Source organism: Anolis sagrei, chromosome 3 (assembly GCF_037176765.1).
Source record: "Anolis sagrei isolate rAnoSag1 chromosome 3, rAnoSag1.mat, whole genome shotgun sequence".
Lineage (NCBI taxonomy): Eukaryota > Metazoa > Chordata > Lepidosauria > Squamata > Dactyloidae > Anolis > Anolis sagrei.
The window spans coordinates 126,144,285-126,288,463 of record NC_090023.1 but is presented as its reverse complement, the minus strand read 5'-3'; the positions used below and the strand labels follow the sequence as shown (position 1 = coordinate 126,288,463).

Genomic DNA, 144,179 nt, shown 5'->3' with positions numbered 1-144,179 from the left:
GATTGTCCTTTGTTCAGATTTGGATCTGAATGGAGGGATATCAAGTCTGAATCAGCTCAAATGAAGTCAGGGAGAACTTACACAACCATAGATAGGCATTTAAATGAAATTAAATTCAAATAGTTAGAGCAAAACTGGATTTGGTGTGTGAGAAAGCTACCTTAAACTGTTTTGGGTTTGAAGGGAAACTGTTTTTCAGCAGAAGGTTTGGTCTTGGATGTTTGTGAATGGGAGTATCAGAAGCTGAAGCTATGCATATTGTGGCAGACAAAGAAAGAGGCAGACACACACTTGCAATTTTAGTAATTTTTTTTACTACATTTGGTGTATTTAGAAGATAATACAACACATGTTTACTCAAAATTAAGTGTCTTAGCTGTGTATTTGTGTGTATCAATGCACCTTTAAATCAGTGGGACTGAGCAGTCACACATTATGCTTTAAGTGCTGCAGATGAGACATGCAATCTGGTTGACTCTTTACAGTGGACTAGAAAAACTTGTGCCAAGTCCATAACTGAATGAGTGGGAAGGCAGTACAAATATGCAGGAGAAGTTACACACAGTTTTCATAAATTTGGAGAGGCCTCTGGAATTTCTATAAGGACATGGGAAATGGCCACAATAGTGGGCATATTTAAGATGAATAGAGAGAAGCTCAGTTTGTGCAGCAACTATCTGACCGAAAAGTGCAGATAAAATGTTAATCAGTTATAAGATAAAAACAGCTTTATTTTGAGATATACTTGCTCTGTAATTGGTTTTAAACTGGACTGAGGCCACTGTGGAAGATATGATTTCATCCTGCTGTAATTTTGCCTGAAACATTGCAGCATGCTAAGAGGAACAGTATCTTCCATCTGGTAGTTGTGGCTGTGGAAATCCTCATTGTTCTGCACGAGATTCAAAATTTCTGCCAGCCAACATGAACAATGGTTGGAAGCCTATTCTTAAACCACATTGATCCATCTATGCATTGAAATTTCCCCTCCTCTGAGTTCTCCTGCCATTTGATATGAAATTATCAGTAACTGGAGGTTGGTACAGGACCCTGGCTTGTGGACTTTCCTGTCTGGGAAATTTAATCTCACAGGAAGCTTGCTTAGTGTTCATATTATGGACATTTATGCACCAGTTAAAGGCCATTTCATTACATTGGTTACTTAAATCCATATTTTAATTCATCCTGGTTTACTTTTCACTGTTGTTTTAAATGTGGATTTCTAAGGGAATTTTCCTTCAAAAGCTGGAAACATATGTATAATTTCCTATACTTTGTGGAGGGGAGGGATACCACCAACACATGGTCTTTGTTTTTCTGAATCATTTCATTAAATGATCTTTTGATGGGTTTCTAATTCAAATGTAAAATATGGGAAACTAGTCATTTGACCATTGGTGATAGGGATTGCAGAAGGGAAGATGAAAGTTGTTGACATGCTGATTCCTGAATCCAGATATTATTTTCGAGTCATAAGGTTTGTAGAATCTCTTACTTGGCTTGCCTTGACTATCACACTTGAATAGTCCTTACCACACCTGAAGAAATGGCTCATGATTCTGTTGTTTGGTTCAGTCGGCTGTTGCTCATTTTATCTGCTGCCTACTTTGCCATGACTGTGCAAAAAGCTCATATGTGTAACTACAGAATGAAGATGGAAGTCAGTGGAAGAAGTAGAAGAGACAAATTTTAAATTGGAACAACTATTTTGGCTTTGTAATCAGCAGAGACAAAAGTTAGGAAAACTATTTTGTGAATGTATTGAATTTAAACAAGACCATGTGCTCCATTGGTAGCCTTCTTAAGACTGAAGAAGAGGTTGCCAGCTTTTTTAGGCCTTGTCAGAAATTTAGAAAGTTGGCAGATTAAATCATTACTAGCACGGAGATGAAGTTAGAGGTTTTTTTGGTTAACTAAGTTTGAACTGCTGTTCAAGGCACAGGACAAGGGCTACCAAAACAATTATATGTAAATCGATGACTCAGCATTGAGCGATTTAGGTAACTTACATTCATAAGGAGTAATAAATGACACTGATTAATATTGCTGATTATCTTTATGATAGTTTATTAATAAAATATCAGGGAATGCAACTTATGAGTTGTAATTAAACAATGTTAGGCGTGGTGTTTAGAATCTAGAATGCACAGATGGATCAACTAGTTCAACTGCCTTTTCATAAACAGGTAATCCCTATGCTGAAAGCTTCCATAAGAGTTGTTTGGAAAACATCTTATTGAAATTTTATGTCAGTCTTCTAAGGTGGATGATTCTATTGCTCAACTGCCCTTTCATTTAGGATTTTAAAATTCATCGTAATGACAATTATCCGCCTAATTCTCCTTTTAATCCCCTTCAAACTGCCAACGACTGAAAACACTATCCAGAGATGCATAAAGTATTGAGGTCTCTAATAAGTGCTAAATGGGAGAGGTACTATCATCTTTTAACTATGGAAGTTTCCTTTTAAAAAGCCCCAATGGAGCAGTTTTATGGGGAAGGAAGTTCTGCTAAAATCTCAAAAGTGAGTCTTACTACCAAACAACAACAACACCACATCGATATACAAGCAAGCAGTATTTATGTTTACTCAAGAATTCCCACTCTGTCTAGTCTTGCTTATCCTCAGGTAATATGTCCAAGGTGCCAATCCAAGTCTTTGAAAAGTTTAATGCAATCTAAAATGGCATTGAACTTTTATGTGATAGCATTGTGAATAGTTTGTCTGAACTCCCATTTCATGCAAGTATTATTTCTTAGATACCATCAAATATTGTACTGTGAATATGCAGTATGACCCCTGTTGCTGTGAAACTGATATATGTGATTTCACCTATCTGCACTCATTTACTTAGAACCTCCTATACAAGCCACATTCTTTTCTTGGTACCTCTGTTGTTCACCCTGTTGAAAATAATAAGGTTTGCTATTATCCACAGTTTCACATATCCACACAAATTCTGGGAAGGTATCTTCTTGCAGATATGGGGTGACACTGCACTGATTTTCATTCCCCTTCCTTTTATTTTGCTACTCTTCTGAGGAAATTGAAATATCTAGGCCTACCCTCTGAAATGGAGCAAGACATTATATATGGGGAGCCAGATCAGAGACTCTAACCAATTTCACAGCTATTGCTAAATCACCAGTGGAGTCTCACCCAGTGAGACTGTAGAAGTGGGTCCAAGGTGGACAATCAGCTTGCTTTTCTGCCTTTATATAACAACTCAATTAGAAAGGTAAGTTGGTATTATTACTCCAGTAATAAAGGGTATAGAAAAATGTCTTGTTTTTGGCTAATACTAGAAGTTGGGGAAAATTTGGAATTTCCCTGTTGGCCCTCACCTACTGCATAGACAAGTTAGGTTTGGATTAAATTGAGAAGATGCTCTTTTCAGGATATAGGCCCCCTTTTTTTGCTGAAAGTACATTGTCAGATGGAAAAGGAAAGGGGCAATTGCCTTCCTGCCTCCATATATGGATAGGATGTGTCCAGGGGTGGCTCATCCATTACGCAAAGTAAGCGGTCGCAGAATACTTTTTTTTGGCCAGGGGTGCAGAGGCACCTCTGTAAATGCCCCTCGACGGCCACTTGAGGAGCGCCCCCTCAGCTCACAACAGCCCTAGCAGTCCGGCGGGAACCTCGGCTTTCTTGCCTCGCTGCCGGGCGATCCTCTTCCCAAAGGGGCCAGGCCCTTGAGCCTCGCCTAGTCCCTCTCATTCCTGCTCCACCCGGGCACTGGGTGCGTGAGCAGAGCTGGCGCTCAATCGTTCTCTGCGTTCGATCCCTTCCCCATGACCGGCTCCCTTTCCCGATCTCCCGGTGCTCCACCCGCCTCCTCTCCTCTCCCCAATCTGCGGGTGGGCCAAGGGGCGGAGCCGCCGCGCCTGGCCTGCTTCGTGTCCGGAGGCATGTCTGAAGACCCCAGCGTGCGCACCAAAAGTAGCCTCTTCTCCTGACTTTCTCTTCAGCCATTGGGACCAAGAGAGAGAGAGAGAGGGAGGAAGCCCCTCCGGCTGGAGGTATCTCCCACCTCTGCTCCCTCCTTTGTTTTTGCGCCTACCTTCAGGAAAGGTGGGCATCTCCACCTCTCTCTCTCGGTCCCAATGCGGGCCAGGCAAAGGAGCAAATGCAGCAAGTATAGTTACTGGGATGTATAGTTCACTTACAATCAAAGAGCATTCTGAACTCCACCAATGATGGAATTGAACCAAATATGGCACACAGAACTCCCACGACAAACAGAAAAATATATATCAATGATTGGTTGGGGGGGGGGGGCGGCAAAATACTGTTTGCTTACCGTTGAAAATTACCTAGGGCCGCCTCTGGATGTGTCTACAGTTCACTGTACTGAACAAATCTGCAGTGGGCAGCCCTAGGATGAATTGTATCTGATCATGTCTCACCCATCAGTTCTTACTAGGCATGGGAAAACTTTGGCCCTCCAGGTGTTTGAGCTTCAACTCCGACAATTCCTAACAGCCAAGAAAATGGCTGGCATTTCTGGGAGTTGACATCCAAAACACCTGGAGGGCTGAAGTTTGCTATGCCTGTTTATCCTTTTATTTTCTGAAAAGACTTATTCTGCATTCAGTATCTCTACAAAATCTGATACTGTTTAGGAAATTCCTTAACCTTATGGCAGAGGTGGGCAAATGTATAAAGTTAGGAGACTGTATTAACCTTCCAGGAGACCTTGGAGAATCAAACCCCCCCTGGGAGAGAAAAAAACCCCACATTTGTTTGCCCAGCAGGCTTAAAATGCAATAAGAGGGCAAAAACCCATCACTCCAATTACTAGGCAACTGAGGAGAAATGTTTATCCCAGAGCCCCCCCCCACCCACCCACCCCATGGCCACAAAAATTGCCTCAGGGGCTCTCATGCAACAGACAGGATACATTTTGCCCACCACCGCCTTAAAGCAAGGCCATGCTTCAATAAGGTTTATCTAGCATGGATGACATTAAAGTGGAAATGGATGCAGAAACGTTATGATGATGCTAATTGGTTGAAGTTCATTTTTGCAGTTATTGCCCCCAAACCCCGAAGAAGATTGCACTCCTCTCTCAACATAGTTCAATGCAGACTGAATACTGAACAAACAAAAAGGGCCCTTTCACACTACACAATTATAGCACTTTGAGTCCACTTTTTATGCTTAATTACCTTCTAATTGACTTAAACTTATGATGAACAAGTGGATGAGGCACCTCCAAGTCGCCTTATCATCAATAGCTCTGCTTGGGTCTTGCAGACTCAAGGCTCTTACTTCTCTGGTTGAATCTATCCATCTGAAATGTAGTATTCCTCCCCCCCCCCCTTTTTTTTCTTTCATGTCAGGAGTTCTCTCACACTCCTGGTGTGAGAGAACTGGCTGTCTGCAAGGATGTTGCCCAATGAGAGAAATTGGAACTGACAGATGGGAGCTCACCCTGTTCCCCGGATTCGAATTGCAGACCTGACCTTTTGGTTAGCAATCCTGCCAGCACAAGGGTTTAACCCATTGAGCCAAAGGGGCTCCTCCTTTTCCCCTACTGCAGTGGTTCCCAACCTGTGGGTCCCCAGATGATTTGGGCCTTCAGCTCCCAGAAATCCTAACAGCTGGTAAACTGGCTGGAATTTCTGGGAGTTGTAGGCCAAAACATCTGGGGACCCACAGGTTGAGAACCACTGCACCTACTGCCTATGATTTCATCCTGTGCAATTCTGGAATTTATGGCTCCAAGGAAAATTTAGAATTATCAGGCAGTTGGGACTTTAGTGCTCCAGCTACAAACTCCAGGATGCCATTGGATGTCACCATAGTTGTTAAAGTAGAATCAAAACGCTTTAACTGTGTATGTGAAAGGGATCCAAATCATAAATCTCGGCTTGAGACTTCTTTCCCTTTGATGCCTATGATGAATGCTGATCCCTGAGGCAAACCTTGCATGGATATACATTAATTAAAACATTACAATACTGTTAAGTAAAATGGAAATGAATATGAGTGACCATATTATGATTTATGCTAATCTAACTGACAGATTTGAAATGTCATAGCTTTTGTAAAAATTATTCATAATGCAACTGCATTCACTGCCCATGTTTTTCCCAGGAGTAAATTACATGAAGTTGGAAAGAGTTCACTCCCCAGTAAGCACATGTTGAGTTGCAACCAGAAATAGACATAAATTGTTGCTCCTTTGTTTCTCTCTAAGGGCCCTTCTACACAGCCATACAATCCAGAATATCAAGGCAGAAAGTTCCACAATATCTGTTTTGAACTGGGTTATCTAAGTCCGCACTGTTGTATATTCCAGTTCAAAGCAGATAATGTGGGATTTTGTTCAGCCGTGTGGAAGGGGTCTAAGAAACTAAGTACAAGTAGCACAGTACCCAATTCTTAAATCCCAAGAATAATACTTTTAGTCTTAGTTACAGGCAATGACGTGAATGGTCCTTGAACATTTACACATTACACACTTCTTGGGAAAATCTCAATTAAGATGATCTGGAAAAAGCAAAATCATACAGCATGTGTGTGTGTGTGAATTCATTCTTCCCTCCTCAGATCTAGATGACATTGAAATACCACAATTATGAGTTCTTTGATTAAAATGGAGTGCTACTTATATTAGATTACTATCGTATAGGTCACCTTGATGAATGCATAATTACAATTTTGTGGAAGACTTTTGCACAAAAGCCAGAAAATAAACAGGGACTATGTTGATGATAATACCTTTTGTAGATAACTAAAAACAATGCATGAAAAAGTGTTTGGATGATGTAGATTTCTTTTTCATAGGTATATATCACATTTTGAAGAATATCCGAAGAATATCTGAATACTACAGATAACAGAGTTTGGGATAATTTAGGAGTATGGGAGCCTACCAATTTCCAATGCTAATCTCAATTTGAGGAGCATTCCCCACTTGAACAACCCAATTAGAGAAAAACAATTAAATTATTTTGAATTATAAATTTTTGTAGAAGCTAGCTTTACCCCTTTTGTTAAGCATTAAGCACCATATGCTGTCTCTGTGAATTTTCTTTTAGGACACTGTTACTACTTCATTCTGTGCCTAATACCATATATTTTCCCATGTTTTTATCTCTTCTGGGCCTGACACTATTTCACTGGAACTGTGCATCTTTAGCACAGAATTCAAACTGGCAGTAAGGAGAATTATAAGATTATCAGCCATCAGATGATAGACAACTTGGATTTATGTTTAAACATTACAGTATCGCTGGCTGAAGAAAAATATCAAAAGGTACATTTCAATATATAGTTTGAAATACGATTTCAAAAGATGACCCTAATCTTATGAGAGTCTATCTGGACACATGTGTATTTCACTAGATTGTACCTTTTCTCTCCCTCTCCTCTCCCCCCACTAAGGAATTTAAAGAGATATGCTAAAATCCTACCTAATACCGCCTTGCTGTAAAGGAAGTGTTAAACTACTGCCACAGATAAGGGGAATTGATAAAGCTCAAGCAATATATGCCACTGCTTGCTTTGCTGTAGAGCTGCATTTTTTCTTCTTACTTGTCTGAAGCTGAAGTAAAGAGCAGGTTGCCTGGAACCAAAACTTCTGTTGATATTGTAAAGGGAAGGGAGATTTGGGATGTAATGAATATCCTTATCCTCCCGAGTATCTTTTACAATTGCTTTAGATGGCTTCCTAATGAACGTTTTAATACATTTTAATTAGGATGACACTTCTTCATTTTGAAAGATGATGTATTAATATTATAGATCATTAACATTACTAAATGGCTGTAATAATGCAGAAGTCTTTAATTGTTCCAGTTAGAGGCTTACTTTTTTCATTTGGCTTTAAAATAAATTCTTTTACAGCTTTTATTAATAGAGAGAACTGCCATGAATCCAGAGTCTTTTGAACACAATCGCAGCACCTCCTTTTATTACATTATTGATAGAAGAAAACCCCCCTGTGGAATGCTATTTCTGCTTGAGATGGCACGTCAGCCAATATTGTCTTTTTAATATCCACTTCATCAATATCTGAAGTTAGGAAACTTTGGCTCTTGAGCAGATCTTTTTTTTAAAAAATAATTAGAGCAGACTGTATTTAACATCTGCAAAATACTCATGCTTATAAGGAATGAGCTGTTCCATTCTGTTTGCAATGGTTTTAATCTTTTAACTTCAATATATGTCCTCTAGCAGGCTACACTTCTTGGATTTCATTTTTAGATCCTTAAGGCTGCATATATCTGTCAAACAGACATAATGAATTTAAAGTGCTAATGCTTAGGAGGCAAGGGAAAAAATAACATTGAAATATATCCTTGGTTGATTAAATTACCACCTCCAGCTACTTTACCTCCTTATGTCCAAACTGATTTCTTTTTCTGCTTTCCAAGTACTGAATCTAGAAGATGTGGAAGATGTAATTTAATGGTAAAACATGCACAAGTCTTTAGACAAGAACATTTTCTTTAAGCGTCTTTCTGACTCTGTGCCTGTAAGATAGGGCTTCTAACTGACTAGGGGGACTTTCAATTATGCTCAACCTCCAGGCTGACCTTAGGCTGAAGGAAGACTTTTGTATAGTGGCACTGAAAAATAATTAGGGTTAAAAATCTCTGGCATCAAACTTCAGATTTTCAATACAGTTTCTCATTCCCTCTCTCTAAGAGCAACTGGGTGTCTGAGGATGTGTAGTCACCTGCTGATTTTTGCATGATTCAAACCATTATTATGTAGTGTTTGCAGCCTGTATTCTCATATCCAGTATTGCTCCCATAATGTTCTATTTCTGCATAATTTTTATCATCAAAATTGGTGGTATCCCACTAGATAGTTGTTGTGTGCCTTCAAGGTATTTCTGATTTATGGTGACTCGAACATGGGGTTTTCTTGGAAGAATTTGTTCAGAGAAGATTCATCCTTGTCTTCCTTTCAGGTTGGGAAAATATGATCTGCCCAAGGTGCCTTTCTATGGTTAAGTTAAGATCTGATTCCTGGCCTGGTTCAATGCTGAAACCTTTGCACCACCTTGGCTCTTTCACTAGATCGGTGGTTCCCAACCTGTGATCTGTGAACCACCAGTGGCCCACAAGAACTAAAGTATGGTCGGTGGCCTCACTGTTACTACACCATTGCAATGAGAGTGGCTGGTCTTGTGAAACTCTCTTATAATGCCAAGGCTTATTAAATATAGTTTTCTGTGAATGTACAGATGGTGACTACTGGATGGCACATGTTCTGTATCAGAAAATAGAGCTGATGTGGACTATCCAATGCAGTTTTCTGAATCAGCACCCCAAATAACCAAACTGAATCTAAAGTTGACCAAAAACTGGTTTGGTACTAATGTTGGAGAGTGGTCCCTGCTCAAGTGATCCCTGGTCAAAGTGGTCCATGGTCAAAGTGGTCCATGGTCAAGTGGTCTCTGGTCAAAAACAAAGTTGCACTAGATGGACTGCAGGTTTAATATGAATTTCTATTCCATAATTAGTTTTGAGAGAAAGCCACAGTAATTCAAATAGACATCATGCATTCAAATACACATCGTGCATATGAGTAAATGAATGTTGCATCCAGTAATGCTCTTGAAAGAGTTGCAATTGCCTTTTCATATTTCAGGCAATACATATAATGAAGTGAACTCACTCTGAAAGGAGTGTATGCTCATAAAATAATATCTTGTGTAAATACTATATTATTCATATTCTTCTGAAGAGAGAGCCATGCCTGCATAATTACTGGAGGTCCTTAACTTTCAATGATTATAATATTATAATGCAATGCAATATAATACTACTACTAATAATATGATATTATAATGATATTATAATTATATATTTATATTACATGTAATATTATGAATAATATTACAGTATAATGGTATAGTACAATATAGTAATATTTAATACTTATATTATACTATCCTAATAATATAATATATTGTATGTGTGTGTGTGTGTATATCTTGTAAGCCGCTCTGAGTCCCCTTCGGGATAAAAGGGGCAGCATATAAATGTAGTAAATAAATAAATAAATAAATAAATAATATAGATCTTCTGACTTGCTCCAAAATTCACCTATCATATATTGCATAGGTATATATTTGTAATGTAACCACATATACTACAAACAGTCTGTTCTAGAGACACAGCACTCCCTAATCCAACTATGAGCATATTGAAGCCACACCTAGTCTTTCATGCTTTCTCAGAATTACAGCCATACAATCACCCACCACACAAAAGGAAAATTATTACCCATTCCCATTTATCCCCACTCATGCAAATGCTTCCTTAGTGCCTTCAAGACACCAGGATTTATCAATTTATTCTACACTCAACATGGAACCCATCTCATGCTTAATATATATCTGTACAATTGCTCCATGTTTCATGTGGATGTACTCTCTATAGGTTGAAATGCATTCATACACATCTACATCTGTGCAAAAATGCTCACTTTTATTTCTTCAAGGGATGTCATTGCCCATCTATCCCACTTTAAGTTGCAGCTCATTTATATCTAATAGGCAACCATGCTGTTTTCACTGGAATACCATAAACTTCATCGAATTATAGGGTTGGAAGAGATCACAAGAGTCATCCAGTCCAACCACCTGCCATGCATGAATGTACAATTAAAGCATCAAATACTTCAATTCTGCATTTCCCTACACCCCTGTCCAATATAACTCATCCTTATTCCCTCCATACCTACAGCATGCCCAATGTTGGTCCAAATAGGCATCTACACAAAATACACACACAACCAAAAAGGGGGAGGGGATGGAGGAGGAAAAGCAAGAAGAAGTAGGAGAAAGATGGGAAGAGAGGAAGAGTTGCAAATAGAGAAGGAGAATAGGAGAAGGAGGTGGTGGAGGAGGAAGGGAAAGGAAGAGGGGAAGGATATGGAAAAGTAAGGAGAAGGATGATAGAGGAGGAGGAGAAGGAGATGGTGGAGGAGGAAGGAGAAGGAGAAGGAGGAAGAAGGAGAAGAGGGGAAGAAGATGGAGGAGACAGAAGAAGTAGGATGGGGGGGGAAGAAGAGGGAGAGAAGGAGATGAAAGGGGGAGAATAGGAGAAGGAGGTGGTGATGGTGGAAGAGGAAGGAAAAGGAAGAGGAGGAGACAGAAGAAGGGAAGGAGATGGAGAAGAAGTAGGAGAAGGATGGGAGAAGTGAAAGAGGAGGAGAATGAGATGAAAGGGGGAATAGGAGAAGGAGGTAGTGATGGTGGAGGAGGAAGGAAAAGGAAGAGGAGGAGAAATAAGAGTTCAAAGAGAAAGAAGAAGTAGGAGAAGAGTGGGAGAAGAGGAAGAGGAGGAGAAAGAAATGAAAGAAGGAGAATAGGAGAAGGAGGCGGTAATGGTAGAGGAGGAAGGGAAAGGAAGAGGAGAATGAGGAGAAAGAAGAAGAGATGGAGGAGTTGAAAGAAGTAGAAAGATGGGAGAAGAGGAGGAGAAGGAGATGGTGATGATGGGGGAGGAAGGGAAAGGAGAAGGAGGAGGAAGAAGAGAGGAAGGAAATGGAGGAGAAAGAAGAAGTAGGAGAAGGGTAGGAGAAGAGGAAGAGGAGGAGAAGGAGATGAAAGGGGGTGAATAGCAGAAGGAGGTGGTGGAAAGGAAGAGGAGGAGGAGGAAGAAGAAGAAGAGGGGAAGGAGATGGAGGAGAAAGAAGAAGTAGAAGGATGGGAGAAGAGGAAGAGGTGGAGAAGGAGGTGGTGATGATGGAGGAGGAAGGGAAAGGAGGAGGAGGAGGAAGAAGAGGGGAAGGAGATGGAGGAGGAGAAAGAAGTAGGAGAAGGGTAGAGGAAGAGGAGAAGAAGATGAAAGGGGGTGAATAGCAAAAGGAGGTGGTGATGGTGGAAGAGGAACCGATAGGAAGAGGAGGGGAAAGAAGAGGGGAAGAAGAAGAGGAAGCAGAAGCAGAAGCAGAAGCAGAAGAAGAAGAAGAAGAAGAAGAAGCTGTCATGAAGGGGGTTCTGTCGCTGGAGTTTTTGGCCCCTGCGACTGGAGCGCCATCCGAGCTGACTAGCATGAGTGCCCATCATCCTCTCCTCAAGGAATTTTCTGCCTGGGGAGGCTCTTTCCTTTGGCCTCTCTCCCTCATTTCTCGCTCCTCAATGCTCCCAGACCAGGTCCAAGCTAACCCCGAAAGGTGTGTCTGTGTGAGAGTGTGTGTGTATGTGCTGCACTGTTGGTGACTCAAGTTCCAAACTAAGAGGAAGAGGTACAAATTGGGTAAAGTGTCCAGCTTCCCTTCTCCTTCCCTATTGCTCAAGGGACGGCTTTGGCTCCTGGAGGGCAGCAGAACCCAAGGCAGATGCGTCCTCGGATAAACCTTTCCTCCTGAGGCTCCTCTCGCCGCCCTTTGAAAAGGGAGAACGGGGTGCCCCCAGTTGGTGAGCCCAGTCCCCAAAAGCCTTGGGGGGGGGGACACATAGAGGGAGGCAATGGGTAGAGGAGGGAGGGAGGAGTGAACAAGGGAGGGGGGAATGGGGGGGGGGAGAGAAGCAAATGGAAATGAGTGAGACAAAAAAAAACAGCAAAGAGAAAAAGAAAAGAGAACAAGAGGGGGAAAAGAAGTAATATTTTCCTTGATAAAAATGCACAAAAGGGAAGATGAACTTTGTTCTTTTTCTCTTTCTCCTCTCCTCTCTTTTTCTGCTTTTCGCCTCGCAGCACGCCAGCCTAAGCTGAGAGCTGTAATGTCATTAAATTGCAAATGCTTTTTCATTTCCGACACACACTGTTTACTTATCTGGCAAAAACATATGTTGGAAGGAATCCGTTAAATTCTGCCCATTGCCTTGGGTAAAAGTGCAATGGAAACGGACCCAGTGAGCGTCTTCTTTCTTCTTCTCCTCCTCGCACTCGCCTTATCTACAAGACGGCTTCGCAGCAAACTGGCGAGTTCAATGAAAAATGAAGATACAGCAGGAGATTAGAGAAGAACAGTGAGCAAAAAATTCCTGGAGAGAGGGTCACTTCATTGCAAATGATTTCACTTCTCGAGATCTGCATAAATTACGATTTTTAAGGCATCTCCAAAGTCTGTATATTTTTCTCACTCTGTCAAACATTTAATTTCACGCCCCGTGTTCTGAATATGCTAAAATGCATATCTCTGATGCACCTTTAAGCCAGAAAAACGAATGCAAAATTGAAGATAAAATGATGTGATTTGCACTACAAGCCTATTACTTGAGGTATTTACATATAGTTTACCTCTGCAGTTCTGAGAATGATTTATTAAAAAATATAATATAATAATATAAGGAGAGAAAACACACACACACACACACCGGGATTAAGCTCATATAAATATGTATAAATCTTTGTTTAGAAAATAGATTTTGAAGCTCTTGTGTCGGAAAAAGAAAGTTCTTTAAGATTCTGTGAAGAATTTTTCTCCTTTTTCGCCTGCCTTTGAGGGAGAGAGAGAGAGAAAAAGAAAAGGGAAGAAGAAAAGAAGCTGACATCCTTTTTTGGCAAGGAAACACGCGTGTTTCCCCCACCCCTTCATACCTGGGGCTTTCCCCTTGAAGACACACGCAGATCTTTCCAATAATAATAAAACATTTGGGTCAGTTGAGTGACATCATCCAATCTATTGTCGAAGGGTTCATGGCCGGAATCACTGCGTTGTTGTGAGTTTTCTGGGCTATATGGCCATGTTCCAGAAGCATTCTCTCCTGACATTTCTCCCACATCTATGCCTGCTATCACATTAGAGAGAAAAAAATCCACTTAAAATCCGGTTTCTGCCTTCTGCAGAATTCTGGGGTTTGTAGTTTAGTGAGGCTGTTCAAGGCTCCTCCCTAAACTACAAATCCCAAAATTCTGCATGAGACAGAAATCGGGTTTTAAGTGGATTTTTAAAAATATAATAGATGCAGGCGAAACGTCAGGAGAGAATGCTTCTGGAACATGGCCCCACAGCCTGGCAAACTCACAATCATCCAAATCTGTTTGGATCTTTCACTGAAGGATGGAATTCCAAAGGGATGGGGTGGATTCCCTCCAATGCAAATGCTTTTGATTGGTAGGGACAGATCAAAATGCAGTGTTTTGTTTTGAATTCCAGCCCTCCAGATCCGTCTCGAAACGCTCCTTGAAACGGAATTGGCTCACTTCAATAGGATCCAAACGGTTTGCCCACGCCTTCCCCTTTCCTTTTGAAACTGATGCGCCTTCTAATGACTTCTGCGCAAAGTCGAGGTCTGGCACCTTTTCCTCCAACCCCTTTAATATATATTTATGTAAAAAAAAAAAAGGGGGGGGGAATGACTTCGTCATGCATTCACCCTCCACACTATGAATGCCGCCCTCCCCTCCCTGCCCGGGACTCTCTCCCCCAACCCTCCAAACGTATTATCAAAGCCTTGGTGGGAAAGGCAAAAGGAGACTGAGCCAAACGCCAACCCTCGACAGGTTGGGTGACCGGCACTCCAGGGAAAAGGCTGCCCCTTCAAAGCTTAGGTGAATGCAATTAAAAAAAAGGGAGGGAGGGAGGGAAAGGGTTTTGGTCAGAGCCAGATTGCATTTTGGAGGAGGAGGAGGAGGGCCAGGGAGGAAAAGTGTGTGTGCCTGCGTGTGTGTGTTTGCTTACAAAAGCTGCCTTCGAGGGCTCTTAGGATGCGCTTGCTTGGAGTTGGCGAAGAAGAAAACTTCAACAGACACTTCCAGAAATTCAATTCAGGCTCCCCCCCCCCCCCCCCCCGCGCGCCTTTCTCCTCTCTGCCAAAGCTAGATGGATTCACAATCCCCCTAGTGGTCTTTCCAGCGATGTTGTAAGCACCCAAATGTGTATCTATTTCCACATTTGCAGACTGAAGTGGTGTTTGTGTGTGTGTGTTGAAGAAAGAAAGAGAGACAGCAAAGGAAAGACACAGAACTTTATATTACAAGACTGAAAGGCCATTCAATGCTAATAGAGGTGCAACATTCACATTTGCCCCATGCAGACAAGGGTTCTTTCTCCCATCCTGCACATTCCACAGATATACTTGCCTGGTTTCCAACAGACCCCACAACCTCTGGGGATGCCTGCCATAGATGTGCTTTTTCTGGTCAGGAGAGACTTGAGAAACTGCAACTCGCTTCTGGTGTGAGAGAACAGGCTGTCTGCAGGGACATTGCCCAGGGGACTCCCGATGTTTTACCATCCTTGTGGGAGGCTTCTCTCATGTCCCCGTATGGGGAGGTGGAGCTGACAAAGGGAGCACAACCTGCTCTCCCTGCATTCGAATTGCTGACCTGCCAGTCAACCTGCTAGTTCTACCAGCACCAGGGTTTAACCCATTGTGTCACCGGGGGCTCCTAAATAGATGTGGGTGAAATATCAGGAGAGAATGCTTCTGGAACATGGCCATACAGCCCGGAAATCTCACAGCAACCCAGTGATTCTGGCCATGAAAGCCTTGACAACACAATCTCCCTAGTGGTCTTTCCAATGATGTTGTAAGCACCCAAGTGTGTATCTATCAGGCCTGTAAAAGGGGGGGGGGGGTTAGAGGTTCAAACCCCCCCCCCCCTCAAATTTTTCAGATTGAAAAAAACCCTGGTATACTCATGAATTTTAACTGGTTAACCAAATCCCCATGCTAAGTCTATGAGACGCAAACAATTAAGAGTCCCTCCAGAACTGTAAGCACTATCTCAAGCAAATATCCTATATTACACGACTGCAAGGCCATTCAATACTAATCAAGGTGGCCAATTGCAACATTCATACTTGCTTCATGCAGGCAAGAGTTCTTTCTCCCACCCACATTATTCCACAGATAGATAAACCTCACTTGCCTAGTTTCCAGCAGATCTCACAACTTCTGAGCATGCCTGCTATAGATATGAAACGTCAGGAGAGAATGCTTCTGGAGCATGCTCTTACAGCCCAGAAAACTCACAGCAACCCAATATTTGATATTACATGTAAAATGTCTGAGCTAGTATCTGTATGCACACTGAGAGAAATATAAAATAGCATGTTTTAACTAGCTTACGCCCATACAAAATATATTGCGATAAGCCCACTCGCCCAACATGTATTAAAACAGGTAGAAAATGAGTGCCAGAGTCTTTGGTTCCAATTTTTCTACTATTAACCACCCCTGAGAGTATAATGCAGGACTGATCGCCAAAAGAAAAGAAAAAAAAGCAAAGACTTTGTGGGTGTCCATAAAGTCTCTTTACCATTTAAATTTAAAGTCTCTTTTCAATGTTTCTGGTTCTCTGGAGTCAGCTATTCATTCTATTAAGGGGGAAAAAGTCTGACGTTAGTCTAAGAAATGTAGTGGATCAATGATTGAACTGAGATTTGAATGTAGGAATGTCTGATCTTAGGCATTTTCACAAGTGACATGAAGTATTATTTTATTTTATTGTGGGTAAATTAACTACAACAGCTCAATAGATATGAAATACTTTCATTTCTTTAAAACAGCTTTTTTGTATTATTTACACTTTTTTGCATTATTTAATTGTACTGTTTTATTGGTTGCTGTTTTGTTTTTACTGATGTGTTGTTGGGCTTGGCCTCATGTAAGCCGCCCCGAGTCGCCTTGGGGAGATGGTGGTGAGGTATAAATAAAGTTTTATTATATTTATTATTATTATTATTATTATTATTATTATTATTGGAGTATATTTCTGACTAAAAAGGATGAAAAATGTACTGTCACTACTTGTGAAAACATTGCATATGACTAAAAATACAGAATTACACAGAAACCATGTTACTCAGAAATACCCTACTGAAGAACTAGGTTTCATGTTACTCAGAATGAAGTGGTAGACTATTGAAAAGTGCAACCTTTCAAGCCAGATGGGGCTAATATGGTTGAACCCCACTTAAAAAAAATCCTTGCAAGAGGTAAAACTGGGGTGGGAACTGCTCAAAAGTTCATTCTCTGATGAACTTGGGGACTTACTCTCCTTCATTGCCTATGAGATTTTACAGTATAAGTGACATACGGATAAGCCATGCAGCCTGTCACATCTATATGCACTAAAATACTACTTGCATTCTGACTTACTTTGTTTTAATCTGTCATCCTGTTCTTCTTCCAAATGACTTAAAGCAGTAGTTCCCAAACTGTCATCCTAGTGATCTGCAAGAACTAAAATATGGTCCACGGCCTCACTGTTACTACAACGTTGCAGTGAGAGTGACTGGTCTTGCAAAAGCTTCTTATAGTGCTGAGGCTCATTAAATATGTTTTTCTGTGGGTGAGCAGATGCAACTAAAATGGTAATGGTTTTCCCTTGACATTAAATCTAGTTGTGTCCAACTCTGGATGGTGCTGCTCATGTCCATTTCTAAGCCGAAGAGCCGGTATTGTCCATAGACACCTCTTAGATCAGGTGGCCAGCATTACTGCATGGAGCGCCATTACCTTCCTGCCAGAGTGGTACCTATTGATCTACTCACATTTGCATGTTTTCGTACTGTTAGCAGAAGCTGGGCCTAACAGCAGGAGCTCACCCCGCTCCCTGGATTTGAACTTTCGGTTAGCAAGTTCAGCAGCTCAGCTAACCCACAACACCACAGTAGATTGTGACTACTGGATGGCATATGTCCTGTATCAGAAACTAGAGCTGATGTGGTCTATCCAATGCAATTTTTAAAATCAGCAATCCAAGTAACCAAATCAAATCTAAAGTTGACCAAAAATTGATTTGTAAACCTTTTGGTACTCATGTTGGAGAATGGTCCTTAGTCAAAGTGACCCTTGGTCAAGTGGTCACTGGGCAAGTGGTTCCTGGTCTAAAAAAGTTGGGAACTACTGGCTTAAAGTATCATGTGAGTTATATCTATCATTGCCAAGGAGTAGGGAACACTTCTGGACTAGTGTATCTGGACTAGTGTATCTGCAGCTGGCAGGATATTCAACATTCTGGCAAGCAGACTTCAAGATGGTTAACTCCATTACATATGCAGCCACATACACATTTGCTCTTTGATCTATCTCTGTTTTACGTACATGAACCAATATACTAAAGTGCCATACATCTGCCTCTTACCTTTGGGGGAGGTAAGGGGGAGAATTGCACCGAGTGTCTCCTTGAGATGCCAACATAATTTGGAGCCAGCTTCACCCTGCCATAGTAAGCAACTATTCATACCATAACACAATATGAAAAGATTATATGCCATCTGCACCAACTTGGTGGAGAACCAGCTTTCTATATTTGGCAACCTAGAAAATTATATATTCCTGCTACAACAAAAGAAAGCCAGATGGATAAAAATATTACAGGATTCTCTTTGGCCTTAAGAACCAAATCATTACATGCATGTATTAAGGAGAACAGAATACTCCAGGTAGATGAATACAACTGCAGACATTACACTGATCCAATTTTTGCCCTTGTAAAACAAATTCCAGCAAGCGATGTGTATTATAAGGGCCCCCTGGTGGTGCAGTGGGTTAAACCGCTGAGCTGCTGAACTTGCTGACCAAAAGGTTGGTGGTTCGAATCCAAGGAGTGGGGGGAGCTCCCACTGTTAGCCCCAGCTTCTGCCAACTTAGAAGTTTGAAAACATGCAAATGTGAGTAAATCAACAGGTACAGCTTCTACGGGTAGGTAACAGCACTTCAGGCAGTCATGCTGGCCACATGACCTTGGAGGTGTCTATGGACAACATCAGGTATTCTGCTTAGAAATGGAGATGAGCACCAACCCACAGAGTTGAACACGACGAGACTTAATGTCAGGGAGAAATTTTTACCTTACTATAAATCCCATAAAGGCACCAGAGCCTGTCTGATCTTGAAAGCTTTCGGTAATTGTAAATTGTTTAGGCCTTTTGTCCAATACAGGAAGTATGTCTATGATGAATATATCTATAATAAATGGGTGTAATAAAGCATGAATGCTCGTCTAAAAAGGAAGCATGCACTTCATATATGATGCACTGACTGTCATAATGTGTCATTTTGTAGAAGCCGATATGCAATATATTTCTTTAACCAGCTTGCAATTACCAGAATGTCCTAGTAATTTAAGTGTGTTCTCAAAATAGTTGCCAGTCAGTCAATCATTCTATCTGATTGAGAGCTAATGCACTGCCTCATTAGACTATTTAACTCCAAACAATAAAATACAAGGGTTATGGGAATGTATCTGTCTATTATATTTGAACACATAATTAACCCTACCTACTTATACTTCAGAAACGGGTAGCATTATTTGCTACCAATAAGCATTGACAACATAACTGAAACAAGAACTTTCAAACTGCTCATTTCTGGAACCCATAAAAATAAACGTTTGAACATTTTTTTGGTTACTATCAAGATTCCCACTGGAAAACATTTTATGAATGATGTCGAAAGGTTTTCCAGGGAATCTAGGAATAAGGTGATGCTGTTATTAGAATTGTGTAGTGATTATCCAGCTCCACTTAATTCTATCCACTCCAATGTTCACTTTTGACAATTTAGAGTGGAGTTCATTGGGGTCACCCAGAAATTCAGCCAAGAACTGACCTAGGAGCTTGGATCAGCAGAGGAGCTGTCCAGCAGAATTCAGAACTGTATTAGATAATGCTGAGAGGTTTCCTCACAGATCTGCTCCAACAAGGAATAGGCAGAAACTAAGTAATTTCACAGATCTTATAGTCTATTCTTTTGAATGCTGCCATGGCAGCTTAAGTGAACTCATGGTCCTATACCAATGGAGTGTGAATGGGATTTGAGAAACAAATATTGCATCTTCTATGCTTGTATTCTGTACAAGCCCAAAACTACTTCTGTTCCCATGGGCTATGGTACAGGGGATGGAACTGGGGTTGTGGCTATTCGGTTAAGACATCATCCTCAACTTCCAGTTTCTTGACTTTGAGAAGCCATTAATTTTTGTCCTAAAACTGATTTTAAAAATAGTTGGGAATACAATTTAAAAGAAACTAGTATTGTATGCTGTATCTCATTTCATCAAACAATGTTTCAAGCTGTTCTCAGTTTGGAAGCAAATCAGAGCTATTAAAACAGGTATTTTCTACAGACATTGATAATTCCCTTGGTACAGAACTTACCTTCTTATTTCCTGTTGCCTTCCTGTTTTTCACATAGGTGCTCTTCTAACATAGTGACAATCATGTAAGAAGGTTTTCATATTCTGATCAAACATGAGAGTTGTATCCTATAATGGTGGAAAGTTCATTTTTAATTTCTCTATTACTGAAATACATTATTGTGTGTAAATCTATAATTGTATATAGCTGAGCTGTGTGTAAATAAGCAATACAACACCTATGATAAGTGTTGTTGAAGGCTTTCATGGCCAGAATCACTGAGTTGCTGTAAGTTTTTCAGGCCATATAGCCATGTTCCTAAATCATTCTCTCCTTACATTTCACCTGCATCTATGGCACGCATCCTCAGAGGTTGTGATGTCTGTTAGAAACTAGGAAAATTGGGTTTATATATCTGTGGAATGTCCAGGTTGTGAGAAAGATCTCTTGTCTGTTGGAGGTAGGTGTGAATGTTTCAATTGGCCACCTTGATTAGCATTTAATGCCCTAGCAGTTTTCAAGGTGTGACTTCTTACTGCCTGGGGGAATCCTTTGTTGAGAGGTGATTAGTTGTCCCTGATTGTTTCTTTTCTGGAGCTTCCCTGCCTTTATTTACTGTTATGATTTTAGAGGGTTTTTTTTAATACTGGCAGCCAGATTTTGTTCATTTTCATGGTTTCTTCCTTTTTGTTGAAATTGTCCACATGCTTGTGGATTTCAATGGCTTCTCTGTGTACTCTGACATGATAGCTTAGCGTGATCAGGTGCATATTTGATTAGCTTTCACAGCTTTCATCCCACATTATATGGCTGGTGTAGATGTGTCCCATATGAACAGTGGACCAGTTCTGAATTAGAGGCAGTCCAGCTGCCCATAGTACCTCTGCTCATGTTAGTGTGCCCACATGCTCCAGGACATACCTATGTGTCTTTGTGCGTATTCTCACAGGCACACCAAAACAGATATAGAAGAGAGTACAGAAGTTCCTGGCATTCCTGAAAAAATGATCTAACTTAAAAGTTACCATTTGCTGTTCATGGGGGAGAAATAACCTACACAAGACTTTCCATAGCAGCTCTCAGTTGCCTATCATTGCAGATTAAATCCACTCTCTCTCATACCCTTATCTTACTGCCATTTTATCTGAATATGTTTATTTAAAAGTCACCCACTGACCTCCACTACCCTTGTGCAGCTCTTACAGCCTATCACTCAAATGCATATTTGAGCTTTGAGCAGCACCTTCAGTGTACACTTGGTAGAAAACCTCCTGTGTTTCAGAAAAGTGGTTGCCGTATGTGTGCAGCAGGCGCCATTCAAAGTAAAAGATATCTTTCCATTTCTGTTAGTTTCAAATACCCAAAGCAGTAAAATCATGTAGCTGACTAATCACTTGCCAATTTTCTTTTTTCAATCTAATCTATTTTAATTTATTGCTGTGCCAAAATGCAAATGAAACTGGTCGGCTTCCAAGTAGCTTTCCCCCCTTCTTTTACAACACAATTTAAGGTATTCATAATTTAAGGAAAACATTTTTTTTGTCAAATAAAAACATTCCCTCTTGTGCGCTTGAACATTGTTTTGCAAGTTTCAGCCTGAAGGAGAGGTTCATGCTGAAGGAACTGAACAGAAGTCTTCTGTAAATATTGATCCACCTTTGACTCCGATGTATGTTTTCATCTTATGGATTGAAATTCATAACTCAATTGTCTTAAAGCGTATCACATGCTCAAGTGGTGTTTGTCAAATGACTTACTACCCTGGCTGCCCCTTTCAGCTCTACCTACCACATCAAACAAGCCAATGAAGGCTCTCCTGAGACTGCCTGTTTGCATAGTTTTACCCTAGGGAGCTTTCTTAGTGTACCGTGAAATACTCATTAGCCAGCCTAAACACACTCTTCCGTGCTTTATCCTGAAGTGAGAAAATATGATTGAAGGAGGCTGTTACGGTGAACTTTTCCACCATTTTATTTGTATTAGGTAGTGCACTGTGTACACTTCTGAGCAGCCAGCTTAATACCACAAATCTAGTTTATAGATTTAAATATGAATATCCTGTCAATAATGATAGCGGTGTGTATGTGTGGCCAACATAACTCCCAAACTGCAAAGCCTAGGGTCTTTAAATCTGATGTATGCCATATAGAGATACTATGGGTGCGATTTTGGAGCTATTTTGTTATAAAATATATCGAACAACTGTCCATATCTCACTGATTCACTAGGTGCCATTAGGAACCCTTGGTGGCACAGTGGGTTTATTTGTTTGTTTATTTACAATATTTCTATCCCGTCTTTCTCAAGCCCGAAGGTGACTCAAGGCAGCTTACAAATTGGCAGCCATTTGAAGCCATAACAATCCACAATATACAATTGAAACATTTAAAACAACATTATAAAATCAATACAAAAACCATTAAAAACATAGAATAACCAATGCCTTCCTGTTAATCTCATTTTCCAGTAGCATCATCTAAGCCATTCCATGTTTCAAACTTGCATAATTCCATAATAATAATAATAATAATAATAATAATAATAATAATAAGGGACTCAGGGTGGTTTCCACAAAACATAAAACATACAGAGGAGTCATTAAAATATAAACAACTTATACACACAGTGTCATGCATTGTTATCTATTGCACTGCATTTCCAAAGGCTTGTTCAAAGAGCCAGGTTTTTACTTTTTTTCAGAAGGTCAGGAGGGAGGGGGCTGATCTAATATTCCTAAGTAGGGAGTTCCACAGCCAAGGGGCCACCACTGAGAAGGCCCTGTTCCTCATCTCCGTCAACGCACCTGTGAAGAAGCCAGGACTGAGAGCAGGGCCTCCCCAGATGATCTTAAATTCCTTGATGGTTCATAGTTCATATGTTCGGACAGGTAAACAGGGCTGACTGAAAGGTTGGAAGTTTGAATCTGGGGGGGGGGGGGGGAGGTGAGTTCCCATCTGTCAGCTCCAGCTTCTCATTGCAGGGAGCAAGAAAAGTCTCTGACAGGATGGTAACACATCCAGGGGTCTCCTGGGTGTCGCCTTGCAGACGGTCAATTTTTTCACATCAGAAATGACTTGCAATTTCTCAAGCTGCTCCTGACATGGAAAAAAAACTAGGTGCCACTGAGTTACTGGACCACAAGGTGGCAGACACCAAACTCCTGAAGAGAATCTCTTGGAAGTAAGAGATCTTTTCAAGAGCAGGCAATCCTGTGGGTTGGTTCAAATATTTGTTTTCTATGGGCCTTTGGAAAACAGAGCTAGAAAAAATTTCTGATCTGGTAGAACACAGATTCTACTGATGTGTAACTTAGCTTACTTATTGCTGACTCCAAGTATATGGACATAACACATAAACACACACACACACGTGAGAATGAAATTATTGCTGCCTTGTTTTCATTCCCGTCTTTTCTGCTTTGGCTGAACGATATACCGTATTTTCCTATTTGAATGTGCATTAAGAAGTTGGCTATGAGTAGGAGAGGGTGGAGCATGGTCTTAGAAGGGCTGTGGTGGAGTTAAAGGTCCTCTTCCATGGTCACTTTGACTTTTTGCTCAGTCACTCATCCTCATAACCACTTACTCAGGTTCAATCATGTTTCTGAGAATGCTTCTGTATCAAGTCAGCATGAGTGTCTCCATTTCGTAGCTCCAGATAGAAAAGCTCTAGAGGCTTGCCTATGTTTAGGAAAAAGTTACATTTGGCAATGCAATTTTCTTATCCGTATTGACTCTTCTGTGGCATTGTTAATCACACACATTCTTCATATTATTTTCAGCCACATTTTCCTGCATGTGACCATGGTATATGTGACAATTATATTTGTCAGAGTTGCCCCCTCCCCCAATCTAAACTTGCTTTGAACAAGAGCTTTTGAGTAGGAAATCAGTAATATGTGTGATTTGGTCAGTCCTTTCATGACCTACTACATGGTTTGAAACCATCTGCTCATTATGCAAATCCAACAGCCTGGATGTGGAAAGCAATGCAAGAATAAGAAAAAGTATTATTATTGTGCCTAAACGTAATGTGAAAATGAAAGGTGAATAAATATCTCTGTATTTATTCCACCAATTTCTGGGGTGTTTCGAGAATGGCCACTTAAATTTCACAGGTAGATTCTGATTTTTTCTAGTCTGGAGCTGACTTCTTTATTCACTATTCTGAGAAGAAATGAGGAGTAGCAGCAACAGTGGGCCTGCCATTGGGAAGTTCTGGTACTTGTGAATCAATGGCACCATCAACCCAAGCAGTAGTTGGAACATTTAATCTGGGCAGTGAACTTGAAAATTCATCAAGAGTGCCCTCAGAAGAGATACAACCATATCTGATTTATTCCAGGTTTTATCAATCATTTCTCCCAAGGCTTAGATACTTCAAATTTTGTGATTTGGTTTATGTATCTATGGACATGACCTATTCCATTTTCAGAAAATTATATCATAGGTTTAATTATCCCATGAAATCATATTGGTCTGATTAGCGTCTTGAACACTGGCATTCATTTGCATGCTGTGTAGCAGTGAGACTTGCGAATATATTAGACCATTCAAGAGTCCATTTTAAGCTTCTAGCTTTTCTTTTGTGGTGTCAAAATTCTGCCGCACAAGAGAATCTCAAGCTCTTTGTTTGGCCAACAATGCAGGCATTGCACAACAGATTCAAACCTGCTGTCCCCTTGTGGCACCTTCTGAGATGGATTTGTTTGTATTAATTTGTCATAGCTAATATGAAGATTGGGGTGACAGGGGCATCTGCTCCATAAGCAATGGGAGCATAGACGAAAAATGGATCTTGAGGCGTCATGTAATATATTTCCAAAGGCTTCATTGTGCCTGAAGGCTGAATCTAAAATCTATTTGTGTACAGACTCTACTTTTAAAAAGTAACATTTTCTAAAAATATGTAATCAAATAAAACTATAAAAGGATATTTGCATACTTCTATTTGCTCTAAATACTTCAATTTTCTCCTTGTCGTCACTGGAAGAGTTAAGACATTCTGTGGAATTCTTAAGCTGGGGGTAATTAATTATTATTTTTATTTATTTCACGTATTTGTATCTCGCCCTTCTCACCCTAAAAATGGGACTCAGGGTGACCTCACAGCAGGCAGTGATTCAATGCCATTACATATAAATATAAAAATAAACAAATACAATTAAAAACATACAATTAAACATTAATTATTAAAACATCAATTAAAATTATGTAATCCAGATCATAGTCCAAGGTCTGCTCAATTGTCAATTCCATTAGTCCTTTATCCGTATTGCACTATTTACTGGTTGAATGCTTGGTCCCACAGTCACGTCTTAACCTTCTTCCTGAAAGACAGGAGGGAGGGAGCTGACCTGATGTCATTGGGGAGGGAGTTCTATAAATGTGGAGCCACCACTGAGAAGGCCCTGACTCTCCTCCTCATCAATCATACTTCCAAAGGTGGAGGATCAAAAGCAGGGCCTCCCCAGATAATCTTAACTTCTGAGGTGGGTCATAGAGGGAGATATATTCAGACAGATAAGCTGGGCTGGAACTGTTTAGGGCTTTATAGGCTAAAGCCAGCACTTTGAATTGTGCTTGGTAGCAGACTGGCAGCCAGTGGAGCTGGCCTAACAGAAGGGTTGTGAGCTCCTTGTACACTGCTCCAGTGAGCAATCTGGCTGCTGCCTCTTTGACCATTTGAAACTTTCAAACAGTGTTCAAAGGCAACCACACATAGTGTGTGTTGCAATAATCTATTTGGGATGTAACAAGAGCGTGGACCACCATGGCCAAGTCTGACTTCCCAAACAACAATTTGTGGGACAGTCTGAGGATTCATGTTCTTTCTCTGTGGAACAGTTAGTGCTTTTGTTTCTAGTTCACAAGTACTTTGCTTTTATTCTGAAATACAACACTCTTTACCTCTATGAAGGAGGAGGAGATCTCACTTTGTGCTATTCCTCTAAAGAACCCAGAAGTTTCTAAAAACATAGTGTCCAATACATTGACACTCATAGAAATGAGCTATCACTAGAAAAGGGGATAATACCATTATATTTCCAGTTGAGTACATGAGGGCAACAATTAATTGTACAAGACAGCCTGGTTTGATTGTGAGGCAGATCCACATCAGACACCCTTCTTTTTCCTGCTGTGTTTACTAGCATTAATCAGCAGGACCATGTGCTCTGAAGCAAGGGACACTTTGACAGGGCCAGTGCAGCAGTGGTGGTTGATTGTTGTTTTTATTATAGTCAGCCCTCTATCTCCAGATTCCATAAATTCCATAATTCATGGTGTGAAAATATTCCAAGAAACAAATCATTTTACTACATCATTGTATATAATGGGACTTGAGCATCCAGAATGTTTGTATTCATAGGATGGTGGTGGTCCTAGAACCAAACTCCAACAGATACCAAGGGCCGACTGTATTGTATAGTGTGAGACGACTCCTTTTCTGTCATCTTACACCATATAATACGAATTTCAATACTTGATTTTTTTAATCCTCAGGCTACATAAACTGATCCTATGATTTATAGCTTAGTGTGGAATTGGATAGTTCAACAGGAACTACAAAGTGAAACACCCAAGCCATTCCTGGCACTAGTCTCAATGCAGTGACTAAGAACTGTGCCACAAAGAATTGATTTTATTCTATTAACAGGTCAGAGCATGACCAGTATAAAACAATATTTGGAAACGACAACACTCAGGATATTTATCCGTGGAACATGGTTGCTTCACTTGAATAGAACAACTCAAACTGTCATTGGAAACATTTGGAAAGGTCACGCACAGAGGAGAAACAGATAACCGAGGGCCTTTTCACACTACACACATATACACGATTCCATATTAACTCCACAAAAAAAGAAGCACTACAGAAATAGTTTTTTTTTTTTTTTAAAACTGTCTTCATGGAAACTCAGAATTATTCCACTTCCCAACTCTTGGTACACACTATGCATCTAAATTTTGTCAAAAATCTTTTTTTTTGTTCTGAATATAAGCACAAAAATAAACAAAACTTTTTGATTAGAGAAATGCAGAACTTAATTTTGCAATCATTTTGCTGATGGGGTGAAATTATACTCTTTCTGTCTTTTCCAGCCTCAACCTGCCGTTCTTGTCCTGAATTACAAAGAGCAACTGGTGAGCTTATTTAAGGAACACCTCTGTCATGTTGCCATTTGCCTTAATCAGAGGAAAATATCTGCATTAGATATAAACTGACATGAAATGTTGGGACTCTTAAGAGTGTTCCATAACTGGAAGCCTTGCTAGCTTCAGCATTGGTTGTACTGAAGCAATGCTTTTGAAAATGAGACTGTCTGAGATTGTCAAGGCTAAATTCCTCAAATTATGTTCAAGCTTGTACAGTAGCAGGACTACAGCCTCGGGCTCCCGTACTGATTTCTTTCCCAGAGCAAGTTCTTTGAGGATAATTCTGCAAGAGTTGTATTCCCACTGTGGTTAGTCCACATTCTCCTTTCTTCTGGCAACTGGATCAACACAGTGAGTGACTATTGCCTCTGAGCAAGTAGGAAGAGCAAATAAGCATGAATCAATCAGCTTTCATGTCTGCTTCTGATGACAGTAAAACACACTATACGTAAAATCTTGCATTGGTAACAAAGAGCAAACTAAAATACATTAAAGATTTTTCCTGACCCACTTCTATTTATCACAGGACACTGAAACCGCGCATGTGTAATGATGTAAGGCTCTATAGGTTACGTGCCAATTTACAACCCAGAACTGATAATGGTCTTGATTTTACAGGTACTAAAGTGGTGTGAGGTTTGATAATGAACTCAGTGGAATACAGAGCAGTCATCAAGTTCCTTTACTTAAAAGGACGAACACCAAAGGAGACGTTCGATGAGAGGAAGGACGTTTATGGTGATGATTCCCCATCATACAATGTAGTCAAGAACTGGCATCAATTCAAATGTGGTCAGACTTCAGTGCAAACAGCTCCAATTCCAGGTTGACCCCACTCTGCTATTGATGAACACACCATCCAGAATGTGGAGCTCGCCATTTTGGAAAATCGCTGTGTAACCATCCACCACGTAGCCCGAAATGTCAAGATCAGTGTGGGGTCTGTGGAAAAAATAATCCAAGACCATCTTCATATGCATAAGGTATCTGCTCGCTGAGTCTCCCGGCTGCTAACAACTTACCAGAAGCAAGAACGAGTTCAATGCTCTCAGGCTCTATTGACGATGTGCCATGGAAACCAGGAAGCCTTTTTCAACAGTCTGATCACACAGGATGAAAGCTGGGTCCATCACTATGATCCCGAGACTAAAGTCCAGTTGATGCAATGCAAGCATTATGACTCACCGTCTCCCCCACTCTTGGCAGGCAAGGTCACACTCACAGTATTTTGGGACCAGAACGGAGTAGCATTAATGGATTTCCTAGCAGAGTACCATGATCACTGGGGCATACTATGCTTCACTGCTGCAGAAATTGCGGGAGGCCATCAAAACCACAAGATGTGGCAGGGTCACCAAAGGTATCTGCTTTCTGCAAGACAATGCACCAGTTCACAACTCACATGTTGCCTAAATGGAAGCATGCTCCTGTGGCTTTGAAATTCTACAGCATCCCCGCTATTCACCCAATCTTGTACCACTAGACTTCTACCTCTTTCCAACAATGTAGTTATTTTTGAAGGGCAAACATATTTCAGATGATGAGATGCTGATTTCTGAAGTCACAACGTGGCTTTTGGAGCAACGTGTCAACTTCTACAAGCAACATGTTTATAATTGCTAAAAAGATGGGAGAAGTGTGTGTCCCTAGGTGGCACCTAAGTAGAGAAGGACTAATAATTGTTCCAAGTTTGATTACTCTCAGTACATGGAAGTGGGTCAGGGGAAGTCTTTAATGGTCTCCCCTTGTATAATTTTAAAATAAAACTAGCTTCTTGTTCCCTCCAAGGCCTACAAATTTGCAAATGTGCTGAAATGAGTCTGTTACTAAATAGGAAGATTTATTCATACTGCAAAACTGATCCCTAAGATTTCAATCTTGAGCAATAAATAGGCACTTCAAGAGAAGTATGCATTTACAATGGCAGTCTGAAAGCTAGGCATCATTTAGAAGTGTGGTTTTACTACAATGGGTGGGAGATGGCAAATACTTAGATCCCAGTGCCAACATGGATTATAACATGGATTATGAGTATTTTGTTTCTCAATTATTCAGAGAAAATTTAATCCTGATTAAGTATCCTTGGACAGGAATTCATGGGTAGTTGATGACTGAAACTAACATTTATTTGAAATGCTTCTGTTAATTTAATCTGCGAATATGGCTTAATTATGATCGAATCCCCAATGTAAGAGTAATGAATTATATCAGGATTAAAATTCTAGCCCTGCATCACTCATTCCACTCAGTTCGTCAGTTTTGGAGACTTCTATTATAATTATACTGTCGCATTTGTTACAAAAACAACGTAACTCTGTGCTTAGTCCATCACCCATATGCTCTTGTAACATTTATTTAAAATATAAAATGCAAAAAGCAACCAGTGATGAAACTAAAATTTGAACTATATCCAAATCTCAAGGCAAGAAAGTGCTTTATATATTAAAAATACATACAGGAGAACTAAGGTACACTGTAAACATTTTACACTGGTTTCCTGGTCGAATTACAATTTTTCAAGTCCCTTTAAACTTATGCACAAATACTTTGTTTCAAACCAACTTTCAACCAATCTATTATCCCAATTCTGAGTGCTTTATACATTCTGATAAAGCTCTGATGTAGTTTTGGAGTGGAGATATTGTAACTAAAAATGTTCTTTGTCTTCATTGAAAAAGGCAGGAACCACCACACATTTCCTTGTCACATTGTTGTTGATAAAGACTTCACTGCTGTTTGTGTCATGATCTAGTAAAAATGTACGGGCTGAATTTAACTATTTTTAGTGGATTCCAGCTGAAAATCAACACAGTTTTCCAGTCTTTATTGCATCTGCCAATGAATCTCCCAAATGCATCTCAGAAGTGATGCCGACTTTTATGTCCAGATGCTACAGTTAAGGGCAATGTCACCGAGGAGAGGGAGGATACTTCCCAGTAGAGACTGTGGGAAACAAAGAGTTGGTACAGAAGCACCATGGAGAACAACTGGCAGAGGATGACACCTATGGTAATAATCTAAAAGAAACAATAAGAAAATATGATTGGAAAAGGAATGGGGAGATAGGGGAAAGACATAGGACAAAACATTAACTGCACAATTCTGGAAACAGAATTAAATTGCTGGAAGAGACCACGAGGGCTATTCAGTCCAAACTCTGGCCTTGTAGCATGCACTGAAAAGAAGAATGCAAGATCTCTTAATAGAGAGCTTGAGTACTCTGTGTTGTCTGCAGGTAGGCAAGTTGTGGCTCATGTTGGTTATACCAGCTAAAACTGATAGGAGTTGATACCTGGAGAACCACAAATTTCTCATGCCTGATGTAGTCTAGAACATTGGTTCTCAATCTCCAGGTATTTTGGAGAAACTTTCTGACCACTGGACATGCTGTTTGGAGTGTACAGACATTCAAAATGTATAAAGGATCCAAGGCTGAGAACCACCAGCCTGAAATATGTCTCTGATGTAACTATTCAGTGTACCCAAAGACACATTTAATGGCAGCATGACGAAGCGCCTTCCTAATGACTGCTTCCAGGTGATAGAATTCCCTTCTAATGGAGGCTTGTCTCTGTGACTTCCAGGATGTCGGGTCTCTGTCTGCCTTGTTTAAGTAGGACCAAATATCCCATTCCACATAGCCTTTTCCAAATGCTGTTGATGGTCACTTTTAAAAAGGTGCCTAGAATGTCTATGGACAGTTGGGCCCAATGGTCCCAGAACAATTCCACTTTTTCTGAGGGGAATTTGAATTGTTAGTAACTGCTTGCCACAGGAGCAGAGAAGTGCCTCAGGAAAGGATGCCCAATTTCATTTGTTGGCTTTACACCCTGCCTTTCTCCCAGAACAGAATTCACCCAATGCTCCTATCCCACCAAATGTCTTCCAGATAGGAACAGTCACGACGGACTGTATATGGCAGTGGTTCTCAACCTGTGGGTCCCCAGATGTTTTGGCCTTCAACTCCCAGAAACCCTAACAGCTGGTAAACTGGGTGGGATTTCTGAGAATTGTAGGCCAAAATGCCTGGGGACCCACAGATTGAGAACCACTGGTATGTGGCTTCTTCATTACTGCAGCATAAGCACAGGGGTTTTGTTCTTTCTCTCTAAATGTCCTTGGAAGAAAATACACTGGACGAATTTGAGTCCAAATTTTTCCTCATTTTGTGGAAAGCCATAACCTATAACTGTACTCGCACATCCACTAGATAAAGTGAAATCACTGAGAATTATTGTGGGTTTTATTTAAATGTGACAGGATTTGCATGCTAAGTAACTGGTTCCCACTAAGGTAGTAACATTTAAGTTACATATATGTGACATTAATTACTGAAAATTTGAATGTGCAATTAAATAGGTTATTTCTTTGCTTTCCTTTGCAATTCAGATCTGTATAAATATTTATTTATTTATTTATTTATTTAGTACACTTGTATACCGCTAATATCTCAGCCTGTGCGGCGACTCATTGCGGTTTACAACATATTTAAAAATACAATATTCACTTTAAAAATATAAAATAAAATATAAAAATACATACATATACATACATAGTATTGGGCCACCAATACAGACCGGAACATCTCATAGTTAAAGTCGTAATCCAATTCGTTATCCTTGATTGCTAGTCCATGATCAAAACATCATCACATCGGAATTAGTTGAAAACTTGCTCGAACATCCAAGTTTTCAGTTTTTTCCGAAATGCCATTAGCGAGGTGGCTGATCTTATTTCAGTAGGGAGGGCATTCCAAAGCCGGGGGGCCACCACAGAAAAGGCCCTATCTCTCGTTCCCGCAAGCCGCACTTGTGAAGCAGGCGGGATGGAGAGAAGGGCTTCTCCTGAAGATCTTAGGGTCCTGGTGGGCTGATAGGCTGAGATACGTTCGGATAGGTATGTAGGGCCAGAACCGTTTAGGGCTTTAAAGGTCAAAGCCAGCACTTTGAATTGGGCTCGGTAGCTAATCGGTAGCCAGTGGAGCTGGTACAGCAGAGGAGTTGTATGCTCCCTGCGCCCTGCTCCTGTTAATACCATGGCTGCCGCCCGTTGGACTAATTGGAGCTTCCGGGCCGTCTTCAAAGGCAACCCCACGTAGAGAGCGTTGCAGTAGTCAAGGCGGGATGTAACCAGAGCGTGGACTACCGTGGCCAAGTCAGACTTCCCAAGGTACGGTCGCAGTTGGCGCACGAGTCTTAACTGTGCGAATGCTCCCCTGGTCACCGCCGAAACCTGGGGATCCAGGCTCAGCGATGAGTCCAGGATCACACCCAAACTGCGAACCTGTGTCTTCAGGGGGAGTGCGACCCCGTCTAACACAGGCTGTAACCCTATACCCTGTTCGGCCCTGCGACTGACCAGGAGTACCTCTGTCTTGTCTGGATTCAATTTCAATTTGTTCGCCCCCATCCAGACCGTCACAGCGGCCAAGCACCGGTTCAGGACCTCGACAGCCTCCTTAGTAGCGGGTGGGAAGGAGTGACAGAGCTGGACATCATCTGCGTACAGATGACACCGCACCCCGAAACTCCGGATGATCTCGCCCAGCGGCTTCATGTAGATGTTAAACAACATGGGGGACAGTATTGAACCCTGAGGAACCCCACAAAACAAAGGTTGTGGGGTAGAACAGGAGTCCCCCAGTGACACCTTCTGAGACCGACCCTCGAGGAATGACCGGAGCCATTGCAGAGCAGTACCTCCGAGACCCATTCCCGCGAGGCGTCCCAGAAGGATACCGTGGTCGACGGTATCGAAGGCCGCTGAGAGGTCGAGTAGCACCAACAGGGACACACTCCCCCTGTCGAGCTCCCGACGGAGATCATCCACTAAGGCGACCAAGGCTGTCTCGGTACCATGTCCCGGCCTAAAGCCAGACTGTGCCGGGTCTAGATAATCCGTGTCTACCAAGAATGCCTGGAGTTGTGAGGCCACCACACGTTCCATGACTTTGCCCAAAAAGGGAAGATTGGAAACAGGCCGATAGTTTACCAATTGAGTGGGGTCCAGTGATGGTTTCTTCAACAGCGGTTTTATCACAGCTTGCTTTAAGCTGGCTGGAAAAATGCCTTCCCGAAGGGAGGCATTAACCACCACCTTAACCCACTCGGCCAATCCCCCTCTGGCCTCCTTTAGAAGCCAGGATGGGCAGGGGTCTAGGATGCATGTGGTAGCTCTCATTCCTCCAAGCACCTTGTCCACATCCTCGGTTTGAACCAATTGAAATGAATCCATCAAAATCGGACAAGCAGATGCTCGTGTTACATCCTCAGAGACTGCCGTTAATATGGTGTCCAGTCCAGAGCGGATCAAAGCGACTTTGTCTGTAAAGAACCGAGCAAAAGCTTCACAGCGAGCTGCCGCGTCATCAGGGCACCCATCCTGAATGGTGGGTTTTAAAAGGCCTCTGACAACTCGGAACAGTTCAGCCGGACGGTTCTTTGCAGACGCAATAGTGGCCGCAAAGAAAGTTTTCTTTGCGGCTCTTATTGCCGCGGCATATGACCTTAAAAAGGACACAAACCGTGTTCGGTTTGGCTCGCTCGGATCCGAACGCCACACGCTCTCTAGTTCCCTCTTCTTTCGCTTCAACACCGCCAGCTCCTCAGTAAACCAAGGAGCTGGTTTAGTTCGGCTACTTGAGAGGGGACGTTCTGGAGCGATCGTGTCTATTGCCCTGGTCATCTCCCCATTCCAGAGAGCGACCAGGGCATCAACAGGATCACCAACCGAGGTGGCGGGGAAATCCCCAAGAGCCATCAGGAATCCTTCCGGATCCATAAGCCTCCTGGGGCGGACCAATTTAATAGGTCCTCCACCTCTGCGGAGGTTAGGGGGCGCAGTAAGTCTAAAGCTGACCAGCGCAGTAAAGCGCAGTAAGTCTAAAGCTACATTCTGATTTTAACTTTGCAAACATTATTTGCCTCCATCTACTTCAAATTACGCAGAAATGCTGTGTATTAACTTAAATTAGATTGTAAACCTGGGAGTGGGAACTGATCTTTGTAAGCTGCTCCGGAGCCTCTTTTTGGCTGAAAAAGGGGTATGAGAGTATAATTATATTGATATTGTACGTGTGTAGGCATTGCTCTGGGATTGATTCACTATACTGGGAAGTGGTGTTGTTTATACTTACCTTCTCTCGTTGATAATCTCTAAACATTAGAGATATAGCTACAAGACCTGGATGACACAAGAACCACAAAATACAGCCCTGAAAGAAGAAAAGAACACATAGTTGATGGTCCATTTCCATATGCCAATATGGTAGGTTAATCTGACAATAACTGGGACTATTTATGCCATTCCCATTCTTACATTACATCTCAAAATGTGGTCTTCTAAAACATACCGGCTTCTTTGTAGATATGAGATATAATAAATGTAATTTTAATATCATATGTAACAGAACTGAATGTTAACTGGGTGGTGCCTTTGAAACTAAACTAAAAACTAAATTGAGAAAGTACACTTAATCAATCCTCTATAGAACAGCCCTAGGGATGTTGATTCAGTAGTAATCCTCACTGTATTCAGTGTGGTTAACTCCCACAAATGTGTGTATCAGATTGCTTTAGGTTGCAATCCTATTCATGCTAACATGGAAGTAAGTGCCATGGAAGTCATGAGCAAACATGCCTACAAGCATAATGAAGCATATTTTCCCCTCAGACTAGTTTTTGTGTGTTAAGTAGTTTTTTAGAACAACCAATCTAAGGCACTATATCAACTTCCCACACAACACACGTACCTTTGTGAAGGTAATATAGAATTCTCTCTTCAATGTACTTCTCTCAATCCGAATGATCTGGTAGAGTCCACAGCCCAGAGAAAGAGCTAGGCAAATTCTTAAGCCAATGAGAAGTCCCCCTGCTAAATTTTGGTGTGAGTGGTAACTGTGGTGACTGGTATCTTCAAATTGCTCCCAAATTAATAGAATACTCTGCAAAGGTACAAAAGATGCATTTAGAATAGAGATGATGCCCTGACAATTTTTCCTAACACATTTGAAAATACATGTCACTATATTATTAGGGGCCATGGTCAACCAGCAGGTTAAACGGCTAAGTTGCAGAACTTGCTGATTGGAAGGTCAGCGATTCAAATCCATGGATGGGGTGAACGCCCGCTGTTAGCCCCAGCTTCTGCCAATCTTGCAGTTCAAAAGCATGCCAATGTGAGTAGATCAATAAGTACCGCTTCTATGGGAAGATAACAGTGCTCCATGCAGTCATGCTGGCCACATGACCTAGGAGGTGCCTGCGGACAATGCCGGCACTTCAGCTTAGAAATGGAGATGAGCACCACCCCCCAGAGTTGGACACCTCTCAATATGGATCACTATCAATATGGACCGGGCTGTGGAGCAGTTGGCTAGGAGTCAGCTGCATTAAATCACCACTGACCAAAACGTCATGAGTTCGAAGCCAGACCAGGTCAGAATAAGCTCCCAACCATTTGTCTAGCTTGCTGTCGACCTTTGCAGTCCGAAAGACAGTTGAATCTGTCAAGTAGGAAATTTAGGTACCACTTATACAGGGAGGCTAATTTAACTAGTTTACGATGCCATAAAAATCTTCAGCAGCAGGTGAAAGAATGAGGAAGTACTTCATCAAGGACTCAGTGTCACAAGTGATAGCTCCCCGATGGCTGGAATTCAAGCATACCCTCATGAAGTTTAAATTGCCTCTGTGTTTGCCTATATATGTTGTGTGTAATCTGCCCTGAGTCAGCTGCGCAGCCATGCTGCGCAGCCATTATTTATTTATTTATTTATTTATTTTCTACATTTCTACCACATCCTTCTCAACCCCTGGAGGGGGACTCAGGGCAGCTTACAACGGCAGCAATTCAATGCCGACAACATACAATACATTACATACAACATTATACAAAAGATAAAACAGATTAAAATATATTTTAAACATTCGTATTATCATGTAGCCGAATCAAAGTCTGATTTAGCAACCGACAACCCAGTCCAAAGCCTGTCATAGTCAAAATTCCAACATTATGATTACTGCCAAATCTATTGTCTAAAGGCCTTGTCCCAAAACCATGTTGTGATCTTCTTTCTAAAACAGAGGAGAGATGGAGCCAATCTAATCTCGCTAGGGAGAGCATTCCACAGGCAGGGGGGCCACCACCGAGAAGGACCTGTTCCCTGTCCCTGCCAAACGCACTTGCGAAGAGGGCGGGACCAAGAGCAGGGCCTCCCCAAATGATCTTAAATTCTGAGGCGGGACGTAGAGGGAGATACGTTCGGATAGGTAAGCTGGGCCGGAACCATACAGGGCTTTATAGGCCAGGGCTAGCCTATAATGGACTGGCAGCCAGTGGACCTGACATAAAAGAGGGGTGGTATGTTCCCTGTATGTCGCTCCAGTTAGTAATCTAGCTGCTCCCGCTGGACTAGTTGGAGTTGCCTTTGAAAACCCCACATAGAATCTAAGAAGTTTTTTGGCTCCATTCCCTTTTTGTACCTTTTCCACGTTGCTAAGAGGCTGGCTCTTATTAAATGTCTATTAAATTCTTTATTCACTCTGTCCTTATCATCCCATAGATAGGCATGCCATCCGTATCTTAAATTATGGCCCTTTAACTTAAGCAACTCCTTACTGTCAATTTAATCCATTCCTTTAGGCAGCTAAAAATTTGTGGCTTCATAGCAGTGTCTGAGATCTGTTAAAACTCATCCTTGCCTGCTGGTGAAAGGAAAGCAGGGAGAGGGCCAGCCTAACTTCTTGTGGAAGGGCACTCCAGAGGGAAAGAGCCGACACTGAGAAGGCGCTGTCTTGTGTCCTCACTAAGAGAGCCTGTAATAGTGACAAGACAGGGAAAAAACCTTCCCCGTGAGAATCTTAAAAGCTCTGGCAGGTTTGTATCAGGAGATAAGGTCTTTCAGATAATCTGGACCCAAGTCTCATAGGACTCTGAAGATCACGGGCAGCACTTTGAAATGTGCCAGAAACAAATCAGCAGCCAGTGACACTGTTTTAACAAGGGACTTATATGCTTTTTATAACTGGTCCCAGTCAGCATTCTGGCTGCAGCATTCTGAACTCACTGATATTTCTGAACACATTACAAAGGCAGCCCCATGTTAAGTGTGTATTAGTACTCCAAATAGGATATAATCATGTTATAAAGAGCTGTAAACTCAATTATGAAATTCTATTTTCCATACGAGTCAAGCTGCAGATACCACACATGTATTAAAATTTGGGAGGTTTGCAGGGGAACAGATAAAACTGCAATAGTTATCAACGAGCACAACCCCCCCCCCCATTGATTTCTTTATATCTGAACACACAATGCCATCGAGCAACAGACCTGAGTCACGACAACAACTACGGCAATGGCAGTGGATGTTGGAGTTGAATCCCACTGGAGAGGTTTACTCTGAGATTTCTTCATTCTTCCAATTGCCCATCCCATACACAAACTCAGCAGTAGGTATAGCATTTGCATCTGAGAGATTATGTCACACACTGATGGAAAGGAAAAGAAAATTAACATAGGTATACATAACAATAATGATAACTGCTGCAAATAATGATCTTGCACAGATCTTTTGATTCAGTAAACATACTTAAGATGAGTCTATGTCATTGCAACAAATCCTCCAATATAACCAGCTGGAGGATCTAGCCAAGGTAAATAGGAATGTAATTCAATACTCTGGGTATATTTAAAGTATTTGCCTGGTACTTGGATACTAATCTTCCTGCACATACAGCATCTTCCTCATAGAGCTATACACCAGAGGTTGCTCCACAGAACATCCTTTCTAGAGTATCATTTTCAAAGGTGCAAACAGCATGGAAGTGCTGTACACCTTTTAGGCCCAGAGGACAATATGTGATGCCAACTTTGGAACTACAGATTTCAGTGGTCCTCTTTGCTCCTTAAGAGAGAACGAGGGCTTCCACTTTTAGTTTGGAAGGAACAGTGTTTATGAAATCAACAGGAAACTGCTATAGAAAAATTTGGTAGTGCAGGTGGAGTGTGCGCATGACAAAATACTGTCAGACGAGGAGGTCCTACTTAGTGGATTAAACGCAGCCCCTGAACACATGAGTCTAGATGCGTCCTGGAGAGGTTACTATATCTATCAAAGAGAAGTGAGCACAATTGGTCTGGCTGCTGATATCATAGACTGTTTGGAAATATAGTCATTGTTTCTTTTGAATATTTTTTAAAATATAGTGCAGTGGGTCAAACCGCTGAGCTGCTGAACTTGCTGACTGAAAGATTGGTGGTTCAAATCTGGAGTTGGGGTGAGCCCCAGCTTCTACCAACCTAGCAGTTCGAATACATGCAAATTTGATCTTGGGAGACATCTGCGGAGTTTTGAAATGAGGAAGAAAACAGTGGAGATAAATAAGTACTATCATTATCTCCTGTCCCCATCTTTGTATTCTGTCTCTTGAGAGATAAACATTTCTGGACTACTCTTTTGTTGCTGTTGTATGACTTCAAGTAGTTTCTGACTTATGGTGACCTACATTGGGGTTTCCTGAAGCTGAAAGTGTGTTACTTGTCCAGTGCATTTCCATTTCTGAGTGAGAATTTGAACCCTATTCTCCACAACCAGTTATTCTGCCTCTAGGGTGACACTATGGTCAACATCCTGCAGCCATGAGGAAAGACCTGGAGATTTCTAGAGAGAACACATCTCTAGGAATCTTTAGTCTTCCAATACGATTCTATGGTCAGCCTCCAGCCAAAGTTGATCATAGACTCATACTGGAAGACTTAGAAATTCCTAAAGATGTATTCTTTCAGCTAAAAAAAAAATCATTGTCCTTATCTGCGTTTTTCACTTTCATGGGGGTCTTGTGCCCCTACCTCTAATAAAACTCTCAAGCCTTGACATTTTCCCACCTTAATGGGAAGATTAATTTTATCAAGTGATATGTAATTTAAAAAATGTTATGATGCAATCCTTTGCCTTCCTGTCTGTATAAAAGCCCTACCATGGGGCTTAGATTCAAGCAGACATGCCTGTTAGCTTCATTTGGATGAAGAATTTTCAATAATGAGGAGGAAAAGAGCTCATAGAGCTGTGTCAGCCAAGCCTGCAATGTAATGAAATCCCCCCTGTGGTTTCAACAAATTCAGTATGTCACAGAGTGCCCCGTGTAGAAATTTACTTTATCTGAGTTTTCATACATGTATCAGTCTAAAAGTAAGATACACTTACGTTCTGCAAGACTTCCCATAAGAGGTGCTCCGACACCATTTTTTGAATAACTGATAAAAACAAAACAAAAAACCCACTGGTGAATAAACCTATATTTTAAATTGCTCATGAAAAAATGTTCTTCATAAAATATTGGCCCTGCCCATGCAAGATAAATATAATCTAAGTGATGTGTGGATATGAGAAAGAGATAAACATTCCTGTAAGAACCTTTAAGAATATATTATTTTAAAAAACATGCTGTGGGTCCCATATCATATGCTAAAATGAAACACTAACAAATCTTTCTATTCTTGTATAAAACTAAACCTCATCAGGTAAAAGTTTAATTTTTTTAAAGAAATATATACAATTATCTATCTATCCATTTATCTATCTAAGCTTACAAGGACTGTAGCAAAATAAGCAAATGCACCGAGGAGATTCCCTATTTGATTTCCTTCAATAATAATGATAAAAAGTACTGTAAATGATAAAAGGTACTGCCAAACCATTTCCTGGATCTCACTCCTACAACTTTGGGATATGATTTCCCAGGGAGAGTCCAGCTGCTCTTCTTCATCCTGTGAGTTTGAGAGAAAGCAGAACAGCCACAATCTTCCAGACAAACAGCACCCTGAACTCAGAGCAGCCAAGTTCTTGATATTTGTTAGGAAGACAGCTGCTCTTCTGCCTTTCCCAAAGTCACTGGGAAAGGCAGAGCAATCACTGCCTCCCTTGCAAACGGTTTCTCAAACTTTGCTGCTCCAAGTTTGCCAGAGAGCTGGGGGGTGATCTGTGTCACCCAAAGTCACTGAGAGAGGAAGAGTGGCTGTTGTCTCCCTTCAAACTTGGAAGATCAGTCAAAATCTATATCAAAATAGTTTCCTAATGTGTTTTATCTTGCACCATGATTATCACTGGATCTTATTTCCTACTGAAAATCTATCTTTTTTTGCTATCACATCCCACCTGAATCTTGCTCCATGTGATAGTATATATTTCATGAGGCATAAAATACATGCTATCGAAGTCCTGCATCAGACTAGCGTGCCTAAGCAAACTTGGAGAGTGCATGCACATAAGATCTCTGGCTTCTTTGCTGCTGTAGAAAATACCAGGGAAACATCATAGAACATGTAGAAAATGTATTTACTTGGTTCAATATAGATTCCTCTTATATCACAGGCAGTTTGCTTCTGTATAATTAACTGTTGTGATGTATTATGGGATCAGTGGTTCAAAGCCTGCTCTCATAGGCACATGAGCAAAACATGGAAGAGTACGAGATTTGCAATGAAAAGACTCAGGTTCAATACCTAACATCTACGTTACTTAGCTGTTAGATGCCATAAAGACTTCTGTAACCAAAACAGCCAGTTAAAACAAATAGATGACACTTGATGGTATCACAGTCACTGAGAGAAAGTTGAATTATTATTATTATCATTTCCTTTTACTACAATTTTATATTTACCTTGAAAAATGCAGGTAGTTTGCAAAAGCAGAAGCAGCTTGCAACAGCAGAACAGTGGATAGTACTTTTAACACAGTGTGCATGGGTCCTCCTTTTTTAATCGTCTGCCACAAGGACTGTGCATATATGCAAGCACCAACGAAATACGCCAGGACAAGCAGAAAGAAGAACTCATGGAGGCCTAGGAAGAGAAGCAGGATGTCCCTTCACATTCCTTCACTGACACATTTAATAGCTCATTTTTCAAGCAAAATGGAAACAGCTGCCAAAGTAAGTTAAAGCAACAAAATAAAACTGACAAATGAAACAAAATTACTGTTTTAAAGGATACCAAAAACAGCTACAATGTGAATAAGTGGAATCCAAGCACAGAGATCTAAAACATCTGAGAAATTAAATAAGATTTCAATTATCAGTACTGACAGGGCGACCAATTTAGTGTCAGATAAAGTTCTCTAAAGAGAGACTTTTAAAGACCCATAAGCTGAGGACCTTAACATTGGAGATCGGCACATTTTAAGGCATTTTGGAAACTGCTTTGTACATGGAGACTCACTTCTCCTCCTGCCCACTTGTCCAGTCCATTCCTGGCTGCTTATATATGGATGAACCAACATATATCTCCAAGGATCTCTATCCACATCTTTGAATTGCTTATATGAAAAAGGACCCATTATCATTGAACAAGGAGCCCCCGGTGGCGCAATGGGTTAAACCCTTGTGCCAGCAGGATTGCTGATTGACAGGTCAGTGGTTCAAATCCAGGGAGAGCAGATTGAGCTCCCTCTGTCAGCTCCAGCTCCCCATGCGGAGACATGAGAGAAGCCTCCCACAAGGATGGGAAAACATCAAATATCTGGGCGCCCCCTGGGCAATGTCCTTGCAGACAGCCAATTCTCTCACACCAGAAGCGACTCGCAGTTTCTCAAGTCAGTCATAACACAAAAAAACAACAGTGAAATCCTGGCATAGCTCTGCTGATGTCCCACTCTGTAAGAACTGTGGTTCCCAGCACTGGGTCCTCCTGTTTGGCACTTCAACTCCCAGAAGCCCCAGCTTGGTCAAATGTCAATAATTCTGGAAACTGAAGTCCAAAACACCTAGAGGATCGAAGATTGGGAATCACCACCCTAAGCCTTTTTGCATTGCTGTTTGAATTGGACTGCGATGTGACCAGAACAAACTATTCTATCAAAAGAGTTTCCCCTCTTCATAATGTATAGGGATGCCCTGTTGTAAAGGTCTTTCCTCTATACATTTTGCACCCATTTTTCTGGAAGTTTTAGCACTGATTATAGTGTTTGAAGTAGTTCTAGCTGTGTGTTTTTGGCAAAGCCTTCGGTTCATAGGTAAGCTTTATAGTTGATATGTTACAATAAGCTGTTTTCCATGTTATGCATGAACATTTGATTTTTAAAATGTTTACTATGAAAAAATTAGCAACATACACCTGTGGTGTGTCTCTCCTGCCGCTAGATGTCACTGCTGCAATACTTAAAAAGCACAGTGAGTTCATATAGATTTCAGCTTTGGAGAAGTTACATTCATGGGAATGCACTTTAACCAGCATTGTGTCACATCAAGGTGAATGAAAGGACCTTGGATCCTGCTTTTCTCAATACAAGCATGCTACCTCCATCTTTTATATATTGCCTAGCATTTGTTACTTTAAGAAGCTTTGTTCAGAAGTTGTTACTTTATTTATTTCTATATCTACTTCAAATTCCTAATTCATTTCTTGTAATGACCAGACCTTTCTTTTCAAGTTGTGTTAGCAATAGACTAGAGTGGAACGTTATGGAACAATGTTTACTATCCTGTTATAAAAGGAAGCAATAATATTACCAACTAGTAGGCAAAATGGTGCCCTCCAGAGGTTCTGAGTCAGAAGTTCCCTAACTTTCTCCATGGACTATGCTAACTTGATAGTCAGAGGCATCTGAAACATGCCTGATTGCCTTTCCTTGGCATAAATCGCTATAAATAATCCATTGCTGAGCATAGCATTAACGATACATGAATATGTAACTGTATCTACTATTGTAAAATAAATGGAGGGGTGGTGGTTAAATGTAAATAAATGGAGGGCTCTCAGCTTCAGTTATTAACCCACGTACAGTATTTACATGTCTAATGCGCCATCGAATCTGTTGCGCACCTCAATTTTCAAAACCCTGAAAGCAGAAAAAGTATTTGCTGACGAATGTAATGTGTAGCAGCAAACAGTGCACTCTGTCATTTGGCTGAAAAAGGTGTGCATTACAGTTGCTGCCTGCTTAGAAATTCTTCTTTAAAAAAGAAAAGTGTTAGAATACTTGGAATGGAAAAGAAACCTTGGGTTGCATCTGTGCTGTAGAATGAATCTACTTTAACTGCCCTGGATCAATGTTATGGAGTCATGGGGCCTGTGGTTCTCTGCCAAAGAATGCTGATGCCTCACCAAACTACAAACCCCAGGATTGCATAGCACTGAGCCATGGCAATTAAATTAGAGATAATGTCCCTCAAACAGGAGCTCTTGAAGCAGCGTCCACTTTTGCTTTGGCCCAGAATTAAGGTTATTGTATGATTTCGGGACTATGTGCTACGTTTGAGGATGCTTGCCACAGATGCAGGCAAAACGTCAGGAGAGACTGCTTCTAGAACATGGCCATACAGCCCGAAAAACCTACAACAACCAAGTATTTTTGTATGTTTTTATGTCTTAATACAGCATTGAATTATTGCCAGTTTGGAAGCCACCCTGAGTCCCTTTTGGGGTTGAGGTATACCAGGGCAAAATACAATATTATGTGAATCCAATGCACACCCTAATTTTGACAAGGCCATTTAGCCAACAAAAATGATAATTAGATTTGAGTAAATATGGTAAATGAATCAAGGGGGCAATATGGTGTAGTGGTCTGAGTGGTCCTCAACGCTAGGGACTTGGCCATGGAAACCCACTGGGTGATCTTGGACACCACACCCTCTAAGCTTCAGAGGAAGGGAAAGGCAACCCCCTTCTGAACAAATTCTGCCAAGAAAACCCCATTACAGGTTCACCTTTGGGCACCATGAGTCAGAAACACCTGGAAGGCACAAAACAACCAACAGATCAAACAGACATTCAAAAGGCAATAATACAATAATGATCTTTTTCAAAATCAGTAGGAATCCATCCTCAGCCTACACAAAACTAGTTATCAAAATCAGTGCATACAATGTTGAGTTTTACAAAGATGTAAAAATACATCTTTAAAGATGAAACCTTATATAGCTTTGTTAGACATGTCCCTCCTTCAATGTAAAAAAAAATAAATCTTACCCGATTCCCCTGCACTGAAGTGATCCAATGGATTCCCTTCTGTGTCAGGATTTAGTAGCACCATTTCAAACTGAACGTCCTTGGATTCAGAATTCTCATAATTCTCCGCACAGGTAAACTTGTCAACATAAAACACATACCATGTGTCTGGATATGGAACCTGAGACACTGTCAAATTCTGTTCAGTGTAGTTCATGTTCACTTCAAAAGGAAAGAGCAAAACCAATACAGTTAGACAGCTATTCATGACAGATAAGCAGAAGATACTCGCAAATCAGGACCTATTTGGCTCATTTTTTCAAACTGTTGTAGCTATAATGCAAAAATGGGAACCCTCCATCCCTAAGGCTGAATCTAATCTATCTTGACTCCTAATCTGTCCTCTGGCCTTCTTGAGGTGGCTTTCCCTTTCCCTACTACACTGTTGATTAGTGGCTTCACAGAAAGTTTACAACACTCTCTTAAGGCTCAGTCATGGTAGTAACAGCCTTAAGCCAAAATATATTTGTATTTTTGGTCTTATCTCTTTGCTCTTGATCAGTGGTTCTCAACTTGTGGGATCCTAGATGCTTTGGCCTTCAACTTCCAGAAATCCTAACAGCTGGTAAACCAGAGTTGTAGGCCAAAACACCTGGGGACCCACAGGTTGAGAAACACTGCTCTTGATCTGCTCCACCCTGCAATGTGGTCCCTCCAAACTTCTCTGACACTTAATTCAGCTCTCAGATTGGGTTCCCCTTAGCTCAATGTTGGGGGTCACAAAAATTTGGCAATGTTAAAAGGTTTCTGAATGTCATCCATTTATATATATGCTGAACGCCACATTTACCTCTCTTAGCAACAACATGTGCTGTATGCAGTGAACTCTACAACAAATGCTTCAGCTGTAATCCTCAAAAACAAAACAAAAAATAGCCTGTTTAGCAAACCTTGTAAATGCAGATTTATTTTCAGTAAATGTTTGATTTTATACCCATTTTCTATACCTATATATACATGGAATCATGTAAAAATTTCTCCAGCAGAAAGGAGTAGCAAGCGGGAACACTTTAAGAAGGCCTTGTTTAGAAAATCTGGCTCATCACTGAAGGAGGACACTTAAGTGCAATCATTCATATAATCACCAATACATGATCCAAAAGGAAAACTGCTACTATTGACTAATTCAGTGATACCCTTATGCATATTAATGCTATTCTGTCCTTCTGAAACATAATTTGCATACTGTTACTTAGATCAAAACACAAATTACAAGTGATTGTTATTTGTACTTCTTTGAAAACAATGCTAAGAGGATCTTCAGTGTCTTTGCACATCAAACATTTGTGCTCCACAGAAGTGGTATTAAACTTTAGAGCTTGAATGCCTGGCTTCATTTTCAAGAAGCTGCTAATTGGAAAGGGGAAAGTGGGGTGGGGGAGCAGGAGAGACACAGGGAACACTAGAGCTTCTTGCTATAAGAGACTTTCTCACTACCCAACAACACTGCATGCTGCTTCTCCAGTAGCATAACTATGAAGCCAAAGATATTAAAAAATGATCAGCTAATTGCGCAATTAGGCAATGAAAAGAGATTGCTTTTTTCAATCAGCTCCAGGGAAACCAGTTCAGGCCTCTATTAGTTTGAAGAGAGAAAACTGACAGTAATAGAGAAGGACTTAGTCTCCCATATCAATGGATTCTACATCCACTAATTCAACCATCCGCTATTTGCTTAAAATATTCTAATATTGCCATTTTAAATAAGGACACCATTTTACTACACCACTGTATATAATGGGATCTGAGCATCCATGGATTTTGATATGTGGGGTGGGATCCTAATCTATACCTTGCACACCAAGTCTATGCTGGATAAGCATATTTAAGACAGCATATTTATTAATTATTTGCTTATCTACTTCTTTTTTTTCCTGAAAAGGGGTTCAAATAAGCCCAAAATACCATGAAGCTAACTAAAATACTAATGAAAGATAAAAGCAGATTAAAGCCAACATTAAAAGGGAAGGCAAAAACTCTCTCTCATTTATGGCTTTTTCTAATTTTGAATAATTTGATAATATGTAATAAAAAGTCTATATAAAACCTGGAAGATGCTTCAATCAGAAGTTGTGAGGGTTTCAAACCTGGGCTGTGGAGCTGGGGAAGTGGCAATGGAGGAAGAGGTTTCAAACTTAGACATTGCTTCTTTGGCCTCTTCCACACAGCTGCATAAATCCCACATTATCTGCTTTGAACTGGAATATATGGCAGTGTGGACTCAAATAACCCCAGATCAAAGCAGGTATTGTGGGATTATCTGCTTTGATATTCTGGGTTATATGGCTGTGTGGAAGGGTCCTTTGATGAGAAGATGAAGGGAAAGCAAGGGAGAAAAGCTGGATGGGAAGGTGGGGGAAAGTAATGAGAGACTGGCATTGTTGGGATTACAATGGCGGATAGGTGGGGAAGCAGAAAGCTTGGGGGCGGGGAGTTGGAGCTAACTAAGCAGTAGCTACCAATTCACAAGCAATCAATTCTGCAAAACTGTAGGGTCAACTGTCATGGATGAATTTAAAAACCAAGACAGGCCTGGCTTCTAAGATAAATTAACTTACAACACGATTTCTGTGTCTGTATACCCAAAATAAACCCCAGAAGGTTCTAATATAATATAACCTTGAGAACCGCATCTCGGCCTACGAGCCCACGAGGACCTTGAGATCATCTGGGGAGGCCCTTCTCTCGGTCCCGCCTGCCTCACAGGCACGCCTGGCGGGGACAAGAGAGCGGGCCTTCTCGGTGGTGGCCCCCCGGCTATGGAACTCCCTCCCTGCTGAAATCAGACAGGCGCCTTCCCTCATGGCCTTCCGCAAGGGCCTGAAAACCTGGCTCTTCGAAAAGGCCTTCAACTAAGTGCTATGTTTTTGGAATGACCACCGGAATGGACTATGACTATGAGATTGATTATGACCCCAAACAAGACGAAGCGGATTTTTAGTTTAATTAGTTGTGTGTTAGTAAGATGTTGTGTTATGGTCTTGATCTATTGTAAACTGTTGTCTTTTCTATGTTCTATGTTCTGTACACCGCCACGAGTCGCCCTCGGGCTGAGAGTGGCGGTTAACAAGTGCAAATAATAAATAAATAATAAATAAATGTTGGACTGAAGCCTCTAAGAAGTTCATGTTGGGAAGGTTTCCCTACATTCCTAACTTACACTTCACATCTCAGAAGTAATACTCAAGACTCTCCAGTGATTTTCAAAGGTTGGAAATGGCTGCAGATGGAAATAAGGGGAGAGAAGCCCATCTATCACGAATTTCCCTAAGTTAATTCATCTCAGGCTCCAAGATACTGTGTTTTTAAGTTTTAAATCTTCAAGTTGTCTCCGTAAATTAAGGACATATCCCCATCTTGCCATACTTACGTATCAGCTGGGCTTTAGAGAGCCGTTCTTGACAGCTGTAATCCTGGGAGTTTTCTTGCAACTTTTGCCATTCCTGAGCTTGAAAAAGATGAAGCTTGGCATCTTTTTCAACAGCGGTTGCTACATTGTTGATTTTGATGTACAGAAGAGCACAATCACCTTGATATTTAATACAAAATCAAATTATGTTATATATTATAAAATCAGAAAGACAAGTATCACATAGACAACTTTACTGGTTGAAATGCTTCTTAATATGGTCTGCTGACAAAATTTCACTATCTTACCAAAATCATTAGTCCCAAATGGAAGTGTAAGTTGCCACTAGTTTATTTATTTGTTTATTTCATTTATATCTCTCCCTTCTCAACCTCGAAGGGGACTTAGAGTGGCCTTACAAATTGGGCAGCAATTTGATGCCAAAACATAAACATACAATACAATAAACATTTATATTGAATGTTTGCCTTTTATGCTTGGAATCCGCCCTGAATCCCTTTGGGGAGATAGAACGGAATATAAATAAAGTTTTATTATTTTATTATTACATTAAAACCAAAACATTAAAATAACACAATTTATAACCAATTATTACAATCACGCTATCTAGAATAATAATCTGAAGTTGTTCAATAGGTCTGTTCACTATTCCTTATTCTCTTGTTGCACTAAAAAACTTGCTATCCGAAAGCTTGGTTGCATAACCACGTTTTTACTTTCTTCCTGAAGGTTAGGAGGGAAGGGGCTGTTATATTTTCACTTGGGAGGGAGTTCCATGGCTGAAGAGCCACCACTGAGAAGGCCCTGTCTCTCGTTCCCACCAGTCTCACTTGCAAGAAAGGTGAAATCTGGCTGTTTTAGTCATTAGGTGTCTCTGTCAGTGAACTCTGCAGAAGATGCTGTAGCTATACTTCATAAAAAGGAAATCAGTCTGTTTAGTCAGTCTTGAAAATGCAGACTTGTTATCAGCAAATGTTTGATTTGTATACCTATATACTCAGAGTTACATAAACATTTCTCGGGCGGAAAGGGACCACGAGTGGACAAGTTTAAGAAGTCTTAATGTAAACCGCCAGCCATCACACTTCCTTTGGCAATGGATCCATGGTGCAGAAAAGTATCTGGTGCTGGGCTTCCTGCCTTGAGTTTCTGCCCCTCTTTTTGTTGACCAGTGGTTCCCAACCTTTGGGCTACAGATGTTTTGGACTTCAACTCCCGCAAATCCTAACAGCTGGTAAGATGGCTGGGATTTCTGGGAGTTGAACTCCAAAACACCTGGAGGCCCAAAGGTTGGGAACCGCTACTGTAGACCTTTAAAAGAGAATGCGTAAAGCCATGGTTTCTAATCACATTTCCATGACAGTCAATAACCACAGTAGGCCTTCCTTTGAGTATGCCAACACAGGATCTGGTTGGGCGGTCCCCCCATCCCTATGTGTCTACACTGTAATTTAAAGTAAGTTAAAAGACATAGAATCTTGGGATTCACAGAACCATAGTTGGGAGAGACCCATGGGACCCTGGAACATTTTAATAGTTTGGATGGTTTTATGGGATGTTACCACTTTTAATAATTCTATGTGTAATTCTATTGCAGTGGTTCTATTTTCTAAGTGTCAAAATGCCAATTGTATTGTTGTTTACGGTTGTTAGAGGCTTTGAGTCTCCCTTAGGAGAGGAAAGTGGAACATAAACATGGAAAGAAGAAGAGAAAAAGTGGGGTATAAATAAACATCATCATAATACATTGTCGAAGGCCTTCGTGGCTGGATTCACTGGGTTGCTGTAGGTTTTTTCGAGCTGTATGGCCATGTTCCAGAAACATTCTCTCCTGATGTTTTGCCTGCATCTATGGTAGGCATCCTCAGAGGTTGTGAGGTCTGTTGGAGGTAAGAGAGAGAGCTCTTGTCTACTGGAGGTAGGTGTGAATATTTCAATTGGCTACCTTGATTAGCATTTAATGGCCTAGCAGTTTTCATGGTGTGACTTCTTACTGCCAGGGGGAATCCTTTGTTGAGAGGTGATTAGCTGTCCCTGATTGTTTCTTGTCTGGAGCTTTCCTGCCTTTATTTACTGGTATGATTTTAGAGTTTTGTTTAATACTGGTAGCCAGATTTTGTTCATTTCCAGGGTTTCTTCCTTTCTGTTGAAATTGTCCACATGCTTGTCAACAAAGATTTCCCCCAGGCAGTAAGAAGTCACACCTTGACAACTGCTAGGCCATTAAATACTAATCAAGGTGGCCAATTGAAACATCCACACCTAGTTCCAACAGACAAAAGCTCTTTCTCCCACCCTGGACTTTCCACAGATATATAAACCCAATTTTCCTAGTTCACAACCTCTGAGGATGCCTAGCATAGATGCAGGCGAAACGTCAGGAGAGAATGCTTGTAGAACATGGCCATACAGCCCGAAAAATCTACAGTAATCCAATCCTCATAACAACAAAAACAGCAGTGAGTGACATATGGCTTGGTCGTCTGGTGAAGTCGCTGCCCAGGTATCCCGAGTGCCTGTCTATTCTACACTACAGAATGAAACGGACCTTTTCTGGTTACTCACTAAACTGCAAATCCCACAGAGCAGTGGTTGTCAACCTTTGGCCCTCTAGGCATGGTGGACTTCATTTCCCAGAATTCCCAACGGTGGGCCAATTCAGCGGGGGCTCCTGGGGATTGAAGTTCCCTGGCAATTAAAGCGGCAGGAGCCTCCTCCAGTGTGCGGGGGGGGGGTGCACCCCAAAAGAAACCGCCTGGAGGAGGGAGGAGGGAGGGAGGGAGGGAGGGAGTGCGCAGGGCCTTGCCTTACCGTGGAACTGAAACTGCGCCGCCGCCAAGCCATTCCGGGCTGCGGCGCTGGAGAAGCCCCCTCGGACGGTCTTGGCTTGGCCGGCCGGGAGCCAGAGGAGGGCGGCCCAGGCCAGCCACGAAGACGGGGCCAGCGGGGGGAGCAGCAGCAGCGTCCGCCGCTTGCGCCCCATGGCCCTGGCCCCGCCCCATCGCCACCACGTCTGCAGCATCGCCAGAGGCGGGCGGGGAGGCGTGGCCAGGAGAGAGGGGCGGGCCAAGAAGGGGGCACGCCTGGCCAATGGGCGCCCTCCGAGCCAGAGTGGGAGGGGACGACGCCTAACCGACGGAGAGAACCCTTCGCTCAGAGAAGGGGCAGCGGACCAATCACGGGCGTCGGTGGGCGGGGCTACACTCATAAAAAGGCCCTGGCCACCTGCCTAGAAAACGGGAATCGTGCGCGGCCCCAGAGGGAGAGGATGGCCCTCCGTTTGGATTCCACCGCAGTGAGTGATGGCAGTTGATGTGGCATCAACCTGTATTGAGTTGGCAGACGAAGTGACATACTATTAGCAGGTCTAAAGAAGCCACAAAGAGACCTGGGCGGATGTGACGTAGGCAGAGGGCAGAGCGGAAGTGACGTGTGAACTGTGGTGGTATTATTTTTTTCTGTTTCAGGAGCCACTTGAGAAACTGCAAGTCCCCGCATGGGGAGCTGGAGCTGACAGACGGAGCTCACCCGCGCTCTCCCCGGATTCGAACCTGCGACCTGTCGGTCTTCAGTCCTGCCGGCACAAGGGTTCAGTCCACTGCGCCACCGGGGGCTCCTGTGCTAGAATGTCCGTGGAGCAGCACGGCGGGGCAGCGCCCTTCGCCAAGCGCGTCCTGGTGACCGGAGGGGCAGGCTTCATGTAAGTTCCCCCGAGGCCCCGGAGGAAGAGGTGGAAGAGGACCCCCTCAGGCCCTCCGTCGGCGCTCTCTGCTTCTTTCGCTGCCCTTTATACTTTTTGGCCATTGACAGGTTTAGGCCCCGAAGGCGCCTCTCTCTCTCTCTCTCTCTCTCTGTGCCTTCACCTCGCCTGTGACTTATGGCGACCCCATTCATGACCTAGTGTTTTATTAGGTAAGAAGAACTTCCTGACTGTGAGAGCCGTTCACTCTGCCCCGGAGTGTGGTGGAGGCTCCTTCTTTGGAAGCTTTTAAGCAGAGGCTGGATGGCCATTTGTCAGGGGTGATTTGAATGCAATATTCCTGCTTCTTGGCAGGGGGTTGGACTGGATGGCCCATGAGGTCTCTTCCAACTCTTTGATTCTATGATTCTATGCTCGGAGGCAGTTTTGCCCTCTCCTTCCTCAGAAATACAGCCTGCAACAAAAACGGTTTCCCATCAAGTATTGGCCAGGACTGGCCCTGCCTAGCTTTCAAGACCAAACAGGACTTGGTGACTTTAGAACAGTGGTTCCCAGAATTTTTTTGACCAAGGACCACGCTCCAACATTAGTACCAAAAGTGTTAGGAATCAGTCGAAGGCATTCATGGCCAGAATCGCTGGGTTGCTGTAAGTTTTTTGGGCTGTATGGCCGTGTTCCTGAAGCATTCTCTCCTGATGTATTGTCGAAGGCTTTCATGGCTGGAATCACTAGGTTGTTGTAGGTTTTTTCGGGCTATATGGCCATGTTCTAAAGGCATTTTCTCCTGACGTTTCGCCTGCATCTATGGCAAGCATCCTCAGAGGTAGTGAGGTGAGTTACCTCTGAGGATGATGCCTTTAGAACATGGCCATATAGCCCGAAAAAACCTTCAACAACCCATTCTCTCCTGATGTTTCCCCTGTTTATGGATTTCAATGGCTTCTCTGCCATATAATGTGGGATGAAAGCTGTGAAAGCTAATCAAATATGAACCTGATTACGCTAAGCTATCATGTCAGAGTACACAGAGAAGCCATTGAAATCCACAAGCATATGGACAATTTCAACAAAAAGGAAGAAACCATGAAAATGAACAAAATCTGGCTGCCAGTATTTAAAAAAACCTCTAAAATCATAACAGTAAATAAAGGCAGGGAAGCTCCAGGCAAGAAACAATCAGGGACAGTTAATCGCCTCTCAACAAAGGATGCCCCCAGGCAGTAAGAAGCTACACCTTGAAAACTGCTAGGCCATTAAATACTAATGAAGGTGGCCAATTGAAACATTCACATCTACCTCCAACAGACAACAGATTTTTCTCGCAACCTGGACATTCCACAGATATATAAACCCCACTTTCCTGGTTTCCAACAGACCTCACAACCTCTGAGGATGTCTTCCATAGATGCAGGTGAAACAGGAGAGAATGCTTCTGGATCATGGCCATACAGCCTGAAAAACTTACAGCAACTCAATTACATTGCAGAAAATTGCTGTCGGGTGAATCTTCTCTGCTCTGGCCTGGGAAGCCTCCCAAGGCTGGGAAAGCAAGGGTGAGGGCAACACCTTGTCGTTTCCTTCTCTTGTTCTCCTCCACCAGTGGCACAGACCCCCGGCGCTAATTTTCCCTGCATGTCACGCGACCCTTATTTTAGGTCTCGCAGCTTATCAGTGGGCTGTGGCCCATTGGTTGGGAACCACTGTGTTAGGGTATTAGGGCTCATTAAAAAGGTAATTCCAAGAAACTAAGCGTTCTTGCCTGTCCATAAGTATGTTCTTGTGACAGTGTTATTTCATTCTAAACTTGGTCAAGAAAAAGTTTTTGAACCCCATAATGGATGTAGTGTTCAGTTATGAGATACAGGCAGCCCCCAGGTTACAAACAAGATAGGTTTTACAGGTTTGTTCTTCCCTTGAATTTGTATATATGTTGGAACAGGTACATTTTAAAGTGTAACTCCAGCCATATCTATGTGTGATACAAACTCACACAAATACACACACATATATACTTTGGATTGCATGTCATTCAACACCCCTGTGGATTTGTTTTGCTGCCTGTATCCCTCTTCAGAAGATTTCACCTCACCTTCTGCCTGTGAGAATTGAATTTTGACAAATGTGGCTTGTGGAAATTACGATTGGCGATAAAGCTTCAGTTGAGACACCTTTCCCCCCTGATAACTCTTTCACGAGTGAATTTCCCTTCCTAGGGGCAGATTTCTCTTACTTCATGTTGTCTCACCCCTGTTCTTAACTAGAAGTCATTTGTAAGTCAGATGTTTGAAACTTGGGGACTGCCTGTACTATGAAAATGTAAAATATTGTCCTTTTTGTATTCTGGATTCCTAAGAAAAACCTTAGGAAAGTGTAGAGGTACCCTTGGAAAAAGCAGTAATGGTAACGCCATCAAAACTTCTGAAAATGTGGGAAATGGCAGAGTACTCATTTATGTGAACTGCTGAAATCTATGAAATTATTTGCAACAATATTAATGTTTTCGTCTTTTCTTTCAAAACCTGCAGTGCATCTCATGTGGTGGTTTCTCTTGTCGAAAGGTATCCAAACTATATGATCATTAATCTAGATAAGGTAAATTAATTTGTTTATATTAAGTTAAGCCTTGACATCCATGCACTGGCCGTTAAATATGCAGTTGTGTTTCAGGATGCAAATAATTGAAATTCTCCTGCATGGTCTAGTGTAGGCTCTTCAACCTGTGGCCAAGCTTGTAGCCAAGGGGGTGGTGGTGGTGGTTTATGGGTTTAATCCCCTCCCTGAAAAATTTCAGGTAAAAAAAAATTATTTACTCATGAATAACCAAACCTCCTTGCTAAGTCTATTAGAAGCAAAAAACTGCAAGCACTACCTCAACCAAATGTTGGTAATTTCTTCACACTATCATTATCTACCTTTCTGCCAAGTTACATTGCAATAGCAGCAAGAGTGGAAGCAACCATGTTTTGACATTGCAGGTGTTTAATCAATATTTTTGAAGTGAAGATGACGTAATCCACCAGAACTGACATCAAAATCGGATTCCCCAGGTTAAACTCCATAAAGAAACTTAAGTTTAAATACAATTTATATTGTTTCCAAGTATGCCTCAACTATGATAATTTGTTTACCCTTTAAAATTTTAAGCTATCAAATATTTTTGAATAACTAGACACCAGATTAAAGGTATTTTTATGTAGTTTCTAAAAATGTAATATGTGCGAACCATTAATTTTGAATTTTAGATATTCCAATTTCAAGTGAAAATATATGTATAAGAGATCTTTCATAATGACCAACATTTTAATCAACTTTTTTGTATCTCTGACCAACATTTTAATCAACTTTTTTGTGAAAATTAAACACAATTATAGATTGTATGTAGTATAATTTGTTTTTTACCCCCATGTAATTATCCTTAATATTTTTTGAAATATTATAAAAAAACACCTGAAAGTAGTCATGTCACTGCTCTCTTGCTTTCCTCCCCTTCAATGATTCAGGACTTTTTACCTGTGAAGAACGTTGCACAATTATGGTAATCTCAGGGCCTTATTGAGATCTTGTGCCAGATCAGGGGACAACAACCTAAAAAGTAATCTTGAAACTGCAACCACAAATGCCCAGCAACTGAACGAATAAACAACAGTAACAAAACAAAATGAATAAATAGACATTTGTGGTGACAAGGGAGTCAAAAAATTGTTGAAAGATGTGGTGCATCACAGTGTTTCTCTGTTTTGGCAAATGAAACTTTGGATGCGAGTGCCTCAAAACAGTTATTACTCTCAACTGGACTTGCAGTCTTGAGTGTCCACTGAAGTTTATCGACAGAGCCTGATTTCTGTCAAAACTGTATTGACACAGTTTTCAAGTGTTTCCAACAGGAGTTGTGGCATTCTTTTCTAACCACTAAATTACCAATTAAGGGTCATTTTCAGGGTTTTTTTTAACTTGAAACTTTGTAGCTAAAAGAGAAATTAGTTTTAATTAAATCTATATAAAAATATAAAATGAGTAATGGAATTTAAATTATTTTGTGTTATAGACCTTCTTCATGATTTGCTAAAAAAAAAAAAAAAAGCCCCAGTCACCCTGTTCAATGCTTAGGAATTCTGGGAGCTGAAGTCCAAAAAATCTGTAATGCCACAGGTTGAAGATCCCCTCATTAGTGGTTTAAGTGTTGGATCAGACTCGGAAGACTAGAGTTCAAATCCTTGCACAAACATGGAAACACTCTGGTTGTCATTAGGGGAAAAGCAATGGCATTGGATTTAAACTAATTAGAGGATCATGTGATTTACTTATGTGTCTGATATTTATCCTTACTGATTCTAATGGGAACCTTTCATTGTACAGCCATTAATTAATAATTTTTATTGAATTTACCTGAAAATCATTGCTGGCAAACAGCTTATATTTTCTATAGAGGAGGTTTTGCTTGGATGCTGATTGGAAGCAACACTGTGTGAATATATTCTCAGTAGTTGATTCTTAAATTCAAATATATATTTTTTGAAAATACATATAGTTTTAAAGCTTGTTGAAACAAGCTTTAGGATTTGTGTGTTTAGGATTTGTGTGTTGTATCTGCTCCTATACTAGCAGCTTATTATAGATGAAAGTATTGATACTGACTAAATCCAGAATCTGATAAGTGCCCACTCCACTGGTTTGAGAGTTTCAAAATGTAATATTTTTGTTATATTGATAAAACATCTAGCCATTGTATGCAAACAGTTAATATTGTATGTAGCTGTGGTGAGAAGCTGCAACTAATTACACGTGAGTTTCACAAGCAATTTGTATACTAAAACAGAATCAATAAATGAGAAGCATAACTCATGAAACAAATCTTAATTAGAAATAAAAATTATTACAGTGTATTCTATGGGCTAAAAATATCCCACTTTATTGGTTAATATGAGTTTTCCTGATCTAGTTTGGTCATAGGGAAGTAACAGTACTTAATTTGTCCATGTGGGTGCATATTATCACCAGGCAACATTAACTTGCAATTCAGCTGTTTCTGCAAGTTGCATCCATTACAGTCTTGTGCACATAATTTGGATTTCAAGCATGTGCACATTATTTTGCATGCAATCCTGTCTTGTGAAATGGACAGGTTCTGTTACTATATCTTCTAGAAATGAAGTGTAATGTACCTTTTTTTCTCTCTTTCTTTTATCAAGCTGGACTATTGTGCAAACTTAAAAAACCTAGAGATTGTTTCTGAGAAACATAACTACAAGTTTGTCCAGGTAGGTTCAACTTCTTGGAAGATTTATTTATTTCGTATCAAAAGCATTGTATAAATTAGCTGCCAGTAAGTTTCCGCAGGATGTTATTGTGTGCAGCTACGTTCTGCTTGGTGTTTATGCAGTGTTTCCTATATGTTAGTGTTCGATCTAAGGTGACACCAAGATATTTAGGATGGAAACAATGTTCAAGCTTTTGACCTTCCCAGGTAATTTTCAATTTCCTGTTGGCTTCGCGGTTCCATAGGTGAAAAGCACACACTTTTGTCTTGGCAGGGTTAGGTTTCAGGTGGTTATCTTTAAAGTAGCTGGAGAGATCTTTCAAGGCAAGTTGGATTTCAACTGTTTCAAAGTCTTTTGCTTGTGTTGTTAGGCCAAGATCATCAGCATATATAAAGCTCTTTGTGAATAGTGGCTGTGGCTGATGGTTAATAAAGATGTTAAACAAGGTCAGTGCAAGAATGCCACCTTGGGGTAAACCATTCTTTTGCCTCCTCCATCTACTTTCCTGCCTTGAAACTCCACATAGAAGCTATGGTTTTCTAGGAGGGTCTGGACAACTTTTGTAGAATTATAGTCCTGGGTAATATGATAAACTTTCTGCAGCATTTTCTTACGTTGACCGTGTAATAGGCTGCTGTTAGGTCGACAAAAACTGTTCCAGCAATGCAACCTTTCTCATATCCTTCCTTGATGTATTCAGTCAGATTAAGAATTAGGGCTGTACAGTTTTCTCCTGGTTCTTGGTAGTTCACAGCACTTCTAAAACCATATTCAAAACTGAGGCAATACTTCTCTGTAGACTTTTCTGATAGTCATCCTATTGAATTGAGGTCTGTTTCTGTGAAAGTGGACATTGCTTTTGTTAAAATGATGTGTCAATCGGGAAATCTCTTTAGAAATAAACTGAATTTTTGTCCTTTTTTATAAAGAAAGGCAGAAAACCTCATTTACTCAAAATGGAGATATTGTTGTGTGTGTAAAACTGATATTCCCTAATTTTGTCTTTTCTGTTTTCATAGGGAGATATCTGTGAGCTGAATTTCATAAAAGAATTATTTGAGACTGAGAAAATTGATATAGTATTACATTTTGCAGCGCAAACACATATAGGTGAGCACTACATAGTACTAATTTTCAGCATCTGTACAATTAATAAATTGTATACTTGAAGATCTATTTGTTACAGGATGCTCAGAGGCAAAGTTTGTGTTGATGTTGGATATTTATTTTGATATTGCACCTGGGGGGGGGGGGGGGAGTCCATCTGTATAACTGTTGGGAGCGGAAAAAGCATTCTTTCTAATATGAGTTGAAATCTAGAAGTCCCTCCATAGCTTTGACTTTTTGTTACCCATATTGAGCCATTATTTCTCCCTGTTTTGCCTTAAATTTTAGATCTTTCCTTTTTGCACAACCTTGAATTCAACTATGTTAATGTTTACGGGACTTACATTCTTGTTAGTGCTGCTTATGAGGCTAAAGTGGAGAAGTTCATCTATGTCAGTACTGATGAAGTGTATGGAGGAAGTTGTGATCAGGTGAGTTTGGATCAATTTTCCCCTTGTCTTTAGATCTTTTTATAACTGCAGGTCAATTATGAATAGCTTTGTTTATTTGCTTCTCATGACCAACCTAAAAATCTGTTCTAATAATAGGAGTTGAGCATCTCTTGTCTGCAACATAATAAGCCTTTTGTGGCTAGCTCTTTAAAATGTTAGGAAGGCAAAGGTATTCCATTGAAGAAATGTATTCATGTATTTCTAATAGGATGTTTGATAATGTGCCTAACTGGGAGATTACTGTTTTTCATTAACTGTAGCCATTTGTACCCTAATATTTTGTATCAAATTTTATTTTTTCAACATAGTAAATGTCTAGAATGTAAACATACTTATTTTCTAGGAATTTGATGAATTGTCACCCAAAAAGCCTACAAATCCTTATGCGTCATCTAAGGCAATTGCTGAATGCATTGTTCAAGCCTATTGGGAAAAATATCAGGTAAGCAATAATGAGCCTAATGAGGGTTGAAATTTTACTATTTTTCCAGTGTGCTCAATTTTTGCAGAGATGACTGGGTGTAAACTATCGACAGCTACAAGGAGTTGGGGTCCCAATTTCTACTGGGAACCTCCAGGGTTGTTGGAATGCATTTCCCCCCCTAAAACCAAAACATAATGAGGTATGTATTGCCCAAGGCTTTCATGGCTGGAATCACTGGGTTGTTGTAGGTTTTTTCGGGCTATATGGCCATGGTCTAGAGGCATTCACCTCACTACCTCTGAGGATGCTTGCCATAGATGTAGGTGAAACGTCAGGAGAGAATGCCTCTAGACCATGGCCATATAGCCCAAAAAAACCTACAACAACCCATAATGAGGTAGTTTCTCTCTCCCTTTGGAAATCCAAATCTTAATTTGTATAGTTGCTCATTAGAGCAGGACTGGCATCTACAATACGAGAAACGGCCCCAAATCTCGACACTTCAGAATTTCTTATTTTGATTTTATGTGATATTTTAGAGATATAAATAGAACACTGCTTAGTCTTGTTTTGGAAAGGAAATGCTGTAAACAATTTTATGGCTGTTTTGATTGGATTTGGTCTAGTAATATATATGTCTATCTTAAAGTTTCCAGTCATTATCACACGGAGCAGCAATGTTTATGGGCCTCACCAATTTCCAGAAAAGGTAGGTTAGATACGTTTCAGCCAGTACTCTTGTTTAAAAAAAATCCCTATGTAGAAATGCTTGTTCATAGATAAATGTTAAAGAAGTAATAAAATGAACATTTGCTTCCTGAGAAAGCTATAGCATGGCATAGGTATTGCATGTCAGTAGACCGGGAGGTGTGGGGGCCTCTTTATCAATATCTGACATTTCATTTTCCCTAAAATAATGAAAAGTCTGGAAGTGTAGTTTTGCTTTATAAGATCATTTTTTCACAACAAAGCCAAACTTCATAATTGCAGTTAATTCACGGGGTTACAGGAGAACTGCAAAAGTGGAAAAACCAGAAATAAATTTAAACTTGGCACCTTTTCTTGGAATCTCTCCTCTAGTGCAAGTCTATGGTCAGCTTCCACTAGAGCAGTGGTTCTCAACCTGTGGATCCCCAAGTGTTTTGGCCTACAAATTCCAGAAATTCTACCAAGTTTACCAGCTGTTAGGATTTCTGGGAGTCGAAGGCAACAACATCTGGAGACCCACATGCATTAGAGGTTAACCATGGAATCATGCTGGAGGACTTTGAAATACCTAAGAAGTGTTCTCTCAATAGATCTCCAGGTCACCTAGCATGACTGTAGTAAACTTCTAGCAATCACAGTTGAGAACCTATAGAGAATCTGCAAATAATGAATTACTCCAAACTTGGAAGGCCAGGATATTTAGTTGCTGCCACCAAGCAGTAAGAATTTGACCACTTGTGCAATTCATGTCCTCAACAATGCAGTTGGTCTTTTAAAGACATGTTTACTACGTGTTTAAATTAGATACAACATTAAAGTTAACTTATGCAGATTTACTTGGTAGTGAATCCTACTTTGCTCAGTGGGACTTACTCGCTTATAAGGGTGTTGTGAATTGCAACCTAAATTGGGAGTTTTCTTTCATTGTCTACAATACATTTTTCATTTTCTTCCACATAAAGCTATTGACAAAGATTCACCCATAACCTCACTGGAAGGTTTATAATGCCACCAGGAGCTAGATACAAATGCCTTTGGTGCAGGATATGATTCACTGATTACCAGTTCCCCCCAGGCTGTCTTGGCTCTTGCAAATAGCCTTCTGACATTGTAAGGGCACTCTGAACATATTGCCACTTGTAAGCAATGATTGAGTTGTCATATAACGAATGTTAGCAAAATATTAAATGAGGGCTGTATGTTTTAGTTCTTTTAATTGATGTGCATCATTTGTATTGCAGAGTGTTCTGATCATGTATCTATACTCGTTGGATCCTAGATGGGGAGGGAGCTATAAACATTGAGTCTTTTTCTTTTAAGTCCTGGTGTCTGCATTGTAATTGTTATTGACTTCTGATTTTAAAAAAATATTTCTTAGGTTATCCCGAAGTTTATTTCACTCTTACAGCAGAACAGAAAATGGTATGTGGCATAGTTACATTTATTATTCCCACCCTCAATGTCTTTTCTTTTAATAATTTTATTTTAATATAATACATCTACAATCTATATATATAAATTTGTTAGGGGCATCCAACGAGGAAACAAAACTCAAAAACCTCCCAACGAAACTTAACCAAAATTCCCATGCCCATAACACAACCCACAAGGTACAAACATATCTACTCAAAATGAAAAACAACACAACAACACACTCACAAAACAGCAAAACAACAAAACTCAAAAATCCCCCAACGAAACTTAACTAAAATCCCCGTGCCCATAACATAACCCACAAGAAACAAACATACCTACTCAAAATGAAAAACAACACAGCAACACACTCACAAAACGGCAAAACAACAAAACTCAAAAATCCCCCAACGAAACTTAACCAAAATTCCCGTGCCCATAACACAACCCACAAGGTACAAACATACCTACTCAAAATGAAAAACAGCACAACACACTCACAAAACGGCAAAACAACTGAGCATGCGCATTGGCGCCCAGCCGCAAGTTCCATCGCGCGCGCACATGGCCTTCCGGCCAACGTTCCCTCTGCGGAAACCATGCCCACTCCAAGCCCCGCCGCGCCGCTTCCCGCACACACACACCCCCTGCCGCACACACACACGCAACCCAATGCTCCATCACTCCCCCCACCGCCGCACACACACGCAACCCCACTCCCCCTGCCGCCGCACACACACACGCAACCCCACGCTCCATCACTCCCCCCGCTGCCGCACACACACACGCAACCCCACGCTCCATCACTCCCCTGCCCCAATCTTACCTCCTTTTACTTCAGGCCACCTCCAAACCCCACCCCGTCCCTTCCCGCCCTGTCAAAATCTAGGAAAGACAGGAAGGAAGGAAAGAAGGAAGAAAGAGAAAGGGAGGTAAAGAAAAAGGGGGAAGGAAGGAAAGTTAGAGGAAGAAGAAAAGGAAAGAAAAGGAAAGATGGAAGGAAAGAAAAGAGAGACAGCAGAAGAGAAAGAAAAAGGGGGAAGGAAGGAAAGAGATAGAGAAAGAAGAGGAGAAGGAAAGATGGGAAGGAAGGAAGGAGGGAGGGAGGGAGGGAGGTAGGGAGGGAGGGAAAGAAGGAGAGAAAGAGGGAAGATTGGCCACAGCAACACGTGGCGGGTAAAGGTTGTTATTTCTATTATTATTATTATGATGCTATTGTTCCTATGAGACCCTTTTAAGGGGAATGGGAGAGGTGTCAGGTCCCAGAGGCAATGCACTGCATTATTGTTATTGTTATGATGGTGGTGAAATAAAAGGAAATAAGAAGTGAAAGAAGGAAGCAAACAGGGAGGGAAGAAAGGCAAAGGAAGAAAGGGGGAGGGAATGAAGGAAAGAGAGAAGGATGAAACCAAGTAGTGAAAGAAGGAAAGAAAGAAAGAGGGAGAGAAGGAAGAAAGGAGAGAAAGGGGGAGGAAAAGGGGGAAGGAATAGGTAGGTACCTCTCTTTCATAATACTCCAGATATCTACCTCAACTTTGATAAGTTTTACTATAGGCCACAGCAACGCGTGGCAGGGCACAGCTAGTACACATATAAATACATGGACACATACACATACATAGTCAACTTGCCACCCATGTTGCAGTTACCCCTCGTCCCATTCACAGTGCACCCACCACCTTGGCTTCCATTACTAATTCTCATAGAGTTTATGCTCATTTTATTTACCGCTCTCTATAATTCTAGGTCAATATATTCCTCTTGTTTTTATTTCTTCAATTCTCCCATCAGATATGCTATAGCCAGCTTCCAGTTTCTTCCAAAAGCTTCATGGCTTTCATGTTTCAAATTATTAGAAATCTTGGCCATCTGTGTGTAATTCCAGTTTGTTCCTCCAATTTTTAATGCTTAGTATTTTTCCCCAGCTTCTTAAAGATGTACTTGGCAAGATGCGAGAGGAAACAGCTTGAAACTGATGCCACTGATTTAAAAAATAAAGGGTCTAAATTGGGTTTCCCAAATTTTGAACCTCAAGGGCTAATCTAATATGCATTCAGCTTTTCATCAGACATGTAGCTCCTTAATGCCATATTCCACCACTAGAGGTCATAGAATGCTAAATCTCTGTTAAAATTTTAGTATTGGGAGGAATTACATTCATCAGCTCCCACTGACGCAGACCACAGTCTTGTATGTCAACGCTTTCCCATAAATTTTAAACAGTCTCATTTTGTGACAAATAGTTGTGAATGCAAGATGCATGTTATCATCAGCTCTTGTGATTTGACCTGCATGTTAATTGTTTCACAAAGTAAAGAGTATCAGCTCAAATCATAACATTTTAGACATCACCTCCATCTAGTTTTGGTGAGTTTCATTTGGCAGTTTATGATCTTACAGACCTGAATATAATGTTAGGAGAGTGACAGTCTTGTTAGGGAGAGTTGTACTAAAGGTTATCAATTACCTTCTTTCCCTTTAGTTGCATTCATGGCTCTGGACTTCAGAGAAGAAATTTCCTTTATGCTAGTGATGTAGCAGATGCATTTCTTACTATATTGAAGAAGGGACAGCCTGGTGAAATTTATAATATTGGGACCAACTTTGAGATTTCTATTACGCAACTTGCAAAGGAATTAATTCATCTTGTGAGTAACATAATTGAAAAATGTCACTGATTATGAGAGATAATTAGTTAATTTGAACTTATGCATTTTGCTGAGTGAATGGCTCTGAGATAGATGCCTTAGGCAACATATATATGGACATGGACACAGGGGAAGGTGCAAAGCTGGGCTTGTTTGCTTTGCTGTTTCTTGGAGTCTGCTAGCATTTTGCTCCTCTACCAGCTTTAACATTGCATCTCTTTCAACTCCTCTGCTCTACCCAATCTTGGTCACATTTCATACAAACTGCGTTTTGCTTTTTGTTTTGTTTAAAGATTTGATGGTTTTAACATAGATTTTCTCAGTTTTATGTTTTCAAAAAACTTTTTTCATGGGTGGCTTTAGGTTTGAGAAAAAAGCTAGGTTAATTGATACTGTGTTCTGAGGAAGTTTTGTTATTAATGGAGGGGTTATTCAGGCTCAGTTATTGGGCTCCTGGTCAAACTTGTGTCCACTTAGTTCACACAAGTGGCTTGTCTATCAACAATTGCAATGAGAGAACTTCCACCATATTTACTTATTTAATTTATATCCCACTTCTTCCAATACAGAACCCAGTATGGGCTCAATTACACAGTTATGCATTTCTGCATGTATTTAATTAATGCATTTCACCGATTCTAAGATGTAGGGAGCCCCCGGTGGCGCAGTGGGTTAAAGCACTGAGCTGCTGAGCTTGTTGATCGAAAGGTCGCAGGTTCGATTCCGGGGAGCGGCGTGAGCTTCCGCTGTCAGCCCTAGCTTCTGCCAACCTAGCAATTCGAAAACATGCAAATGTGAGTAGATCCGGCAGGAAGGTAACGGCGCTCCATGCAGTCATGCCGGCCACATGACCTTGGAGGTGTCTACGGACAATGCTGGCTCTTCGGCTTAGAAATGGAGATGAGCACCACACTCCAGAGTCAGACATGACTGGACTTAATGTCAGGGGACTACCTTTACCTTTTTTAAGATGTAGGTTTCTCCCCCAAATTGAGGTGCAAGAAAGGAATTGAGTTTTTTCTTTAAAAAAGGATCAGGAGCTGTGTCTCAGAATGAGAGGGGAGCCAGCTATCCTGGTCAGCCCCTGGAAAATCTTCTCAACCTGCTCCTGATGTAACCTGGTATGCTGACCTCACCCTGGGTTTGTTTTGAAGGGAGAAGATCATGCGATGGATGCAGCTCAGAGAGAGCAGGAGCTATATTTCCCTTTCTCTCCCTGTCCTGCTTGCTGCCATTGGGAGTAGAAGTCACTGGCAAGGGGACGGGGAGATGGAGGGAGCCACGGAGAGCCACTGCTGCTGCCTCACACTCCTCCGTCTCCCTGTCATTTCATCACTGGACTCCATTTCCAATGGCAGCAAGCAGGACAGGAAGAGACAGAGAGAAAAGGACTACTACCATGTGACTATTACCCCAAAGAAGCAGTCATCATCCTTGATCCTCTTCTATCAAAACAAACCTGGGATGAGGGCAGAGTGCTCTGGCTAGCAGTGGGGGGCAGAGGCGGCAAAACAAAAGGGAGGTGTGTGGTTTGGGAGGCAGAGGCAGAAGTGGAAGTGAGTTGGGAAGGCTTTCCAGGGGCTGGGTGGGACAGTTGGGCTGCCACACTAGTAAAGTCTAGGCTCAACTAAAAGTGGTGTGTCTTGCAGTTGAAAATGCATTTTTTCAAAACTCAAAGCTCAAAAAAAATCTGCATCCAAAAATTGATTGTGTCCTAATTATGGTATTGTAATACAGCACTGGATACAGTGTGGGTATATTCTGAAAGAAAATGTTACTTTGAACACTGTTATACAATTGAGAAGAATGCATTAATAACTTAAATTAATTGCTGTAAAAGCTATCTATATTACATAGAAGTGGCTTTAGATAGAAAGCAATGAACACTGATACATGTTTTTGCTTTTTTATTGGTAATATGGATCTTTACCTCCTTGACAGATAAAAAATACCAGTTCAGATGCTGAGACAGAATATTGGGTGGATTATGTTAAAGACAGGTAGGATGTTGGTGATGTTTTTTAATGTTTATGTATTATATGTGAATTTGTGTCCCGGCATTGAATGTTTGCCGTGTATATGCCGTGCTCCGCCCTGAGTCCCCTTCGGGGTGAGAAGGGCGGAATATACATGTTTTAAATAAATAAATAATAGTTAGGACTACAGCTTTAATCGTCCCCAGTTAACATAGTTAATGACGAATAGAGTTGGGAATGACTATCACACAACATCCAGAAGGCTACATCATTCTCATTGTTATTGTTGTGTGTGCTTTCAAATAATTTCTGATTTATGGCTACCATAAGGGGAACCTATCTTGGGATTTTCCTGGCAACATTTATTCAGAGAGGATTTGCCATTAGCTTCCTCTCTGCCTCAGAGTAAGGGAGTGGCAAATCCCCTCTGAGGCTAAGAGTGTGACTTGCCCAAGGTCACCCATGAGATTTTCAGGCTGAGTGGGAATTTGAACCCTGGTCTCTAGAGTCACAGTCCAGCGTTCAAACTACTGTGCTATGTTAGTTCTTTATATCATTCCAATGCTTGGTCCTAAATGACTAATGAACTGCCAAAATCCACACAATCAAGCATTGTGTTTTAATGCTAATGTTTATACTAGTTATGACTGTTTTGAGAAATGTTGATATAAAAAGTTCAAATTACTATCCCATGTTGGCTCTTTACATCATTCACATGCCTTGTCCTAAATGATCAATGATCTGCCAAAATTGTGCTTGATTGCCTATACTAGTAATTGAGAAATGTTGATAAGAAAAAGTTCCTCTTTAATTACGCTCCTCTTCTAAGTGAGAGATTGCAGAACAGAAGTGTGTATAAAAGATTAAAATGTGGGGGGATTTAGTTTGTAAAGATGGGGAAGAATCTGAGTACATGAAACTTTGGATAGAGCTATATAAATTGGAATTTGGTGGGCTTACATAGATGTTTATTTCATTTCTATGTCCTCTTTCTTCCAAAGTGAGTGGCCAAGCTATTCCCAGAAAAAGTCAATTAAAAAACATACCAGTGATAAGCTAATTTTGAAACATTCTGATACATGTATTGTTGAAGGTTTTCACAGCTGGAATCACTGGGATGTTGCATAGTTTCCGAGTTGTATGGCCATGTTTTAGCATCATTTTCTTCTTACGTTTTGCTGCATCTGTGGCTGGCATCTTCAGACTCTGATGCAGGTGAAATGTCAGAGAAAATGCTGCTAGAATATGGCCCTAAGGCCCGGAAGCCCACATCCCAATGCATCTTAAGCATTGTGCATAATTTATGCAAAAGATGAAGAACATTTTATGCTGCTGTAACTTTATTTTGCACTTTCAGAGTAGAGTTGAGTAGCTTGTGTATGTCAAGTGGTAACTGCCAATAACACATGGAAATGTCTAAAGGGGCAAGGTTAAATCCTTGTGCAAGGCACCGCGTCTCATATCAAGAAAAGTCTCCTTAGTTTTTCCCTCCTCTTTTTCCTACGTGTTGTACCTTTTAAATTGCCAGGGCCTTTTAATCTAGTAGGAGAGGGAGTGCCTTCCTGATCATTGCAAGCCCCTTGAGCAACCTTTTGGGAAGGGTAAAAATGCTAATTACAGTCAAATGACTTACTTGAGACTTAACTGCTTTAAGGCATTTCTGCCATTAAACAATGTTCTCATTTTTAGGGACAAAAATGGGACCTAAATATACAACAAGAATTGGACAATTAAGTACTTTCATTGGAACATTTTACGATTTATATGTCCTTGAAGCAATGTTATATTGCAGTACCTCCTGACTGCCTTGAAACAGAGCAAAACTTGTGAATGTTGAACTGCTCCTCAATGTGGCTTTTACTTGCCTGCTTCTTGATGTTTCAGTTATCAGATGATGCTTCTTTCATATATTGTAATTTGACTGGGAACATGTATTATAGTAAGAAGTAATGATTAGTCCCCGTAAGGACACCCATATTTAAAACACTTAAGATGGCTGTTGATGTAGGGACATATACACTCCCAGCCTTAAGCTGTCTCAAAGTGCATTCGCTATAGCAAGAGCTATAGGCTATAGGAAGGATAAGCTATAGGAAGGATAGGCTATAAGGAAATCTTGAATTGAATTTTCAAAGTTTTTCTGTTGCATGCCACACTTTAAGCATGCTAGTGGTGTGAGTTACTGAAAAAAATATGCTGTGGTCTGATTTGGCACACTTGAATTTTGTATACCTTTGGGCTTTAATTTATGTTTCCCTCTTTTGTAAATGTACACATTAAAACCAAAAGTACATCTAAGCATGCTATACTATGTTGTGGTTTATTATTACATTTCCAAGGACTTGCCTGCAGTAGACCAAATTAGCTACTAATTGGGTTGCTGTGAGTTTTCCAGGCTGTATGGCCATGCTCCAGAAGCATTCTCTCCTGACATTTTGCCCACATCTATGGCAGGCATCCTCAGAGGTTGTGAGGTTTGTTGGAAACTAGGCAAGTGAGATTTATATATCTGTGGAATTTCCAGGGTGGGAGAAAGAACTGTTGTCTGCTTGAGGCAAGTGTGAATGTTACAATTGGCCACCTTGATTAGCATTAAATGGCCTTGTAGCTTCAAAGCTTGGCTGATTGCTGCCTGGGGATCCTTTGTTGGGAGGTGCTAGCCGGCCGTGATTGTTTCATGTCTGGAATTCCCCTGTTTTTTAAGTGTTCTTTATTTACTGTCCTGATTTTAGTGGTTTTTAAATACTTGTAGCCAGATTTTGTTCATTTTCATGGTTTTCGCCTTTCTGTTGAAATTGTGCCTTTTTTGATTCAGATAAAAGGATCACTCTTGTCCTGCAGAGGTGAGAGGATCCCCAAGAGGGATCCTGTCATCTCTGCAGGAGTCTACCATATACCATGTAGCTATGGAACCACCAAACGCAGCACCCAAACACAAATCAAGGAACATGAAAGGCACTGCAGACTACTTCAGTCAGAGAAGTCAGCCATAGCAGAGCACCTGATGAACCAATCTGGACGCAGCATATTATTTGAGAACACGGAAATGCTGGACTACTGTAACAACCACCATGTCAGACTACACAGAGAAGTCATTGAAATCCACAAGCATGTGGGCAATTTCAAAAGGAAGGAAGAAACCATGAACATGACCAAAAGTTGGCTACCAGTTTTAAAAACTCTAAATCAGGACAGTAAATAAAGAGGAACACTCAAAAAGCAGGGGAATTCCAGATAAGAAGTAATCGGGGTCAGCTAACTCCTCCCAACAAATGATTCCCCCAGGCAGCAATCAGCCAGGCTTTAAAGAAGTTACAAGACCATTAAATGCTAATCAAGATGGCTGATTGCAACATTCATCCTTGCTTCAAGCAGACAAGAGTTTTCTCTCATCCTGGCCATTCCACAAATATGTAAACCTCACTTACCTAGTTTCCAACAAACCTCACAACCTTTGAGGATGCTTGCCATAGATGTGAGTGAAATATCAGAGAATACTTCTGGAACATGGGCATACAGCCTAAAAAGCTCACAGCAACTCAGTGATTCCAGCCATGAAAGCCTTCGACAACACATAACTAATCCATTGTATAAAGGCTGCCTTTCAAACTGGAAATTTTCCGCGGCTAAATCAAGTATTAAAATTTCCAAGCTCTCTTGTGTTTATACATATTGTTGTGGTTATAGTCATCCAGTTGAAGGTTAGGAATGATTTGGGTAGCTTGCTTGGGTAAATAATGCCTGATTGCATAAGCCATGTTGTGCAAGTTAATGGGAGAAATATTGATTAGTATCAACACAGTAATAGGTTGAAAGGAAAAAAAGACAATGTCTAATTACCTTTTGTTAATGATTGATATATGTTGCTTGGAAGTAAAAAATATCTCCCATTGTCTCTCCTCCCCCCCCCCCCAAAAAAAAAAGACCTATAAATGACTTGGGATACCCAATGAACTCTGGAAAAATGTACGGCTTGGGATGGAGGCCTAAAGTACCTTGGAAAGAAGGAATAAAGAAAACAAGTATGTTATTTTGTCAGTAATTCTGAAATGGATGTAGAGGAACAGAATAGGAACATTGTTTTCAAAAGTGCCATGGGTTATTTGGATACTGCCATAATTCAAACATTAACAGTTCAGAAAATTAAACCCCTAAAGCTGCAGTTACTAAAGCAGAGTATTCCAATACTCATTTGTATTTGCATATTCTCATAAGGGCAAATCAAATGGACTTTTGTGGCTTGGAGAATGGACAGTGTATGTTACCGTCAGAATGCCAATTACCAAGATGCATTCTTTTATATTGACAGCATAACCACATAACACTGTATTCAGTTTAGTGTCTTCTAGCTTATGTATTTGACACTGCAGCAGAAGGAAGAAAATCTTCCATTTTACAGATAACATTTTTTGCTCATATCAAACGGTATAGTTTTATTTGTGAAGCATCCATTTTTAATTTGAATTATTTGTTAAACTCACAGCTTAATAAAAACAAAAACAGATTGATAGCAACAGCAAAAACAGCTCAGGAGTAGCTGGAAGTCCACATTTGCTTTGAAAAATCTTCCTTTTTATGCTGAAGAATAAAGTGGGACTCTTCAATGTGTAGCTACTCCTTGAGACTTCCAGGAGAGGAAGTTCACCTTCCCTCCCTCTTTTTTTAAAGGCAGGTCCAGGGAGTTAGCACTCCTGGGTCCTTGTTGTTGTTGTTCATTCGTTCAGTCGTCTCCGACTCTTCGTGACCTCATGGACCAGCCTATGCCAGAGCTCCCTGTCGGCCGTTACCACCCCCAGCTCCCTCAAGGTCAGTCCAGTCACTTCAAGGATGCCATCCATCCATCTTGCCCTTGGTCGGCCCCTCTTCCTTTTGCCTTCCACTTTCCCCAGCATAATTGTCTTCTCTAGGCTTTCCTGTCTCCTCATGATGTGGCCAAAGTACTTCAACTTTGTCTCTAGTATCTTTCCCTCCAGTGAGCAGTCAGGCTTTATTTCCTGGAGGATGGACTGGTTGGATCTTCTCACAGTCCAAGGCACTCTCAGCACTTTCCTCCAACACCACAGCTCAAAAGCATCAATCTTCCTTCGCTCAGCCTTCCCTAAGGTCCAGCTCTCACATCCGTAGGTTACTACAGGGAATACCATGGCTTTGACTAGGTGGATCTTTGTTGCCAGTCTGATGTCTCTACTCTTCACTATTTTATCGAGACTGGGTCCTTAAATTTAGCTAATTAATTTAATCAGATAACGCTTGGATGTTTTACCATTTTCTAATAAATTAATGTTTATCCTAAAGAGTTAAATAATCCAAAATATTGAGTGTGTTAAAATAATCTAATCTTTTCAAATGGTACTAATTCTTAGTGGGTTTGGAAGCATTTTATTTCTGTATACTTCTTTTATTATAAAATACATGTTTATCATGAAACACATTCACTGATTTTAAAATACTTGATACAACTCTGTTCTTGTTAATTTTTCCTCTTGTTACTGCATTCTGTCCACCTTTCTTTTAGGCTTCAGATGTGCCAAACAGTCAGACAAACTAAAAAAAACCCTCTTTCCTTTGTAGAAGTCACTCACCTCTGCCTTAGAACATGCTGTCAATGTAACTTGATACTTTGCCACATGAGATAGAAAAATCTTCAAAGTGAAGAAAACCAAACAAGCCCAAACCTGTGTTCATGATTATAATTAGATTGTGGGTGCAACCATGCTTTCTGGTGCAAGCTTAGCTTCATCCTGCTTTGAATTGCACTGTGTTGTGTGTTGCTTAAAATACTGTATAACCCTCACATCCAAGGGACCGGTACCCATGATTTAATTTACTCGTGTCCAAAAATGTTTTTTCAAGACATTTTCTAGGGTTTCTTTGGTATGCTTTCACCAGAAGTTGATCATAATGTCTTGCTAGAAGAGCTGGAAATGGAAGGAGCAGTTTCTATGTCCTCTAGTGCACTGGTTCTCAACTTGTGGGTCCCCAAACGTTTGGCCTTCAACTCCCAGAAATCCTAACAGCTGGGATTTCTGAAAGTTGTAGGCCAAAACACCTGGGGGCCCACAGGTTGAGAACCACTACTCTAGTGTGATATGCTCCTGCCGGAAGTCACCCAATTCAGTAGGGTTCACTCTTATTTGCAATTTCATATTTTCATGCTAAATCCGGGAACATGTCCCCTGCAGATATGGTGGTCATGCTGTATTCGAATTCTAATTCTAACATTTATTCTCTTACACTAGTTGAATGGTATCAAGAGAATTTCTACAACTGGAAGAATGCAGAGAAAGCTTTGGAGCCTTTTCCTGTTCCTGAGAAATCTGTATGATTCAATCTCCAACAAAACTGGGGGGAAAAAGAAGTGAAGAAAACTATTCTACCTCAAGACCATATTATGAAAAATCTGCTTAAGCTGCTAAAGTGATGGTGCCTTGTTTTCCAAGAAATGTGAAATATCAGGGTCAAAGAAGAAGATAGAATGAAATTCTAGATCTCTAATCTTAATCCTTTTTGGGGCTCAACTTAATTTAATCAACATTCCAGTGCAATATCAAAACTCAAATGATTTTTGAACATAAATAATGGTATTAAAGCAATTTTCAATGAAATGTATTTGTTTAATATATTAATTTTATATTGTGTATTAACTGTTACTTTTAAAAAGTCTAGGTAGCAATTTTTTTCACTGAACTTGGCAGAGAGCTTATGCCAAATACTTTTCTATTGTACTTGCTGGAATAACATACTTATTTCAATCAAATATATTTGATTTCCCTTCTGTTTATTTCATAATTCTACAAATCTGTTAACATTGCAGACATATAGGCTCTTATAAATACAGATACATATTACATGATGCTTTTTCTGGGTTATTTTAAAACTTTTTTCTGTGTCAAGAGTGACTTGAGAAACTGCAAGTTGCTTCTGATGTGAGAGAATTGGCCATCTGAAAGGACGTTGCCCAGATAACGCTTGGATGTTTTACCATACAGAGGGAGGCTTCTCTCATGTCCCTGTATGGGAAGCTGGAGCTGGCATATGGGAGCTCACCCCACTCCCTGGATTCGAACTGCTGACCTTTCAGTTAGCAGTCTTGCTGGCACAAGGGTTTAACCCATTGCACCACCGGGAAAGGTTTAGAGCAGCTTGGCTGTATCTTGTATTCCAGTCTCTCCTTCCATTTTCAGTTCTGTCCAAATAGCAACTGGAGGATCTGAAGGAAATGTAAGAATCTAATCAGCCTTACGTTAGCTTCACTAGGATTTTGCAAGGTCCTCCAATGCAATTCTATGGTAACTTGCAGGAGAAGCATGGTAACTTGCTTGGAGGACAATTCCTACTTTTTAGTAGTGGCAGCAACATCATGACAGTATGCAGTGTATAGTAACACAAACTCCCCTGATAGTCTTTTTTGTAGATGTTTAGAATCCTAAAAGTGCAATAACCACAGTTCTGGCATACCAAAGGACCACGCTGTTGACTCAGGATATTGGGCTATAAATCTAATTCCTATAATGAAAAATATGAAAGCAGCATTATTTTTCTTCATTGCATTTTCAAGTTATGGCACTTCTTAGAACAGGTTTATCAGCTTAGTCCATGAAGTGCATGTGGATTGACTCTTTCCACGAATTGCATAGGGCTTCATTAGAATCAAAGCTCTGCCAGTTACAAAATGTAGATTGCTGCTTGAAAGGGATTGCTTTGCTCCATGGAATTATTTTCTGTGTAACAGTTCCGAAAGTTCCTTTTGAAAAGTGATTTGGTCTTGTTACATATTACAGTGTTTGAGAAGTAATCCATTGCTAATGCTAATTGAATCTTGAAAGAGTAATGTGCCGTATTACTTTTTGCATGGCTTGTTCCTTTCCCATAAATATTTTGTAATTTTTTGAGAAGCAAAATCTTAAGAGAATGATATAAAAATTGGAAAAAACCCCAACATCCTGCTATCATGGTAGCTCTAGAAATGCCCTGGAAACTGTTACTTAGTATATTACGTAAAGGAACTTTGCTCTTGCTTGTTACATTGCTTTTGAAATGTATGTATGTTGACACAAAAAGTAACTAGTCACAGGTAATTCATTCCTTGATTTTAAGATTGTAAAATTTACGCTACACCAGGTCTCTTGTGCATATTGTTTGGAACACATGTCTGCCTCTCTCACATGTCTGTCTCTGGAGCACTGCCGGGTCTGGGAGCCAGTGTTATCCCTGGGACTCTGGTAGGTTAGTGCCAAAAACAAAAAGCCAGAAGGAACTGGAAGGGCATTTCCACTTAAAAAAAAAATCAACTTTTCAAAATGTTAGACAGTGTGGGAGGGCCCTTGCAATCTATTCGAAAGATGAATTGCCGCTCCAGGAAGCTTTCACAGTTTCTTAGTGGTGCTCGTTTCCAAAAAAGTACCAAATCTATCTGAAGGAATTGAATGTGCAGAAGATATGCATTCTTTTGCTATAAAATGCATTTTTTTCAAGCCCTGTAACTAAGTGATTTGATTCATTTTGATAGTTTTGACCCGTACATAATATTCTACTCCTAGCCAACAATGTTCTGCCACCAATTTTTCATGTTTTTGTTTTTTGCTTTGATACCTTTTGGAAACAAACTCCACGTTTTCTGTATTTGTGTTAGAAAAAGAGCAGTTGGGAGTGTGGAGGTCTCCATGTGGCCAGGGAGTAAGGAAGACCATCCCTGATCTAGAGTAGTAGGGGATAATGGTGTTGGACTGGAATCTCCAGCATATTATTTTGCCATTTTCTGTGCTGGTCAGGGCTCTTGGGGTCCAACAGTAGCCTAATCATTGCTCGGTGTGCTGTTACTTTGGTTTTGCCCACATGTTTACAATTTTCTCTCCCATAGTTTCCAGATGCTCTTTAGCAGCTTATTTCAGCTAGACCAAAGAAACACTTAGTGCACCTTAAATAGGAAAAAGTTTTATTTTACACAAGCTTTCACAGATCGTGACCCAATCCAGAGGTATCTGATAAAAGTTGTTTATGTCACATATAAGGCCCAAAGTTTCTTAGGCCCAAATCCAGCCCTCAGTTTTTGCTGGAGTTTGGTTCCACAAACCCCAGTGGATACCAAAATCAGTGGATGCTCAAGTTTCACAATATGCAAACGTATGCCATGGGATCTCTGAAATGATACGAGTCTATAGCAGGTTATGCCCACACACAAATATATTGCAAGGATTGCTTTTCCTTTTTTGTTGTTTGAATCAGTGAGTGCATATCCTATGGATATAGAGGGCCAACTGTAATACTAGTGGAGAGAAAAGTCTCATTGGCAAGGCTGCACTGGATTGCATCATTGGACAATGCCCTAACTCAGAAAATAGGCATTTGCTGTTGGAATAGCCACTGGGCTGGCTCAGTGACATCAATGGATACTCATCTTGGTTTTTAACATGCTGCAATACATTTTTAAAAATTCCTTCATCAATAATGTCCTGTCAGCATAGTTGAAGTATATTTCTCCTTTTTAAAACAACAAGGGGGCTTTTAAGAATTGGGGGTTGCATTATTCATAAACCCATTGTCAAGTTCTATGCAATGTAAAATGACTGATGAAATAAAATTATGATTTGATAACGTAGTGATGTTGATTCATAATACAAATGTAACATCTGCATGTTTACTTAACGCCAAGGGTTTAACCCTTGGACTGTGGACTTTTCATTCTCATTAGGACCTACTTCAATGGGGAAAAATGATCAGATTGATTTGATTTGTATAGATCAAAAGCTCCCAACCTTTTTTTTTTTTTTTTTTTTTTTTACCAGGGACCACTCTCCAACATTAGTACTAAAAGGGTTGCGAATCATTTTTTGGCCAACTTTAGTGATTCTGTTTGGTTATTTGGGGTGCCGATTCAGAAAATTGCATTGGATAGACCACATCAGTTCTAGTTTCTGATACAGAACATATGCCATCCAGTAGTTACCATCTGCTCGCCCACAGAAAACCATATTTAATAAGCCTCGGCACTGTATGAGGGTTTCATGAGACCAGTCGCTCTCATTGCAACAGTGTAGTAACAATGAGGCCGTGGACCATATTTTATTTATTGCGGACCACTGGTGGTCCACAGACCACAGGTTGGGAATCACTGGTATAGATGAATGGCAGGTTCTGCTGCCTCTGTCATAGTGGTTGTGCTGCTTTTGCAGTCTCCTGCCTTGCTCTGATCTTCAGGCTCCAGCAAAGTCCCTGTGAAATTAGACTTACTTCCACTCATCATTATGGGTGATCATTGAGTGGACCCATTGAATTAATAAGATTTTGATTATGCTCTCCAAAAAGGAAGTTAACAGATTCACTCCATTAGAATAAATGATTGCATTTATTTTAGCCACACTAACCCAAGGCACCTCCTTCAAAGTCAACATGGCCAGGATTAGATTGCTGGCTCTTTTTGGGACCACTATGTGTGCAGCGCCACAAAGACACCAGATCTTTGGAAATTAAGTAGAGCCAGTCTTGGTTAGTACTTGGATGCAAGGCTGCCAGAGAATGCCAGGTGCAGTTGACTATATTTCAGATGACCAAACTGGCAAAATCTCTTAAGTGCTCTTGCCTAAGAAAGCCCTATGCAATTCATGGGATCACCATGAGCCAACAGGCAGCTTGAAGGCACATACACATTCATATGTGGGACTGAGAAATACTACAGGGTTTGCCCATGTATTTGTCTTTTTGGCAATCCATGGTATACGTCAGGGTTTCTCAACCTTCCTACTGCCGAAACCCCTTAATGCAGTTCCTCATGTTGTGGTGACCCCCAACCATAACATTATTGTTTTTGCTGCGTCATGGGTGTAATTTTGCTACTATTATGAATAATAATGTAAATATCTGATATGCAGGATGTATTTTCATTCACTGGACCAAATTTGGCACAAATACCCGATACACCCAAATTTGAAGACTGATAGGGTTGGGTGGGGTGGGGGGTTATTTTGTCATTTGGGAGTCACCTGCAATCAAAGAGCATTCTGAACTCCACCAGCAATGGAATTGAACCAAACTTGGTACACAGAACTCCCATGACCAACAGAAAATATTGGAAGGGTTTGCAGGCATTAACCTTAAGCTCACCTGCATCCAGATAGCACTGTGACCTCAAACAATGATATATCAGGACCAAAACTTGGCAATACTCAATATGCCCAAATGTGAACATTGGTGGAGTTTGAGGAAAATAGACCTTGACATTTGAGAGTTGTGGTTGCTGGGATTTATAGTTCACCTACAATCAAAGAGCATTCAGAACCCCACCAATGATAGAATTGGGCTAAACTTCCCACACAGAATCCCCATGCCTTGAAGGGGCTCACTAGTGATAGTCTCCCTCCTGCCTTGCACGCTCTCCCTCACCCACACATGTGCACCACACTGCCCACCTGCTCTCCTTTCCCTGCTTGAAGTTTCAGAAAGAGCCTTCCTCTTGGCTGAGAGGCCTGCTGAGAGGCTGGCTAATATCAGCGGAGGATTCTCTCTGTTTCCAAAAGGAAGACAAGGAGAGGCACTTGCCAAAGGGGTTCCTAGGATCATCAAACATATATGTTTACTGATGGTCTTGGACAACCTCTCTGAAACCCTCTTGCAACCCCCCCCCCCGGGGGGTCCTGACCCCCAGGTTGAGAAATACTGGTATACATAGAACTGTTATTATTATGAGTCATGTGCATCCATACCGAACAATTACAGTACTCCAATACCACTTTAAATGCCATGGCTTCTTTCTATGTAATAATGGGATTTGTAGTCTTGAGAATGGTGCCATTCAGGTGAGAATGGTAAGAGAAATTTGACTAACTAACCCCATAATTCCACATGGCAGCTGTGGGGGCAAAATGGTCTCAAACTGCTATAACTCTGCAGTGTGGATACATTCCAATGCCATTAGAGAGAATTTATTTAAGTTTTGGTTGCAACATAAAATGATTTTATCTAGATCATTAGCCAATTGATATATGGCAGCTAGTTTTCCTTCTGTTGTAAAAAAAGCTTTACTCTAGCTTTCATTCATTCTTTGTAGTGTGCAAATGAATTGATTATGGCACAGCAATTGCATTCAATTTCACTCTTCCTTTAAGAACCATTCCCATTGAAGGTATTATTAGTGGACTCTCCCAATAGTGAAACAGACGTGGAGGAGTTGTTTGAAACAGAAAGGAAGTTGAAAGACACATTTAAAATAGAGAAAAGGGTGTAAAGAAAGTGGCGAGCCCTTTTTGTCGAATCTCCTCTCGCCTTGCTTACCAGCTGCCGAAATAGCTCAGTTGGGAGAGCGTTAGACTGAAGATCTAAAGGTCCCTGGTTCGATCCCGGGTTTCGGCAAGCGATGGGTTTCTTTTGAGTTTTTATTCCCCCCCCCCTCTCTTTTTCCCAAATGTCCTCACTCCAACTTCTGTGGTTTGGGGGGAAATGCTCTCCCTGGGGCTAGTTTTTCTTTTATAGATGATCATAGGACTCGCTGCAAACTTTTCTTGAGCTCGCTGCTTGACAAAGGCATCCGCAGAAGAGAAAAAGCAGCGTCGCCGGCGCCTCATGTGATTCCTCCTCCTGACCCCGGCTGGCCTCCCGTCCCTTCGGGGCCATCCACACAGCATTCATGCACTTGGACGTCACTTTGGCGGCTCCGTGCCCTGGAATCGCCAGCACTCTTGGGCAGAGAAGGCTCATGGCCTCATGAAACTACAACTCCCAGGATGCTACAGTATTCAGCCTGGGCAATTCAAGGGGTAACAAACTACATTAATTCTACAATGTAGAAATGCATCCAAAGACCTGTTGAACTGATGCACCGTTTCACTGCCATGACTTGATGGTTTGGAATCTTGGGAGTTGTAGTTTTGCAAGGTCTCTAGCCTTCCCTGCCAAAGAGTGCTGGTGACTCACCAAACTACAACTCCCATGATTCCATAACACTGAGTACAGCAGTTTAAGTGGGGCTTTTTTTCAGTGTCAGGAGTGACTTGAGAAACAGCAAGTCACTTCTGGTGTGAGAGAATTGGCCACAAGGACGTTGCAAGAATGTTTTACCATCCTGTGGGAGGATTCTCTCATGTCCCCGCATGGGGAGCTGGGGCTGACAGACAGGAGCTCAACCTGCTCCCCGGATTCGAACCGCATATCTTTCAGTCAGCAGTCCTTCCGGCACAAGGATTTAACCCAGTGTTTCTCAACCTTCCTAATGCTGCGGCCCCTTAATACAGTTCCTCACGTTGTGGTGACCCTCAACCATAAAATTAATTTCGGTGCTAATTCATAGCTGTAATTTTGTTCTGAATCGTAGTGTAAATATCCGATATGCAGGATGTATTTTCATTCACTGGACCAAATTTGGCACAACAACCTGCAATGGCCAAATTTCAATACTGGCGGGGTTGGTGGGATTGATTTTGTCATTTGGGAGTTGTAGTTGCTGGGATTTATAGTTCACCTATAATCAAAAAGCATTCTGAACCCCACAACAATAGAAATGGGCCAAACTTCCCACACAGAACCCCCATCCATGCCTTGAAGGGACTTGCTGGTGTGAGCCTCCCTCCAGCCTCACACGCTCTCCCTCACCCCGCACATGCGCACCACGCCGCCATGTTCCAAGCATGCCTGCTCTCCCCTCCCTTCTTTCTGAGACCGACAGACCGGCCAATCACAGCGGAGGAGGGCTTTTGGTGGGAGAATTCGCAGTCTGTTTCCAGAAAGGAAGAGAAGTACAGGCAGAGAGATCTTCAGCCTCCTCTGGCAAAGGGGTTCCTAAGACCATCAGAAATATATGTTTTCTGACAGTCTTTAGTGACCCTCTGAAACCTGCTTGTGACCCCCCTAAGGGTCCCGACCCCTAGGTTGAGAAATGCTGGTTTAACCCATTGTGCCACCAGAGGCTCCAGTTAAAGTGCACTCAGAGACTAAGGCACCCTCTACGCTGCCCTATATCCCAGGATCTAATCCAGATTATCTGATTTCAACTGGATTATATGAGTCTCCACTGCCAAGATAATCTGGAATAAGAAGCTAATCTGGGATCAGATCCTGGGATATAGGGACAGTGTGGAAGGGGCCTAAGAAATGTGAAGATAGCCCTGGTCATGGAACCCTTCCAGGAATAATAAAGGCTATTGACAATCTATTCAAGGGAATACTGAATACATGAAGGGTACATCTAGTTGCGAAAACATGCAAATGTGAGTTGAGTAATAGGTACCGTTCCGGCAGGAAGGTAACGGTGCTCCATGCAGTTATGCCGCCCACATGACCTTGGAGGTGTCTATGGTCAATGCCGGCTCTTTGGCTTAGAAATGGAGATGAGCACCAACCCCCAGAGTGGAACATGACTGGACTTAATGTCAGGGGAAACCCTTTACCTACATCTAGTTGATTTATTGTTATTTAATGTTATTTAATGTGTGTTCATTTTGGCAACAAATGTCTGCCACTTTCTTCTTTTGTCTGTAAATCGCCCTGAATCCCTTTGGGGAGATAGGGCAGTATATAAACAAAGTATTATTATTATTATTATTATTATTATTGCAAAAATCTCATTTTTTAAAATTATTATTATTTACTACATTTTTACCCCGCTCTATCTCAACCCCAAAAGGTACTCAAAGCATCTACCAAACTTTCAACAATTCAATGCCACAATAGACAGAGACATACAAATACAATATACATTAAGATCAATAAAAATCACAAAAACATAACAATCAATACATGAAATAAACTGTAAAAGCACAGACACCCAAAATCATAATCAAGGAGCCATTCCAATCCTATTTCAATCACTTCATAACTGCCTATTGCACTGTGCTGCTCTCCGAACACTTGGTCTCATAGCCAGGTTTTAAGATTCTTTCTAAAGGCCAAGAGGAAGGGAGCTGATCTAATTTCACTGTGAAGAGAGTTTTTTGTTGGTCACGGGAGTTCTGTGTGCCAAGTTTGGTTCAATTCCATTGTTGGTGAAGTTAGGATGCTCTTTCATGGTAGGTGAACAATAAAACCCAGCAACAACAACTCCCAAATGACAAAATTACCCCCCCCCCCCCCAACCCCACCAGTATGTACATTTGGGCGTATTGGGTATTTGTGCCAAATCTGGTCCAGTGAATGAAAATACATCCTGCATATCAGATATTTACATTACATTACAATTCATAATAGTAGCAAAATTACAGTTATGTAGTAGCAACACAAATGTTATGGTTGGGTGTCACCACCACATGAGGAACTGTATTAAAGGGTCGTGGCATTAGGATGGTTACTCTGCTATAGGGTAATGTGTTCTGGTCTGATTATCTGTGAAATGGAGGCATTATTATCAAAATGGCATAAATATATTCTTCCAAAAATCAGGAAGTCTATTCTCTTATGGAAAGCTGAGGCCTCTGTTTAATCCCCCAACAATCTGAAAGGCTGCCCTACAGAAAAAGGTAATGTTCTGTTCATTGCGGCCCTAAGAAATAGAGGCTAAATTTAAATAACCTTGGCTAGAGCTGAGATACTTAGTGGTGGAGCAGCAAATCAAGATACAGGCCGTTCCCAAGTTACAAACATCTGACTTACAAATGACTCATAGTTAAGAATGGGGGTGAAGCAACAAGCAGTGGGAGAAATCTATCCCCAGAAAGGGAAATTCATTGAGTTAACACTTCTCTATGCTTTCCAAAGCTGGAAATGTTGTTGTTGTTTTTTTTTTTGGCTGGCTTACACTTTAAAATGTGCATGTTTTAACTTATATACAAAGAACAAATCTACAGAACCTATCTTGTTTGTAACTAGGGGATTGCCTGTATAGGTAAATCCCACTGATTCAGTGGTCTTACTCTAGGCGGGACTAGAAATAGGCTTCAGATCAGGATGCGTTTCCAGAACAACCTTCCATTGTAAAATTGCTCTGATTCCCACACAAAAATTGACGTAATCATATCAGGCTTGGAGCATACATTTGAAGCTCCCTAGTGCAGAACAGACATTACTATCACATGATGTCATTCTAAACTCATTGCAAACCAGTTTGCAACTTGCATTGAAGCAGTCTTTTTGTACAAATGAGGAAATCTCGTTTTTAGGCTACTGAAAACATGTTGAATTGGTGTTCAAAGTGTCATGCAATGATCTAAAAGCATTCCTGCAGCTATTTTTGGTGGGGTGGGGGTGGGGGGCAGTGATGCCTGGTTGAGGCTTTTGTCCTCTGCGCTTCCCTGTTCCCAAGCTGATGTCAATTCAGGTTCTAGTAGACAAAGCCACATCTTCCCACTTTCCTTTCGTTCACCTCATTGTATTTATTTTTTAATTCAAGTAACTGCACAGCTTCACAGGTAATTCCAGGCACTGATAGGGATGTCTTTTTTTGATTAAGCATTTCCTTTCTGTTGTCAAAGGCTTTCATGGCCGGAATCACTGTGTTGCTGTGACTTTTCCGGGCTGTATGGCCATGTTCCAGAAGCATTTGTTGACGTTTTGCCCACATCTATGGCAGGCATCCTCAGAGGTTGTGAGGTATGTCGGAAACTAGGCAAGTTGGGTTCATATATCTGTGGATGTCCAGGGTGGGAGAAAGAACTCTTGTCTGTTTGAGGCAATTGTGAATGTTGCAATTAGCAAGCTTGATTAGCATTAAATGGCCTTGCAGTGTTAAAGCCTGTCTGCTTCCTGCCTGGGGAAGTAAAGGCTTGGTTGCAGGCGTGGTTGCTTTCTGCCATAGATGTGGAGAGAATGCTTCTGGAACATGGTCATACAGCCCGGGAAACTCACAGTAACCCATTTCCTTTCTGTTTGCAACTCTGTTGTACAAAGCTTTCAACATTTATATGCTTGTAAAATGGGAGGGTTGACTATTAGGGCTGTCCAACCACGGAAAAATTTGTTTCTAAATTTGATTCGTTTTTAGGCGGTTTTTGCGTTTCGTTATTTAAAAGAATTCCGAAATTTTTCTTAAAAAAAGTTTGATATTTACAAAATTTTGGAAATTACGAAACAATTTCGAAACAATAACGAATCGATTCGTTAATGGCGGACGCGATTGCACAATACTCTAAAAAACCCTCTAAATGGGACAGGGGGAACTTCTGAAGCTTCCCTCTCCCTCTGTTGTTGACTGTTTGTGTGATAATTAATTTTTTTATCACTGATAAAACAAACAACAACTATAAAACTTGCACCAGACATACGGAAATAATAACAAAATAATAACGAAACAATTTCGAAACAATTACGAAATAAATTTTAAAAATTCGTTTCGATTTTAAGTTGCTCCTGAATGGTTCAATATCGCTTCGTTATAAAAAAAAACGAATTAATAACGAATTACGAAATTAACGAACGAAACCGCCCAGCCCTACTGACTATATTTTGAATTTCCTTTCCTTTTGTACTCAATTGTGCAAAATTTCTACCTCATGTAACCCCCATGAATGTGAAGGGCCAACTATATTATGGAATATTGGGAGAGTCATAATGAGAAACATGATGGACAAATCCCGAGACAAACCAGGTAGTGGATCCCATCTGGCTACATTTTGGACCAGTCAGAAACCAGTCTTAAATACCTGTCAAAGTGCAATAAATATACCTATATATTTGCAACTGTGGTATGTCAGTTCTTTGGAGTGCAGACTCTGCCGACATCCTCTTTGGCCATTGAGAATAAAGCCTCTGAGTTTGCCTTCATCCCGTCAGTGTCTCATTTGAAGCTTTGAGATCAGGGCACTCTAGGCCCTGAACCTGTGATTGTAGCTGAGCTGAAATCACATAAGAGTAGTAAGAGAGTAGGAGAAGTACTACTCATATGATATATATCATTGGTAGGGAAGTTGGAAGTAACTTTTAATTCACTTATTCTTTTTTATGATCTATCTATATTTGTGTCTTTTCCAGTTTTTACTCTACTTACCTTACATAGTTTTAGTAGTGTGTAGCTTAGCAGTGGTTAGTAGTTGGCAGTGTGTGTTCTACCTTTGTATTATATATATTGCCTATGATTTACCTGTATCATTGTATGTAGATTTTAGTTAATTATAAACTAGTTTTAGTTAATTTTTAGAAACCAAAATCAGATGAGATTAGAAGTATACAGAGTGACATGGTGGCATGAAAAGCCTGCTTTATTTAGCAACCAAATATTAATATTGACTGCTGGCAATCAGTGCTGCTATTGTCCTTTGTGCAAAAATATGCCTGTTAATTCAAAGGTCCTGTGGGCAGCTGTGTTCTCAAACATCCACTCCAATAGCTTTAAGGCAAAGTTTAGTACACTGACATAAAGCATCCTTGACAAAAGAGGCATGTGATTATTTCATTGAAGCTTTCACTTGATTTCATACAGTCATACCACATAGGCTATGGAGCTTAGCAGTGTATGTTCCACACTGAAAAGACAACTCTGTTGATAATGTTTAGCAAAATTGGATTATAAAATGCCCCCTTGTTTAAAACACAAACACAATTCAGCACATACATGAAAGTGTTATCTATCTATAAACTGTTTCCTTTCTGGGGTGTTTCAGAGCTGTATGGCCATATTCTAGCAGCATTTTTTCCTGACGTTTCACCTGCATCTGTGGCTGGCATCTTCAGAGGATCTGATGGTGGTAAAGCAAATAGAGTATATATATCTGTGGAATGTCCAGGGTGAGAGAAAGAATCAATGTCTATTAATCAAGTGTGAGGGGTGCAGTTAGCCATATAGTTCGGAAACCACACCACACCCTAATGATTCCGGCTGTGAAAGCTTTTGACAATACATTGATTGAAAGGTTCTTTGTGCCTGTTGACATATTTTGCTTATGGAATGGTGTTCACTTTGATGTTGAATTATTTTCTTGGTCTCTTCAATGAAAATATTTGAAGATGGGAAACAGCTTCCAGGAAGCAGAGAAGAAATACATATGACCAATGTCACATCCACATCTTGTCTGGAGAACCAGTCACAATAAAGTCAGCATCAGAGTGCGTGGAAATTAGTGACTCCTCTATATGGGCACTAAACCCTAGGCTCATCTTGATTTGGCTCCTGCCTGTTCCTACGTTGTTTCTCCACTGTCACTCAGTATCATGTGTTAAACTGGCTTATCTTCATATTCATAAAAATCAGGGATGCTCTGCAGTTTGCTTGAAACTCCAGCATATCCCTGTGGTCTTGGGATGTGTGGGCAGCAAGATCTGATTTTGACCTGTCCATAGTCCACATGTGTCATGGACACCACCCCCTTCTCTTTGTATTCAACAATGCAAGGAAAAGCAGATGGATTTTGCCACTATTGCTGCTCCCAGGCAGCCACAGAGTTCTGTGTGAGCTTCTGGCCATTGTTGGTGCCCATGCTGACCACAATAGAGGTGCCCACTTGACCAGGAAGATAATGGAGAGATCAGTTACTTTCTTTTCCTTGGATGTCAGCCTGGGATGCCTATGGCAGCCAGGAACTCACATGGAGCTCTGCTGTTGGTTAGGAGTTGTTACAGCAATGTGGACATTGAGGTGATGTTCCGGTGGGGCTGATGCAGTTGCCACCTTGCAGGACATGCCACTGCAGTGGGTTTGGAAGTGTGGCTGCCTCCTGGGCCAATCTGGAGCAGAAATGTTCTGCATTGCCCCAGATTTATCAGGTAGTGTAAACCCTAGGATTCCAGGAAGGTTGAGTGGTATTGAAGAAGCTGTGGGAAATTTTCTTTTTCTGTGGTTAACATGGCACTCTATGGTGAGCAGATATTTTTTTGCCTATAATGGGGTATCAAGGAACGAATACAGTATCTTTATTTTTGAGGAAATTTTATTAGGAGGAGCTACATATTTGAGAGAGAAACAAGCTAGAGTTGGCTACAGAGTAGAAGGAACAGCAGCAGCAGCAACAATATATTTATTACCTACCTCTTCTTGCATCTCAAGGCAGGGTACAACATTGTCAAAACAAAAAGAGGAAGAGGTATGTGGATGGATGGGAAGAGAAGCCTGAGTCTGTCGGCTACAGGCAAGGAAGCAATAGAAGAGACAAGACAAAACGGGAGTCCTAAGTCTCTGTCACAGAGAATTTCTGTGGGGCTGAAAGGATGTGTGTGGGCTGGGGTGGATGGGTTGTCATGGAATTAAAGGATGTCTAACTGAACGAATGCATGAACTCATCTTCAAGTTTAAGATGTTATGGATAAAAATTGGGATGCATGTGGCTAGACAACATTAGAGTGTGGTCAATTTGGCAAACATTATTAATGAGAAAGGATACACACGCAGTTTCAGGCCAGAGTATAATAGGAAGGATATGATTATCCATCTCCTCCTTTCCCTCCTCTGCTGCTGAGTTAACTGAATGTAAACTACTTTTGCACTTTGTACTCAGTATACAGCAGTTGAAGGTCTCCTGATATCTGGAAATCTCTCCCCAGCCAATAGAATATGATACCCATCATAGCATGAGGAAAGTTATTATGTCCTAACTCAGGATAGTGCTGTTAGTGAAAGAGACAGAAATCTGGACTGAGATTTGATTACTCATAGAGTAGACACACTAAAGCAAATGGGGTTTACGTATACTCAACTGATTTCTATGGAGAGTAAACTAAGACCTTACCCTAAAGTCTTGGCTGAAAGTCAAATTCTTTGTGGGCCTTATTCTGAAGTATGAAACTGTTTGCTTCTACAGCTTAACTACCTTTTAATCAAAAAACGTTGGGACCAGAAGAGTTTTGGAATACCTGTACAGGCAGCCCCTGAGTTACAAACTTAAAACTCATGAACGAATCATAGTTAAGAATGAGAGTAAGGCAACAAGAAGTGAGAGAAATCTACCTCTAGATACAAGTTTCTTTGTAGGAATTATAAACACAGGTTGCAAGATTATTAAGCAACGTACTCTGAGGGTTCTTAAGGTCTGTTTTTAGGGAAATTCACTCCCAGAAGAGTTGTCATGGAGAAAAGGTTTCTCATTGAAGCCTTATCACCAACCCTTGTTTTTACAACAAGCCATTTTTTTCTAAATCCAATTATCACAGAGACAGAAAGTATGGTGAAATCTTCTGAACGTGGGCACAGGCAGCAAAACAAACACCACAGGGGTGTTAACCCTTCCCTATGCTATCAAAAGTGTGTGTGTGATTACACTTAAAATGTGCCTTTCCCCACTTACATACAAATTCAACTTCAAACCTACAGAAGCTATTGGTTTGTAACTTGGGGACTGCCTGTTTTTGCACATATGACCTTAATGAGATATCCTGGAGATGGGACCCAAATGAAAATAATTTCTGCTTCCTACATATAGCCTGAAGTTAATTTTATACAACATTTTAATAATGGCATGTATGAAACAAAAGTTGTGTACATTGAATAATCAGAAAGCAAAGATATCACAATCTCAGCCATTGATGTGGACAATTTTGGATGTTGTTATTCCAGATAAGAGATTAGCATTGTTTAACACATGAGAGGGCTGCCTTCAGACGGCAGATTATGTTTCTAAAAAACAGACCTTGAGAACCCTCAGAGTATGTTGCTTAATAATCTTGCAACCTGTGTTTATAATTCCTACAAAGAAACCTGTATCTCTTGAAGTGCAGCAGAGATACAAGCAGCAGCACTATTTGATACCAATATTTTTGCAGAGACCATGGGAAGCAAATCAAAGGCTTTTGCCTTCCTGACCATGAGCCAAGGGCCGTCAGTTTTCTCCCCACCTCTCCATAGGCCTCTCTTTGCCCTTGTGTCACGTGCTAAACATGAGGGTTTGTAGAAAGCTAATCCTTCCAATTATGATGTGCTGCTGACCCCAAAAATAAAGCCCCTCAGCTATGGCTTCTTGGAACACAAAGAGCTCAACTGTCTCCCTGCGCTCCACATTCTCGCCAAGGATTAAGCAAACACCCCAAATTCAAACTCAGTAGGCGGTGCATGTCAGGAAAAAAGCAATCTCTCATTTGGTCAGGTATAAGCTAGCTCACTTGTTCAGCTCAGAGGCTATTCATAAAAATCTTTCTTCCCTGCCACAGAGAGCTACATCAGCTGAATCGTTAGATTCATACAATCTCTGTCCCCTGACGCCCATGGCTTTCCTGCTGCACTTGGAGAGGCCATGGTTGCTGTGCGGTTTGTTCTTAGGTTGCCTGAACCTTCTTTGGCCTCCCAAAGCTGAAGCGCAATTCCCTCGGGCTTGTATGACAGTGGAGATGCTTCAGTCCAAGCAGTGCTGCCCAGTCTTGGGGTCCGATCCTGACAACGTGTGTGGTTCAAAGCAAGGCAGGGGTGATTGTAAAGAGGTGCAGGTGGACACAAAACCCTGGAGTGGCCCCTACACTCTCCGCAATGTGGATGACCGGGAACGATGGCCACTGAAGTTCTTCAATAGAAGTTGCCAGTGCACAGGTGAGAAGAGGGGGGTGGGGTGGGAGGAATCTTTAGTTCTGGGAAAAGTGCACAAGAACCGCAGCTTGGGAAGATTAATTCTTTGCACTGTCATCCCCAGAATCCCTGAGGCAGCATCAGATAATTTGGGATTCTGAGAATTGTACACCAAAACTCACTCTTCCAATTTCTATAATATTCTATAAAGCACCATTCGTTCTGCTAACTTTTATGTATCTGAAATGCAAATGCACTCTTACTGTTGCTCTACCTGTATGTCTGATCACATTAGTATCCCGACTTTTTCTGTTGAAGATTAATGGCTATTAGTTCTGCAACTTCGCTCCCACTCTCTGTCCCATGGTCTGAAAATGCTAGAGAAACAATAAGGAAAGGACTGCAGGTGTACATTTTTAAATCAATGTTTTCAGATTTGTGTTTCAATATATTTAACATAGGATTTTTAGAACTTTGCTAGGTATCTGTTTTAGGCAGTTACAATCCTTATATTTAGAACAGATGACTATGAGTTTACTTTCCTTCATGTCTACATTTGTTATTTCATGAATCTTATCAACTATTTGGAAAAATAAAAGGACACTGTAAAGGGCTGAACTCAGCTTTAGACATAAAGCTCAATTGATTTCAGTGGTCTGCTCCAAGATTTGATCCAAATCAAGGTGATATTATACGCAACCCACTTTTTCTGAGTTGTGAAAAATTCTATGGAAAATCTAAATAGACTTCAGTTCTCTTTGAATGAAAGATGATTGCTAGGAATGCAGTTGCACAGGGGTGGGAGTTCAGTTTAAGAGCAGCAGTCCTGCATGCTGGGTGGAGGCCACTGATGGATGACCATGAGTTGATCAGCCAGCCATGTAGGCACCTCTTGGCTAGAGTGGTGGCTTAGGGCCAAGCAGGAAAGAGGTTCCTGTCTATGCATGAAGGGAAGAGATTTGGGAAAAGCATTCCTGCTTTGTTTTCTACTTTGTTCCTTGGCTGACTGAAAGCTGGGAAGAGACTGTGGGTGGTTCCACACAACCCTTTAACCTGGGCGTAATTGCGTTTTAAAAACGTGATTCTGTCCGGATTCTAGTCCACACACATCCCAGAAAGTGGCTGCTTTTCTGGGGTGGGGTGTCCACATGCCCTCCTAGAACCTTCTGGAGAACAGGGAGACACTCACACCCATCTCCAAAACCCCTTAAAATGGGGGGTGGGGTAAAAAAGCTTACCTGGCTGCCATTAAAGTGTTGCCGGTCCTCTCCTGGCACATAGGAATTATGCACCAGTAGAAGGGGGGCAAGAGTGATTTTCCTCCTTCTCCCCTTTCTCCTGGTGCATCATTCCTACATGCCAGGAGGGGGCCAGCAGCACTTTAATGGTGGTCAAGTAAGTTATTTTACTTCCCCCACCCCGTTTTTGAGGGGTTTTGTGGAGGTGGTTAGAGCCGTCTCATTTTTTCCGGGCTGATTCAAATGTGAGAGGGCTGTGCAGATAGCCCCCTCAGCTTCCAAGGAAGCTGTCCAGACACTCACCATGCTGGATTTGGCCCAGATCTTTCAGGAAGACCAGAATCTTTCCAATATCAAATTCATTCGCCACAAAACAGGGTTTTCTTGCTTTGTACAAAAAATAATTAGTTTTTCCTTGAGACGTTGTCTGGACACCTCAGGGGAAAACACAAGAGGGTGTGCAACTTTAGGTGCTGTCTGGATGCACCCCTGGAGACTTGCTGCCCTAGGAGCCTCTTAGTAGATACACCCCCATTGCTCCCCGTAGCAAAGATGGATGGGGTTGGCTAAATGCGAGAGCCATTTAGTGTGATAAGGAGGGGAGAAATGGGGAGGGTGTGTCTGGAATTGGAACAACTAGGAACATCAGCATTTGGGGAATGTTCAGGTACACTGCATACTGAATGCAGCTTTAAGCTTAGCATCAGAACAATCATCCTTCTGTAGACAAGAGGCCCTTCTACATAGCCCTATTTCCCAGAATATCAAGGCAGAAAATCCCACAATATCTGCTTTGAGCTGCGTTATTTGAGCCCACACTCAGATGGTAGGATTTTCTGCCTTGATATTCTGGGATAAAGGTCTGTGTGGAAGGGCCCATGGATTCACCTATTCATGGCTTGAAAGTGTCCCCCCACCCAAAGATTTTAAAAAGCAGATTTTAATTTTGTCAATTTATATAAGGGACACCATTTTACTTTGCCAGTGGATGTAATGGGATGAGTATCCATGGATTTTTCCTGAAACCAAATCCCACCAGATGCCAAAGGCTTACTCAGCTGGCCTGACTGGATATTTCAGATGTCTCAGCAGGGGCTCCACTGCAGCATTTATTTATTTATTTAATCTAAAGCCCAACAGGACACCCTTTGACTGCTTTTGATATCTCTCTCTACACTATTAATGTCACCCAATTTCTTCTTAAGTTTTCATTGCCTGTGTAATTATCTGGCTCAAAGTGCCTCATTCCAGTCCACTTTAGCTCAATTACCCTGAGTACTGTAATGTTTAGATGTGCCATTCCTTGTTTACTATGTCTAGCTTCTCCTGATTCACGCCTCTTATATTTCGTGTTCCCTAAATATGTGTTATCCAGCTGCAGACTTTCTTTGCACCTCTATACATGTCAATGCCTGAAATTCTTTTGGGCTTGTGTTCAGTTGTATCATTAGCCACAATACTATCTGTAGTTGTCCTCTCCCTATCTCCCAGTAATTTGCTAAGTGCCATGTGACCTGGGAGTTTTATCTTTTGGCACTATCTCTTATTGCATTTTGGATTGTCTCATCACAGGGTCTGCGTGGTTAAAGACATTCAAAATGGGCTTATCACGTCTCAGTCTGTGCAGTAATTACCAGTGTTAGATTTGGTGACCCTGTTGTCTCTGAGAGATTCTTCAGCAGTGTCATCCTGCACGCACGAACACTCACTCCCACACCCACCGCTACTGTTCCTATCCTGTAGCAGTTTGGCACATTGTTAGCAAAACTCTTTCTGGCATAGAGGATCCTCATAGTCTCTTGCCTACAGCAGCATGAAATCCCACCACTGTGGAAAGATAATACCACTGGTGAGATAACATCTATACCCACTCATTTAAAGTAATCCTATATAGCTTGGGGCCCATCAACCATATATAGCAACTCAGAGGGCCCTTCTATTATGAAGGCCTCAAGTGCTGGATGTCAATGGTAGGACTAGTATCACTGCCCATCAATGGCAACATCACTGTGAGATACATGGCTGATCCCCCATTCTCTACAGTGGTGGAGGTTGGTGTGGTGCTCAGTCATGAGTGTTCAAGCAAGATTCCAGATGTCTTCTATATGTTGCACAGGATTTTTGGCAGCAAACTATTTGTGGACCTGTAGGAGCTTAACATACATTCTTATCTCTTTACCCTACTTCCCTCCTGACCAGAATATCAATGTCTGGGAGCCTGAAAAGTACAAGAAGACAGCAACTACATTGGGATGTAGGAGCTTACAAACACTGCAGGTTCATTTTAAAGAGGACTCCAGCTTAACTGGCTTGAGGAATGAATGGGAACTGTAATGTAGTTACAATGAAATGTATGTTATGTGGCAACAGAGAAGAAGAATCAGTGCACAATTGTACTGTGTGTCTTGGACATTGCCCAGTTCACTTACTACTATAATACTTGGGTAATTAAATATGAAAGTGTGACCTACCCTTGATTTCCTCTCTTAATACTTATTGTAAGGGATTATTGTTTGAATACATTGCGGCGAGTCAACTGATTTGGGGCAGAGGTCATGAATGCAATTACAAGCAATTATCTCACATTATTTCTCTTGGAAGGCTTATTCTATATAATGCCTCTTTTGTGCAAGCAATAAGTTCCCTTGTATGCTAGTGAAATGTTGATCTAAGCACCTTTTTTCCTCTTATAGATAGTTTGCCCTCCTTAATGCTTATATTATTTGTCTCTTATATTACTTTTTATAAGCTTTTTGTATGTGTGTCAGGAGCGCCTTGAGAAACTGCAAGTTGCTTCTGGTGTGAGAGAATTGGCCATCTGCAAGGATGTTGCCCAGGAGATGGCCGGATGTTTTGATGTTTTACCATCCTTGTGGGAAGCTTCTTTCATGTCCCCGCACGAGGAGCCAGAGCTGACAGAGCTCATCTGTGCTCTCCTTGGATTTGAACCTCCGTCCTGTCAGTCTTTGGTCCTGACGGCACAAGGATTTAATCCACTGCACTAGTGGGGGCTCCTTGTTATAAGTGATACATGCATTATAAGCAATATAGTAGCTCTTGGTATCTGCTGGGGTTTGGTTCCAAGATTCACCATAGATACCAAAATCTATGGATACTCATGTCCCATCATATCCTGTGTGTAGTAAAATGTCCTTTATGGCAACATCAAAGTTTGCTTTTGGAGTTTGTTTTGGAACATTTTCAAGCAGTCATGACTGAATCTGAGGATGCAGAATCTGTGCATACAAAAGACTGACTGTAAAGATAAGCGATTTTACTCTGAGATGAAAATGTGTTGACAAAGCTGGCTCTGTGTTATTTGACAGTCTCATGAGATTCACTTATAAACAGTCTTATCTCGTTATAAGGATATAACATAAGAAACCATTACTGGATAAGACCAAAGAAGCACTCGGGAAAGATATTATGGGGGGAATTACAGTCTTCAGTTTCTCCTACTTGACCATGTTTAATGAGGGATTCTGGGAACTGTCCCCCCCCCCCCCCCCCAAAGTAGCATTCCAATCTCTGTGTCAAAGTCCTGTTTAGTCCTGTTTAGTCTGGTTACCCATACTGGCTAACCAGATGCCTCTGGCAACTCTCAGAAAGAACATGAACCCCTATATCCCCAGAACCAATATACATGATTTTACTTATCCACTTTTTCATTTAGGGCATCTTGTAAAACAGGTATGGGCAAACTTCAGCCACCTAGGTATTTTGGACTTCAATTCCCACAATTCCTAACAGCCTCAGGCCCTTTACTTTCCTCCCTCAGATGCTTAAGTGGAAGGGACCTGAGGCTGTTAGGAATTGTGGGAGTTGAAGTCCAAAACACCTGGAGGGCCAAAGTTTGCCCATGCCTGTTGTAAAAGTTATACCCTCTTATCAATACCTCCATCATTCATCCCACTGATAATAATTGAATTCATTATTTATTATTTGTTGTTTCACATATCCACTCAAAGTCCAGGAACATATCCATTGCAGATACAGTGGTTGTACTGTATACCCCACTTTTCTCCCAAAATATGGCACACAGTCGCATATGACGGAAGTTAAAATAAAATAGCTATAACAATGTGTGGTATTTTTTTTTAAAAAAATTAAATAATCAATTCAATTAAAACATTACCTTAAGACATTATTTTAAAACAATGAAAACAATGAAAACCCCATAAAGCACTTACTACATATTAAAACAGCACAGCCCTTGTATATCTTTCTATCCCAACCAGTTCAGAGTTGAAGGCCTGTTGAAATCAGAAGATCTTGATCTACTGATGAAAAAAGCGAGGAAGGAAACCAATTGAGCCCATTTGAGAAAGGAGTTAGAGCTACCAAGAAACCTCTCATCTGTAGCCTCACTAGACAAGCCTAAGACAATAGTGGGGTGGAAGGAAAGCTTTCTCCAGAAGATTCTATGGCTGAGTGAGGCAAGACAGGGAGAGTAATTCTCAAAATACAGAAAGAAGATTCACCCTGAATGTTAGGAAGAACATCCTGACTGCAAAAGCTGCTCAGTAGTGGAACTCTCTGCCTCTGAGTGTGGTGGAGGCTCCTTTCTTGGAGGCTTTTAAATAGAGGCTGGATGGCCATCTGTCAGGGATAATTGTGCTTTCCTGCATGGCAGGGGGTCATATTAGATGGCCCATGTGTTCTCTTCCAACTCTATGACAGGGAGAACAGGGCAATTGAAGAAGATTGGGCAGTAGCGACAGAGGTCCTTCATAAAAGGATGTTCCTGGCTGGCTAGGTCTGTCTATATTCATGGCAAAGATGAACAATGCATTTCTCATTACTTCTGTCTCTTACTAAAGACTATATTTCATAGGTTTTAAATGTAACAAACTTGCTCATTATAGTACTAATATCCAAGATCACACATCATATGATCTGATCTGATGTCATATTCCAGATAATGTTCCATTAGGAAACAGGCCAGGCAGGCCATGAGATGTGGGAGCCCTGGCATTGTTGGAACACAGAGGTGTGCATCCCCTTATAGTCGTCAATTAACTTCAGAAGTGGTGGTTGAAGATACTGTGGAGATCTGGCTGGGGTTTTCTGGGAGTTGTGCTGTAAAAAGCTCTGATGCAGTCCCACTACTGTTAAACTGTTAAATTAAGAAGCAGCTGCCAGTCTGATGTTGAGGTGAAATGTTGGAAGTGAATGTGTCAGGCACTATTTCTTTCCTTCTCTTCAGATAGAAAAATGTCTTGGGACAGCTCTGGCAATTCATGGCATCACAGTGATATTGTAGTAGCACCTTCATCATGTCCAAATGGCAAACATTTGGTGGACATTTTTTCTGCATTATTTTGTTTGCTTATTCATATATATATATGCTGAGGCATAACTTACATTCTTTTCTAATGCAGGAAATTTTGCTGGCTATAACTGTGGAGACTGCAAATTTGGCTGGAAGGGGCCTAACTGTGATGAAAAGAAGCCCTTGGTTGTCCGGAAGAATATCCATGCTTTGACTGAGGAAGAGCGAGAACAATTCTTGGATACTCTAAACCAGGCCAAGACAACTGTCCATCCAGATTATGTGATTGCTACTGAGCACTGGTTGAGTCTGCTTGGTCCTACTGGAAATGACCCACAAGTTGCAAATTGCAGCATTTATAATTTCTATGTGTGGCTTCACTATTACTCTGTCCGAGACACACTCTTAGGTTGGTGTTTTCCATTCTAGAGAGTTGGGTAAAAGGTGAAACAAATCCACTCATCCAAGGGAATGAGATTTGACAACAGAAAAGATAAAAAATATTAAATGGAACATTCTGAAAGCCATGTATCACTTTCTGGAAATTAGCATCACTTTCTGGCCCTGGATGTGATCTGCCAAACTGGGTGCAGGTTATGCAAGCTGATCTGTAGCAAAGTATGCCTCTCTGTCTCTCTCTTCATCACACTAGAGAAGGTCTCTCTCTCTCTCTCTCTCTCTCTCTCTCATCTATCTGTCTTTTGTCCATCCTTGCTCCTGAGTTTTTAATGGCGTCTTCCCAGCCATTAAAAACCCAGGGAATGAGATTTGACAACAGAAAAGATAAAAAATATTAAATGGAACATTCAGACCAGTGGATGAAATGTGTCTAATATGAAAACTTGTTCTCACATTTTCAAGCTGGGAAGACGCCATTAAAAACTCAGGAGCAAGGATGGACAAAAGACAGATAGATGAGAGAGAGAGAGAGAGAGAGAGAGACCTTCTCTAGTGTGATGAAGAGAGAGACAGAGAGGCATACTTTGCTACAGATCAGCTTGCATAACCTGCACCCAGTTTGGCAGATCACATCCAGGGCCAGAAAGTGATGCTAATTTCCAGAAAGTGATACATGGCTTTCAGAATGTATTTTTATACTGTAATAAACTAGAGATAACAGTATATTACCAAATGGGAAGAATTGTTGCTATAAGGTGGGAGTGGGGAACATGTTGCTCTTTAGATAATCGTGCTGCTTCTCCCCTCACCCTTCACCATGGGTAAGATGGATAAAGATGATTGACACTGGAGTCTAATAATCTTGGGAGAGCTGTGTGTTCTGCACTACTGATGTAAGGCCTATCAGATTTATGCAGTGTAGCACCCAACACACATAAGGTTGTGTGTCAGATTAAGAGTCTTCTACAGGTTTGGAATCAAATTTTTGAAGGATGGGATTGAATAGGCTCCTCTTATTGGACCCTCTTCCTCTGGTCCCCATGATGCCCCTGCTTGGAGCCCCCCTTTCCATTCATACATGCATAGGGTCATAAATTTGTGCTGAAGCTATATATGTATATGCAAGGACAACTGTGAAGAATTTGTTGTTGTGTGTCTTTAAGTAATTTCTGACCCTAAGGAGTTTTCTGAAGCTGGGAATGTTTGACTAGCCCAAGGTAACCCAGTGTGTCTCCATGAAGAACCCTGGTCTTCACAGCTGTAGTGTAACCTTCAAGCTGCAACACCATACTAGTGAAGAATAGCAGGGATTATTATCATGCCTATGTCAATTCATGATACACAGTTATAGTGTTATATTCCACTTTAACTGGATGGTAACTTTCGTGAGATTTGAAGTGCAGGCCTTTCATATTCTCAGCCAGAGAACTCTTGTGCCTCTTACCAAATGACAAACTCTTGGATTCCACAATATGTTGTTACGGCAATTAAAGTGGAACTGTTGTGCTATAACTGTGCAGCATGAAAGGGCTTCTATCACCTTAAACCTTTTGGTGTTGGACCTTCATGTCCTTCTTAAAGTTTCTCCACAACTCATTGCATTGTCAACATTTAGTTCAATTAAACAATTTCTTCCTAAAGATATACAAGTGTGTTTATTCAATAACAGCAATTTTTGCTGAACTAAACCCAATTTTTAATCTAAATACATTTTATATATTGAAGGTAGAGCAGCCTTCAGTTGCTTGATTTCTACAGGATACTCTTAACTCTTTATTCCACTCAATTCTAATGTTGTCAATGTTGCATTTAGTTATTTCCAATAGGCATGTATAAATCTACACTTTCTGATTTGAATGACTCTACTGTTCTGTCTGCAGGACCAGGCCGTCCTTTCACAGCAATAGATTTCTCCCATCAAGGACCTGCCTTTGTTTCTTGGCACAGGTATCACTTGCTGCTACTGGAAAGAGACTTGCAGGTTAGTAAAATGTGTATTTCTATGTGTTTGGAAGATATGACTGTTACAGCTAGTATACTTCACAACACCATGAGAAGGGAAGGATTCTCAGCATAGTAATCTACAGTGGACAGCTCAACAGATATCCTGATGCCAAGGTCCACCCAATCAAAGTAAGAAGGGAGGCAAACTAGTGGGGTTTTAAGAACATAATTGAGGGATTTGTTTTCAGAACATCCTCATGCTTGTGTATGGATAGGTAAGGGGTGTGTGCATGCGTGGGGTGATAATGCTTTTCTCTAAACAACTCTTCTACACAATCAATAACTTTTATAACCTTCTATCTATCCCTGAATTAATCATTTACTTTTCTGGAGTCTCACAAAGTTCCGTTTTGTTTTTAAAATCCTTTTATTCAAAGGAAGTAGGCTTTGTTCTCAAATCATTTTACATTCTTTCCTGCCTCTTCCCTAACAAAACCAGCAATTCCAGGATTTTAGAAGCAGCTGGAAGCAATGTAGGAATGGAGAAAACTGTTTCACTTTTGGATGATTTTTTACCCAAAATTCTCAAAGCCTAAAACATTACTTTGAAAAAGTAAGTTGTTGGCAGCAGTTTTTATATGAAGATGTAACTGGAGGAGCATTGTGGAAGGAGGTATTCACTGCCTTGTTGCATAAGGCACCTTCCTAGTAAGCAGCCAGAGGATCCAGGAATTGACTGCAGCCAAGTAGTGGCCAAGTGGCCCCTGGATGCTCATTGGCTGAGGCAGTGGTTCTCAACCTGCAGATCTCCAGATGTTTTGGCCTTCAACTCCCAGAAATCCTAACAGCTGGTAAACTGTCTGGGATTTCTGGGAGTTATAGGCCAAAACACCAGGGGACCCACAGGTTGCGAACCACTGGGTTGAGGGCATACACCTTGGTACAATCGAGTGGCATTTCATAACTGAAGAGTAAGTAACTATTGTGAATATGCTGTTGGAGCTTAAAGGCAATGACAACAGTATTGTTTGATCACAGCTTTTGTATTATCACGAATCCCTTTGCATTATGACAGAGGTTCCAAAACTTATTTGACCTAGCATCCCCTTTTCATGAGGAGACAGGAAAGCCTAGAGAAGACAATTATGCTGGGGAAAGTGGAAGGCAAAAGGAAGAGGGGCCGACCAAGGGCAAGATGGATGGATGGCATCCTTGAAGTGACTGGACTGACCTTGAGGGAGCTGAGGGTGGTAACGGCCGACAGGGAGCTCTGGCGTGGGCTGGTCCATGAGGTCACGAAGAGTCGGAGACGACTGAACGAATGAACAACAACAACCCCTTTTCAGGAAAAAAATATTTGGTGTTCCTCTGGAAATGTACCTTCTTTAAATGAACGAACAGAAAAACACTGTGGCAAATTTGCATTCTTTTATGTCTTTAGATTTATACCTAAATCCTACAACATAGTTAAGTAAGGGCCCTTCCACACAGCCATATAACCCAGAATATCAAGGCCGAAAATCCCACAGTATCTGCTTTGAACTGGGTTATCTGAGTCCACACTGCCATATATTCCAGTTCAAAGCAGAAAATGTGAATTTTTTTTCAGCTGTGTGGAAGGGGCCTAAGATGTTGTTGTAAGCAATACATCTTGAAGCTTGAAATTATAAAATTATTTATGAAAATCAACTATACACAGAAAATTGAGATAACAAAGGATAATATTACAATGAAAATTACAAATAACATTAAAAATATGCCTAAATAAGAAGGATCACTGGTGTGCTGCTATCAATTTAATAATGTTTAGCTGTATTTTTGTCAGCAGCATGAATTAAAATTTAGTCACACCGTTCAAAAACAATCTAAATTAAATTTCCAACAAGTCACCTATTTATAATACTGTATTGTAAACAAGTCATTACACCCACATATTCCTGCCAATGCATGCCTGACTTCCTGACAATGCATGACATGCTCGCCTGCCAACACTTGCTTGTCAGGTGGGTTTGGCTACTGATTGGTTACAACTTGCATTTTGTATGTTCATTTGGAAAATAACCGCTACGACATTAACTCTGTTACGCAACAGATGACACATGTATGAACAGTTTTTCAAAAGTTTAGTCTTTCTTTATGTTTTGATGCCCCCCTATTTTCATTCAATATCCCCAGTTGCACCCCAGACTAATACTACCCCCTGGATCATTCCAGTGCCCTCCAGGGGTAATATTTCCCACTTTGGAAAACACTGCATTATGGTATGCTATGCATCAGTACTTCAATATTTAAGGTGACCAGTGTGTGTTTTTATATGTCTGTGCGTTCTCAGGTTGCATACTGTAAAACATGTATTGATTTACCCATCCTTGCTAGCCTCTCCCCACAAAACAGCAACTCTTCCAACACAAACACGCTTAAGCTATCCTCCATCTCTCTCCTCCAACCCATGGCATTTAGCGGATGATTGGCAATGAGTCCTTTGCATTGCCTTATTGGAATTTTGCAACGGGCAGAAACGAGTGTGATGTGTGCACTGACCAACTTTTTGGAGCATCAAGAACAGACAACCCAAGCCTCATAAGTCAAAATTCAAGGTTTTCACAATGGGAGATAGTATGTAACAGGTAACTGAAGTTTAACAACATTATAATGTTAAGATGTGTGGCCATCTTTTAATCTATTTATTTCATTGTTAGTCTGATCTGTCTTGTAACAACTTAATAATGTTTATTACCTGCATATAAATGTTGTATGTTGTATCAAAATCCCAAATTAGGTGCCATTAAAAAATATTGGTGGAAAAGTAGGATAATGTCCAGTTCAGTAAAGAATAGGCAGCTTGAGATTTGGTTTGGATTTAAAGCCACACTATAGTTTAAGGTTATGTGATAAAAAAGTGGGATAATTCCAGGTGAAGGATTCATATTTCCAGAAATCAGAGAGTTTTGCTCAACTATACTTACTTTTTTCCTTAATGGAAAAAAGAAGTGGGAAGAATCACTATGAATAGGAGATAATTTCTGGATGCCTTATAAATTTATGTGAATATAGCAGGGCAATGATGGGATAAAAGTCTTGCGTAGAAGCAAGCTTGTGTCTCCTTGCTCTACCTCTGATATGATTACAAGGAGGAGATTTAAAGCATTTGCTTTAAGTTTTACCCACTCAAGAAAATCTATTATTTCTTACTTTTGAGCTGTGGCTGGCCTTAACCCAACCAGAATCAGAAACTCCCTATTGAAGTTGATTGTTCCATGACTGAGGACAATACCATGATAGTCTTTTGTGCCAGTCATGGGTGAAATGAGAACCAAAAAATGGGCAGGACCAGTCAAAAGTAGGCAGAACCCAAACTCTCTCACAAAAATATGTGTGGCTGGTGAATTCTGAGAGTTAAATTCATTGTATGTTAATTAATCTGTCAATTTATGTTTGCAGTCTGAGTTTGTCCTGTTATGACCAAATAGAGCAACACTTGGCATAAACATCTAATCTAACTGCTGTCTATATTTCTGTTTGAAACCTAAGTTTGGATGATTATAACCGTCGTGTGAAATTATGTAATGGAACCAATGAAGGTCTTCTGCAGAGGAGCCCATTTAGCAAACCTGGTGATCAGCTACCAACCATGGAAGATGTTCAGAAGTGTCTCTCTCTTCAAGATTTTGATAAGGCACCTTTCTTTCGGAATTCTACTTCTAGTTTTAGGTTTGTTCTTTATTTGCAACAGATCATTTTGCTTAACTATGACATTTATTTCAGGTCAGGTGGTAATGTTTTACTTCTCTTGTTTTCTGCCACAGGAATGCTTTGGAAGGCTTTGAGAAACCAGATGGGACCTTGGACATTCCAGTCGTGAGTCTCCATAACTTGGTTCACTCTGTTCTGAATGGAACGGGTGCTCTCCCTCACTCAGCAGTGAATGATCCTGTCTTTGTGGTATGTTCTTATTCTTCTTTGGTTTCCTTCAACCAGAGTCTCCAACCTGGTGTTAACAGTCATCATAGCCAAAGGCTCTGTAGGTCAAATTAACATATCCAGAAACAGATTACAGTTTGTACCTTATCTGATCTAGATCAGAAATGCTGTGGAGGACAGAGCTAACTCTTGACTGATGCAGGATTAGGTCCCTTGAACTTACTTTTTGAACAAACACCAGTACAAGTTACATTTTAAAAACATGTACTGTACATAGTTTTACATTTATTGCAGTGTTTCTCAAACTGTTCTCCTCCAGATGTTTTGGACTTCAGCTCCCACAAATCCTAACAGCTGGTAAACTGGCTGAGATTTCTGGGAGTCCAAAACACCTAGAGGAACACAGTTTGAGAAACACTGATCTAGGGTATGATCCCATAATGGACTTCCACTGAATCCAACAGGATTCAGCCATTCTCAGTGCAGGGGCATGTGGCATGGGAGAAAGGTGGAGAAAGAAGTTTCAAAAGTTTAACCAGCTTATTGTCAGGTTTAGCCCCCAATTTACTTGATTGCAAGTCCTGCGGAGGTCATAAGGCAGCTCTCCAGATGTTCTGGGAAATCATCGTGGGTGTTGCAGTCCAACACCATATTGGGAAGGCTGAGTTGATAAGGTTTTGAATGAATACACCTAGATGGGAACTTTTGTCAATTGGAACACCATTTCAGTTTCAGGAATGTGAATGGAAATAACATCTTCTTTTCATAATATAATATAATAATATATTCTCAGTGTTCCCACTCAGCATAGCCTAAGTACAATTTAAATCTATCTTATCCTCCAATCCTATTGCCATTAATTACTACTTCTGCTGCCCCACAAAAACCAAGACTTCTTTGTCTAGGAAAATTTTTATTCTGCACTTGCATGAAAATTATGTTCAGGAGACACAGTTTTTTAATGCTAGGCAATCTTAAAGGCACAAGATCTCATCTAATCTTAGAAGCTTAGCAGTGTCAGTTTTGGTTTGCACTTGGATGTAAAACTGCCAATGACTGCCAGGTGCTATAGGTTATGTTTCAGAGCAAGGAAGTGGCAGAATGAAGAGAGTCAATTCCCACAGTGATCCCAGTTCTTCAAGCTCCAAGAGCCCCCAGCCTCCCCTCCCAGCCCCTCATTTCCCCTCCAAAACTCCTTACGCCCACCTCCTGATGTGTTATTTTAGCATGGCAGGAGAGCTCTCCGGAGGGGCCTGCACTACCAGCAGGCCCCTCAGGTAAGTTTTGGGGGGGGGGGCTGGGGGGCTGGGGGTGGCTGGATGCCCTCCTGGGTTAATATCTGTTTGACCCAAGAGGGCATGTAGGGGTTTGAGTTGGGTGTGGGAACTAAATCCTGGGAGGATCTGGGATTTATTATCCCAGTTCCTTCTGGGATTTAGCTATGTCTGGAAGGGCCCTTAGTTTCACTGTGTTCATTAGTAAGAATGTTGAAAACTGCAGCCTGAGAGATAAAGTTATTGAACTTAGAAATCAATGGATGCATATTTTGTTGGGTTAATCCCCTTTTTCTGCAAACATGATCAAGGGACAGATATGGTACTGGTAAAACAAATACTTTGCATTCAGAGCATCCTATATGCCAACTCCGCTACTTAAATAATTAAAAAGCATCTCACAACTGGGAAGGAGTCTTGGTGTAGCCATATGACAGTGAATCCACTCTAGCTTTTAGCCCAAATTTGAAAGGAATTATCTAAATTGCCATAGATTGGCCTCAGAATAGGTTCAGCTCCTTCAACTGGGCCACCAACAGGGATACAGCCATCCATCAATATGTATCTGAAGCCTTGGGAGCCATCACAAACTTGGTATTTAGCTACATTTTGCATTCAGTGACTTGGGGTCATGCTCCTTATTTGAGATGTCAAGTTAATAAGCTATTCAACTGTGAAGGCGGGACTACAGAGACTTTACAGCAGGCATCTTGCTGTACAATTCCTGAACTTTGAACAAGCTAGCTAAGGCTTATGGGAGTTGGAGTCCCAAACAGGCCCCCACAGTTTGAGGATGCCTGCTCTACAGCAATGATTTCAAAACTCTAGTCTTCCAGGTATCTGGGACCTTAAATCCCAGGAGTTCTTGGCACCTTGGCCAATGATCAGAGATTCATCCCCAAACACCTTGAAGACCAGAATTTGGGAAACACTGTCACAGAATCATATAATCATAGAATTGGAAGAGACCTCGTGGGCCATCTAGCCCACCTCCTGCCAAGAAGCAGGAAAATCACATTCACAGCACCCACAACAGATGGCCATCCAGCCTCTGTTTAAAAGGCTCAAAAGAAGGAGCCTCCACCACACTCTGGGACAGAGAGTTCCACCGCTGAACAGTTCTCATGGTTAGGAAGTTCTTCCTAATGTTCAGGTGGAATCTCCTTTCTTGTAGTTTGAAGCCATTGTTCAACGTCCTAGTCTCCAGGGCAGCATAAAACAAGCTTGCACCCTCCTCCCTATGACTTCACATATTTATACATGACCCTTATCATGCCTTCTCTCAGCCTTCTCTTTCCAGGCTAAACAGGTCAGTTCTTTAAGCCGCTCCTCATAGGGCTTGTTCTCCAGACTCTTGATCATTTTAGTTGCCCTCCTCTGGACAAATTCCAGCTTGTCAACATCTCTCTTCAATTGCAGTGCCCAGAACTGGTCTGACCAAGGCAAAATAGAGGGGTAGCATGACTTCCCTGGATCTAGACACTAGTCTCCTATTCATGCAGTCTAAAATCCCATTGGTTTATAAGATTATAAATCCTATAAGATTAAGCAATCTGATGCTCTTCAAATATTCTGAGTGACAACGGCTAGAAGTTGGCCACACTGTATGGAGATGGGAATTGGGGTCCAAAAAATCCGAGGGATATTAGAAGTGAATATCAGAAAACAGCTTGATGTGTTCATTAACCTTTACATTTAGCTATTTAAAAGACAGCAATGAGGCAAAACAATCATGCAGTCAGATCATTTGTATACAAAATGAAGATAAATGTGATTTTAATTTTATAAAGAGCTAAAGAACAAAGACCATGTTGTTTTTATTACTATGATGTGAAAATTATGTGCAAATGTTCACATCTTTGTGAATGTTCACTGCAAGAGTTTTCTCTTCATGAGTCAACCCTCCCTCCAAAAGAAAAACCCCTAAAGGTGAGGAGAAAATAATGATTTATGAGCCTGCAATGCTATTTTACTCAGAAAATTGGCATTCAGTGTTCTGGAAGCATAAAGAAGTGTATGTAGTGTATGTAGAAGTCCCTCTAGTGGCTGTGGTAAAGCTTCACAGTATTTGGTAACAGTCCTTAAGGAAGATGAACTGCAGGGAGATTCTTTCAAGGCATGTTCTAAAAGGGACTTAATACCCAAAGAAAAATATTTTTTTATCAATTTCCACACATAATCTCTGGCCTTGTATTGCTATTGTCCAATACAAGTTGAGCATGTCTTATCTAGAATATTTGAAAATCAAATTTCTCCACATGGGTGGCTGAGATCGTGTAACCTTTGCCGACTGGTGGTTCATGCACAATATTATTGCAAATATTGTAAAAATTACCTTCAGGCTGAGTGTAGAAGATTTATATGAATCATGAATGAATTTCACGTTTAGACTTGAGTCCCTTTTTCAATATTTCTCATTGTGTATAAACAAGTACAGTCAGTCCCTGAGTTACAAACATCTGACTTACAAATGACTCATAGTTAAGAATGGGGGTGAGACAACAGGAAGCGAGAGAAATCTACCCCTAAGAAGAGAAATTTACTCCTGGAAGAGTTATCATGGGGAAAAGATGTCTCCGCTGACTCTTTCTCACCAATCCTTGTTTCCACATCAAGCTAAATTTTCCAAAATCCAGTTCTCACAGGGACAGAAAGTGGTGTGAAATCTTCTGAAGAGGGTCACAGACAGCAAAGCAAACTGCACAAGGTTGTAAACCCTTCCCTGCACACACACATACATATACATACATATACATATCGATACACACACACATTCACATACACAGAGCTGGTGTTACACTTTAAAATGTACCTGTTCCAACATACATACAAATTCAACTTAAGAACAAACTTACAGAATATACTTTGTTTGTCACTTGGGAACTGCCTGTATTCCAAAATTCCTCAAAATCCAAACTATAGGACACTTCTAGTCCAATCATTCTAGATAAGAGATACTCAACCTGATAGTAGCATACTTTTCTAGTCATTTTAATTAGAATTTAATGTCATTGTAAATTGAACTTCCAGGTCCTCCATTCCTTTACTGATGCCATTTTTGACGAATGGATGAAACGATTTCGCCCTGCTGACTCTGCGTGGCCTCAGGAGTTAGCTCCTATTGGTCACAACCAGATGTTCAACATGGTACCTTTCTTCCCTCCCATCACCAATGAGGAAATGTTCCTTCCTGCAGCAGATTTTGGCTACAGCTATGCCATTGAACTGCCAGGTAATATTCATCAGAATGACTCCGGTTTCTCCCAGAACTTACTACCATCAGCATCTTGCACCCACTTCTAGTTCTACAGCTGCAAACTAACTTGTCCTCATTCTTTCAGCACAAATGTGCATGCCTTGTATGACACAGACACACACACTACTCTTCAGAAGGCCTAATAAGGATCAGAAATATTCATAGGAAAGTAAACCAAACAGAAGTAGCGAGGCTGTGTCCCTGTTTACAATACTGTACAGCTTCCTGGGGATGATGGGAACTTTAGTTCTACACATCTAGAAGTCATTCACATTGGGTCGGTCTTGTGTAGAATTTGGAAAACACCTTCATTTTAATCAACCTGAAGTACATCTGAATTTAGACAGATGCTTTAAGGAAGGAATCCTGTAATCCTTGCATATGTATTTTTTGTGTGCCACTCACAGTGTTTGAAGCAATCTCAGCAATCTCAGGAGCTTGAAAACGTGGATGTTCCAGTGTGCCTTCCCAGAATAACGAACCCTTAGCATTATGTCCCCAAAAAGCACTTTATATCGATTTGGGACTGCTTGTATGTCTCTATCAATGCCCTACCTCCTGTATCTTGCTCATGCCTAGCATTATTTTTAAACTTTAATTACATTTGGCCCAGCCATAGATTTTAATTGTGCACTGTATTTTGTTTAATGTTTATGCTTTTTGTGTTATGAGATTTATTTTAATTGCTTTGTATTGTATTGTTGTTGTTTGTATTGCTTGTATTGTTGTATTGTGGGCTCGGCCTCATGTAAGTCGCACCGAGTCCCATGGGATATAAATAAAGTATTATTATTATTATTATTATTAACCAAAGTACAGGTCTTAATTTTAAAATTCATGTTCTCAGCCATCTTGTTTGGAGAAGTCTGAAGAAACATTAGAACAAATGCTTTAAAGAAAATGCCAGACTTATTGGAGTGGCATAGAGAGGCAATAAAAAACCAGTAGTTAGAATGGATGCGTGTGTGAGAGAAATTCTTTTAAGATTATGAAGATGAATGGATAACCTTGGGATGGTGACACACTTCTAGTCTGATCTCCCTTTTTCTGTCTTTCTAGATCCATCTGGAGAGGCCCGTGCTTGGGCACTTATGGCTGGATCCACCATCGGGGGATCTCTGATAGCTTTAGTTGTGTTGGTCCTACTTCTCGTCCTGTTTCAGCATAGGAGGCACAGGAAGGGATTTGAGCCTCTAATGAATGCAAGGTTCAATAACAAAAAATACACTGAAGATCCTTAAAGAGGATAGTGTTTTTTCATGGTTTATCACCAAGAATCAACCTTGAGTCAGACGTTGGCTAATATAATAATGATAATGATAATGATAATAATAATAATAATGCAGTTCTTGGCCAGCTGCATTACATTGACTGTTTCTGCTTTAGTGCTGGGGATTCCCTTGGAAGATTAACACTGTGCAGATATTTTGTGATGTCATAGGTGGACATCAAAGGTGCTAAGATTTGACCTACACATTTAGAACACATGTTGTCATAAACCACACACAATACTTTAGATCAGAGTCAGTCAACTTTGAAAGGTCCATGGGTCAGTTTCCTCCCCCCTAGAACTATCATGGACTGTATTACCATCCTGCCCAAACCAGGCATATGTAAGCATCATCTTCTAATTTCAAAACTCCCATCTTTTTTCAACCCTTTAAAGCAGCAATTCCCAAACTTTGGTCCTCTGGGTTTTTTTGACATCCACTTTCAAATGTCCTAGCTGACTTGGTCAATAATTAGGAATTCTAGGAATTGAAAAACATCTAGAGGACCAAAGTTTAAGAACCACTCCTTTAAGACAAAGCAAGGTACACAGGAGGGGACATGACCTTGTTTCAAAGAAGAATTAAACTATTTTAACACAATCATGGATTTAGCATGTGGTAGGATTCTACAGAAATGGATTGGGCTGCAATTCATCCATCTGTGCTTTAGCTCCATAGCACTGGAATGCGATAATCATAGGGGAAAGCACAGTTTTTATTCCATGCCCTCTTCCTGTTATTGCCCTTTCAACATTTACTTAGCACAGTGTGCTAACTGTTGGACAGAACATGTCCCCAGAGCTTAAACAATCACTTCCTTGGGTAAAACTGTAATCAGTGCTACTCCCTTTCTCTACATTTAGCCAATTTTGAGTATTGATTATGTTGTGTTTTACCAGACTCAGCATTGTTTTCCTTCTACACAAAGAGTGATCCATAAATTCCTGTGTGCAGTAGTGCATTTGGATGCATGTTTGTAAGAACATGGCTACCAAACAGGTTGCCACTGGTGTTGTCAGCTTCAATAGCCACAGGCATTTGTTGGAAGGTAAGAGAGGGCACGTCCAGACAGCACAAAAATACAGGTTTTAAATGGAGGACAAAACAAACAAACAAGCAAACAAAAACGAGGGACCTGAGAACATGTTCCCACACAGACCTGTGGGTCCTGGAATTTCTTCCCCTGCTTCCTTTGTATGGGAACAAGATGGAGGGCGGACGGGAGACAACTGACAGAAGGTTCTTTTTATTTAAAAAATCACTTTGTTATGTACTGGACCCTATATATGCACATGTGTATATCGTAATATAAATACAAGCAGATTTGCATGTGCATATATGAGGTTTAGCACACAACGGAGGGAATTTTAAAAAATAACTTCCACCGGATTTATCTCTTCTCCAATTGTTTATTCAAGCTCTGTTTAATATTAATATTAATAAAATAAAGAGTTTCAGAGAATTCTAATTACTCTCCATTCAAGCTTCCTTTAAATCTGCCGTGTGTCTCTTTCACAGCCCAATCAGCTGATCAGCTGTTTCAGGTTTTTAAAAAGTGGACATGTGCTGGAGAAGTCTCCACAAGGGGCAGGGAAGGAAATCACATGTTTTTTGTGAGTGCAGGGATATACAACGATGCAAATATGCATACTTTCTGGCCAGAATCGGGATAAAAGGGGACCTTTTACCCTTTGTTTTTTGTCCGTTGCTGCAAATCAGCATGGATTTATTGCTAGTATCATGTAGTCACCTCTCTTTTAACTCGGAAAATCCTGTGTTTTAGGTGCTGTGTGAATGGGCTCTCCGCAAGCCTTTCTCAGCAAGCAAGTAAAGCAATACTTATTGCCTTGCTATTTACTGAATATTGCATGGTCCCTGGATCCCACCTCTATGAGTCAGAAGCAGTTCACCAGTTCTTCCAAGCCTAACACTTTATTTTTTTTTACAAAAAGGGTGTGATTTTCAGGCAATTTATGTTCTCAAAATTTATGTTCACAAGAAGTCCCTCAAAGCACATGAAAATGTGCAAAAATACTCCCAACTTACAACAAATCTCTGCTACCTCCATATGCCCTGCTCTTAGGTTTTCACGTCTGAATGCCTCTGTTTCCTTATATGGTTCCTCTTGAAAGGGTCTCTGGATCTGACACAATGTCTTTTCTTACAACAATTTTTTTGGGGGGATAGAAATATTTGGCATATACTCCCCCCCCCCCAATCTCCTCCCCTTTTCACAGGGGAGTATAAGCAGGGAAATTCCCTTTGGCCCGCATGCAATGGTCTGTTCCATACCATGCTACATCATGGACTCCCATAGATCATACATGAAAGCTAACTCTCCCAAATATCAATTAGGAGACATAATTGTACCCAACATAGGTGCAGCTCCAGGTGGTAGGTTTTCCTCCATACATGTTGCACCTATGGGTATCTCATACTTTTGTAGCGATAGGACTCAGTATGGATGTGCAGTGTCCACCTGTGGCAGGGTGCTTTTCATGTGCAGCTAGTCATTGCTTGGTAGTGAAATGGTTTTGCTAAAATTTGGGCCAGAGTCAATTGTGTGTTCTAACTCAACCACTCCCATTGAAAACATTGGGCCTTCCATAAGGGGCAACATAATGATTCCAGTTTATTTCAGTGGGCCTTCTCTAGTTAGAGATGACAAATGTATTTATGCCAATGTTACTCATTGCATGCATTCATGTACATGTTATAAAATATGCTGTGATATCTGTATTAAATCCTTCTCTAACAGATCTGTAGTAGTTTTACATCAGAACACAATGTTATTTTCCCCCTCCAAAGGCCTTTCACTGTTGTTGATGCTTTTAGTCATTGTCTCCTGGGGCAGAGATGCTATTATGCTAATAGAAATGTAAACAGTGTCTCTTTTTCCTTTCTCACAACTCTGACTCATTGAATAAAATTGACTATCCCTAAACATTGAAGGATCTTTGTTTTTAACAGGAATCGAAAGATGCACTGTATAAAAGCTTAGGGTGCCCTCCTGTGGCTTGCCCCAAAATGACAGAGACTTTCTAAATAGAGCTTTCCTTCCTCTTCCTCATGATGAACAATACAATCTGAAGTCCAAATGCCTCCTACCCTTCACCTGCCCTGATTTGGGAGGGACAGTCCCAATGACTGATCCTCTATCAACCCACTTATTCAGCAGCTTTTACAAATCCCCCACCTCTCTCTCTCTTCCTCCACTTTCCCTCTTTGCCCTTGGCTTGCTTCAGTTGTTTCAAACTGAGGTCAAAGTTCAAAAATAGTTTGCATACAAGCCCCTTCTATGCTGTCATTAAAATCCAGATTATCTATTTTGAACTGGATTATATGGCAATGTAGAAGGGGCCTCAGTTAACTCAGTGGGGAGAAGAGAGAAGAGGGGGCAGAATCTCACCTTTCCCAGGGCCTTTTCACACAAACATATAACCCAGAATATTAAGGCAGAAAATCCTACAATATCTCCTTTGAACTGGGAATGCTTCAAGAAAGCACTGAATCACGGTTTTTAAACAGGGGCAAAAATTTCTGGGACTTCAGAAGAGGTCCACATACAGATCTGTTGGTCCTGGGATTTCTGCCTCCATTGTCCAGACTTGATGCTTTCTTGCAAGATTTAGAGGCACCCAAGATGTCCTTTAAAAAAAATCAAGATGCAAATATTTGAAGATCTAAATCATTGTATAAGTTCAGTTCTTGGGTTATATAAACTGCAGGGCCATCTGTGCAGACAGGGTGTTGTTCCTGGGTTACACACATCTGTTCGTGATTGCTTTTATTGTGAAAAGATGTTCAACATTGACTAGGGGTCCACAACTTTGTCCTGGTGAGAGAAACTATGCCCTCCACATATTTCATGAAGTTTCTGGCACACAAACAAAGTTTTTCGTTCTACTCAACTCTCACCTTCTTTTTAGGAACTGACCAATCAGGAACAACCATCTAAAACCTGGGAACAAACCCAGATTAAAAACTCCATGATTTCTAATTGAAGGGACATACAGACATTCAAAGAATCACATATTTGACTCAAAACCGCAATATTCCCACACCTGGAAATCTCAAGGTTTTTTTTTTTTTTTTTTTTTTTTTGCCTTTTGTAGCAATTGCTTCTGCATTTACAGGGAATGGCATCTGGCCACCCTCCTGTTTACTGTGAAAGTTCCTGGGACAAAGGTACTGTCTAGATGGGCCCTGGGTTATCTGAGTCCACACTGCCATATATTCTAGTTCAAATAAGATGTGTGATTTTATTCAGTTGTGTGGAAGGGGACCCAGAGGCTAAGGCAAAACCAAAGTGCTACAGTCTTTCCTAGCTTGTGTTCTCCCGCATTCATAACTTTTGCCATTTTGATCACACTCTGATGTTGTTTGGTCACACATGTCCTGGTTTTCATTGGTAAATTCCTATAGAGTACGAATGCCTTGTTACTTACGGTACATTATTCTCAGTTTTGAAAATTTTCAAAAATGCTTAAATGTTCCTCTTTAAAAAAATGCAGCTGTTGTGCTCTTTTGAAAAACGATCCCATGGTTGCTATTTCCCCCATCTTCAGGAAGGGGTTTTCAGCAGGAAATTACATTGAGAATTCCATCAACATCAGTTCTAAATGGGAGTACCTTCCCTTCAGAATAAAAAAGGCTGCTTTAAGCATACATTTTAAAAGCCTAAGTAATGTGCAGTATATAATGGCCCTAGAATAGAAAGAATTTTTGTCTTGCCTTTTAAAGCTCAGTCAAGTTACCTTTTAAATAGGCAATCACAGTTTAAGAAGACTACATGAGGACTGGATACATGCTGGATATATACCCATTCCATCACACCACTTTTCTCCTTTCCATATGCAACAAAACAATGCACCTTTGACATGTCACATGGTTGAGCAATGACTCTTCCGAATTTGTCTGATGTTCCCCTGTGTCACTGTCTTCCCAGTCTCCAAAAATTATTTGTGGCAGATCTTCTGCAACTCTGTTCTTTTGTTCCAATGGAGAAATGTTAAAACTTTTTTGATTCCTACAGAAATGAACAATTTTGAAATTTTTAAAAAAGGAAACAAAGGAAAGTGGAAAACATTTGGTCTTTCTTAGGGTCTTTCTCTAATTATCACCTGAAGTATACTTCTGGCCAGCTGTTTCGGCAAAGGAGAATTGAGTGGTGTCCCCAAAACACACATCGAAAGAGAGGTCACTGCCATAGGGGATGATGTGCAGACGGGTGTATGATCACACACAAAAAACTGTCTATGCCATGGGTGGAAAAATAAAAGACAAATGAAGTATATATTTTCCTGTTTTACAAAAGGTACTGGTAGAAATTCCTACAATTTACCGATGAAATGGGCCTTGCATCATGTGATGGAACCTACATAGGCAAAGGGTATTAGAGACGCTATATAAGACAGTGTGATAAGGTCCTAAATCTGAAATCTGGAGGTAGTTTCTGGTTCATCTGTGGTTTCATCTTTCATGTTTTTGGCGTGTAGATTCCATTCTAAAAAAAACAAAAGAGGTAAATTTTGAAGTTCCCCCATCCCTTAAGCACCCTTTAGAGTTTGGGTAGATTTTTCATGCAGCAGTGTTGTTGTGGGTGAAGGAGTCACTGGTGAATCTGGTCTGGAATGTTTGAATACTGTGGTCCCAACCCCAGCTTTGGAAAGGGTGATAATGGCAGCCACTCTTTTTGAATTCCTAGGGAGTTTTTGTTTGGGTGATGTCTTTATCGAGGTCTTATCCTTTCCCATTTTTAGGCAGCACAGGGACCCAATTCACCCTTGTTTGTGGTAACTAGTCAAAACAGCATCCACACAATGTGATATAACTTTTTCAATAAGACTGAGTTGTGAAGATCGAGCAAGAGAGATTCTACATGTGGTGCAGGAGTGGATTTATGTGGATGACTGGATAGAAATGAGCCCTTTACTCCCCAAATAAAAATTATTTTCTTCCAAATATACATTTTCTTGTAATTCCTGTTTCTAGCATACAGTTGAGGTTGAGAAATATAGTCTAAGCATCACTCCCAAAAAGGATATCCTTCAAAATCCCAACACTAATATTTCATGAAGCATTGCACAAGCATAAGCATTCCTTTCCATACATGTATGCTTCATATGCTGCAGAACTTAACTCTGGGGCATCCACAGCTCTGTGATAAAATCCATCCTCATCTTTGCCCTTGTATACTAATACCACACTGGCATACATTGCCTCATCAATAAAAAACAAATTTAGTAACTTGACTTTTGAAAGTAACAAATTTGAAGGATTTTCAATTTTTCTCAGATTTCCAGAGACATCATGGTGCATTAGATTTTCACAGTTCAGATCATTATAGCAGGATGACTTGCATGATATGGCACTTACTTGCAAACCAGTGTTATTTAGTTTACACCACTATTTAGCATCTGGAAAATATTGCATTTTAAGTTGATTTGTTCTTTTTGAGGGTAAGTTTCACAACATAATTTCAGTTAATATGGATTAACTGGGTGGTATTTTCATCACCATCTTTGAAAACATTTCCAACAGAAACCTCTTTTGAGTGTCCTTTTTGTAAAAAATGTCTCCGTGCCTCAGACCTGTGACCTCAGCTCTGAGACGGGCACAGCTTGGCCTCCAAAGTACTTTCTTTTGTAATCTCTCAGCAGCTTCCTTCCTTCCTTCCTTCCTTCCTTCCTTCCTTCCTTCCTTCCTTCCTTCCTTCCTTCCTTCTTTCCTTCCTTCCTGGACATGGAAGAACTCATAAACAAATGACTAAATTCTTGTGGATTTTTTTGGGCTATATGGCCATGTTCTAGAGGCATCTATGGCAAGCATCCTCAGAGGTAGTGAGGTCTGTTGGAATTAGGACAGTGGGTTTATATATCTGTGGAATGACCAGGGTGAGACAAAGGGCTTTTGTAAGTTGGGCTAGGTGTGAATCTTTCAACTGACCACCTTGATTAGCATACAATGGGCTGACTGTGCCTGGAGCAAACTCTTCTTGAAAGGTTTGAAAGATTTGAAAGAAGAGTTTGCTCCAGGCACAGTCAGCCCATTGTATGCTAATCAAGGTAGTCAGTTGAAAGATTCACACCTAGCCCAACTTACAAAAGCCCTTTGTCTCACCCTGGTCATTCCACAGATATATAAACCCACTGTCCTAATTCCAACAGACCTCACTACCTCTGAGGATGCTTGCCATACTTACTTACTTACTTAGGCGATCCCTCGTTGGACGAGTAAGATGGTCTTCCATTATGGATTTCCCTGTGGGTCCGTATGTGGCTGTGGAGCCCTATTCTTGCTCTGCATCTTCTTCCGCAGTGAGGGCATTGGTTTCCAGGTGGAAGGCGTTCCCGGTCGGGGTTGGCTTGATGCGCCTTCCTCCTGGCACGTTTCTCTCTTTCACCCTCCACTCGTGCCTCCTCGAATTCTGCAGCACTGCTGGTCACAGCTGTCCTCCAGCTGGAGCGCTCAAGGGCCAGGGCTTCCCAGTTCTCAGTGTCTATGCCAGAGTTTTTAAGGTTGGCTTTCAGCCCATCTTTAAATCTCTTTTCCTGTCCACCAACGTTCCGTTTTCCGTTCTTAAGTTCGGAGTAGAGCAACTGCTTTGGGAGACGGTGGTCAGGCATCCGGACAACGTGGCCGGCCCAGCGGAGTTGATGTTGGAGGACCATTGCTTCAATGCTGGTGGTCTTTGCTTCTTCCAGCACACTGACGTTTGTCCGCTTGTCTTCCCAGGAGATTTGCAGGATTTTCCGGAGGCAGCGCTGATGGAATCGTTCCAGGAGTTGCATATGACGTCTGTAGACTGTCCACGTCTCACAGGCATATAGCAGGGTTGGGAGGACAATGGCTTTATAGACAAGCACCTTGGTCTCCCTACGGATGTCCCGGTCCTCAAACACTCTCTGCTTCATTCTGGAAAATGCTGCACTTGCAGAGCTCAGGCGGTGTTGTATTTCGGCGTCGATGTTGACTTTGGTGGAGAGGTGGCTGCCAAGGTAGCGGAAATGGTCCACATTTTCTAATGTTACGCCATTAAGCTGTATTACTGGCATTGGAGAGGGATTGGCTGGCGACTGCTGGAACAGCACCTTGGTTTTCTCAATGTTCAGTGACAGGCCGAGCTTCTCGTATGCTTCTGCGAAGGTGTTGAGAGTGGCTTGTAGATCTTCTTCTGAATGCGCACAGACGACATTGTCATCAGCATACTGGAGTTCTATAACAGATGTTGTTGTAACCTTGGTTTTGGCTTTCAGTCTGCTGAGGTTGAATAGCTTGCCATCTGTCCGATAGATTATTTCCACTCCGGTGGGAAGCTTCCCATCAACAAGGTGAAGTATCATAGCGATGAAGATGGAGAATAGAGTTGGGGCGATAACACATCCCTGTTTGACACCGGATTCCACCTTAAATGGGTCACTTTGGGAGCCACTGCTGTCCAAAACTGTTGCCATCATGTCATCATGGAGGAGCCGCAGGATGTTCACAAATTTGTTAGGGCACCCGATTTTGTGGAGGATGGTCCAGAGAGCGCTGCGATTCACTGTGTCAAATGCCTTTGCAAGGTCGATGAATGCCATGTACAGGGGTTGGTTTTGTTCCCTGCATTTTTCTTGGAGTTGTCGTGCAGTGAAGATCATGTCCACGGTTCCTCTGGAGGGGCGGAAGCCGTTCTGGGATTCTGGGAGGGTGTCTTCTGAGAGGGGCAGAAGGCGGTTTGCAAGGATTCTTGCGAGGATTTTCCCAGCGGAGGTTAGAAGGGAGATACCTCGATAGTTTCCGCAGTCTGTTCTTTCCCCTTTTTTGAAGAGGGTGATGATGGTGGCGTCCTTGAAATCTGCTGGGATTTTCTCGGTCACCCACACTTTTTCTATGAGCTGGTGGAGTTGGTGTGTTAGCTCAGATCCTCCCTCTTTAAAGATTTCAGCAGGGATCCCATCTGGTCCACTGGCTTTGTTATTCTTCTGTTGGCTGATGGCATTGCTGACTTCTTCCAAACTAGGCAGTGCTGCAAGCTCGTCCCTGGTTTGTTGTTGTGGGATTTGTGAGAGGACCTCTTCGGCCACATTGGAGCTGCGGTTCAGGAGGCTTTGGTAGTGTTCTTTCCAACGTAGTGCAATTGAGTTTTGGTCCTTCAGGAGTTTGGTTCCATCTGATGAGCGTAGAGGCTGTATGCCATGGTTTCTTGGTCCATAGATTACCTTTGTGGCTTTGAAGAATCCCTGAGCATTATGGGTATCTGCCAGGTGTTGGATTTCTTCGGCCTTCTTTGTCCACCAGATGTTCTTGAGTTCTCTTGTCCTTCTTTGGACCTCAGCTTTTGTACTAGCATAGATCTTTTTCTTAGCAGCACAGTTGATGTCTCTCTGCCATGCTTGGAAGGCTTTCCTTTTCTTGTCAATTAGCTGTTGGATCTCGATGTCATTTTCATCAAACCAGTCTTGATGTTTCTTGGCTTGGTATCCAATAGTTTCTTCGCAGGCTTGGATGATGGAGGTCTTCAGTTTGTTCCAATGTTCCTCAACATTTTCGGGGTGTTCTATGGGTAGATGGTCCTTGAGTGCTGTTTGGAGATGGGCTCGTCTGGAGGGCTCCTGAAGGGCTTGGGTGTTCATTTTGCGCCTTGTCTTCCTTCCTTGGAGTCTGCGCTTGGGGGCGATCTTGATAGCCATCGAGGATCGAATTAGCCTGTGGTCAGTCCAGCAGTCGTCAGCACCTATCATGGCTCTTGTGAGGAGCACGTCACGGCGGTCTCTGGCGCGTGTGATTACATAGTCTAAGAGGTGCCAATGCTTTGACCGGGGGTGCTTCCATGATGTCTTGAACTTGTTTTTCTGGCGGAAGAGTGTGTTGGTGATGACCAGGTTGTGCTCCGCACATTTGGTGAGAAGCAGGATGCCACTTGAGTTGCTGTTTCCAACCCCGTCTTTTCCTATGGTCCCTGGCCACAAGTCAAAGTCTCGCCCGACTCTTGCATTGAAGTCCCCCAGGAGGATGATTTTGTCCTCCTTAGGTATCCCCGATAGGACGGTGTCCAGCTGACAGTAGAATTTCTCCTTGATGTCTTCGTCAGCATCTAGTGTTGGTGCATAGGCACTTATGATGGTTGCCCGTTGGTTTTTGGCAAGATCGATTCGGAGGGTTGAGAGTCGTTCGTTGATGCCAGTGGGTGCTTCGGACAGATGTTTCACCAGATCATTTCTGATGGCGAAGCCAACTCCGTGCATTCTTTGGTCTTTTTCGGGCAGTCCCTTCCAGAAGAAGGTGTAGCCTCCTTTTTCTTCCTTCAGCTGTCCCTCTCCTGCTCTCCGGGTCTCCTGAAGGGCTGCTATGTCGATGTTGAAGCGTCCCAGCTCCCTTGCAATGATGGCAGTTCTGCGTTCGGGGCGTTCACTGCCACTGTTGTCCATCAGAGTCCGTACGTTCCACGATGCTTGCCATAGATGCAGGCGAAACATCAGGAGAAATGCCTCTAGAACATGGCCATATAGCCCGAAAAAACCCACAAGAACTGAGTGATTCCAGCCATGAAAGCCTTCGACAATACAAATGACTAAATGTACACATTGACTACTTCTGTGATTTCTGAAATTTCTTCTTCCAAGTATTTAGAACTTCAGTTCCTAGCAGTCTCAGCTACAGAGATTCTTCAAGCTGAAATCCAAAACACCTGGAGGACCAGAATTTGGGAATCAGTACAAGCTCATTGACTTTGGTGCATTTACGTTCAAAGGGATAGTCAATATCTCATCCAGTGCCAATTTTCCATAGTCAATATCAAAGTAATGCCAATTTAAGTGCATTTAAGGTTCTTTTGGATTTTACATATAAATGTAACAGTAACTAATCAAGCATGAGTGGAGGGGAGTTTATCTCTTGATAATGAACAACAATGAACTCACTCATTCCAAGGACTAATTATTCAAATATGGAAAGGTCTCCTAGAATTGTGGAGAATTTTAATTATTACATTGAAATCTAAGCAATAAGATATAAATTGAAAAATTTATGTATTTCCCATTTTAAAGAATCTGGCTGAGCTCTACCTTTTCCCTTCATGCCAGATCCTTTGGGCATGTAGCTTTTCTCCATCCAGAAAAGGGGACCCTGGCTCCATAATAGATTTCTAAATTTACATTAGGCCCTTAAAACAAATCTCATATGCATGTATAAATGTGGCAGCATTTTCGGGAATCCTTTCCTAGCTCTATTTTAATTTAATATATTCAGTGATTTGCAACACTTGGGCTTAACCTTTCTGTACTCCCCACCAAGAGATGCTGCTGCAGGCTGATTAACAAATTAGATTATGAATTCTAAGAGAGCCTGTTGTTAATTTAATTGAAGCCTAATTGTGATTTAATTAGCATCGTCCACTATGTCTCTGATTGAAACTTAAGGTTAACTGAGGTACTGCACAACTTTAAAAAAGTGCTTGAAAGTTAACCCCATTCATCTCTGTGCCCTCGTCCTTCTCCTCTGCTTGCAGGAATTAATGTACCTACTAAAAATTAGCAAATTTCATATAACTATGAAGAATTTACCAAACTTAACATTTTTTTTCTTATTTAAGACAAAGAAAACAGCAGAAGAAAGCAATACAGACAAGATTTTGCTTCTTAGTGAGCATGGAAATTGGGGATGCATAAATTATATAATGTCACCCAATGAGTTCTCAGTTACTCAAAAATCATGTCATAGCTAGTCTCCAAGCAAGGATTGCTGACACAACTAGAGGGTATTCTAGTTTGTTGTTATTTTTATTTGTATTCAAGTCCTTTCCAACTTTCCTTTCCAACTTTTGGGGACTCTCTTGCCAAGAAAACCCTATCATGGAGTTTTCTTGGCAAGATCTGTTCAGAGGAAGGTTCCTTTGCCTTCCTCTGAGACTTTTTTTTCCATATCAGGAGCAACTTGAGAAACTGCAAATCGCTTCTGATGTGAGAGAATTGGCAGTCTGCAAGGATGTTGCCCAGGGGACACCCGGATGTTTTTGATGTTTTACCATCCTTGTGGGAAGCTCCTCTCATGTCCCCATTTAGGGAGCTGGAGCTGACAGAGGGAGCTCATCCACACTTTCCCTGGATTCGAATCTACAGCCTGTCCTCTGAGGCTGTGAGAGTGTGATATGCTCAACTTCATGTAGTAGGTTTCTGTGGCCAAGGGGATTCAAACCCTGGTCTCCGTAGTCATAGTCCAAAGCTCAAAGAGTAGAACCACACTAGCTCTTGGGTGTTCCCATTTCTTTGAAGGGTAGTCTTTCTTGCTGCAAAGCAAGATATGCCCACTGCCAATGTTCTCCTCCCAGAGTGAAGCTACAGCAACTGTTAATTCTGTGTGGTTTAGAAGATCTCTCATGGGTATGAGACTGTTTGACCTCTTTTTCAGATTTCCCTCTGTGCTGCCAAATGCCTTTTGCCTTTCCTCTCTAGTAAAATAGGTTACCAGCAACATCACGTTAGTACTTTGTACTATTCAGCATCTAACAAAAGGGTCACAATGGTAATGATACCATAATAGTGAGAAAGCACTTCTAAGCACAGTAGAAAGGCTTTTCTCTCTGGAACTTGACTAGCTGCTTTTTATTTTGTTGCCATGAGGTACGCACCTGTGTGCTGGTTGCATGCACATGCAAAACCTAATCTTTAACTTCCAAAGATGTAAACCTGATTATGTGTGGTTTGCTCATTTTTGTTTGCTTCCATGAGCACTACAGTTGTCTACACATTTTTTAAGAGAAGCTAGATTGAAGACTGGAGAGGGCTCATCTATCTTTAATGGTTTGTGGAAGAAGGGATTTCAACAGGCATTGGATTTTGCACAACAAACTTGTCAAGGTACCAAGCAGCACCGGCTGAAATACCCTATTCATTGTTGTTGGTGTTGTTGTATACCTTCAAGTAATATCTGACTAGTGGCAACACTAAGTTGACCCTATTGTGAGATTTTCTGAAGGCAAGTGTTTGTGATTCTCTCAAGGCCACCCAGTAGATTTTCATGGTCAAGCAGGGATTCAACCTCTGTTCTCCAAAGTTATAGTCCAATACTGAAATCATTATGGCACACTGTCTCCATTTTGCACATGCATTAAAAGTACAGGAGCCCTCTCTAGTTTTCAGTCAGGCAGCGCTAAATCCTGTGGATTTTCAGGCGAATCTTAATTTTTTTCCAATAACCAATTCAGGAAGCCTCTAGGTTGGCTGTTAGTCTTTGTACAGGTGATTATTTCTGAAGTGTGACAGGAGCTTCCGCAGATCGCTAATTAGGATATTGCAATACTACCCCGTCTCTCTCATTGCTTGATAATCATTCAAATTGAAGTTATCTTTAACTTCAATTTGGGACCACCAAACACAGCGCCCAAACAAGAATCAAGGAACATGAAAGGCACTGCAGAGTACTTCAGCCAGAGAAATCAGCCATAGCAGAGCACCTGATGAACCAACCTGGACACAGCATTTTATTTGAGAACACAAAAATGCTGGACCACTCTCACAACCACCATGTCAGACTACACAGAGAAGCCATTGAAATACACAAACATGTGGACAATTTCAACAGAAAGGAGGAAATCATGAAAATGAACAAGATCTGGCTACCAGTATTAAAACATTCTAAAATTGCAACAGCAAAAACAGCAGAGAGGAAACAGGCAGTGACATCTAATTACCTCTCAAGAAGAGTTTGCTCCAGGCACAGTCAGCCCATTGTATGCTAATCAAGGTGGTCAGTTGAAATATTCACACCTAGCCCAACTGACAAAAGTCCTTTGTCTCACCCTGGTCATTCCACAGATATATAAACCCTTTTTCCCAGTTCCAAAATACCTCACTACCTCTGAGGATGCTTGCCATAGATGCAGGCGAAACGTCAGGAGAAATGCCTCTAGAACATGGCCATATAGCCCGAAAAAACCCACAAGAACTTAGTGAAGTTATCTTTGTTAATTTAGTTTTTAAAATTACAGCAGCTTTCCCCTAACACCAAACTAGAATGTCAAAACCAAACCCTAGTTCAAATCCTATTTCTAGCCTAAGCAGTTTTAAGAATAACACAGTATTTTGATTTCTGAAGTCTGTAGATGTACATAGTGGTTTGAGCACTTGACTAGGGCCCCTTCCACACAGCTGAATAAAATCCCACATTATCTGCTTTGAACTGGAATATATGGCAGTGTGGACTGAGGGCTGTTTCACACAGCCCTATATCCCAGAATATAAAGGCAGACAATCCCACATTATCTGAGTGTGAACTCCGATAACCCAGTTCAAACAGCTATTGTGGGATTTCCTATCTTGATATTCTGGGGTATAGGGTGGCATGGAAGGGCCCTCAGATAATCCAGTTCAAAGCAGGTATTGTGGGATTTTCTGCCTTGATTTATGGCTGTGTGGAAGAGTCCTAGGACTATGGAGACAAGGGTTCAAATCCCAACTGAGGGCTCTTCCACACAGCCCTATATCCCAGAATATCAAGGCAGAAAATCCCACAATATCTGCTTTGAACTGGGTTATCTAAGACCACACTCAGATAATGTGGGATTTCCTGCCTTGATATCCTGGGATATAGGACTGTGTGGAAGGGTCCTCAGCCATGAAAATCCACTAGGTGACCTTAGACAAGCCACGCTCTCAGCCTCAGAGGAAGACAAAGGCAAACCTTTTCTCAACAAATATTGAAAATCCCATGATACATTTGCCTTAAGAGTTGGGAATGACTTTGAAGGGACACAAGAAAAAATATGAACAGTGGGGCATTGTTATCCACTGATGTTTGGTTCCAGGGCCCCTCCATGGAGCCCTAAATCTGTGGGTGCTCAAACCCTATAGTCTAGTAAAATTGCATTCTTTATATAAATGGTGAAAAACTTAAATGCTGGAGATATTTTTCTCATTTATTTTAGCTGAGCTTGGGTTGAATCCATGAATGCAGAACCTGTAATCATAGTGGGTTGACTGTACATGAAAACCTCTGAGGAAATTCATCCAGTGTTTGATGCATACTTTCTTTTAATGGGGAAAATGTGCAACCCTCTGCAAGCCAATGCCACTCCAAGGGATGACAAACCAGAGCTAGGGAATGATAGTGTAAAAATCAATTTATTACTATTAATTTGGAAAATTAATTTGTTAATTTAATTATTTTAGTTTGCCATTCATTACTCAATAGTAATACATGAGTTTTACATTTTTTAAAAAAATATTTACTTGAATATAATGCATGATCAAATCTAATACGCACCTAAATGTATGTTTTTAAAAAAAGGATTTACTGTTAAATGTAATGTGAGGCAGTAGTGACCCCAAAAAGGCTGGTGGGAAGCTACATCCCTTTACCTGGCCTTCCCACCAGCCTTTTTGTGGCCACCACTGCCTCTCTTTCCTCTGTGCCCAGTTGGGATTGCTTGCTCAGCAGGTAATACAGTTTTAAGTGAGTGATTCAGGTGCATCATTGAATTAATGCATCCCTCAATGTTAGTGATGTAATTCATCCAAAAAAGGTAAGCATTAGACTTAAATAAATATGGGTAATTAAAATGAGGAAAAGAGACTAATTTCCTAATTCCCTCAAAAATTAGGGAATTAAAATAACACAAATTGCTTATCATTACTCAGCCTATCAGCATTATTGTCATTTAGTTATGTAAATAATTTATTTTTTAAGGTGAAAAAAAATTAAAGACTTAAGAAGAACAATTTTTGACAAATGATTTCTCACCTCTGTAATAGCCCCACAATATCATTTCTGGAACATAGTACCATTTTCAGTTCCATTTCTAGTTGAATGTTGGAGGGATGTTCATGTCTCCTATTCTTTGTGCAATGTGAGATCGCATTCACATACTGTTGAACCACTGAAAAAGTGAACCTCTTGGAACAATAGGTCTTCTTGCAATTCCATGGGTGATCTGCTCAGATAATGGAGCTGGTGGAATCTGAAAGGAGTGCGTGAGTGTGCATGTGGCTGCTGCAGTCTTTGAAAATAAGGGCTTGTTTACACTGGCCGATACCCTTGGACTCACCTTGAATGGAAGGCTGACTATCTTCACGAAGCAAAACTATTTCTGATTAGTATCATTTTGAACAAAGGTGATACTGCAGAGATTGCTGAAAATTTCAGTTTATGTTTCAGCTTCAGGGCAGTCTGGACAGCAGGATAAGGTCCAGTTCAGTCCAATCTACTATCCAAATGGGACACTGGCACTATCACCCTTTTGCTGAAGTCATCATCTAAACTGTCCAGTGTAAATGAGCCCTCAAAGTCATTTGGTTGACTAAAGAATGTTTCTGAAAATAGCACATTAATCATAAGATCCTGGTAACATGCTCTCAACCACAGAAAACCCTGTGATAAGTTCAGCTTAGATTCATGATAAGTCAGAAACGACTTGAAGATACTACAGCAAAATCCATAGGCTTCCTGGTAAGGCAGTCAGCCTCATGTCTGGAACTGGTTTGCCAAGTGTTCTCTTAGGCCTGGGGCTTATTCTCATTTGAATTAATGGCAGAATTAATTCAAGTGAGAATAAGTGATGGCTCATTCTTATTTCTGGATACTGAGGTATGCATTTCATCAAGGTATCCCATTTTTTTCTTTTGAATGTTCAGAGCAGCTTAAGTCAATTCAGTCACTGAATGGATCACATCTCATTTCCACTTAATCCTGTCTAATGGCAAAGACAGAGCTTGGGAAATTTACACTTTGGACTTCAGAATTCCCCAGTGGTTTTGCTGGCTGATTGGGGAGGGTCCTGGGGCTGAAAGGTCCCAATTAACAACTTTTCCATGCTCTGTTGTAACCATCACATAGAATTTGTCATTTCTTCTATAACAATTGTCTGTCAAAATGAGTCAGGATTCTGAAAGTGATGCAGGAAAAGGTCGCATTCATAATTATCTATTTTATAAATACAATTTATAATTTACCCATTATTAATACTAAATGGGCCTTAGTCCTGGGTTTACTAATTTCATACACATAGACAGATGTACAGTTGCTAGCTATGGAGTTGTAGCAACATCTCTGTAGCTATATCTCCTGACCTTTTAAGCCACGCATTCCTGCAATACAACCATTTCCAAGTTGCTGGAGAGGTTGCATCATGCCCAGCTATTGAAAAAGGGCTGGATACATTATTGCCCCCCTCTAGTAATATGGAAATGGCCATGTTGAGTGGGACTGTGTGGCTTAAAAGATAGGATTTGGGTAGACTTTTCATCAATGTGATGGCAGAGGACTATAAAAGTGATTTGCAGTGCTTTACATTGGACCTATACCATTGTAACTGCTGACAGAATGCCAATAATTGTCATTATTGTTTACCAGGATGGAACGGAAGCATGAAAGATATTTCAGTTGGTGTGTAGTAATTGGGACAATGTAATACCAAAGGGAAATAATGGAGATACAAGTTGTATGGACATATGGAATATTTCCAAGTTAAAATTAGTAATATCTTTTGGAATCAATCTGAGTTGGTTGATACTGCAAGATTAGGATGGTCAGAGTAACTAACGTTAAAGCATTAGCAACCAGAACACAGTAATTCTCACATCCAGTTCATTAGGAAAACATATTAATAAAGTGCAGTTGGATTAGCTGCAGGATTTCAAATCTATTGCTCCAACTGCTGCATGTTTATTAATGCTACCTCACTGCAAAACTAACAGAGGCTTTGTTCGCTGTATCTGGCCATAAACAGAAGAAGAAGAAATTCTGCAATATGATACAGAAATAACTCAGTATTTCAAGTTAGACAAACAGTTATTATAAGCAAGGAAAGTGTGAAGCGAGGCACTTCAAATGATATAGAAACTTGCTTTTAGAAGCACTGGGTTTTAAAATTTTTATTTCCTAACTCCGAAATTCAACACGCTCTGTAGATTTAATAGCTCCTTCACATTCCAAGACAATGTGAGGTGTGAAAAAGAGACAATTCAAGCTTTAGGGAATATTTGAGAGTTATGTGCACATTTTGCACAAAGCCATCACCATACCTACAGTGAAGAAATACGCAGAGAAGTAAGATTGGACAAATTTATCCCTGATTTAACTCACACATTGTTGGACTTGGACCAAAACATGATGGATGGAGAGAAGTTAGTGTACTTTCATGTTATGTCGGGTTCTCTCAATGTCAACTGTAGATTTGAGAGGAAGAGCTATTGTTTCTGGGTAGCAACTGGCATCTTCATCAGAAGCACCCTGACTGGGTGTCCCCCTGAATCAGAAAAATGTCCCCTCTAATGAAACTCAGGGTAATGATGAGAGCCATTCAGCAGTGGAACTCTCTGCCCCGGAGTGTGGTGGAGGCTCCTTCTTTGGAAGCTTTTAAACAGAGGCTGGATGGCCATCTGTCAGGGGTGATTTGAATGCAATATTCCTGCTTCTTGGCAGGGGGTTGGACTGGATGGCCCATGAGGTCTCTTCTAACTCTTTGATTCTATGATTCTATGCATTCCTTAGTTCTAGTGAGGATTCAAATATTCAGCTAGATCGCAACCTACATTTACTAAATTCATGGCCAAGTCACGCATTCATGAAAATGGTGTGAAAGCCACAGCATAATGGCAACATCCCACGTGTCTCACTTTTGATGACAGTAGAAAGGAAGCATCTATGACAAAGAAGTGAAGCATTTTTTTCCTGCATTAGACTCCACAGAGGTAATGGTGGTAAATCTGGGATTAAAAGCAACCATGCCCATTACCCACTGCACCTGGCATTGGATTAATCTGCATAGAAACACCTCCCATATGGCTCCCACAAACAGGGTTGTTTTTTTTTTTGCTGTAGAGTTTTCTTTTAAGAAATAACAACCAATAGTGTTCTCTGAGAAATTCTGGAATGTGGAAAGAGTGTACTTCAAAAACATTTTAAAGAAATACAGAGAAATTTTAATTAAGCAGGGAAGACATCCTATAGTGTGTATGCCATGGACATAAAAGCAACTTGCCCAATTGCTAAAATGAGTATGGAGTCTGCTGTAAAGGGCAGACTAGTGGAGGACAATCCTAAAGCACCCCTCCCCCTAATCTATGGTGTAGGAAGTTATATTAGAAGTAGGTAGCTCATATGTCTGGGTTGTACCATTTTATCTGACTGTCAGGCAGGTAATTGATAGAGTGGAGGATCTGCATTGGGACATATGGGGCTATGGTTTATGAGATGAGCGTTCAACTGGTTTCTATTTTAGGAATACACTGGCAAAGGCCAAATAAGAACTACAGTGTCTGAAGTGATAGGAAGACAAAGTTGATAGCATAAATCTAGACACAATAAGAAACTGATTAAAACTGATGTTGAATGTAGGGTGAACACCAAATTCCATTACCCTATAGACCCTGTAAATATGAACACAGAAACAGCACTGGAAATTATATACTCCTGGGGCTTTGCCACACTACATTAGCTGTGGAAGGTCCTTTAGTAGTCCTGAAATAGTTGGGTCCAGAGATCAGCAGGAAAGCAGAAGAACTGAGCACACGGTATCAATCAAGATGGTTGGAAAAATACTAGGGCTCTATATGGAGCAACATGAAACTTTAGAAGATTGTAATGGCAATGAATAATAGTTTAAGTTGTTTGTTTAAGGCCCAGTTAGGTGTCTGTGGAGGGTTTGCAGTGTGCTTTCAGTTTTAACACATGGTTCTTTTGAGAGGCACACAAACTGACAGCTCAGGCAATACCTTGTGATGTCCTCTGATATTGGAGGCTGGTTAAAAATGATGTGATAGAGTTTGGTGCACTTCTGAGGAGGGGTAAATCTCTGGAGACATTAGTAGGGATGTGGATGAAGATACGTATGTCTGATTTTCTTTTCCCTCATCATGTTTGGAATTGTTTGAAGCAAATGGCTCTCAAATCATTCTTTCATTACTAGATCTTCAGCATCCCAGGACTTTGCACTCACTGCAGAAGTTGCTAAGGACCTCATCGCATTGAGGTCCAGAAGCCAGGGGACAGTGATAGGTGGTGGGGAAAACCATGGGGCAATGTATGACTTTATCATTGGTTGGAGGATCCCTTCCTATGTTGTTTCCTTGCTGTCCCCAGCTTCCGTCTGCTGCCTCCTCTGCTACTTCTATGAGGAGTTGGGTATACACCCAATTCCTCCGTGCTGGCAGCATGTCAACAGCATAGAGAAGCGCAGAAAAAATTCCATGTGATGAGGTCATATGTCTGGGTCAAAAATAGCTACCCTTTTAGAGATAATTTATATAAATGTTCTACAGATGTTACACAACCCCCTGTCTCCTAGCCAAAATAGACAACACACAATCAGGATCCTGTTGGAGGTATAAAGTAAAGAAAGGGATCTTTTTTCACATATGGTGGTCTTGTGAACTGGTGCAGGTCTATTATAAAGGGAACAATCAAAATGATCCACAACAAAGTGGGATGTACCTATTAGGGATATTCACAGATAGATTAGAACAGCCAGAAAGAGAAATTTACCGGTTCAGCTTCGCGGCTGCATGCATTACGATTGCCAAAGATTGGAAGGGGGAGAAATTATTAAGCATCAAAAATTGGAAGGATAAATTGTGGGTTTATGTACAGATGCCCAAAATTTCTAGCCATTGGAAATATGAAAGCCATGAAACCTTTGAACAAAACTGAAAGGTGGCCTTAGCATACTTGATGGGAGATCTTAAGAAATAAAAACAAGAGGAATTTATTGAACTAGTAGCATAGAGGTTTGAATAAAACATGCATAAACTCTGCAGGGATCAATGATGAAAGCCAAGGTGGTGGGTAGCACTGAAAGTGGGTTGAGGGGTAATTGTACTGTGGGTGGTGGGTTGTCTATGTATGTGTATATATTTGTAATTTATATGGTAGATGTGTTACTGGGTTGTTGTAGGTTTTTTTCGGGCTGTATGGCCATGGTCTAGAGGCATTCTCTCCTGACGTTGGCCTCTAGACCATGGCCATACAGCCTGCTTTAAGCTTTTGGAAACTAATATCCATAACATCTGGGGGGCTTGGCGGTAGTTTCCAAGAGAATGGTATGAACCTGTTGCATTCAGTGAGATGAGCAGACATCCATATTGTGACATCTTCTACACATCAGAGTTGGATGTACACAGAACAATAGCTATAAGGATGGCGATTTTGGTGGCATCTCCACAGAATGAGTATATACTCTCCATATTATCTGTAGTTGTTTGTCATCAAACACATGCCACCACATAGGGAGGCATGGATAATGTGATCTTCAGCTGCTGAACAACACACTTTCTGTGTTTGCACTGAGTTCATTACATAGCATGCCCCTATAAGATCAAGAAAACTATAGAAAAAATGTGGAGAAATAAAAGCCCTTGGTAACATTCCTCTCTTAAAATGCTTTGTGTGCATGTGCCCTGGGTGAAAGGGTACCACTCAAGGTTGTAAAATATGAAAATGTTTTTTATGGATGGGTGAAGATAGTAAATGGAAAACATGCTGTCTACATCATTTGTCTTAGTACTCTAGACAACAGCTCAATGGAACAATATATGCATATATCACATCAAAGGTTCAATCCCTGACATTTTCAGTTAAAACAATCTTTAGCAACAGGCTTGGAAAGATGCATTGCCTGCGTTACCGAAGAGCTGCTGTTAGCCAGGTTGCAGATATGCAGACAGTGAGTGAAGACTGCATGCATATGGGTTGAAGTCAGGGCATTTTCTGCTCCCAGGAACATCAAAAGGCCATAAGGACTGCCAAACCTACTACTATTAATTTTGATGAAATAAGGGCATTTCTTGATTCCAAACATAACAGAATTAAAGGCCTGCAAGCTATCTGAAAGGTGAATTACTGCTCCAAAACTGGGACAGTCTGGGTAATCTGGAGGGACCAAAGGACACAAAAGGAGCTTTAAGGTCTACAACACCTGCATTGAAACACTTTGTTTACCTTACGTTAAATGACCATTTTTGTGTGTGGTCTGTAAGCTTCAGTTCAGTGAAGTTTAGTGACAGTTCAGTCCTCTTGAAACAAATAGGACTCTGATACACATGGCCATTGGCCCAGGTCCAGAAGTGGTCCAGAAGTAGTCCAGAAGAGGAATCTTCTGGCTTTTCTGTTGGGCTACATGCAAAGATGACTTTGTAAAATGATAAAATGTGAGGAGGTAGCTATGGGGGAAGGGGATGTGAGCAGTGCATTGCCCACAAAAAAGAATTCTGAAATCTTTCTTCACTTCCTGATTTTCTACCATTGCTAGAGAAAGTGTAAATTTTAGCTTAGTTCCTAAAAGCTTGCAAACACAGCAAATATGAATGAATATGAAGGTATGAATGATGTTCAATATCTCTCCCTCTGAGGTGCTAGAAATTTGGGGACTGAATGAAATTTTCATTGGGCAGAATTCCCATTGAGGGGCAACGTCATAATTGCACCCCACTCCTATATTTGTGAACAAATGTTGACTGGAAATAGGTTACTTTAAATAAACAGCAACAATCACTGTGTAATTTGGGATAGGACTGATGTATACCTTTAATAATAATAATAATAATAATAATAATAATAATAATAATACCTGAATCTCTCTCTCTCTCTCTCTCTCTAAGAATCAATATATTTCAATTTTCTTCTCTATCAGCTATCATATATAATAATTAGCTGTATATATGCTTCATTTTAGGGGGATGGGGTACGAAAGTGCTTAAGTATATTTTATACATTTGTGCTGTGAGCATAACTACTGACTACTTATTCGACAGCTAATTATAATTAGACAAGGAAATGATTATTTTGAAATGTGTACAGTTTACATGGTCAATGCCGAAGTGGCAGCATGACTGCCTTCTTTGAATGTGTTGCATTATGTCTTTTTTTATCTGTACTAAAAGGGGCATCCAGATTGGGCAATCTAATTCTTACAAAGAATTTCTTGCGAGCCCTTTTCAATTTGGTTGGTTTAGGTATTAAAATCCTGATTTGTGCCCTGCTTGCTTCTGGCTCCAATCTAGACTGTAATCCAATACATTTAATCATTAAGACAAGTTTTTACAGAGCCTTGACTCTTTTATCACTCCCTCTCTCTTCTTTCTTGCTCTGCTTTTCTCATTCTTAGCACCTTGACAACAAGCCCCTTTGAAACCTTAATTTGCAACATGTACAAGCATAATAATGCTAATTCAGAACTACCAAAGATTGGCTGCTAGATGTTCCCAATGTAATGCAAGAGGGTCATGGGCAACACAGGATCCATGGAAAGACAGTCTATACTTATCTTCTATGGCAGTGGTTCTCAAACTGTGGTCCCCATATGTTTTGCCCTTCAACTCCTAGAAATCCCAACAGCTGGTAAACTGGCTGGGCTTTCTGGGGGTTGTAGGTCAATACACCTGGGGATCCACAGGTTGAGAACCACTGTTCTATGGGAACATGACCCGGTGCTTCCTTCCCAATGCATCAATTCACTGGCCAGAATTTACTAGGGGAATTATGTCTGTAGGAAAAAGAACTGAATAGTTTTGCAATATCTGTATGAGGCAAGTGGCTGCTATTTAGTTACTATGTTGGGGAGCCAGCAAACAGATGTTTGTGCAGTGGGCCCAGTGTACAACGGGACTTAATTGTCAACAAAATCAATGCACAGCAGGACACCAGCCACAAATTTCTAATGTGTATTGGTAGAGCCCAGTACACATCAGGACATTTTTGCTTGTGCCCCATTATGCAACATGTCAATTCACTGAACATATCCCTTAGTACAGGAATGTTAAACTAATTTTCACTGAGGGCCACACTAGCCTTATGGTTGCCTTCAAATTGCTGTTTGTAATTGTAAAACTGTATAAATGTAACTATGTTGCTCTGGTATTGAAAAGCCCAGGGGATCACATAAAATGATGTGGCAGGCTGGATTCAGCCTGTGGGCCTTGAATTTAACACATGTGGCTTAGTGACTCTGTTATATAGATAGTAGGGCTGGGCGGTTTCGTTTCATAATTTTGTAATTCGTTAAAAATTCGTTATTTTTTTGCTAACGAAGCAATAACGAACCATTCAGGAGCAACTAAAAAATGAAACGAATTTTTAAATTCGTTTCGTAATTGTTTCGAATTTGTTTTGTATTCGTTTTGTTATCATTTTGAAATCGTTTTGTTATTATTTCCGCATGTCTGGGGCAAGTTTTATAGTTGTTGTTTGTTTAATCAGTGAAAAAAAATTATAAATATCACACCAACAGACAATAACAGAGGGAGAGGGAAGCTTCAGAAGTTCCCCCTGTCCCATTTGGAGGTTTTTTAGCGTATTGCGCAGTCGCGTCCGCCATTAACGAATTGATTCGAAATTGTTTTGTAATTGTTTTGTAATTGTTTCGTATTGTTTTGTAATTTACGAAATTTTGTAAATATCGAACTTTTTAAAAGAAAAATTTCGGAATTCTTTTAAAAATCGAAACGCAAAAACCCCCAAAAAACGAATCGATTTTAGAAACAAATTTTTCCATTGTTACCCAGGCCTAATAGATAGCTATGTATGTATCATGTTACACAACACAACCCAAGACAGAGATCTCTGGCCATACTATCTAGATGTACACTGAGGGTATTATAACCATAAAGGCAATTAACCTGACTTTTGAAGAAAGCATCTCAGAGTACAATTTGTTCCTATGAAACACAATTCCATGTATTTCCATGTTTGCACAAAAGGCACAAATAAAACAATCTCATGAAGTGGGGTGCCCCTTAGAAATTCCAAAAAGCAACAGGCAACTCAAAATGCAAAAAAGGTCTCTTCTGTGATTCTAGCAGCTGCCAGTTATGAAAGGATGTTTTTTTTCAATGCAGCTTAACTAAAAGAAAAACTGGTTGACAAAACATTTTTCCCTTACAAAGATGTGTCAACCCTGAGCTTGTAATTAAGAATTTTAAATCTGTGATTTATACATATATATATTCATATATATAAAAATAGATGGTCATACTAAGACTAAAAAAGTGAAAGAAATTTTGCACGTCAGTACTTAGATAGATATTTGTGTCAATGTTTTAGCACTAGAATTTCCTTCTGATACAGAAACTAATAGATACGAAGGATGCCATTTCTATGCAGAACCTAACATATCGATCCAATTGTGGCCATCGTTGGTTCCTTTGAAAACTGTCATTTTGGTTTGGTAATGAACACAGTCACTGCACAACCTACAGCTAAAGAAAAGAGATTAGGTTGAAAGTGATTTCCTCCCATGTTCAAACCCTTGAGTTAAAACATTTTAAGGAATTGTTAACTTGTTATTACAAATGGTGATAGTGTGTAACCTGGTGGACTCCCTTGTGAGTTACATATCATGAGTAAATAGTAAACCAGTGAAGTCAAAGAAAGTTCAGATGTGAACTGGGGTAAATAATGTGAATTTTTGGAGTGGGAGAAGCTATTCTGTTACTAGAGCTTGTCTCGGTTCTTTCCATACCTATTGGCAATATGTGTTTATGGCCAATAGAAGACAAATCGTATACTTGTCCAGGGTTGTGGGAGTTTTTTGTGCTGTCTAAGGCAAAAAACAAAAACAAAACAAGATTGTGTGCTCCCTCAATTCCATATACTGAAGCAAACTAGACTGACCATGAATTTTTTCTTCAAAAGTGATGAAGGGACAGTGTCTTCCATTGCAACCAAAGGTAGCAGGCTAGTTTAGGAGGCACAGCTTTGTTTTCCAAATATGTGTCATGCCTTGGGAGCTCAGGAGGACTGGTTGAGAGGCTACCATGGCTGTCCCTTTCATCAATTTTCTGCCTATGACTTTTGCCTCATCCTGCCTAATAGTAGGGCTGGCCCTGAACCATTTTATTGTGACACATAACAAACAAAACAGAACTCAGAGATGTTGTATCAGTGGTAAACATCATTTGGGTAACCTGAAGTGTAATATAGAAATATCCCCCAAAAGAGCTGCCATCTATCTTTTGAGCTTCATATGTTGACTTTTGTTGCTGCTGTTGGGCTGTAGGCTTTGTGTGAAACACATTGACAGTTTTTGTTTCTCTTCCCCTTTTCTTGGAAAACAACACCTTGTGCCCCAACCCTTTCCCACCCCACCTTCTCTTCCTGCAGCATAAAAGCAAAATAAGTTCCGAAAAGTCTCCTGTAATAAAAATGTGAGAAAGAGGTCTCTGAGGAGGGCACATTGTCTTCACGGCTATCTGAAACAAAGAGGAAACCGTCCACTCTGACACCTGGTACTCTTTGGGCAAGCACAAGGGGGAGCAGGTTGCCGCACTGCTCTTCTCTTGTAGAAAACTGTTAAGTTTTGTGACATGGTCCTATGTCCAAGAGCATAAGAAAAGGAGAATGTTGGCTGTGTTGTTATAATTCTATTTTCAGTAGCTAAAAGGCAGTCATCACTGGTCAGAGCTAGGATTATCTGCACTGTCTTTGCAGTAGGAGGACCAGGCAGACGATGAGCCACGTGAACCCTGAATGGCTGGGATGACTCGCTGAAGCGTACACCTCCCTTCTGTCCGAATCAACAAGGGGTGCTTCTGTGGTGATGAATTCAAACTCTGTAGGACAAATGTCATCTGTGCATCCGCTACCACTTCCTGAGCCACTGCTTTCTTCACCTGTGGAATAGAAACATGTTAAGGAAGTTGGGGCAAGCAAGAAATGAATAAGCAGCTATAAGACAAAGAAATACTTTAAAAATAAATACTTAATACTTTTAGAATAATATCTGGTCATTTCTAGAAGTGCAAACTTTCTAGGTCCTGAAACATAAAATACATGGTCAACATTGTTCAATTACTGGAACATGGGGCAGTGTCTTTCATTGTACCCAAAGGTCTTGTCTTCCAATAATGTTGCAGTCCTCAGGAGACGTGGTTGAGGGGTTTGCAGCATGGATGTCTCTTTCATAAATTTCTGTCTATGGGTTTTGCCTCAATTTGTCCAACGGTAGGGCTGACTCTGAACCCAAAAGGGCCACTATGAAGGAACTAGAAATGATCCTCAAGAATAACAATATATCACAGAATACTAATGTTAGGAAAGTTGTGAAAGCTGGACAATGAGAAAAGCTAATAGGAAGAAAGTCAACTCAACTGTTTTAATGAGATTGTTTATTTAATTTAGTAACTTTTAAAATTCATTGCTTTTATAACAATAGTTTTATTTTAAAATATGCAGTGAATCACCTTGGCTTCCATGTTGAAAGAAAGGTGAGATATAAAATAAACCATAACAAGCATAGCTATATTTTATTCATACTTATAAGTCATACAATCAAATTTGAATAGTGAATCCTCTTCCAGAGTTTCCATTCAACAGATAACAGATGGCTGCATCACAACCGTTGTTTCAACTAAGATGGATATGAATTTAGTTGTGAGTGTAAAACACTTCACTGGAGAAATATTGATTAAAATTCATTAGGACTGGAAATGAAAAGAACTTGAGAGATGAAAATATTTGAATGAGGGGGTGGGTGGGAACTGAAAAAACCTCATCCACCATGTTTGGGGCCCTGAATTCTTGTTAATGCTGAATTAGTGTTTTGACTCTTTTTTTTTTTTGTTCTCAGAGTATTGTCTCAGGGCTGTCAATTATTTCTCAACATTTAACTCCCTGAGTGGCAGAAAGGTACAATATAAGTTTCTCTGTGCTGGAAATAGGTAAGGTAAAGGTAAAGGTTTCCCCTTGACATTAAATCTAGTCGTGTCCAACTCTGGGAGGTGGTGCTCATCTCTATTTTTAGGCTGAATAACTGCCATGGACATCTCCAAAGTCACGTGGCTGGTGTGACTGCATGGAGCGCAATTAGATGGTGCTGTTAGATGGAAATACGTACATCTATTGAATTTGACCAGGACAAATGTGGGAGTGTTTATTTCATTTCATTTCTGAAGAATCCACCATAATTCATCAGTTTCTTTGTAGTAGGGATGGAAATAATTTGGAACAGTCAGATGTAAGAGAATTTCACAGCAGAAGAGTTTCATGGGCCAGAAAGAAATGTTACAGGAAACCATATTACTCGGAGTCCAAGTACTCAGTGTCTTACTTGTGTCTTGAAAGTTCACATCATTTCCATTGTAAGCATTCTTGAGCTTGTTAGTCATGACTCTGAGGGCCATAATTTGTTGCCGTATGTATGTGTCAGGCCTGGTGATGTCCACATCCACCTCAGGATTGTTGATCTGGTTGGTGAGGCCATCGTTCATGATCTCTGGTAGATATCTGTATGTTAAAACAGGGAATTAACATGCAACATCCTTAAAATATATCATCATTCCTTGACACAGGTCTGAATTTTTTATTTATTCATGCCATGTGTATCCATCATTTGCTGTAAACACTCGTACATGATCTCTCACTCATTCTGCTCAGTTTCAAGGTTTGGTTTTGTTTGCTTGTTTATAAAATTGACATTAACAAACAACCTGTGTTTTGGAAAGGGCACTCTAAGCTAATCAGTAAACCATAACTCACATTTTGAGATTTACTGAAAAAATATAATTGAATATGTCAGTTTATATATAATTTTGCCAGTGTACACATTAAACAAAAAAGCAGTAGGTTTCTTTCTTTAATCCAATACTTGGGTTCAAACATGCTGACACTGAAATGTAGTATGCTTTATACATATTTAAGGGCTTAAGGAAGAAGAAAAATATATTTACACAAGCACATCTATGATTTTGAGAAGAAACCATTTACACTTATGGCACAATTCAATGTAAACAGAATTTATATTATTACAGTTGGACAAGAGGAATTAATAATTCCAAGTGTGTAAAATGTTAGCTAAGAAGCACAGTTGGGAAATGGTAAGACCACTGGCGTTGGTATTTTAGTGCTCCTAAATCAAGAGCAATCCCATTCTTAGCCTCTTCACTGTGAATACTGTAAAGTGGGTAACACACTGTGAAAAAGGCTGCATACAAATAAATACAATGAATTCAGCCCAAGTTGATCCTATGCCCTTGTTTAAATCATTGGTACAGTGTAGTCTGAAACTTGGACATGTTACTTATTGGATGACAGCTCCTAGCATAGTCCCAACCAACATGGCTAATGTGATAAAAGGAATAACTTTGTCAAGCTCTCAGTCATCGTTTAAGCCTCATTGAGCTGAGTGAGAAATGAATTTAACTATGTTTGAATCCACCTATGTGCTTTAATAAAACTAGGTTCAGGCATATGTGTTTGCTAACTAGATTGTGAAAAAATGCATTGAAAAATGTTCAATTTGAAATAATATTTTCAACCTCTGCTCCAAGAATTCAATAATTTTCAGCAGCCTTCCAAGCTTTAGTTTCATCATTGGCAGTTGGCTGCATAATATTGACTCAAGACTGACATATAATAGCCAAATTAAGAAGAGGCCTCAGAACATTTTTGAGGGGGGGGGGGCATGCAAAATTAAGGGATTGCTTTATGAATAAGAATTCTGCTCATCATGCAATTTTCCTTCAACCAATATGGTGTAGTGGTTTGAGACCACTATGGCTCTGAAGACCACAATTCCCTACTTCAACATGGAAACCCACTGGCTGAGCTTAGGAAAGTCAAATCTCAGAGGAAAGGCAACTCCCCTCAGACAAAATCTAGTCAGGAAAACCTTGTCACAGGTTCACCTTAGGAATTATCATAAGTCAGAAATGATTTGAAGATACCCAACCACTACAACAACCCAAATGTCTAGCATTATGGAACGAGACACTGAACATTGTTCACACCTAGACTTCATATTTGCTGTATCTACATTCTTTTGGCAATTTTGTCTGCCCTTTTCTTTGCTGCCAAACCTGTATGTCTAAATACTCAACTAAAGTTTTAATTTATTGTAACGCTAGAAACATTAGATAGAAGGAACATTTGATATGAGAGGAAAATTATTATTGGGGACAACGCACCCATCAATTCTCCTTTTAATCCTATAAATGTCACAGCTTTGTGGTCTATTGGAGCTGTTCAGCTTGCACTGAAAATCTGTGTGTTTGCAGGTCAGGAGGATTAGACAGGCAGACACACAAACATTCCTCTAATTTTCTAGTCAGTCATTTGTCCTTTCTGGACTATGCTAACCCTCTTTCAAAATCTACATTGAAAAATAAGGCTTGTTGATCTCTCTTCCTCCTTCTCCTCAGACTCTTCCTTTATCTCTTTTCTGGAGAGAAGAAAGTGTATCATAATCTTTAGGATTCTAAGGGCCCTTTTGCATAGGCTCTAAAATGTGGAAAAAACCAGGTTAAAAGGGAGTGGCTAAATGATGATTAAGAAAAATGTGTGCTGATTTGAATTTATAGGTGAAGAGCACGTGTTAAAAAGCTGTGCTTAAAACCTGATTTCAGCCGAAAATGTGCATATTTACATCATTGTATATCTCTGCAGTCAAGGAAAACATGTGGCTTTGTTCCTATATGCTGTTGTAAACTGCTCCAGCGCATGTCCACATTTTAAAATCCCCAAACAGCTGATGAGGGCTGTTAAGAAATGGAGCCATAGATACACAGGTGGCTAACTGGAAGCACAATTGGAAAGCAATTACGAGAACTCTCAGCAACCATTCCTTTATTATGATGTTTATGAAATTAAATAGAGATTCAAATTACAGTAGGATGAGGAGAGATAATAAGAAGTTTTATGTGCACATTTAGATATCCACATCAGTACATATGAGGTCCAGCACATCTTGAAGCATCAATTTAAAAAAGTAATACAAAGAAAGTGTCAGGATGGCATGGATCATTTTCCGGGACTGACAGCTCTGTGTTTGTATTTGCTGTCAGGTCCCATGATTTTTTGCCCCACATCTTTGACCCCGATTATGACACTGTCTGGAAGCGTCCTAAGAGTAATCATGGTTTCTTCCTAGCTCTACTTAGATAGAATTAGGAAGTTTAGTTCGTTGTACATCATGTTATATTTCTTGCATAAAAACTAAACTTATTACATCCCTAAGTAAAACAGACTCAGTGTGATTGCTGTCCAAGAGTAAAGAATACTCTAGGTATCTTGACATTTCAAATAGCTGAAATATTAGGATAACAAAGTTTACTTTGCTTATTAAACATGCCCAGCACCAGGAAAATGTGCTTTCACATAAAAATCTTGTCCTGCCACTTCAATATTTTTTTCTTTATTTCAGCAACCTATCCTGTTGCAATGTCATTATTGTGATTAAAAAATTGGGGACCAGAAACTCTCACAGTTCTGTTGCAAATTATGCAGTTCTTGATCTATGTTCTTGATCTATGATCAAGAGTTCTTGATCTATGATCTACCCTCATTTTAGAGTTCATTTCATCTTGGGCAATGTAGAACATCCAATAAATAATTTTCTTCCAACTTGAGATGCAGTTTTCAATCTACAGGCAGTGATTTCAAACTACATATAACAACATGCATCTTTGACTACAGTTGTCAGGAATAACTGTAATTATCCAGCATTTGGAAATACCATTACCTAGGATTTGTCAACCAAAATCTTTAAAAATGGCACTGGGAGTTTTACACAGAAACAGTTAACAAATGGTCTCTCTCCTTGATGTACAGGTTTGACAGCCTTCTTTCTGTCTGCTCAGTGTCAAAATATCAAACTTGGCATACACTGTCCACAAACCTAATCTTTCCATTTAGCCCTTCACTCATGAAAACACATGGCATGGAGTTAGCAAACACCAATGTGACAATTAAAAGATCTGAACTGTAAATAATCTAGGTTACTTTCCTGCTTTGTGGCAGAGTTATCATTGTTATTGCTACCATGTTACCTTTAATGTGAAAACAACAGTAAAGCCTATCAAGTGCTTCAGTTCTTTATGGATAAAAATGAAATATGGTAAATGTCCCTCTTCAGTTTGCTCCACAATTTCACTACAGTTCAGTGCTGTTTGCGTGGGCAGATGAAACCATGAATAATAATGAACCCTTATGAATGAACTAATTCTGACAGAAGTATGGCCGTGTTCTAGTAGCATGATGTTTTCCTGTATCTGTGTCTGGAATCTTATTATTATTTATTTATTTTTATCCTGCCTTTTGCCTGCTAAAGGGATTCAGGGACTAATAATACATACACAACACACGTGTTGAACACAAGACCCACACTCCAAATCTGGGCTGTCACATCCTTTTATGTGGCCCACATATAATTGTGGGCCACATAAATTATATTACAATTATATAGTTTTACTTTTGCATAAGGTTGCTGTGGGCGTTGCTGAAAATGAGTTTAACTGAGTTTTCCTCAGTTATAAAACGTGGAATTTGGTGGTGTCTGGAAGTGCCCTCAGTTTTGCCGTCAAGAAACACGTTCTTATATAAAGCAGTGCTCTCTGTTTCAGACTACAGGTTTATGTAATCTTATCTTACTTCGTAAATTCTGCTGATTGTAACAGACATAGGCATGGGGAGCCAGTGCTGTTTAGCACTTATCCCTGCATTTGGTGAAGGTGGACATTCAGATATGCATCATTAGATGAGTGTCACATGTGCTTACCTGAGCCACAGTGACTTGGAAATGGGAAGAGAAAAATATTATCCATTATCCATTTTCTAGCTAAAAAAATAGGTTTCCTGACAGTTGGGGACTGCCTGTAGCTGAATATTTACATCCCTATTTTGAGTGAGAAATATTTTTTTAAAATAAAGTACACTGGTTTTGCTTAGTTTTTTAACGCATAAATACTGATAGAGGCAGACTATTTGAGCATTTTCTAAGAGGTTACAAATTTCTGAATGGCTACTATGATCTCATTTTCATTTGGTCATTAGCATCCCATCTGCATGAAACAATTTCTCTGACACCTGCTTCTTCCAACACCTTGTTCAGAGATGACCTGATCAAATGACACAGAGGATAATAAGGTAGTACTGGCTGCTTTTCAAAAAAGAAGGGCTCAAAAGAGCAATCCTTCTGTGTGTGATTTGCTAATTGGTGGCCTAGAATTAACTCTGCTTGGCCTCTTCTTAATTAGCAGTGGCTGTAACTGGGAATAGAGGGATTATAATAACGGCACATGATCTTGACATACTGACTTCTTTAGAAAGCTCTCCGGCTGCTTTCTTTCCCCTGACTGGACTTAGAAATGGGCCTTCAGCCACAGCTTGAAGGATGCAACATCATCAAAGAAGAAACCAGAGGGATATCTACTACAAATATAGAACAGTTTTATACCACTTCAAAAAGTTGTTCCTGCTAACAAGGAATTCTTAAGACCTGTAGTTCTTAAGACCTGTAGTTTGGAAAAAGCACTGAGTTGTTACTGGGCACAAACACATGGGTTAGTTCTAACCTTTAAAAGCCTAAACTAGGGCTTTTTCAACTATCTCAGTGGTTCCCAACCTTTGGTTTTCCAGGTTATTTTGGACTTCAGCCCCCATAATTCTAACAGCTTGTAACATAGCTGGGATTTCTGAAAGTTGAAGCCCAAAACACCGGGAGGACCAAAGGTTGGGAACCACTGAACTACCTGATGTAGGGGGCCAGCATTTCCCCCCAAGAACCAGCACCATATTTATCTCCATCGGCTACAAGTATTATTTCCCTTCTGCTTTGGAAGCTCTCCAGGGACCAGCATGGATAGTTTGTGGATCAACATAATAAGAAATAGACATAACTATGGAATACCACATTGAGTTGCACTCATTGCTGCACCTTTAGATTCATCGGCAGTAGGGGAGGATCTTCTTTGTATTACTTTCTACCTTATGGAAGGCCCTCTTAAGGAACGTCTTGGTGCCCCTTGAAAACCTGTTTTCAGTGGCTTTTGAACTGACACATCTTGAACAGGCACACTTTATTGCTTGGGCTCTGAAAATATTTTCTTAATTATATATTAACATGGTGGTGGTTATTTCTTTGGTCAGTTTTAAAGTTCTATTTTGATTCATTGTGATGTCTTTCTATTTCTTATTATGTTATCCTGACATTACATTTCAAGCTCTTGGTTTACCAACAGTCTTTCAAAATTACACAGAGACGCTTCATTATTTCCTCCCCAAATACCATTAGATAGCTTGGCCATTTGAATATAGTCTCATAACGTTTTCTCTAATCCTGGCACTTGACTATCTGGAAAGAAAGACAAATGTAGATTCTAAAATAGCTGCAGTTATAAGGGTAGGCTTTATTAGGTATAAGACTCACAGGGAATAGCGATGGAAGTCATAAGTGGTGGGTTCACAGGAGGGAAAGGGTTTGTCAGGATGTTGTAATGCATCTGTTTCGCTAATCATAATTTTTGTTTTTGTTTGTCACTTGTATACAAGAAAATTAAAAATTTGAACACAAAAAATTACACTACAGGTTTATGTAATCTTATCTTACTTTGTAAATCCTGCTGATTGTAACAGACATAGGCATGGGGAGCCAGTGCTGTTTAGCACTTATCCCTGCATTTGGTGAATGTGGACATTCAGATATGCATCATTAGATGAGTGTCACATGTGCTTACCTGAGCCACAGTGACTTGGAAATGGGAAGAGAAAAATATTATCCATTATCCATTTTCTAGCTAAAAAAATAGGTTTCCTGACAGTTGGGGACTGCCTGTAGCTGAATATTTACATCCCTATCTTGAGTGAGAGACTGAAAAGCTTGATACAGATTTCTTTCTTCACATGGTCAACTGTTTAATGGTACCAGACAAAAGTGTTTTCTGAATAACTGATTCTCTAAACACTTTTTTGTTTGCAATTGTACTTCTTTAGAATCAACAGTAGCAATTTTCTGCATTCTTGCCAGTTCTTTGAGGCCAGTGTGTTTGAGCTGTCCTTGAGCAAGCACCATCCCCTATGTACATGCAACCTTGTGCTTCAAAGCATGGCTTCAGAAAGTGAAAGCTACTAACTATTGCAGTATTTCAAGGAAATGTCACATGCAAACATTAATTGTTATTTTTCTACCCCTTACTTTGCTTTGGTATGCCCATTCCAGCAGTCCTCTTCCATTGACAGGCCGGCTGTCACTCTTTCCTCCTTGCAGATGGTGTACGGCAATGCTGACCAGAACTTTTTTGAAAGCTTCAGTTTTTCTTTAATGTCAATGACCTAAGGAAAAAAAAGTTAATGTTTGATTAAAAAGTGAGGAATATAATTTTTGATTTCAGGCAAAATCTCACTGTAAACTGGAAATGATGGCATGTTAAGATACTCAAGAGAATCAGAGGCCCATCCAATGTAAATCTCCCATCAGTGGCAAGCCACCATACACAGTTGAGCCTGTAGACATGTGACATTTCATCAAAATGTAATTCCCACAAAGTGTGAGGGTGGCAGACGGCTAAACTACTGTATATGGCCACCGAGAGCACAAGAATGCCTTATGTCAGTCTTGTTTCTTTATTGTCTCTAGTATCTCAAAGTCAAAAGCTTGTTTGCTTTCTTAACTGTTACATTGCCACACGAGGAAACTTGGAATCAAAACAGTGCATGTTTGCAACCTTGAAAGCAACTAACAAGAATACTTCATTTTGCAGATGTTGGCAAAGTTTAGACTGTAAGATGTGTATGGCCAAAGACCATGATCCCCAGTAGAAACAAAGTTTGTGTTTTTGCTCCCTCACAGTTGCTTCTGGTCCAGGATAAGTCCTTTATCCAACCAAAGAAAAGTAAACACACACATTGGTGTCTGTGTGGGTATACCCGGACCTTTGAGATGCTGCAAGAAGCTAGTACAGGCCCTCATGTCAGGCTGTTGCCAATCTCTGCTTAGACCACATTTGCTGGCAGAAAGTATCTCAGCTAGCCAAGAAAGGGAGGGAGGGGGGAATAACATTGGAGATCTGTGGCAGCTCCATTGGAGAGCTGTGGTAGGAGAAAAGGGGAGGGGGAGAAAATCTTTCTCCTGGCATGTCATATCTATGCACCTGGAGAGCTGCCACAGCTCTCCAATGGAGGCGGGTAAATACTTTTATTTTTAAAAGGGGGGTTAGGGCTTTTGGGAAGGGGGTAGAGTCTTCAGGTGTTCTCCTGGGCCAGTCCTGGAAGAACATCTGGACACCCACCTCAGAAAGCACACGCTTTCTGGGGTGTGTGTGGACAGGACCCCAGGAACATCTGCGTTTTTAAAATGCAGTTGCTTCTGTGATAAAGCCCTCCTGGAAAGGCCCAGAGTTCCAATAAATTGTTGAATCTGCAAAGAGGAGGACTGACTGATACTTCTAATAAGTAAATCTCTATGCTGGGTTGGGAAGCAATATCTAAATGTAAGTTATATTGGTTAATATGAGAGACATTCAATGAGATAGATGTTGTGGCTTTTAAAAAAGTTTGTCAAATTTTGGGGAGAGATTGAGGCAGAGAGCGCTAGTGCTTCTGATAAAACTACACATCTAAATTTATCAAAACTTTTTTAAAATCCCTAAATATATGAATATTTCTGAAAATTGGGGGAAATGATCCTCTGTTATCTTGTGTCATTGTATAGAAAATTCAAGAAGAGAGCTCTTGCATTTTTTACTATAAAAAGTTGTTTACAAAAAGGTTGAAAATTCCCCAAAAAAATCCATGGATAAGTGAAATGACCTGAAACTTGATGGGCTAACAGTGGTAAATGTGTTCTATCACTGTAGCAAGTTTCATTCCGATAACTGTAAAAACGAGGAGGAAATGAGCCTCTGAGGTTTCCCCACTTGTGCAATTACTATAAAAAGTAACAAAAGTTTTACTAACTATAATTTAGTAATTCTTTAGAAACAAAATTCTAGCACCCCCTAATTTTGTAGTGACTTTTGCAACCTTTTTTAATCGATCACACATGCCTATTATTGGAGGCTGCTCTTGTGAAATGGCTCTGAATGGACTCACTAAACTTTTATTCTTTAAAATCAAAGAAATGAAAAAACCCCACAACTTTAGTTTCATTTAGTTTTAAGGAAGCCTTTTAGTGGTTACAGTATTTTCTTTATCTGTTGCTTTTATCCTCAGCTCTGAGGTTTTGTTCCATTCTATATCTGTAGTACTCATATATTGTGGGAAATCATATTGTGGATGACAAAAATGTCTGAAAATATTGGAGACATCGGAAATATTATATTCTTCTGAAAAAATAAATCTATAGTCTTCTGTGGTTAGTAAAGAATGATCAGTTAACAGGGCTACCAACTGATTTGGGCCATCCAGTTTTAACAAAGCATGATGGAGTGTGCAGATATAGTTTGGTCAAATGCCTTTAGGAGATGGATGCTGAGTGCAACAGCATCAACCTATTTTGTCTACACATGATTGCAATGTGCAGCATCAGTATATTTTCCTGACTTGAACATGTTCTTTGAAGGTGATTCCAAGTTAGCTGTCTTCTCATTCCCCCTTTCAACATTTAACCCCTCCTCCTCCAACTTGGATGAAAGCATTGTTTGACTCTTCTCTCTCAACACGGGAGGTTTCCTGTGTTGTGCTGGCTCCAATGAAGCCAATACGCTCGTGTCCCACCTGGCGACGCTTTCCCCGTGTGATGCGGAAAGTGTTGCTACGAGGGAGTAGTGCGTGAGGCAGCAGATTTACACCAGCTGCCCCTCAATATTCTGAGAAAGGGAAGGACCAGTAAGTGACAATTAGCAGCCCCCCCCCCCCCCATTCCACAAATATCTGATCCCTAAAGTCAACTCAGCATCCTTGTAGCTTGGCACCTTGCTCTTCCATCCTATGTAGACACCATAGTATAGTTCCAGCATATAGCCTTGGAGGGATGGGCAACCATTGAAATTCCTCTCCTCATCTCTGCATATATTGACTGAGCTCATGCAGAGTGAAGCATGAGAGGTTGGCTGTTAGCATATCCTGCTGAACTTTCCTCATCTCTATTTTCTTACTTTTTACAGGAACAGCATTTGAATCACCATCTGAAGACCACTTATCATATGGAATATGGGTGTCAGCAGTTTTTTGAGGAAGTGAAAAAATTGCTGTTCACATTTCTTCCCTGCTGAAAAGCTTTTGAAAAAGAAACTTATGACCTTTTTTGGTGTTTGACAGGAATGTAAACTAGAAAAAATCACTGAAGGGACCAAAGCAAAGGTGGAACTCATGTAGCTCTTCAGATGCTGTCGAACTTCAACTCTTAGCATTTTTCACTGC

General features: G+C 40.7%; 4 protein-coding genes and 1 non-coding gene across 6 annotated transcripts in view; 3 read left to right on the top strand and 2 right to left on the bottom strand.

Annotated features, from left to right (window-relative positions):
- Nucleotides 1–29,488: 29,488 nt before the first annotated feature.
- Nucleotides 29,489–50,584, bottom strand: GPR180 (G protein-coupled receptor 180). The gene is made up of 9 exons (XM_060769492.2): nucleotides 50,357–50,584; nucleotides 47,546–47,704; nucleotides 44,137–44,337; nucleotides 40,830–41,010; nucleotides 39,374–39,423; nucleotides 37,501–37,658; nucleotides 34,919–35,110; nucleotides 34,304–34,381; nucleotides 29,489–30,185 (listed from the first exon to the last, which is right to left on the bottom strand). Exons 1-9 carry the CDS (start codon nucleotides 50,565–50,567, stop codon nucleotides 30,027–30,029), a joined length of 1,389 nt encoding a protein of 462 aa, XP_060625475.2. The 5' UTR covers nucleotides 50,568–50,584; the 3' UTR covers nucleotides 29,489–30,026.
- Nucleotides 50,585–50,725: 141 nt separating this feature from the next.
- TGDS (TDP-glucose 4,6-dehydratase) lies at nucleotides 50,726–74,829 on the top strand. Its single transcript, XM_060769493.2, has 13 exons — nucleotides 50,726–50,840; nucleotides 51,013–51,245; nucleotides 53,771–53,837; nucleotides 56,435–56,503; nucleotides 57,523–57,613; nucleotides 57,899–58,041; nucleotides 58,406–58,504; nucleotides 59,136–59,195; nucleotides 60,573–60,616; nucleotides 63,090–63,255; nucleotides 65,197–65,255; nucleotides 69,156–69,253; nucleotides 71,471–74,829. Exons 1-13 carry the CDS (start codon nucleotides 50,814–50,816, stop codon nucleotides 71,554–71,556), a joined length of 1,242 nt encoding a protein of 413 aa, XP_060625476.2. The 5' UTR covers nucleotides 50,726–50,813; the 3' UTR covers nucleotides 71,557–74,829.
- Nucleotides 74,830–77,503: 2,674 nt separating this feature from the next.
- On the top strand, nucleotides 77,504–77,576 carry TRNAF-GAA (transfer RNA phenylalanine (anticodon GAA)). The gene has a single exon. It is a non-coding gene; the product is annotated as a tRNA-Phe (tRNA).
- A 9,461-nt stretch (nucleotides 77,577–87,037) lies between these two features.
- Nucleotides 87,038–109,086, top strand: DCT (dopachrome tautomerase). Its single transcript, XM_060769494.2, has 8 exons — nucleotides 87,038–87,591; nucleotides 94,187–94,486; nucleotides 96,357–96,457; nucleotides 98,881–99,047; nucleotides 99,952–100,131; nucleotides 100,227–100,362; nucleotides 104,646–104,847; nucleotides 105,931–109,086. Exons 1-8 carry the CDS (start codon nucleotides 87,273–87,275, stop codon nucleotides 106,110–106,112), a joined length of 1,587 nt encoding a protein of 528 aa, XP_060625477.1. The 5' UTR covers nucleotides 87,038–87,272; the 3' UTR covers nucleotides 106,113–109,086.
- A 22,592-nt stretch (nucleotides 109,087–131,678) lies between these two features.
- Nucleotides 131,679–144,179, bottom strand: part of GPC6 (glypican 6) — a 903,858-nt gene continuing 891,357 nt past the window's right edge. For both annotated transcript variants that reach the window (XM_060769495.2, XM_060769496.2), the window contains 3 exons: nucleotides 141,016–141,152; nucleotides 134,158–134,333; nucleotides 131,679–132,721 (listed from right to left, as the gene is read on the bottom strand). In XM_060769495.2, coding sequence (XP_060625478.2) covers nucleotides 132,519–132,721; nucleotides 134,158–134,333; nucleotides 141,016–141,152 — 516 coding nt within the window. In that variant the 3' untranslated portion in view covers nucleotides 131,679–132,518. The remainder of the gene's footprint in view (nucleotides 132,722–134,157; nucleotides 134,334–141,015; nucleotides 141,153–144,179) is intronic.

Bases quoted from the DNA above. Each gene is read 5' to 3' on its own strand.
- TGDS (XM_060769493.2), top strand. From the start codon at position 50,814: ATGGCCCTCCGTTTGGATTCCACCGCA. The intron at 50,841-51,012 runs GTGAGTGATGGC...TTTCTGTTTCAG, and splicing joins TCCGTTTGGATTCCACCGCA to GAGCCACTTGAGAAACTGCA. The intron at 59,196-60,572 runs GTAGGTTAGATA...AATATTTCTTAG, and splicing joins CTCACCAATTTCCAGAAAAG to GTTATCCCGAAGTTTATTTC.
- GPR180 (XM_060769492.2), bottom strand. From the start codon at position 50,567: ATGCTGCAGACGTGGTGGCGATGGGGCGGGGCCAGGGCCATGGGGCGC. The intron at 44,338-47,545 runs GTAAGTATGGCA...TTCCTTTTGAAG, and splicing joins CTCTAAAGCCCAGCTGATAC to TGAACATGAACTACACTGAA. The intron at 41,011-44,136 runs GTAAGATTTATT...TTCTCTTCCTAG, and splicing joins CTTCAGTGCAGGGGAATCGG to GCCTCCATGAGTTCTTCTTT.
- DCT (XM_060769494.2), top strand. From the start codon at position 87,273: ATGGCTTTCCTGCTGCACTTGGAGAGGCCATGGTTGCTGTGCGGTTTG. The intron at 94,487-96,356 runs GTTGGTGTTTTC...TTCTGTCTGCAG, and splicing joins TGTCCGAGACACACTCTTAG to GACCAGGCCGTCCTTTCACA. The intron at 99,048-99,951 runs GTAACTGAAGTT...TTGAAACCTAAG, and splicing joins TGGGAGATAGTATGTAACAG to TTTGGATGATTATAACCGTC.